Source organism: Peromyscus eremicus, chromosome 1 (genome assembly GCF_949786415.1).
Source record: "Peromyscus eremicus chromosome 1, PerEre_H2_v1, whole genome shotgun sequence".
In the NCBI taxonomy this organism is placed as follows: Eukaryota; Metazoa; Chordata; class Mammalia; order Rodentia; family Cricetidae; genus Peromyscus; species Peromyscus eremicus.
The window spans coordinates 38,455,388-38,599,566 of NC_081416.1; the positions used below are offsets into that span (position 1 = coordinate 38,455,388).

At 41.4% G+C, this 144,179-nt stretch overlaps 2 protein-coding genes across 5 annotated transcripts; one reads left to right on the forward strand and one right to left on the reverse strand.

Moving 5' to 3' along the window:
• The first annotated feature begins 1,080 nt into the window (after nucleotides 1-1,080).
• Nucleotides 1,081-98,523, forward strand: Cfap95 (cilia and flagella associated protein 95). Of its 4 annotated transcripts, none has more exons than XM_059259624.1 (6): nucleotides 1,081-1,316; nucleotides 34,709-34,814; nucleotides 56,951-57,069; nucleotides 57,930-57,998; nucleotides 79,507-79,564; nucleotides 86,782-87,088. In XM_059259624.1, exons 1-6 carry the CDS (start codon nucleotides 1,165-1,167, stop codon nucleotides 86,917-86,919), a joined length of 642 nt encoding a protein of 213 aa, XP_059115607.1. In that variant the 5' UTR covers nucleotides 1,081-1,164; the 3' UTR covers nucleotides 86,920-87,088. The 4 variants fall into 4 exon arrangements, with proteins under 4 accessions (XP_059115607.1, XP_059115612.1, XP_059115598.1 ...); XM_059259629.1 differs by lacking the exon at nucleotides 86,782-87,088 and adding an exon at nucleotides 86,472-86,761; XM_059259615.1 differs by lacking the exon at nucleotides 86,782-87,088 and adding an exon at nucleotides 98,226-98,523 and having other exon boundaries at nucleotides 1,082-1,316.
• A 21,007-nt stretch (nucleotides 98,524-119,530) lies between these two features.
• Nucleotides 119,531-120,712, reverse strand: LOC131896765 (non-histone chromosomal protein HMG-17). The gene has a single exon (XM_059247551.1). The coding sequence runs from the start codon at nucleotides 120,609-120,611 to the stop codon at nucleotides 120,339-120,341; it is 273 nt and encodes a 90-aa protein (XP_059103534.1). The 5' UTR covers nucleotides 120,612-120,712; the 3' UTR covers nucleotides 119,531-120,338.
• Between the last annotated feature and the right edge of the window lie 23,467 nt (nucleotides 120,713-144,179).

Genomic DNA, 144,179 nt, shown 5'->3' on the forward strand with positions numbered 1-144,179 from the left:
GTAACGTGAATTATTTCTTTATAGCTTCTTCATTATTAATTTTTGCATGTGTGTTTTTTTTTTTTTATGAAAATGGGCTCATTTCAATTTTTTTTCCAGATTGTATATTTGAATCAGGAACCAAATAAGTTCTACTCTTCTTGATTGGTTCATATGAATTTTAAGCCCGTTTAAAAATATTTGTTTAGTTAGTTATTAGATGGAGCCTCACTATGTATCCCAGGTTAGTCTCAAACTTAGGCTCCCCACCTCAGCCTCCTGAACGCTAGAGAAGTCTATTATGCCTCAGCAGACAGGCGAACTTTCAGTACCTTCTGGGATCTGTGGAATTCTGAGTAAAGGGTAGCCAATATCATACACATTTGTCCATTTGACACTAAGAAGACACAACACAATAATGACAAGAATTAGTGTTGTCACAAAATGTCAGAAGTTATAAAGATCTTGGTAGATCTCTGGGAGTTGAATTCCAGGTCCTAAACTGCCTAGCAGTAGTTTGGTCTCCATATTCCAAAGGCACTAAGTCCCTTCTCTGCTCCTCCCCTCCCCCACACTGCACAGTTCCATCCTGGCGCTGTTTGTCATAGGAAGAAGGCAGTGCTTGGCATCTGGGCCTGGAACCGAGCCTTTGGCTGCTCAAACTGTTCATCTCATTTGCTGAATGGCTCTACTGTTTGGCAGGCAATAGAGCTGTACAGGGAGGTCATATTCTAGGACGGGGGTTTTCTCTTGCTCTCTTTCAGTCAAACGTAATTGTGAGCAGAGGTGTGGTGGTAACAAATGGCCAGTCAAAACAACTGCTACTGCTATTTCACTTAACTGATTCCCTGCACTACCTGCCCTTATCCCCTTGTTTAGGTTAGGCTAGCCAGCCAGTGCAACTACAAATCCTTAGCATGCAGCCCGCCTTCCAAAGTCTGTGCAGACTGTTACTTTCACTGCATCCTGGGAAATGTAGTTCAATCAGTAATCAGAAGACAGATGATCAGGTTAGTAAAGGCGGAGAAACCCCACCTTCTACTGACTCCGCCTTCTCTATTGATTCCCCCCCCCCCCCCCCGTTGCTTAGGAGACCAGAGACGCAGAATCTTAGTCCTTGTTACGCAGAGCAGGACTGGTGCTGAGGGAAGTCTAACCCGGTCAGTTCTCAGCTTGAGCGCAGGCATGGGGACCTTTAGAAGCGCATGTCTGGACTGTTTTGACAGTAAAGAGCACTGCTATGAGATTGGACCCACGAACTTGCTGGAGCGCAAAGGCTCCCTAACCCTCCGCTCTCAGCACAAGAAATACTCGAAGCCAGTGTTGGTGTATTCCTGGTGAGCCAAATACTCGCTCTTCATGGGTCCTAGGGAGGGAGGAGAGAAGGATCCCGCAGGAGGTGGGGAAAGACTAACAGAGTAACAGGAAACAATAATGGAGAAGAGAGAATGGGGAAGAGGAGAAGAAAAATCAAAGAAAAGGGGAGTGAAGGTATAAGGAAAACGAACAAGAGAGAAGTGGTACGGAGAAGAGAGAGGGGAAACGGATTTTCCACATAGCAGGGGCCATATCGAAGTGAGCAGAACTCTCCAGGACTGCTCCCCAGCACACACCAGGACCTGCCCCAGCCAGAGTTCAGCTGTCTGCACAGGGGAAAGGAGTGGGAGTCACTTAACAGGCTTGAAAGTCGCCCCCTTGACACAATGCTTACTTGTAAATGGAAGTCCTATTAGAAAGCCAGGCAGAGGAGCAGCGCTGCCAATGCTTGGGGAGGGGGACACATTTGAGAGAAGTCCCTCAGCTTCCCGCAGGCCATCACTCATGAAGACCCTTCCAGCCAGAGGTAGCAAAGTTTAGTCTCACCTTGGGTAAGGCCAGTGCAATTTGGCGTATACTCTGCTTAATTTCTTTTTTTAATTACTTGGTTACACTTAAAATCCACATAAAGATCCAGGGTTGTGTGTTCTCCTGGAAAATTGAACAGCCCAAAGGATTTCCTTCTATATCCATCTTCTGAAGATGGTACTCTCAAGACTTCAGGAAGCATTTTAAGCATTTGGTCTTCTGTGATTTGGAGATTGTGCTTAGAATTCACTTAGGCTCTCTCTCTCTCTCTCTCTCTCTCTCTCTCTCTCTCTCTCTCTCTCTCTCCTCTCATTAACGTGGCCAATAGCCGCAATGCCAGCACTAGAAAAAAGTGGATAGTTTTTGGGGGCGTGGGCATTTGAATGTAATTGACTGTCATAGGAAAGTGGCACATTAGGTGTGGTTTTGTTGGAGTAGGTATGGCCGTGTTAGAGGAAGTGTGTCACTGTAGAGGAGGGCTTTAAGGTCTCTTTTCCTTAAGCTTCGCTCAGTGTGACACTCAGTCAACTTCCTGTTGCCTGCAAGACGTAGAACTCCCAGCTACCTCTTCAGCACCATGTCTCCCTGCACACCGCCATGTCCCACCATGATGATAAAGGACTGAACTTTTGAACTGTTAGTGAGCCACCCCAGTTAGAGGTTTTCCTCTCTATCAGAGTTGCCATGGTCATGGTGTCCCTTCATAGCAGTGAAAACCTAACTAAGACAGTCAAGTTTCTTAGAATAATTACTCTGGGGATATTTGTAATATTGGAGGGAAGTGAGAAGACCGAAATGGAAAGAGGTCACAACTCTTGTCTACCCTACACTGTTGCCTTTGAAGAGAGATGAACGATGTCGACTTTAGGCCTGGTTGGACACAACCTTTCCTGCACTGTTGGTGATGCTGCCATTTCTGTTCTTCAGACTTATGAAAGCCTGTCTACTCACTACATTTCCAAAGCCCACTCCTTCCTCCTTTATTTCTCCTTCCAAAGTGTTCTCTCTGCCTACGCTAAACTCAGTGTGAGAGGTTAGATAGGCACAAATTCCAAAGCTACCCAGGGAAACAGACCCTTTCAATAATACAATTCATTATGGGAACAGACTTCTTCACATTGATGGTATCCTTGCTTATGGCAGGGGTGGAGTCCTGAGTACCATCTTTCGGCTTCATACATATCTTATTTCATGACCGTTAAGCAGAACACTTAGCTCTTCCGTGGACCTGTTATACCACAAGGATCTGGATCATAATAGACATCGTCTCTATAAGTTATTGATGAGGAAAGGTTTTTAATGGGATGGCACTTCGGCTGCCTTCTGCATTACTGCTGCTTTGAAGAACTTGTAAACAGCATGGATATTAACAGCAGAGCAGCAATGTGCAAGGTGTGGGGCCTGGCAAGAAAGAAGGGTAGGAAAGGACTAGAAGTCACTTCAGCCATTCCCGAACATGCATAGAGCTCTCCTTTGGTTCAAATGGAGAAGAATTAAATTCAGCTCAGCAAGTATTTATGTGCCATATACTTTACTACATATTAGGATGCAGAAAGAGAAGCAAAGATCATTGAGACAATTTTTTGTAAAGCACTTTGTCCTCCATATGCTATCTATTGCTATGAGGAAAAATCATGACCAAAGAAACTTGGGGAGGAAAGGGTTTATTTGGCTTACACTTCCACATTCCACAGCTTCATCACTGGAAGAAGTTAGGACCAGAACTCAAACAGGGCAGGAACATGGAGGCAGGGACTGGTGCCGAGGCATGGAGGGGTGCTTTTACTGAATTGCTCCTCATGGCTGCTCAGGCTGCTTTCTTATAGAACTGGGACCACCAACCTAGGGACAGCACCACCCACAATGGGCTGGGCCCTCCCACATCAATCACTAATTAAGAAAATGCCCTACAAGCTTGTGTACAGTCTGATCTTACGGAGGCCTTTTGAGGCTCCTTCCTCTCTGATGACTGTACCTTGTGTCAAGTTGACATAAAACTAGACAGTGCACATTTACATCTAGAGCAGAAAAAGTGAACAATAATACATGATAATCAACCCTATGCAGTATAGCACAAGAAAAAAAATGTGTTAGATAAATTTAAGCTCTGGATTTTAACGACAGCCCTGTGGCTATGTGATATGACAAGTGATGTGACGGCTCCAGGACCACTTCTGCCATTGCAGAACAGTAGTTTTAGGATTATTATATGAGCATAACTCACCCTTTAACATTAAGTATGGTATATAGTTAGCACAAAATTATATATATTAAGACATTGTCAGTGTTCTCAAGGGATTTAACAGGCTAGTTTAACAGGACTTCCTTGATTTCTTGCGTAAATTCACCTACTTGGTGATGATTATTTGTGAATTAGAATCAGTACTTGAGAGACCCCCTGCCCCCGTCTTTTTCACATGTGTAGAGAGGCAAAAAGGTTCAATTTTTTCCCCCTCAATGTGCATGTTCACAAGTGAGGTCAAATAAGGCAAAACTCTGCCTTCTTTCTTCTCTCACAGATGTTGTTCTTGTAGTCTGTTTTATGCTACCTTCTCTCTTTCACATTTCTGTGCTTTTTGGTGATGTTATTGCTAGCATGCTCACAGACACCAGGATGAAGAGCTTCCTGGTGCCTCCAAGCATGAGAAGGTTGTGTGTGATGTGTCTTTTGAAGAAAACGTGTTAGACAAGTTTTGTTTGTGTGTGAAGTCTAGTTGTTGGTGGCACGTTTAATATTGATAAAGCACCCACATATGTCAAATAAGATGTCTTTATACAGGTGGACAAAGGGGCTGGGAATGTAACTTAGTAGCAGAGTGCTTGACTTGTAAGTGGGAGGCCCTCGCTTCCATCCCTAAAGTCACAAGAAAACGAACAGGAGCCCCTATAAAGCAAGGCTATCCACTGTGGCCAGGAGGTCACAGGAACCTGAACCTGTTTCCTCTGTGAGAGATGCTCATGAGTGTTTTGAGACCTCTATAGAACATGCACTAAGGAGAATCTACTGTAAAGATTCAGACATAGTAGCATCTTCTGAAGCTGGCCACACCCTGCTGTCTTTTCACAAAACCAACCTGTCACTTACTATCTATGCTAGCAAGGCAGCATAACATTGAGAGCACACTTAGGAATGAACAATGTCAGCAAACACGATTGTTAGCTTCTGATTGCCTTATTTTATGAGACATTTAAACTCTTCTTAAATTATATTTAGTAGTGGTTTTTAAATTCAGTTGTTACACACCTAAGGTCTATGCTTACCATTTTGGTGACCTCTCAATGGAGAGTTTCATCAGGGACCTTTCATACTTGCAGGTACAAATGAAGTGTGCAACTAGGAGACTTTCTGATTTACTCTTCATCGTTGTTTAAACATGTGGGTTTTTCCTGCATCTCTCTATCCTACATGTAATAGAAGTCTGTTTGACCTCCCTAAATATATTCAAAATAGCTGTGTATGGCAGACATGATCAAGGATTGGAGTTGAGGGATACCTCTAGTCCATGATTGGCCTATGACATTGCCTAAGACTCGCCTCCTCCTCACAGCTAGAGTGGGAATATATAGAGCCCATCACCCTTGTCTCAGCCTGCTGCTTCTGAGTTAGAAATACCTTCTCTCGAAGTCATCTTTGCTCACTCCTTTCTGTAGCATTTATGGAACCATATTATAAGATGTTTCCATTAGAAGTTACAAGCTGAGAAAAAATTATCTCCTGGAATATCTTCCCACTCATTGGAAAAGTAAGAAACAGAACAAATTATACTTGCCTTTAATAATATCTCTCATGTAAGATAAGTTCATTCACTCATTCACTCACTCACTCACTCACTCACTCACTCACTCACTCACTCACTCATTCATTTTCTTCTGTTCCTTGGCCAAATTGACAACTGGTAACAAATGATAATAATTTAAAGGAAAAAAAATCATCCAGATCTCCATGGAGACAGATCCTGCTCCGGTCTCCATGGCAATATCTAGTTTTAAGGAAGCAGATTAATTTTATGCATTTGTAATTTTAATTGTTTTTCTTTCTTGCCTAAGCTGCAGACTAAAGACCTTGAGGGTTATACTTTCCCCGTGCCATCCCCTACCTCATAAGATGAAAATGAAAATGAAAATGAAAGGGCCCGGGGGAAGTCAGATATAATCTTTGTGGGGACAGGGAAGCACCTCATTATAAAGGTTTTTACAAAAGCTAATTTGGGCATCGATAATAAATTAGAGGTCAAAGGGAAATTACTATCTCTCTGAAACTCTTAGACTTTTGCAATGCTCTGTTGGTGGAGCAGGGAGTGCATGTGTACATAAAGCCCTCCCCTGAAGGGGGAGAGCCATTCCAAAGCACCAGGCCATGCTTGTGTACTTAGATAGAAAGCAGAGTGCCTGGATTCTTTAATTTAATGTGTCACTCTTTTTGTGTGTAATCTATGATTTTCATGGGTGCTGACCTGGAAGGATTTAGAGTCCTCACATCACTGAGGGCCAAACTAGAGTTACATAAAGCTCTGTTGCTAACAGTCTTTGCCCTGTGCATCTTCATATCTCCATTACACAGGAGGACAAAAAGGCAAAGAGAAAGAGCCCTTCCCAACCATGTGCTCCAGCTTGTGTGTCACTGAAATTCATAAGGGCCTCTTCTTCCAGCATGTCTCCAACTTTAACATAGACCCAGCACCCACCTCAAGAGAAAGCATATTAACCCTTTCCTGCACATTTGAAAAAGATCCAGTTATATGATTTCCACACACGAAGTACATAATTTGAATTCAAGTAAGGAGGCATTAAAGGGGGTGGGGTGGACAGACCCTGACTTTGAGCCACACCATTCCATAGCCTGGGTACAGGACTGAATGAAAAGGAAATGGGCAAAATGCTGGTAGTCCTTCCTCTGACTTCTGATTATCGCACTATGCCTCGTTGTCCCAGCTCTTGTGGCCATGCCTTCCCCATCCTGCTGAATCATATCTTTTCATGGTAGATGGCCAAAGAAATGCTTCCTGCTTTAAGTGGCTTTTTGTCTGGTCTTTGGTCACATAGAAGAGTAAGTAATGCAGCGGAAGAGAATTAAAAAACAGGGCTGAACTTGTGCCAATGTCTGTTGCAGAACTTGACGTAATCAGGGACTGGTAGATCCTAAGGAGATTTTGAGCTAAGGTAGGGACAAGTACTTGTATTGTAAAGAGCTATTTTTATTTCTTATAAATGTTCAAATTATAATATTGCATGTGCATATATTATAATATAAAGTAGACTGAGGACATGGAAATATATTCACTATCTAGTGGGTAGCAAAATCCAAACTTTGCATACTGGTGGGTATGATGGCACACGCCTGAAATCCTTGCACCTGGCATTCTGAGGCAGGAGGATTTCTTTTTTTTTCTTTTTCTTTTTTTGGTTTTTCGAGACAGGGTTTCTCTGTGTAGCTTTTGCGCCTTTCCTGGAACTCGCTTTGGAGACCAGGCTGGCCTCGCAGCTGGCCTGGAACTCGCAGAGATCCTCCTGCCTCTGCCTCCCGAGTGCTGGGATTAAAGGCGTGCGCCACCACCGCCCAGCGGCAGGAGGATTTCTATGAGTTCCTGGTCTTTCTGGGCTACATCTAGAGACAACTGTTTCAAAAAAGAAAGCAAAGATTTGCATATGATCCAGATGCATATGATAAAATTTATTTTCTACAATTAATCCTCAAAACTTTTCAGCTGTTGGCTACTACAGAAGAGTCTGAACATGCCAGTTAAAGCGCGTCTCTACCTTTCTAACTTTAAATGGCTTGTTTTAGGTTAAAATAGTCAATTTCAGAACAGTGCCTGCTTTTTCCAGGTCCTTCCTCCCCTACATTCTTCTTCCTCCTGTTCCGTTTGTGTGTATCAAATCCTCCCGTTCCGTTTGTGTGTATCAATCAAGTCTTCCCGTTCCGTTTGTGTGGATCGAGTCCTCCCGTTCATTTGTGTGGATCAGGTGCTCCCGGTCCGTCTGTGTGTATCAAGGGAGGAGTGTTAAGTGACGGTTGGGAGGTGGGTTTGTCTTTCAGAACTGTGTAGACATCCTTTTCCTTGTTTTCTTCATTCTTGTCCCAGCCCTATGCTTGCTGCTGGTGGATTTATTCTTTTTTGAAGACTTGGTACGTCTGCTCGCAGATACGTTCGTTCTTACCTTGGCTCTTGCTGGTTCTGAAGATCCCCGTGCTGGTCTCGTTCTCTCCGGCTCCTGAAACGGACCTATCACTCCTATCACGGGTGGCCTCCTCTATCCCTCAACATGGTCACTGATAGCTCAGATTCCATATACGTGTACTGCATATTAGCTTTTCTCATCACGGTCACCAAATCTGTGACAGAAACAAATTAAGGAAGGAGGGGAGGATTCATTTTGGTCTATGGTTCAGAATGTACAGTTTGCCGTGATGGCGAAGGCATAGTGGCTGCGGACTTGAGCTTGAGACACAGCTTGCTCACATTTGAGGGAGCCCCCCCCCCAACACCTACAATGATCTACTTCTCCAGCTTTGCCTCACCTAAAGTTCCCACAACTTCCTACGACTTCTCCAGCAGCTAGGGACCACCTGGTCAAAAATACAAGTCTGTGTGAGACATTTCACGTTCACGCTATAACACCTTATTTGCCCAGGCTAGCTCCCTCCTGTTGGCCTACACATATATCAAAGCCTCTCATTCAATTTCTATAGTGTTCCTCTTTGGAAGACAAATTTTAATGTCACTCTACTCGGGAACTTCCAGCTTAAAAGAAATTAGTTTTCGTTTCTCAACAATGCTGGCTTTTAAGTGTCTCATTCAGGACTAAAATTCTTAATTTATTCTGTCAGAAGTTAATCAGCAATGATTTATTGCTTATCATATTTCTGGGGAAACAATCCTGATTCATCCCACGGCAGATGTGGATGCCTCCGATTATCAGAGTAGAAGTTATTTTAAAAAGAACTCAGCAAGGCATGAAGATTGGTCCCTGGAAATCCATGGCCCTTATGAGAAAGTTTGAAAAAGACAATGTTTGGATGGAAGTGGAGATGTCATCATGCTATGTAAACTCAATCAGACTCAAAAAATAAATTTTACATTTTCTTGCCTTTGTGGAATGTTTTTTAAATGATTAAAAAAAAAAAAAGAATTGAAAGCAGAAGGGGGCAGGAAGGAGGTCAATGGGAAGGGAAGGAATGTCCAGAGAAAGAGGTGGAGCCACAATGTGACCAAAGTACATGACATACATGGGTGAAAATGTCATGATAAAAATCCATTATTTTTTGTACAACCAATGTATACTAATTAAACAAAATGAACATGCTTCAGAGCCTTTCTCTGTTTAACATATACATGAATCTTCGTCAGAAGGCTAGTGGTTACAAACTACAACGAAGTATGTAGTACAGACTGTTTGGCCTCGTCTTTCCCTCTCTCTGCTACTTCTACGTTTCCCATAAATAGCATGTATTGTTTTCATAGTCAGAATCAAGTGACAGTCCTTTTAAACATTGACAGCATTTTCTAGAGCTTTCCCAGGAAAGCACACATTCTTGAAGTGATCAGAATGTAGGCATATTACTTTACCTTTTTCAGGATACAACTCACTCTAAATGGCTTATTATGACTCTTTAAAAATATCTCTTTAATTGCTGGTTTTTGCTGGGTAAGAATCATGATGCACATTCCTTTGGTTTAGCCACTCTCCATTCTTGTCTGTGTGCGGCCACGGTAGCTCCTACGCCACTGTTATTTTAAGTCTCGTCTACGTTTTCTTTCCTCAATAGACTCCTGCTGCCTCCAGTTGCCTTTTGAATGAAGCAGTTTGTGTGTGTGTGTGGGGGGGGGGGGAGTGCAAAGCACTTTCTTTTCTTTTCTTTCTTTCTTTTTTCCTTTTCAAATAAAATTCAAGAGGTTCTGCCTTCTTCACCCTGGCTCCTGGCTCCCCACCCTTTTATACAATTCCAATCAAATGCTTTTTCAAAAACTAGTGGTTATGGAGTTGTGATGGTGCCACCTGTGCGAAAGTATGTTTCATTAGCTGGCATTTTATGAAAACGCAACAGTTTTGCAGGAAAAAATGCTGTCTATGGTTTGAATATGAGACTGTCTGCCCCAACCTTTGGGATCCTGGTTTAAACTCTTCTCTGCAACATGTGGTGCTGTTTTGGGAGGTTTCTGGCATCCCAGGAACTAGGACGCTGATGACTGGCCTTTGAAGGCTATCTTGTCCATGCCCCCTTACTGTCTCCCTCTTTGTTACCTGGCTGCAGTGAGGTCAAGAAGCCCCTTCACACATGGCTCTTCCTGCCACAGCATCTTGCCCCAGTGTTTGGGTCAAGTAACCACAGACTAGAGGTTCTGGAACTGAGCAGAACACATATTCCACCCTCCTTGAGATGTTCACGTCAGAGATTCTGCTATAGGGGTGAAAAACAACAACAGAAACTAAAACAATGACAAACCCTTGAAAGGCAGAGTGTAGGTGTTTTGTCATGTGGATGCACTTGAAATTAGAACCATCATTGATTGCTATGTAGAGAGACCTGTGCCTCCAGTCAGTTCCCTATCCTCATGATATCCTAGTTGAGCTGACTGTGGGATCCACCGGGGCCCCTCCTCATCATTGCGCTGATGTAATCTTTCAGTCTCAAGTCTGATTTCACCAAGCTCTGCTGCCTTTTACACTGATGATCTTCTAGATGAAGGTGTTGAGGCAGAGGAAGGGGTTGAGGAGAATGTGGCTATGGACACACACACACACACACACACACACACACACACACACACGCACGCACGCACACACACACACACACACACACACACACACACACACACACACAAAAGTCCAGGCTCAGGCTTTTGAGACACAGTCTCACTATGGAGCTCAGTCTGCCCTAAAATGCATTCTGCAGACGGTGCTGGACTTAAACATAGGATCTACCTGCCTCTGCCTCCTGAGTGCTGGGATTGAAGGCCTGTACCACTACTCCAGGCTCAGACCCTTTTTCTTTTTCTTTTAAATGGCACTAGAGCTATTAAGCAGATATCTCTAAAAGTCCCCCATCCTTGGTACCGTTTCACGTGTTCACCAGCCAGATCTCTTTTGGTTATAAATGGCAAATAGCTTGCACTAGCTTAAACAAGGAGAATGGATTTAACCCATGACATCCACCACAGTTGGCTTAGGATCTTAGGAACACAGGGGCAAGGGGCACTAGTTCCTACTCATTTCTCTACTCTTGATGCCTGTCATTTGTCTTCTCATAGAAGACTAGGAGAAACATGACTGCTGCCGTAACAGCTGATAATTTACATCTCTATCTCCAAAAGAGAGTCGGGCTTTAAGGTATTTTCAGCTCCAAATTTTAAAGATCCGAAGTCAGTTGTACGTCCCTGGATCAAGTGTCAGTTTGGGGTCATCTTTCTAAGTAAGACCAAACTGAAACTTGGTGCCTCTCCAGTCGCCATGGAGACGTGTACACAGGAGAAAGAAGAAGATATGATGGACTTGAGATCCCAGAGACAGTTCCTGTTCCAGAGAAGGATTTCATATTCCATGTATTCAATTTATAGCAAATGTTTAGAACAAAGCACATTAATATTTTAGATATAATGAGCAGAAAAATAAATCTTGTACATAGATTAGGTAAGAACATTTTTCTGGTGCTTTGAAAAGGTTATGAATAAATTTGAATATCGTGATATTGCTTTTGATAGACATTAATCTTCCTTTGTTCTGTTTCTTTTAATTCATTTTGAAATACAATTATGCTTCAATTGTTATTAGTCACGCTATATTTTCTTTTTTTTATTTAAGCTTTGGTGCATTAACAAGGATAATTGATTGGCAGGAATACAACATGCTTCTTTGGTAACATATTAGATCTCTAATCAGATTGTTAAACCTTCAATAAAATGGAAGAATTAATATAATGTTATTTATCTCTAAATAAATTTTAGTGCAAATAATTTAGGCTCCTTACGTAGAAACTATTGAGAAGATTATTTTGAAATTAAAATGTAAGAGTAAATAACTTGTCACAACTTTTTCAAAACAAATTAGGGATCCTAGCATAATGAGTCAGGAAGACTGAAAGGTCAGGGCCAGGCTGGGCTACAAAGCAAGACCTTATCTGAAGCAAGCAAGCAAGCGAACATACAAAACCCACCCCGAAATAGAACAACCTCTTACCTTTCCCAACACAACCAAAGCAAAAGGCCACAGCCAAAGGCAAGTCAGAGTAACTTTTAAACATCTAGGAAAACAACTTAAATGAACTAAAAAAAAAATCAAACTTTTCCCCAGCTATGTTCTCCTTAGATAAAGAGCTATTTTGTGAGTATCATTTATTTAAAATATATTTACTGGGGTTGGGGCCATAACTTGGTGGTAGAGCATTTTCCTAACATGTACAAAACCCAATGTTGGATTTGTGGCACTGAAAAAAAAAAGTCAAAATGTATTTATTGCCATGTGTATCAAAGGCACACTGCGGGTTCCGGACCTCACATTGACCATTCTCCCTGTCCTTAGGATGCCAGGGACTATTACGATGAGACAGTGTGGGGAGGGTTAAGTTAGCAATTGTAATGCCTGCGGCATGTGCTACAGTTAAGGCTAAAATAAGTGGGGTGTCCTGGTTATTAGGCGCGGATCAGAGTCCAGACCCCACCTACTGAGGTTTCTAGGTGCTGTGACTCCAAACAATGAATCAGAACAGAGACACACAGATAGTGACAGCAGCAGACAGTTTATTAAGGAAGGGAAATGGTTTTCTTGAGGGTGGAAGCCAGCCAATGAGCTGGGAAGACAGACAGATGCGCAAGAGGCAGGGCCAAATGAGTTCTTGTGCTTTATAGGTTATTTTCATAGTGCCTGCCTTGTGCTTGTATCCTGGGGCTTTTCTACCTCATCTCTGTTGTTATATAATCCAGGTAGAGAAGGGTTTGTATCTGTGCCAGTTGGCTTCTTTTGTATGTAAGTCTCTCTACCTCTCTCTCCATATGCCTACTCTCCTCTCATATTGGGAGCAACTAGGAGAAGCATGTGTCTTGGGCCTTGTGGATGAAATAAAGCTTCTCAGTGGAGATCATCTTGCCCCTACCATCTGTAGAAGAACTAATGTATGATATAGTAGTTCTCAACTTAGGCTGGTATTGCTTCTTCCCCAAATATTTGGAAATAGGTGCAGGTATTTTTGTTGTGTTATAACTGCTATCTTGTGTTATACATGATCGTAGGACTGAGGACTCTTGGTCCTAGGGATGGCTATGGCATCTTAATATTTATCCATCTATTTGATATCTCATATCCTTGGACCTACAGCCTGATGAGTGGAAACAGTACAGCTAGTGTGCATCTAGGGTTATCACATTAAGGTTACCTAGTTTTTATATGGCCATTCACAGAGTGAGAATAGTAGCATTGTTAATCAATCCAGTAATTCATTCACTCATGGCCAGGCAGTTCCCCTCTCCTTATTGTGTAAGAATCTTTCACTTTTAGAACTCCATGCCCCCTGGCATCCTTGTAGGGATGCATGTCATAAAACAGCCAATGGGCCTCTACAGGCCTTCCCATAAAGGGTAAGTTATTATGGCCTTACATCAAGACCTTGAGAAAGATGAATGAATTATTTTAAAATTTGGGGGAGTTAATGGGGTGGCTAAGCAGACAGAGGTGATTTTTTTTTTGCCATGCTTGACATCCTGAGCTCAATCCCAGGAGCCTGTGTGCTGCTGGAGTGTGGCAATTGATTCTTCAAGGTTGTCCTCTGGCCATAGACATGTGCACTGTGGCCCATATGTATGCATACAATAAGTAAGATAAATGTATAATTATTAATTAGGGGCTGAAGAGATGGCTCAGTGGTATGAGTACTTGCTGCATAATTGTGAGAAGCAGAATTTGGATCCCAGTACTCACATAAAAATCTGAGCATCCTGTGCAGGCCTGAAACTTGATCTTTGAGTGGGGTAGAGATGGGAAGATCTCTTCCAGCCTAGCTGAGAAAACAAGAGTTCTGGTTTTAGGTAGAGCTCCTGCCTCAAAGAAAAAGATAGAAAATGATAGAGGAAGGCACAAAATGCTCTTTTCTGGCCTCTGTGCACACACATAGATACACAACTGAATACCTGAATGTCTCTCTCTCTCTCTCTCTCTCTCTCTCTCTCTCTCTCTCTCTCTCTCTCTCTCACACACACACACACACACACACACACACACACACACAGACACACACACAAATAAATAAATAAATATAAAAAAATTATCTGGAGGATGTAGAGTGCTTGCCTAGCATACCCAAAGCCTGGCTTTGGGTTTGATACTCAGCAAGGAATAAAATTGGGTATAGTGTCACATGCCAGAACTCTGGAGGTAGGGGAAAAAAAGTTTCTCTGCTGCATAGCGAGTTCGAGCTGCCCCGGCCTTGCCTTCCTGAACCCAAAAAACATCAGTCTACATAGATGGCTTCACTTTTGAAATTGGAGCTTTTCTTTGTATGTTAAACAACCCCTTAAAAAATAGAAGTGGTCTGGGGAGCTACCTTTGGTTGACATGTACTTATGTCAAAGTCAGGGTGAATTAAGCTTGATTTACTGGCCCATTGTGCTGGCTAGTTTTATGTCAACTTGACACAGCTAGAGTTTTCTGAGAGAAGGGAACATCACTTGAGAAAATGCCTCCATAAGATCCAGCTGTAGAGCATTTCCTTAGTTAGTGATTGACATAGGAAGGACTATCCCACTGTGGGTGGTGTCATCTATGAACTGGTGGTCCTGGGTTCTATAAGAAAGCAGACTGAAGTTGGGCGATGGTGGTGCATGCCTTTAATCCCAGCACTTGGGAGGCAGAGACAGAACTCTGTGAGTTCGAGGCCAGCCTTGGCTACAGAGTGAGTTCCAGGACAGGCTCCAAAGCTACACAGAGAAACCCTGTCTCGAAAAACCAAAGGAAAAAAAAAAAGAAAAGAAAGAAAAAAAAGACAAAAAGAAAAAGAAAGCAAGCTGAGAAAACCACTAGGAACAAGCCAGTAAGCAGCACCCCTCCATGGCCTCTGCATTAGCTCCTGCCTCCAGGTTCCCGGCCTGCTTGAGTTCCTGTCGTGTCCATCAGTGATGGCCTACAATGTGGAAGTAAGTGTAAGTCACATAAACTCTTCTCCAGCTTACCTTTGGTCATGGTTTCATCAGAGCAATAGAATCTAGGACACCTATCCTCACTGCTCCAGTTCCTGACAATGCCACTCCATAAACAGGCTGGAGAAGACATGGCAAATGTCTTGTCATGTGTAGGGCACAAATTTCAAGTGTTTTACCCCTAGAGAACCTGCTGGGACTGATAATGTCCTGAAGGACAAGTATTTGCTACTTAAAAACTTGCTCTGTATCTTCTTTAGTAATCATCCATTTTGGCTTTTTGCTTCACAGGGGGAAATGTTGGTAATTTTTTTCTTTGCAATTTCTGTATATCATCTAGTTTTCTAATCTATGCACAGAATTATGGAAATGTAGGCTTTAAGACTTCTATTTTAAGAAATATGTATTCCATATACATGCATATATGTGTGTGTGTATATACATATGTACATGTATATGTATCCGGCTGACCTTGAACTCCTTACATAGCTAAGGATGATCTTGCACTCCTGATCCTCTTGCCTCCATCTCCTGAGGTCTGGGATTATAGATGGACATCCCCACACACAGTTTAATGAAGTGCTGTGGATTGAACTCCGAGCCTTGTGCCTATCAGACAAGCACTTTATCATTTGAGCTATATCCCATCCCTTTAAATGATATATTCAGTCCTAAGTCCCATAGACACAGATTACTCCTTTAAAATACAAACTTCACTGAGTTTTAATATCTTCACAGAGTTACACATCTACCACCACGACCAGTTTCCTGACTCTGTGATATGAATGTACTGTGATCTTTCTGGAACCATGAAGCCACAATTAACCCTTCTTTCTGTAAGTTGGCTTGGTCATGGTGTCTAATCGCAGCCACAGAAAAGTAATTAATACTCTCCCCACCTAAGCTCTTTTCCTCTTAGCCTTTTCTTTCAGACATTCCCCAGCACTTAACCCCAAGCCCCAGCGAGCACTAAGCTATTTCCTATTTTTACAGTTGCCTTTCACTTCATAGAAACGGAACTGCAGAATTGATGGATTTTTGTGACTTAGTATAATGTTTCCAAGGTTCGTTTTTTTTTTTTTTTCTGCTTGATCGTACTCTATAGTGTGGATATTGTACAATTCAGGTTCCAATCTCCCTGCTTTCCCTTGACTCATTAAGTAGTGACCTCTGCATTTTATTTCCTACATTTTCTTGGCTCTGCTGTTCTTCCATGTTTTTTAATTTGATGTTATATTTTGAAATTTCCCCCTGTTCATATTTAGTGATATTAGTACTTACATACTTAAAGCTTTGATATTTTCTCTAGGTACTGCCTTAGGTAAATCATATGTTTTTGTTTTTTTTTGTTTGTTTGCTTTTTGTTTTTTGTTTTTTTGGTTTTTTTTGGTTTTTCGAGACAGGGTTTCTCTGTGTAGCTTTTGCGCCTTTCCTGGAACTCACTCTGTAGACCAGGCTGACCTCGAACTCACAGAGATCCGCCTGCCTCTGCCTCTGAGTGCTGGGATTAAAGGCGTGCACCAACACCGCCCGGCTGATCATACACATTCTTGTGAGTGTTTTTGTTTGTTTGTTTGTCTGTTTGTTGTTTAATTTTTTAGGTAAGGTCTCCTGCAGCTCAGTCTTTGAACTCACTACGTAGACAAGGAAGACCTTGAATTTCTGACCCTCCTGTCTGTACCTCCCAACTGCTTGGACTATAGTGTGCACCACTACACTTGGCTAACGCGTGATGGCTTTTACTGTCTGCATTTCCAAAGCGTTTGGCAATTTAAGCTTGTATTAATCTTTGACTCAAATTGTTTGATGAACTGTTTATATTCAGATCTTTCAAAATATTAGTTAATTTTGCTTTATCATCTGTTATTTGATACCTAGAGAATATAATACAGTTTTGAAAAGAATGAAATAGAGCTTCTTAATGGTTAGGAATGTGTACTTGGAATTAAAGCTCTCTAGGAAGGTTATCAGAGACTGGTTTCAGTTTTCTGCTCATGTGCAACGCAAGTTTACCCACTAGACCAAGGAAGGGACCCAAGTTCTAATCGTGGATCACATGTCTCCAATTGAATTGTTATACACTAGATTCTCTCCTAATTCTAGCGGCGGTTAGTTCTAAACCCAGAGAGCAAATACCCGGTGGCTTTCGACTGTTGTCACTTGTCATTTCTCTTTCCTTCCTCTGTGCCAGGGAGCCCAGTGACTTTCTAAAATTCATCTCGTTCTCTTTTGAAATGGCTGACTATAAACTCATAAACAGAACCAACCCCTTTCTGCCTCTCTTTCTGGTCTCATGGACGCATGGTTTGTTTTCTTCTACCTGAGGCGATCCAACAGCTGACCGTCCTTCCTTGTCTCGTCCTCCTTGTCAACGCTGTATGCTGTAGATTTTTGTAACACTGTGTCTCTCCACTTCTGCTTCAGATTCCCGCGCTAGTTTAAGTTGGGATTAATATTTGATGACAACCCCCCCCCATCTCAGTGGCTTATCATATAAACATTTATTTCATGCTCCCACAACAGCCTCTCTTTAAGTTTTTGCTGGGGTGGGGGTAAACCACTGCTCCCTCTGAGGCCAGTTCCTTACTAGGGTTTAAAAGGCTCCTCCAAAATTCATGTTGAAATTTAAGTGCTACTAAGATGGTAATGGAAAGTTCACTGTTTTCAGGTCAGGAGACCCCTGATTGAATGGATTGGTATTATCTTGACAGTGGCTCTGTTATAGAGTAGGCATTCATTCTCCTCCTCCCTCTCCTTTTCAGACTCCTCTCTCTCTCTCTCTCTCTCTCTCTCTCTCTCTCTCTCTCTCTCTCTCTCTCTCTCTCTCTCTCTCTCTGTCTCTCTCTCTCTGTCACACTCTTTTTCTCTCCCTCCCTTCCTCCCCCTCCCAGTTCTGCCCTATGAAACCCTCCACATGTTATGACAACAAGAAATCCTTCATCTTCAGCTTCCCAACTTCTCCATGAGGAATTTCTTTTCTTTATAAATTATCCAGTCGGAGATAAACTGTTACAGCACCAGCAAGCAGGCTAGGTGGCGTTGGTACAGCTCCAAAGCAGGGCCTGCTGGTGATCTTGGCTGACTGCAGCTCTCTGGAGTCCAGATGGAGGGAGCTGGAGCCGGCACTCAGGAAGCGGGGAGTGCCTCTTTTGCTGGCTAAGAACCTTGTAGGCGGTCCCTGGTTATATGGAACTTTGTAGGCAGGTTTAGGTACCCGCTAGCCAGGGAGGAGGCTGAGGGTGGGAGCCACCCAGGCCTTTGGAATTTGCCCCACGTGAGCGCTAGATATTGGTGTAAATATTAAGGCCACTCCATGTAGTTAAAAGGAGATTTATTTAATGGCGTAACTTACAAATTAAGGGATAGGTAGGTCGCGGGGTCTGGGGAAGGTGTATCACAGTCCAGCGGTGTTCTCTGGAGCTCTACTTGGCCCACCTCCACCGTCCAGGGTCCCAGAACAGAGAGAGCGCTGGCCCATCCCGATCTCGGGTCCCCAGGCGCCTCCCTTGGCCCCGCCTTGTAGGCGTGACAGTTGCCAAAGTCTCAATGGGGGTTGGAACTTCCAGATCAAAGCTGGAATGTCTACCCACTACACATCCAGAAAGGCATCTTTCTGTGTGACAGGAGGATCGCTGGATTTAGAGCACTGGCTGCTCTTCCTGAGGTCCTGAGTTCAATTCCCAGCAACCACATGATGGCTCACAACCATCCGTAATGAGATCTGGTGCCCTCTTCTGGCCTGCAGGTGTATATGCAGACAGAACACTGTATATATAATAAATAAATAAAAATAAATAAATAAATAAACTAGAGCTTCCTTCCACTGTCTTAGGCCCCAAACTGTGTAATTTCTGCTCATAGTTTTTCTATTGGCCAGATCAAGTCAAATACTACCACTAAGTGTAGGGGCTCGGGCATCTTTTTAGTTCATTTATTTTTACTATATGTGTTGATTATGCATAATAATGGGTTTCATCATGGCATTTTCATAGGTACATGTAACGTATTTCTGTCATATCCACCCCCACTCCTGTTGATCTGCTTTGTCCTCCCCCCTCGTCCCCACTCCTCTTCCATGTCTTCATTACTTATTTTGATGACCCAGTGAGTTTCATTAGGGTTGCTTGCTGGGTCCTGGTTGAAAGATTACTTATAGAAGCATTAAGTGACCACTGATACTCAGGGATGGGTGAGGCCTCTTGAAGAATCCTCTCCCCCATTACCACGATCTTGGGTATAGGTTCTGGGAATGGGGAGCTCAAGGGCCTTTCTCTCTGCCGTGAGGGATGTTGACAGGTCCAGCCTTACACAGGTCTTGTGCAGTGCCCTGCCTCACGCCACTCCTTCCTCTGCCTCTTACATTCTTTCCACTCCACCTTCTGGGATATTCGTCCCTCGGAGTGGGTGATACAGAAATCCCATTCATGGCTGAGCTCCAGCAGTCCCAGATTCTCACACTTGAACCAGTTAGGGGTCTTTCCAGTTCCCACTGAAGGCCTTGGGGTTCTGGTCTTCTGTATTCCCAGGACAGAAGGAGAAATTGAAGTGCTGAGCACAATGCCTGTCACGTTCAGAAGACTGTCTTGTAAAACTCCCCTGGGGGGACTCTGGGATAGGCTTGTATCCCTTTAACGTTGGTGTCCTTGAGCTACTCGCCTATCACCTATGCTGAAAAGCAGTGTTGGAAAACACTCTGAGGGCGGGGGCTTGACCCAAAGGTTCTTCTTATCTCTCTGACCACAGGCTTTCATTAAAAAATCAACCTGGATTTTTCAGCTCTTGAGAATTACTAGTGTGTGAGACAAAATTTAAATGTCTTCTGCCGAGCATTTTCCAATGTTTACAGTGAAAGAGTCCGTGGGCACAAATGTCTGAGGTGTGATCTGGTCCAGTCAGAACTTTGCAGGTTCCCACCTATGCGCCACTTGATGACTGAGACCTTGTCTCAGTCGGGTTACTATGCTATGATGAAACATCACGACAGAAGGACGGTTAGGAGAAGGGTTTATTTGGCTTACACTTCCACATTGTAGTCCATTATTGAAGAAAGTCAAGACAGGAACTCAAACAGAGCAGGAACCTGGAGGCACAAGCCAATGCTGTTAGCTATAGAGGGTGCTGCTTGCTGGCTTGCTCCCCATGGTTTGCTCAGCTTGCTTTCTTACAGGACCCAGGACCACCAGCTCAACGATGGCCCCACTCACAATGGGCTGGCTGGGCCCTTCCACATCTATCACTGATTAAGAAAATGTCCTATAGGCTTGCCAGCAGCCTGATCTTATGGAAGCAGTTTCTCCGTTAAGGCTCCCTCCTCTCAGATGACTGTGGCTTACGTTAAGTTAAGGTAATAGTAGCCAGCACAGAGACCTCTTTCCTACCACCTCTTCTCATCCCATCTCCTACTTGGTTTTCACTGGGTCCTGGCTCCTTTTAAGTAGCCCACTCACATTAAGTAGTCCATGCACATGGCGCAATCTGGGGCTAAAAGTTCTTGCTTCTGCAAAGATTTTAGTTTTGCTTTAAAGTCCCCCTCTGTTTTTTTTTTCCGTTTTTGAATGATTTCCCATAAGAAAATGGGAAAGTGGACATTCTTTAGCTTTGTTTAAGATGAAACTGTTTTAACTCTAGATCCTATTTACACAGAAAATCTCATTTGGTTTGGTTTTGAGTTTCTAATGTGTTGAGAAATCTGCGTCTCCAGGGTAATTTTCTTTTCAAGTCTTAGACAGCAGAGGATTGGAAATAAAATGAATTGAAACCAAATAACCTTATATTATCTAGTCACTGTGCATAGCCCACGGAATCGCAGAAATACACACTAAAGTGGACACCAGACTCTCTTAATATGGCCGTCTGGTATTTTCTCGAATGATATTGAGATAGAGGGAGGGGAGCTTGCATAAGGAATCAGATGCCTTTTGCTTGTTTGCAGCTAGAGGGGCAACTAATTTCCATGCCCGTTAACACTCCCCAGAGCAGAGGTTCTCAACCTTGCCGATGCTTCGACCCTTCAGTATGGCTCCTCACATGTGGTGACCCCCAACCGTAAAATTATCTTTGTTGCTACTTCATAACTGTGATTTGCTACTGTTAGGAATTGTAATGTCAATATCTGATATGCAGGATATGTGACCTCTGTGAAAGGGTCATTTGACCCCTCTGGAGGGGTCATGACCCACAGGTTGAGAACCACTGATCTAGATGTTCTGTGCACTACAGTGAACCACAGTGAGTGTGTAATCCATCTTTCAAATCTTCAAGTCTTTCTCTTGAGTCCCTGTCTTCCACCACTCAGAATCCCTTTTCGTTTCGTTTTGTTTGTTGAGTCGTGGTGTCTCACTATGTAGCCCCAGAGCTGGCCTCGCATTCACGAACCTCTGGTTTCCCCCTTTCAGATGCTGAGATTACAGGCCTGAACTACCACACCAGGCTCGGGGTGTCTTTGGCCAACTAATACGAGCTATTTTTTGGAGGGAAAGGTCACAGAAACCCCGAGAAGTGTACTAGAATGTGGAGATAACAGGGCTAGTTGTCTTGGTTTGAGTAGGATGGTTGTCATGTCTTCTGCTGGACGTCATATCATGAAATGTGTCCCAGGTGGTGGAATCAGTTGTACTGTCCCCTTGCCTGAGACGTGTTTCTTCAGCTCTCTGTAAGTCATGTGTTTGGCAGTCAATCAGACTGACATTTCCTTAACTGTTTACGCCTCCGACTGCTGAATTCATTCCTTTCCTCACAATATCCTCTGTGGAATTTCTTGGTTTTGAAGATTTTCTATGTAGGAAATTTATAGTAGTGATGATTCTTGATTTGCATGCCAATATATGTTGAATGAAGGAATTATAGCATATGCATCTTCATCAGATAGTTTTCTCTAGAGAATGGTTTAGGTTGCAAATTTTGGGACTGTGGTGCAGATGTGCAAATCACATACAACATAGGACACACCGAAAAGGTCCCTGTTCACTACTCTAAGATGTCGCGATTCCTCTCAAGAACATAACACTTCCTTACAATGTTGCAAATATATCTAAATGTCCTTGTTGGTTTAATGTATAAACCACTGAACAACACTAGCTTGGCCTATACATCTTTTTGCCTATGAAATCTTAAAAGGATCGTCAAATCTCTTTACAGCAATTTCTTCTATTGGTTTTAAGTTTCTAATGTGTCAGGGAATATGGCTGACTCTCCAGGGTAATTTTCTTTTAAAGTCTTAGGTAGCTGAGGATTATGAAACTTAATAGCAGAGATATCTCTCTTCTTATTTGCACTACATTTACATCAGAAAATACAATAGCTGACAGCATGGTTGCGAACTACATTAATAATTCTAAAGCTTAAAGTTAATGTATTCTGCCATCTGGAGTCTTAACTAAACATTTCTAACGTCTTTGAAATCTGCAAAGAAAACGTGTCTCTTGTCAAGCAACCAGAAGCTGAAATTTCATTGTTCTCATGTCAGATACTTCTCATATTCAAAACCTTGGCAATTGGTGTTATGCATATGTCTAGTGAGAGTGCTCCCATTGAGCAGGTAGATTTATAATTCCTCCGGAGACAAGCTGGTGTTGCAGAGAGCTAACTTGTCTGTATGCATGATCACTCCCTCCTGATGGGTGCTTTTGAAGACTGAGCCAGGATACTCTTTATCTTTGTGGACACGTTTGAAAGCCTTTTTCTTTCCGCATTTATATTAGGGTGACAGTAACAAAATGTAGGAAGATTCAACTCGTCCATCAATCATGAAGGAGCTAATCATTTATAACGTGTCAGACTGTGCGAGTCACCAGATCAAAAAGATGAATCAAAAATAATCTCTATGTCTAAGAAGCCCTCAGTCTCAGGAGAGCTGGATTCTATAATGATCATTATAGAACATTGCAAAATGTGGTACTGTAAAAAAAAAAGTTTCTTTGCAAACTTCCACTTCCTCCCCACTCCTTATAGATACAAGACCACAGAAACCCTAGAGTGCAACCTGTTCCCTTTGCTATGAGAGGAACCCTAGGCCCTAACTCCACCTTTTTTTTACTAGAAGGAATCGGGGTTCCCCTGTGGTGGGGTGGCCTGAACAGAACTGTGGCTTCCTGTTAAAGCTCTGGGATAATTTGTTGAGCCTCAAAACTCATGTGGAGTATTATGCACGCTTGCATAAGAAGGGTTTACAGATCCACAGGAGATAGAAGATCCACAGGAGATAGAATCACAGACTGGTCATGAGGGAGTCCTCAAATTCCCATAGAGTCCTGGGTAGCAACTTGGCCTGGTCCTTTTGATGAGATAGTGAATTGCAACTGAGTCAGGCTCAAGATGCAGAATGGGAGGGCTGGAGGGTGCAGATGATTGTCAGTGACGAGAAGGATCTTCAGGGCATCGTCCAGCATGGGATCTACTTACACTGGTCTTTGCCTGAGTCCTCGATCACTGACAACAAGGTCCGAATTCCTGTTGTCAGGCTGCTTTTTTTATATAGTTTGTAATTTGGACTCTGTCTCAGCAGCCCTCTTTCCATTCCTAAGTCTATTTATAATGTTAAAATACAAAATTACAGCAAAATCGGTGTAAGAATCAAGTTGGCTTTACTTATAATTCTACAACTAGGCAGTATCTCATTTTAGGAAACAGTGTTCAGTTGATCCTAGTCTAGAAAACTGGCTCTGTGGGGAAGAAAGAGTTGATAAAACAGAAACAGAATAAAAGATGAGAATAAAAGGTCATTTCAAAAACTTCTTTAGAGCATTAAGATGGAGGGCATTTGTGACTTCATACTGACTCAGGTGGCCTGGGCTCTCCCGTGATTTGGAAAACTGACTTGTTTGAAAGCTCGGTTGGATTATATAGCTTGTGGCACAGTGACTCCATTCTTGTTTGGTCTGCTGGAGGGTGGTGCAGAAGGCTAGTCCAAAACAGTGGCCTCCTGCAAACTCTGACGGTTATCAGACAGCTTGTGGTGCAGCTTCTCTCATCTACTGCTGACTAAGGATAGCTCAGATAATTCCTTTATTTATTTATTTGTTTGTTTATTTATTTGTCCATTTATTTATTTACTTGGTGTGTGTGTGTACGTGTGCGTGCGTGCGTGCGTGCGTGTGTGTGTATGTATGTGTGTGTGTGTGTGTTGCACGTGTGTGGGTGCACATGTGCTGTGCTGTGAATGGAAGTCAGAGGCAGTCTGAGGGAGTCATTTCTCACCTTTCACCATGTGGGCTACAGGGGCGGAACTCAGATCATCAGGTTTGGCAGCAGGTGCCTTTCCTGGCCCTCACATAGGATTGCTGTGGTGAGACACCTCAGAGTCATCAAAAAAAAATTGGGTGGAAAAGGGTTTATTTGGCTTACACTTCCACAGCACTATTCATCATTGGAGGACGTCAGGGCAGGAACCTGGGGGCAGGAGCTGATGCAGAGGCCATGGAGAGGCTCTGCTTACTGGCTTGCTCAGCCTACTTTCTTATAGGGCCCTCCCATATCAATTACTAATTAAGAAAATGCCCTACAGGCTTATCTATAGCCCATCTTATGGAGGCATTTTCTCAACTGAGGTTCCCTCCTCTCAAATGACTTTAGTTTGTGTCAAGTTGATGTAAAACTATGCTTTACAATTAATTTCTTATAAAGAAATAGCCATAATGTGTATATTGTGGTTTCCATTTTTAATGGGATATCTGTGTGTGCGAATATGTGTCTCTGTGACTATGTGTGTTTCTTGTGATTTTTTTTTTGGCTCCTTTTCTTCTGTTTGTTTCTTTGTTTTTGTTTTGTTTCTATTCTGGCTTGCTTGTTTTGTTTCATTATATTATTACTTTTGGATGCCTGTTTTCCAATGAGAGAGAGAGAGAGAGAGAAAAGAAGAAGAAGAAGAAGAAGAAGAAGAAGAAGAAGAAGAAGAAGAAGAAGAAGAAGAAGAAGAAGAAGAAGAAAAGAAGAAGAAGGAAGAAGAAGAAGAAGGGTGTGGATTTGGATGGGAAGGGAGGTGGGAGGGCTTGGGGGAGGGGAAACTGTAATCAGAATATATTGTATGAAAAAAAGATCTATTTTCAATAAAAGAAAAATAGGAAAAAGTAGCCATAGCTACCAGATTTGCTCGGTAGAACATGGTCTTTTAGAAGAAACAAGCCCATTCTTTTTTATTTTTAAGCGTAGTTTTTTTTAACAGATCTTTTAGGAATTTTACATTACGACCCAACATCCCATTTTCCAGTCCTCCATGTCTGTCCTCCACCCTTGTCACCTTCCCTCTGAAAAGATAATAAAAATAAATAAACAAAACAACAGAAAACACTTCGCCCCTCCCTCTTTCCCACTTCTCCATCACACATCATTTGTCATAGCAGCCTTGGGAGCTGTGGTGTGTCACCAAGTACACCCTCCTCCTGCCCAAACAATTCTACTTGCAAATGTTCATTGAAATGAGTTGTTGGTCAGGTTCAAAGCCTCTGGCTTCCGGTACACCATCAATACTAGGCCCTCACTGAAACTTTTCTCAGATATCCTGCTGTTTGTTGAGTCATGGAGATCCTGTGGCTGTGGTTCCACAGGACCAGACCGGTCCCTTTATGAGCTCCAGCAGATCATAGGTGGGGTAGATGTTAGGGTGGGCCAACTCAAAGCCCTGGATGTGGTCCTGGGTAGTAGCTGAATTGGTTAGTCGAGGCCTCCGCCATGACCACCCGCTTCAGGAGAGGGTCACAGCCGGCTCTTCTGTGCACACATTATTAGGGTCAGTTCTTCCTCCATGCTTATGGTGAAGGTTGGGGCCAGCTCTCCCATTGTGGCAGATGGTAAGGGATGAGGGCAGTTCTCCCACGCCCAGGCTACTAGGGCTAGCTCTCCACTGATGTGCAGGGCCATTTCTCCCAGGACTGGACAGGGTCTGGGTCATCTCTACACATCCCTCAGACATCAACATGGCTTCGAGGGGCAGTCTAGACCATATGACATCTACATGGCCCCCAGCTGGTAACATGGGATCTCGTCACAGATCCTGGCTATAGTAGGACCATGGACCCAGACATGGCCCTTGGCTGCAGTGTGGGCCTGGACATCACCATCACCTTGAGTGGCAGCACATGCCACTCAGATTAGTATGGCCCCAGCAGCAGCATGACCCTTGGACATCTCTGTGATGTGTTCACTTAAGAGTCCATTGAGCAGATACCCAGGAGTGATATAACTGGACCATGTGGCAGTTCTATTCCTAAGTTGTTGATAATGTCCACTCTGTCTTCCATAGTGACTGGATAATGAATAACCAGGGTCCGAGGGATTTCACTACATCTGGCGTGGGATATCTGAGGGAAAAACAAATCTATGTACACTATGCTTTTATGTCTGTTAACTTTATTCCTCTAAGACAAAATTCTATCAATACAGCTATAGCTCCATCAGGCATTCAGGGCAGGAATAACTCTAGATACACCAAGCTCTTTATCCATCTACTTTATTTCTCTGGTCTGAAATCCTGTTTACTTAGCTTTAGTTCCATCTGGTTCCTTCTCATAGTCCTGTTAACGACTAAGCTCTTAAGATTCCAGCCTCATCTTTGTCCTCTGTTTCCTTGTTCTCCATCTCTACTACTTCTCTATTCCTGGTACTAATGGACACTACAAGAGTTCTGCCTTACTGTCTACAAAACTTCTGTCTTCCTCTCTCTGGCCATGCCATTCTGTCTGCTCTACAGAAAATGCCTGTCCTTTCTTTCTCTGGCCCTTGGTTCTCTGCCTCCTCAGAAATGTTGCTCTACCTTCCACCTTTATATGTAAAAACTTCTTTTGTTCTCAGTCAGTTGCTCTGGAGAGCTGGTAGGTCTCCAGGCAGGGGGATGGTCTGAGCTTCATTTGCACAAGAAGAAAAGCTATGTGTCTCCTGCCAGCTTGTCTCCTAGCCTCAGCAGGGTGAGTTAGTTACCTAGAAGTTCAGCAGGTCTGGGGAGCTGAACTGTTAGCCAAATGGTCTGTGCATGTAAGAATTTCATAGCAGAAGACACCTGAAATATTAAGAGCTGGATAACACCAAATATTCATAATAAATGGCTTGCCTTTTGACAGACCCTTGGCCAGTCAAAGTGTAGCTTTAATACATAACTGAATCTCTATAATAAGTTCTTGTGGCTTGCAACAACTGGACTAATTTACACCCTCTCCAGCAGTGCATAAGGGCTCCCCGTTTTCCACATCTCTGCTAGCATTTGTGGTTATAACTGTCATTCTACTCAGATCAGACATAATACCAGTGTAGTTTTGATTTGCATTTCTATGGTGGCTGGCCAAGTTAAATGCCTGTTTTTTCTTTTTTCTTTTTGATTTTTTTTTGAGACAGAGTTTCTCTGTGTAGCTTTAGAGTCTTTCCTGAAACTCACTCTGTAGTCCAGGCTGGCCTCAAACTCACAGATATCCACCTGCCTCTGCCTCCTGAGTGCTGGGATTAAAGACATGCACCACCATACCTGGCTGAATGCCTGTTTTTTTTTCATGTGTTTATTGATCACTTGTTTTTCATCTTTTGATAGCTGCCTATTTCATTATGTTTTGTTGTTTGAGTTTCTGTTTAGATTTTTGAGTTCTTTGTATATGCAGTTATAATGAATACAAGCTTCTGTGTGTTTACTTGGGTCTGAGAGGCTGCAGACTGGATGGGACACAGGAAAAATTTTAGCTACAAGATAACGCTACTCCTTTGTCAGATGAATAGATGCTAAAGACATTCTCCCATTCTTCACTTGATGAACTATTTTGAATTGACAAGTGGGAATGGGACCCCATGAAATTAAAAAGCTTCAGTCTTATTTCTTGAGTGACTGGAGTCTTATTGACAAAGCCCTTCCTGTCCCAATATCATGAAGGGTTTTCTCTAATAGTTTCAGACTTTCATGTGTTATATTGAGACCTTCTATATATTTGATTTTTGTTCTGGTGAGGAATAGGAATCAAATTTCTTTCTTTCTTTCTTTCTTTCTTTCTTTCTTTCTTTCTTTCTTTCTTTCTTTTTTTCTTTTTAATAGTAAATACCCAGTTCTCCCAGCATCATTTGTTGAAATGATTGTCTTTCTTGCCCTAATATGTGTTTTTGCCTTCTTTGTTACAAATCGGGTATATATCTGTGTTGTCCTACATACCTGCTTGTGCCAGCACCATGCTACTTTTTGCTGCCATGACTCTACATTAAAGCCTGAAATCACATATGGTAATGCCTGTAGCATTACTCCCTCTGCTGAGAACTACTTTGACTACACAGAGTCTTTTGTGTTTACATGACTTTTTAGTGACATATGTTGCATTATGTTTCGGATTTTAAAATAGTCCAGTGTTGAAAAAAATTACTCTGTTGCTTTTCTACTCTGTGTTTTTATATTTTTAATATAAAATCCTTATAACATGTAGTGAACTAAAGCCAAAAAATTATTTATTAAATTTGAGCTTAAAAACAACATGTCCAAGAACTTTTAAAAGCTCCTGCTTTTAGAACCAGAACACCTCCCAGGGTTGGGACACTTTCCACTATTTCAAGGTGGTCTAGTCCACGAACTGTGTTGCCCTTAATTCACAACAGTATCAGTGTACGTTTTCCTTAACTATAAGATGAATCAAGATTTTGTGGTGCTTATACATTTGAAGCAAAGTGGATAAGGTTTTGATAATGCTCTGATAGTTTCTGAAATACTCTTAAGAATTCAATATTTGCATTGTGAATCAGTTTTATCTAATCTCTTGTTAATTGAATTTGTTCTTTGACATTTTCATACGTGTATAAAATGCATTCTAATTACTCCCCCACCCCACTCCTGTGAACTTCTTCCCTTTTCCCCAACAAATCCCTTCCCCACATTCATAACTTTTGTTTTGTTTTGTGATCTGTTGAGTTTAACTAAAGCTGCCATTACAATCATGGGTTTAGAATTATCCACTGGAGCCTGGTGGATTCACCAGTGAGCATGCAACTGAAGGAAATGATTCTCTCTGTCACATAATCTTCAGTAGGGAGAGGCAAGTCTCCATGACTGTGCTGGCTAGTTTTCTGTCAACTGGACACAACCTAGAGTCATCAGAAAGGAGGGGTCCCCAGTTGAGAAAATGCCTCCATAAGAATGGGCTGTAAGCAAGCCTGTAAGGTTTTTTCTTCTTTTTTTTCTTTCTTTTTGTTTTGTTTTGTTTTGTTTTTTGAGACAGGGTTTCTCTGTGTAGCTTTGTGCCTTTCCTGGATCTTGCTCTGCAGACCAGGCTGGCCTCGAACTCACAAAGATCTGCCTGCCTCTGCCTCCCAAGTGCTGGGATTAAAGGCATGCACCACCACTGCCTGGCAGTTTTTTCTTACTTAGTGTTTGATGGGGAAGGGTCCAGCCCATTGTGGTTGGTGCCACACCTGGGCTGGTGGTCCTGGGTTCTATAAGAAAGGAGGCTGAACAAGCCATGAAGATCAAGCCAGTAAGCAGCATTCCTCCTTGATCTTTGCATCAGCTCCTGCCTCCAGGTTTCTGCCCTGTTTGAGTTCCTGTCCTGACTTCCTTCAGTGATGAGCAGTGATGTGGAAGAGTAAGGCACATAAACCCTTTTCTCCTCAAGTGGTTTTTGGTTGTGGTGTTTATCACAGCAATAGTAACCCTAACTAAAACAATGAGTTTGCTATCTCTTTACAGTAATTATTGACAGGGCCAGTCTTGCTCAGGCTCCGGTATGAAGAATCATGGCAGCTATAATTCGAGATTGCAATGGCTATGCCATGCCTAGACATCCATCTCTCACACTCTTTCTGTCCTTCCCTCTGTGACGTTCCCTGAGTGTTAGAATGGGTGGTATAAAAAATATCTTTTAGAGCTGAGCTCTTGTCTGCTCATGCAAAAAGAATGGCATTGGAATTTTGATGATGACCTCACTGAATCTTTTGATTGGTAAGATGGCCATACAATATTAACTCTCAGTTGTGAGCATGGGAGCTCTTCCCATTTCCAAGTGTTTCAAAGTTTTCACAGTAGAGGTCTTCTTTCACTTTAGATTTGCTCCAAGGTAATTTTTTCTTGAGGTAATTGTGAATGAGATTCCTTTTCCCAATTTCTTTTTCAATATGTTCTCATTGGTATATAAGGATACTGATTTTTGTGATTTGATTTTATATCCTCCCATTTTGTTGAGGGTTTTTTATTTATCAGATCTGAGAGTTTTCTGGTAGAGTCTTTGTTGTCTCTTCTGTGCAAAGTCATATCATCTGCTCATAATGAAACACATTTCTTCCTTTCCTATTTATAATCAGTTTTTCCTTGTCACATTGCTCTAAGACCTTAAGCACTATGCTGAATGAAAAGGGAGGAGTAAAGCGATTTCTGGAGGAGCATCCTGGCACTGTTGGCAAGAGGCTATGTGTCCTCTTTCCAGTATGAACTTCAGTCTGTCTTCCCACCTGGCCTGGAAGAGAAAGCCCTTCTTTGTTCATTGGTATAGAATGCCTATATTCAGATGCCTTTGGCCTTGAGCTAATTGCAGACCAGCTCTTGTCATATTCCTGTCTGGATGGGGAATCTACAAAAGACCCTGGGCCTGACCAGTGCTGGCCAGTGACACTCTTCTTGGTAATTCAAGTTGCTGTGCAGGCTACAGTGACAGTGTAGAGTGCGTTTCTGATATGGTTGACTTTACTCAATTTGAAAGAATGTGATTGTTTTATTTTATGCTGATTTTTTTATGTTAAAGGTCTTATTCTTAGAGTTGATAGATGACTGTTTTATTTTGAATGTTCTTTTCAAGTCAAGTACTTGGCAGCTTTGTATGGGTTCCACCCATTTCAGGGGAAGCTTGATTGCTCTGGGAAGCAGAGATTTGGGTACTAATGACCTGAGAGTCAGGGATGCATTGATTCTCCACAGCTGTCTCAACCTCAGTGCTAATGACATGTGTTACTAGATGTTTCTTTGTGGTGGCCACCTACCTGGGCTTCATAGGAGTTCAGCAGTGTTGTGGGCAGCTCCTTGCTAGATCCTGGCAACATCCCAATCTACCTAGATTCTAAGACTAGAAATCTGTTTTGTTTTGCTTTGGAGGCAGAGCCGAATTTAGGATGTCTTCACACTCATCCGTCCTGAGATTACAGATGAGTGCCACTATTTTGAGCTTTAGATACTATGAATGAATGAATGAATGAATGAATAAATAAATAAATAAATAAATGTCTCTAAGCACCCACAAATGTTTGCATTATGTTCAGGGAGTTGGGGTGCAGTTTAAACTCGGCCCCAAAGTCTACAAAAAATTGCTAGTCTAGAACAGTGATTTTGAGATCACAGTCTCAGTGTGTTAATGTGTTGTGAACTCAGTTTAGAGCATTAATATCACCAGCTCTTTAAAAGTGAAATGTGAGAAAGGTTAGTGCTTTCAGTTAAGGTGCTGGGGAAATGGGGTACGCACATCCAGAATACAAAACTAGACCTCGATGTTACCAATTACAAAAACAAACAAAAACCAACTGCAACTGGATTAGAAATCCCCGTGTGGTAGCCTGTGCCCACAGTCCCAGCATACAAGGGGTTCAGCCAAGAGGACCAGGAGTTTGAGACCAGCCTTGTCTCTAAAAACAAACAAACAAACAACAACAACAACAACAATAACAAAACCGTTAAAAAATTAAATTTGACTATAACACCTGAAATTTTAAACTACAAGAAGGAAAAAAATCAGAAAAATGCTTCAAAACACTGAAATGGGCTGGGAACAGTTTGAAACAGACACTCCCCCACCCCTGCAAAATCACAAAACCCCAAACAGACAAACTAGATTACATCATTTGAAAAGCTGCATCGCAGCAGTAGAAACAGCAGATCAGGGGGAAAAATATTAACCAACTATTCATCTGGCAGGAGGTCCACATCAAAAATACACAGGGAACTAAAATTCTCAATCAGAAAAAACAAAACAATGCAATTTAAATAGCAGTGGACCTTAACAGACATTTCTCAGTCATACAGATGGCCAACAGATACACGAATACCCAGCATGCATCATGGCTGGATCCATATTGGCAGATCATAGGGATCTGGGGAAGCTTCTGCTGCTGAAGTGACAGCAAAGAGGGATTCTGGGTGCCATAATGCCGTAAAACCCCTCATAGCTGGAAGAAATTGGCCAAATTAAGGTTTTCCCTCATAATTACTTAGTTAGGTCAATTTCTACAGAGGCAGGGAGTAGCTGAAGGTAGACTCCATTAGGTTTATTCCCCTGCAATTTTGTGCCTGTTGCAAATGTAGCCCAACACAATGTAGCAGACACAGTACTTACTGGTGGTTGGGTACACTAGTTATTTTCTTGGCTGCTGTGGTGGGTTGAATAGGTATGGCCCCCATAGACTCATAGGTTTGACTGCTTGGCCCATGGGGAGTGGCACTATTAGGAGGTGTGGCCTTGTTAGAGTAGGTGTGGCCTTGTTGGAGGAAGTGTGTCACTGAGGAGGCGGGCTTTGAGGTCTTAGAAGCTCAAGTCTGGCCATTGTAACACAGTTTTTCTTTCTGTTGCCTGTGGATCAAGATGTAATACTCTCAGCTCCTCCTCTAGCACCATGTCTGCCTGCACACTGCCATGTTCCGCCACGGTCTTAATGAACTAAACCTCTGAAACTGTAAGCCAGTCCCATTGAAATGTTTTGCTTTGTGAGAGTTGTCATGGTCACGGTGTCTCTTCACAGCAATAGAAACCCTACGTTTCTGTGACCAAAGACCTGACAAGAGGCAACTTAAGGAAGAAAGTTTGTCATGTCTCACAGTTCAAGGAGATACTGTATATTATACAAGAGGAGGCATGGGGCAGGAATGGGGGAGTTGGTTAGAACATGAGCTGACTGGTCATGTTATATCCTCAGCCAGGAAGCAGAGAGCAGACAGGAAACAGGGCCTAGATGTCAAACCTCAAGGCCAACCTGCAATGACTCCCTTCCTCTAGCAAAGACCCACCTCCTAAAATGTTCTATAACTTTCCAAACAGCTGGGGACCAAGTGTTCAAACACATGAGCCTATGGGGGAATTTCATACAAAGACCACAATTCTGGGTAATTTATAAAAGAAAGCTCATAGCACTTAAGGTTGGAAGTTCAAGATCAGATGATTGCCCCTGCCAAGGACACTAGGCTTCATTGTAGCGTAGTCAAACAGGAGGAACAGGAGGAGCATGTGAGTACAGAAGAGGCAAGTACAAGGGGTAGTTTTACATAACAGTCTGCTCTCCAGGTAACTAATCCAGTCTCTCAGGAGCAAGAATTCACCTAGTATTATGAAAACCATCTTCATTACGGTTTCTATTGCTGTGAAGAGACCATGACTATGGAAACGCCTATAAAGGAAAACATTTAATTGGGGTGGCTTACAGTTCAGAAGTTTAATCCATTGTCATCATGGTTGGGACATGGCAGCATACAGGCAGACACGGTGCTGGAAAAGAAGCTGAGAGTTTTACATCTGCAGGCAACAGGAAGTGAACTGAGCATGGCTTGAGCACAGGAGACTTCAAAGCCCACCCCCCACAGTGACACACTTCCTCCAACAAGGCCGTACCTACTCCAACAAGGCCACACCTCCTAATAGTGCCGTTCCCTATGAGCTTATGGGGGCCAAGTACATTCAAACTGCCACACTAACCCAGTAAGGAAAGGCTCCATTGCATCTTAATGATCTAATTACCTCTTTTTGGGCCCATCTCCCAGCACTGCCACTGAGGAAATCTAATTTATACCAGAGTTTCAGAGGGGATACACTGTGTTCAAATCTCACCAAGCAGGGCCTTACACGTTGTCCAACAGATGGTTGGATGTATTTTTAGGTATCCCATGCACAGCCCCTGCCTTGCGTCCCTTAGGGACCCTTCTGCAGATGCTTGGTCTCAACTTCCTTTATTTAATCTAAAAAAGCTCTAGGAAAACTTACTTCTGCGGCCAACCACAGCATTTCCTTTTCATTTCTTATCACACCAAATCGCTCTTTCTCTTCCCCCACTCCTTTTAAAATTAGCCCTAACATCTTTTAGCCAAGATGAATGGAATGCTTTTTCTTTTTCCACACATATCCTAAGAAGTGGGGCTTTGGGGCTAGAGAGGTGGCTCAGCAGTTAAGAGCACTGGCTGCTCTTCCAAAGGTCCCAAGTTCAATTTCCAGGAACCACATGGTGGCTCACAACCATCTATGGTGGGATCTGATGCCCTCTGCTGGCATAAGGTCATACATGCAGACAGAGTACTAGAACACTAATGCACATAAAATAAATAGATAAATCTTTTTTTTTTTTTTTTTAAATGGAAGCTTGTTGTTTGGTTTTTAGCTGGTGGTTATCAGTTTCTTTGCATGCTCTTTGGAAACAGGGACTATGCAGGTTATCAGTCAATACATCCTGCCTTGTTTGAAAAACAACGTAATTAAAATTCATGGAAGAGAGAATTTGTAAAATGACAAGCTGCCTTTTAAAGCTGTTCCCATATCTTATTTTTGAATTTACTGTCAGTAATTAATCTACATTATTAAATAAGATCCAGTTCACTGGAGCCACTGAATAATTACTGTGTTAGTTAAGTAGTGTTTCTGTGACAGTGTAAGTTTTATTAAATATGCCAAGTTGTTTTTAGGGAGCAGTCTCCGAATTCCTTGAGAAGGGGTGAGAAACACATCATTCATCATGAATCTGACAATTTATGATTAAGATAATAGCATGGAATATAGCAAATTAAAAATTTTAAATGCAATACATGGCCAATAAGGATTATTCCTAAGGAACTTTGATTTTTTTTCCCCCTGAAGGCACCGTGACAGAGAAGCTTTTCCCAAAGATTATGACATAGAAGGTCCTGAGACAGTGAAAAAACTGTGTAATTCAACGTATTGGCGACTTGGGACTGACTGTCCAGTAAGTAGTTGCTGTTAATTTCTTTGTCCCAAATCTCCGTCATCCTGAAACAGCAAAAGGTGAGGTGAGGAGTATCTTTTCCAACATTGTTACTCATTTGTGACATTAATTAGGTGACTTAGTTGCAGTGTACTTAGCAAACCTGTACAATGCACCTACTTCTTAAGGTTACAGGGTGAATTAGATGCAACAAAGTTCTTAGCATGCTACTTGACTGTATTAGTCAGTTTTCTGTCACTATAACAAGATACCTTACACAGGCTACATATGAAGTACAGCCATTTATTTTGACTCTCAGTTCTGGAGGTTTAAGTCCAAAATCAGGTCACCCCGCTGGTCTGATAAGGGTGACTGGCATGTCATTGGGGAATGCATGTCAGGGTCAGTAGCCCCATTTTAAGGCAGGAGTAAAAGGGAAACCGAAACTGGGCCACCCAATTTCTTTTGAGAGTATACCCTCAAAAGAGTCTCTTACCTCTTAAAGATCCCCCGTGCTTCCCAGTTCTACCACTGTGGGAGGATGTGTTGCTATGCGACAGCAGCAGCATCTTGCTGGAACAGCAGCATCTTGCTGGATAACTTCCGTCTTCCAGAACGACCCTGTGAAGCAGGTGTTTATCTCCACTTTGTAGAGGCAGGGAGACTTCCGAGAGTCGAGCAGTTCATTCAGAGTCATGTAGCCAGGGAATGGGAAAGTGAAGTTTGAACCCAGGTGTTACACGAATCTTAAAGGGTCTTATTAATAAAAACAAACCTGGAGCTGGGTAATGGGTTGAATGCTGGGAGATCAGAGAAGCAGAACAAGCCACAGCTTCCTCACATCGCCAATTCCTCAGCTGATCCTGTTTCCTCTGTATCCTCATCCAAATGGATCTCAGCTGAACTGCTGCTAAAAAGCCTAAAAGCTTAACAAAGGCTCTAGTTCCTGGTTTTCACGCCTTGTATACCTTTCTGCTTCCTGCCATCACTTTCTGGGATTAAAGGTGTGAGTCACCATGCCTGGCTGTTTCTAGTGTGGCTTTGAACTCACAGAGATCCGGATGGATCTCTGCCTCCAGAAGGCTAGGATTAAAGGTGTGAGTGCCTTTATGTCTGGCCTCTATGTCTGTCTAGTGGCTGTTCTGTTCTCTGACCCCAGATAAATTTATTAGGATACACAATATATTGGGGGACACAATATATCACCACACCCAGGTCTCTGATTTTTTTCTTTTTTAAAATACTTTTCTCAAGATAGCTGTTATAAGAAATTAAACCTGCTATTAATATGATCACAAAATTTTGGGATCCAGGTACAGAAGCTTAGCAGTCTAAAAACTTCTCACTTGTACTGTACAATGGCAGTAGCTTTAGGACTAGATAAAAGCCTGTTTTGGGGGATGGAAGAGATGATGAGTGATTGAGAGCCCTTGTTGCATAATCATGAAGACCAGAGTTAAGATCTCAGTACACACACAACAAGCAGGACATCTGTCACTCACCTGTAACTCCAGCTCCAAGGAGGACAGACACAGGATGATCAGCCTGGCCAGAAAAAAACAAGTGAACTCCAATGTCAGGGAAAGACTTTGTCCCCACCCCCACCCCCAAATAATGGGAGAATGGTAGAGAGAAACATGTGCCCTCTTCTGGCCTCTGTATTGGTAATAGATCTAAGGCCTGGGCACCTGAGCATATGCGTACACACACACCATGCACTCACACACAAAATCGTATGCACACAACTAAATTCTGAAGACCCCATCCAACCAATTTAAACCTTGGGCTGTCTTGTTGGCACTCAGCTAGCATGTGGGTGGAGCTCATGTGTCTGATGTTGAGCACAGTCAATGACGCCTCTGCTCCACTCCCTCTAACCCAGGCTTCCTTGAGCATCTCTTGAGAGATATCCTCAGCTTCTGAAGAGCAGCTTTCTTGACACCGCGGAAGGTGAACACACTGAGAACACTGGGTAGATCTCATGCTTTGCCCCCAAAGGCTGATACTCTCAGATGGCTCTGTGAAATTGGCAGGCCTAAGAAAAGGCATGATTATACAATGGAAATTGTTCTAGAATATTCTCTGTGCTCTATGGTAGATGGAATAAATTGACTTAGCATGGCAGTTTAGCTTCCTTAATTTCTTTTAGTTATAATGAGTACAGGTTAGGACGACAACCTGGGAAATATGAGATTCAGTATAAAATTACAGCTGGCTTGATGTGGAATGAGACAACTTTCAGGACCCAAAATAATGATAAAGAAAACATTTCCCTGTGCACTGTTCTCATTCACACACATGGGGTTTTCTTGACATAATCTATTTCTCTGTTCTCAAATATATATATTTTACTGTTCCAGCCCAAATCACATGGGCAGTATGAGATTTCTGTTTTTGCCAAAGCTTCTTGCTCTTTGCCCCTAAATGTCTCATTGACAGTCAGCCAGCACGTGGGTGGAGCTTATGTGTCTGATATTGAGCTCAGTTATCAGCACCTCTGCTACATTTCCCCCAAACCTGGGCTTTCTTGAGCAGGTGCGTGATTAGACCAAGGAAAAACTGAGCAAGATGCACATTGGCTCTGGGTTGTGGGAGACGAACTGAAATTGAGACTACACCATACATGGTCTTAGACACTTCTTTCCTTGGCTTCTATATATTCTAGTGGTCAAGGCTTAGACTTAACGGGGATGTTTGCCCTTCCTATACATTTGGGGATGATCATGAAAACCCTGCCCTTCCTCTACCAGCTTCTGAAGAAAGAAAGAAAGGAAGAAAGAAAGAAAAAGAAAGAAAGAAAAAGGAAAGAAAGGACATGACTGTGCCTAGGTATGATGGAGGAGGAAGTTTATTATAGATATGTGGGAGAGCATAGCCAGAGGCAGAGACGACTGTGAGAATACTGAGTAGACATGACACTGAGCTGGATGAGGAGAGGGGGAGGGGAAGAGGAAGAGAGAAGAGAGAGTGGAGAGGAGGGAGCCAGGTGATTCAGCCAGGAGGCCCAAAAGAGAGTACATAATAAGAACCCATAACCAAACTGGATGGATTATATGGGAAAGGCAGCCCAGCCTCCTGGGCTGGAGAGTTCAGAGTAGGGGTGGGGTATGCAAGCCAGGAGAACAGTGTAACAAGTAGGGACTGAGGCATGCTGGGAGAACCCGGTGGCCAGATCTGCTTTGATATATTAAATAAGCACCTCAGCTGTTTGTCCCTTTGAAACCTAACAGTTTCTAGTCTGTTTTTCTGATAGTTTTGTGTATAAAGTACTGATCCATCCATTTTTGTTTTTGTTTTTTTACAGCAAAGCTACAAAGTTGTATTAAAAGCTACAAAGTATTATTATTCTCATTCTAAACCTAACCTAATCAATCTTAACATTACTTTCTCAGTGTCCCAAGTGTCCAGGGAGAGGTAGACACCAGTTCAGGGCTTCCCGGCCATCATATGATGAATTCATGAGCTCCTTTTCCTGTTTTTACCGAAGTTTTGACAGAAGCCTAAAGTCTGGAACACTTTTTAAATTTTTTTTTTTTGAGCTAGTATTTTGTGTAGCCCAGGTTGGCCTCAAACTTCCTATGTAGGTAGGGGTGACCTTGAACTTCTGAACTTTCTTCCCCCACCTCCCAAGTGTTGCTATGATACCCAGCTATGAACACCCTTGATAGATGTTGAGAAGCACATTGCCTAAGAAGCTGACTTGCCTAGGCAGCACCATCTAAGACCTTCATACCAGAGTAAAAGTACTTGCTGTTACGTTTTTGGAGAGTGCTGCCCAAAGATTTGAAAGAGGATTTGTTTACCTGGGGATTGCTAGTTCCTTTTTCTCTGGTTGAGAGGGATTTCAAAGAAACTATTTAGAGAGACATGTGTCCTGGCATTTTAAAAATGTAGGGACCCCACCCAGTCTGTGACACCAGCTTGAGAACCTTAGTGTGAGGTGCTGTGCCTGATGTGGCAGAAGAAGAGGAGAGAGGGAGCAAGCTGCCCTCAGCGTGGCCAGGTTGTCTTTGAATGTGCTCGCCTGGTTAAGTCACAAGATAAAATCTGCTGGAGTCACTTGACTGTAGGACCGGAGCAGAGAGCCAGCAGCCCAGCACAGGAGACCTGCTAAATCCCAAAGTTCAGGAGAGGAATTGCTGTTCCTGCAATGGTAGGTCAGAGGACTGACTCTGTGTGGCGGTGGTGGTGGTCTGGGACCTTCCTAATAGACCACACTGCCTCCAGAGTCCAGTCAGAGACATATGGTGATGGCAGGAAGCAGTGTGGTGTTGCTGCACTCGGAAGGAATAGTGAGAGAGTCATCCTAAACCCTCACCAGGTACCAATGGGAACTTCGGGATTATATAGAATAAAAGGATGGGTCAGGAAGTATGCACAGTCAGTCTTGGTCAAACTGTGGTCTTGTGGATCATGATCTCAGGTCTAGTTCCATGAGGTCCTGCTGGCACAAGGGAAATCATTATTGCATGAATGGTGGCAGTTCACTTCCAGTCATGAAGTGACTGCTTCTGCCTGGAGGTGGGGACCAGCCTGGCTTGTCATAGCATGTAGGCAGTGGGGCTATTACTGCAGGGATTTGAGATAAACTGGAAAGGATTCATATTATAAGCTATGGCAGTAAAATATAATCAGTCAAGACATGACTGAGTCTCCCATCAGGGAAATAAATGATGAATGAGCCAGTCTCCACCGTGGGCTTGAAGGCCATCTTATAGTAAAGACAAAATAGGTGCATTGCTTTTTTGTGATTAACCCTCTGTTTCTCAAGGATTGGAATATGTTCTACCTATCACCTTAACTACAAAGGATTCTCTGCTGCCTGTTCTGGAATGGCAATGGTGTCTTTGTTTCAAAAAGTTGTTATGACCATCTTGCAACCCTGCCTTTGTTTCCAAAGGTTATTAACTGCCTGTTGTTATGACTACTTTGTTATGTTCTGTGTCTGTAAACCTTCCTATCGGTAAACTTGCCAACCCCTTCCCCCATGTGGAAACTCCCTACTCCTGAGCTATGAAACCCTTACCTTTACCACACCAAATGCTGACCTTTTAAACCCCTCCCTGCCTTATGGGGAGGCAGCCCGTGTACATGAATAAAAAGCTTGCTTTACTTCATTTCTTGCTTTAGTTTGGCGGTGGTGATTTGGGTCAGTGGTCCTTCTCCTTGCATCTTTGGGATTGGGAGCTCCTGCTGCCTTGTTTGATCCTGGGAAGAAGTGGATAGGGAGTGTGTGGGGTGGGGTGGAGCTCTGCCTGTCCCCAGCAAGCAGCAATTGGAGATCCTTAGTGAAAGAATGCCCAAAAGCAATCTCAAAAATGTCCTAGCAGAGGAGTTGGTTTTGAATGTCAGCCAAACCCATGTTCATTGGCTCATGTCAGGGGAGTGAGGGCCACTTAGCATTACATCTTTGCACCCGATCTCTGCCCCTCAGCCAGGCCTGGCAGGCATCCATGAGTAGAGAAGGGAGAGAAGTACTGATTTCACTGAACTGGGGACTTTCATAAATGGAATTAAACTCTTCTTGAGACTTAAAGGGCCCAGAAAAGCTACAATACCATCCCAAGATGTCTATCGAACTAAAGGTGAGAATGCACCGGGAGTGGGGAACTGAAGGGGCAGTTTGGCTAAGATAGTTCTGTGCCTTGTCCTATGAATGTGCAGTGTCACAGCTCAGTTCACTACGAAAAGCACCTGGTTTTGCCCTCTGCATGACTTAGGCAGGTACCATCCGGGACCTGTAGTATACAGAGAAGGAAACTGAGACCGTGTGAAATCAATCACTTGTTCAAGGTCAAATGACTTGACAGTACATTCAAGTTGGCACTGAAGTCTAAAGCCTGAAATATTGCTGCTGTCCAACATGTCAGGACCTCACCTAGGGTGCTGATGAATGGTAAGCCTTCAGCAGGTCAGAGAAATCGAAGAGGAGCTGCAGAGCAGGCGAACTACTGGACAGACAAACAGACACAGGAAGGCTTTTCTGAGGCCCAGAGCTTAGTTCTTCATTTTATTCTTCTTTCTGTTGCTTATTCTACTCTGTTCTTTTTCTGCCCTGTTCTTCTACCCTGATGTTTCCCTTCTGTCTCTCTTGATGTCCTTTTTTCTAGCTACTTCCTGATACCTTCCTTCTACAGGTTTCCTGGTGTTTTCCTTCTCCCGTGTCTTTATTTTTTCCCTTACAGCTTATATACCCCAGCAGAATCTTTCAAGCAGTATAAAAAAATTGCAATGTGGTTACATTCTATATTTTAAGTGAATGATTGAAATGAATACAAATAAAACACAGTATGTTTTCCATCTGCCTTACACGATTAAACATTTTACATATTAGAGGTGAAAAACAAGTTGTCCCAAGAACCCACATACATTTATACCCAAGTAACTTGCTTTAGATTAACAGAGTGTAAGCAAGCAGGGTATTTTTATCAGCCAGTTCTTTTGCTGGCAGGCTGCATTTTGCAGTTACAAATAAAGGACCAATTTTTTATTATTTGTCTCAAAAGGTAATCTTATAAAAATTCTTAAAGGAATCATAAATCTAAACTTTTATATATGAAAAAGAACCAGTCAGCTCTATTTTAAATCCTCAGGGTGCATACCCACTCACCAATAGTTTTTTATATCAGGAAGTTGAGGGCAGAAATGGGTACAGAGGATTAATCATCACCTTTGATCACCAATCCATCCTAGCAAGAAAAGTACGTCAGCCAGCTATAGCCAGGCTGTCATTGTCCTTGTTTCTTGACCCCAAGGATTCCCTCACTCAACTATGTGCCTTTCTAAACTTTAAATTGTTCCCCAAGATTTTCTACCTCAAAGCCATCAACAGAAACACCCTAACCTAACCTTACTAACAATTCTACATATCTAAATTCTTTCTGAAGGTGGTGGTTGAATCATTAATTTGTTTCAGCAGCAATGCTTGGAAGAAGTCAATCACTATTATCCTAAGTACCAGTAACACTGCCCAGTGAAGGGCCAGAAACCCCTGAGAGTTTTCACACAACCCATAGACTATGAGGGATATGATAACCATGAAGGCAGCAATCAGAGCTGTGCTCAATAACATCGTGATGTCCTCAGGACATGTAGTCCTTGGGGCTTTGCCTCTCCAAGGCTCACTCAGGCGTGGCTTTGCCAATCACCCAGCCATGTTCCATGAGTTCCAATGCTGCCTGTTAGTCTTCTTGCATGGCTCCCAACACTAAGATATTCTTCCAGTGTAGCTGAAATTTTCCTGTGTCCCAGCCTGCCGGCAGTCAGGACAAATCTCTTGCACTCGCGTTCCCCAAGTAAACACACAGAGACTTATATTACTTATAAACTGTACCGCCATGGCAGGTTTTTTGCTATCTGTTCTTATATCTTAAATTAACCCATTTCTATAAATCTATACCTTGCCACATGGCTCGTGGCTTACTGGTATCTTACATCAAGCTTCTCCTCGTGGTGGCGGGCAGCATCTCCCTCACTCCGCCTTCTTCCTCCCAGAATTCTCCTCTCTCTTGTCCTGTCTACACTATACTCCCTGCCTGGCTACTGGCCAATCAACATTTTATTTATCCATCAATCAGAACAACACATTCACAGCATCCCCAGCACTTCCAGGCTGCCACTTGCATTTGCCACACTGCTCCACAACGAGTCCATTAGCTTGTTGATTCCCATACAATGCATCTTGCATTCTGTAGTCTTGCTTGAAATAATGCACATTTCACTGTATATGTCTAGATCTATCTATCTCTATCTCTCTTTCTTTCTTTCTTTCTTTCTTTCTTTCTTTCTTCCTATCTATTATCTATCTATCTATCTATCTATCTATCTATCTATCTATCTATCTATCATCTATCTATCAATCATATATAATGTATCATTATATATTAGGACTTTGATGTCCTGCATCTGAGCTTCAGCTTTGTCCCCGTCCCTCAAGTTATGTGTACGAACATGCTGGCTAGCTCTTTCCCATCTGTTCCCCCTCCCCCAGAATGCTTTCTTAGCATTTTCCCTTTTTTGCAAGATTTCTGCTGAGTGGTTGCTTCTTATGTCCAACAATATTTCTGTTTAGCTAGTTAAAAGTCTGTATGCTTGAATTCCCTGGCTGCAGGGATTACTGTGGGCATCATTTATTTGTAGGAGTATCCAACAGGACTCTGTCTATATTTTGGCTAAGGCTCTAAGAACAAAACAAGTTTCAGAAACTGAAGCGAAGCGTGAACTTACATGTACAAGGCTCTCATATAAGTTGGTACCATTAGGCCCCCATTCACATGAATGGTACAAGAAGATTGGGATCCAAGATGCCCAAAGAGGAGTTTGAGAGTTTGGATAAGTTTGTGCTCTAGGTTACAACTGTAAAACTCCTTGGATGGTGTGGAATTACAGACACAAGGCTCTGATGATCTCCCCAAAGAAGCAGAAGAGGAGAGAGCTGGCTACATGACTGCAAGGGGTGGAGCAAGGATGTCCTTGGGGGCAGGAAGTGGCTTTTGTGAATCAAGTATGTGCCACAGGAAGGGAAAAATGACATGTGATCATTTCAGAACCTGTCCTCAGGTGGGATGGGAGGAAGAACACCTGAATTTCCAGGGATTGAAGTAGGATATTACTTCATTTACATTTTTTACATTATTTTTGCACAGGAGTACTGCATTGGCATGATTTCCATCCCCTCTAACTCCTGTTTCCTCCCCACCTCAAATTCATGACCTTTGGAGCAGCCTTTTAAAATCCAGCCAGAGTCATCCTGCATCATGAGATATACCTTTTATTCTTCCCAGAGAGGATCTCAAATCTTTGAATATTCATAAATGTCAGGAATGGATGGTGAAACATAGACATTCTGGATTGCATCCTGCCCTTCTTCTGTCTGCCTCTCTTCTGCCCCACATCCTGATACCCTTCCATCAGCACCTCTCACCCCCACTCAGACAAGAGGGGTCCAGAGAGTAGGGACCAGTTCCAAGAGTGCAGTAAGACAATTGTGCCTCCTGTTTCCACTGAAGTAGATCAGGCCAAAGCGAGCCCAAGACAAAGGTTCTTCAACTTTAAACAAAATGTGACCTTTTATAAGGGACTGAGCATTCAGCCTACCCAGCAAGATGCTTCTTGGGAAAGAAACAGCTAGAGCAGGTAACCAGAAAAGTCCTGGGGCTAGTTTTATACTTCATCAAGCACAAGAAAGGACTAGCCCCTCCAAATGACTGAGCAGGGGCAGCGGCTGGAGGAGGAAGGACGTTTGATTTCTAGTTGTTCCCAGGAAGAAGTCCTGTTTACTCTCAATGACAGTTACAGATTTTCCTGTAAAAGGGCGGTTCAGGCTCTGAACCCCTCTATTCTCTGTCCTCACTTTGGGTTTCTTTGCAGATCACTAGTCACATTTCAGACTTAGCTTTTGTCTGTCTCTACTAGAGTACAAGCTCTATACATGTAGGGTCATTGGTCTGTTTGGGCTCCTGTTAGAGCCCCAATTCCTAGAGCAGTGCCCAACACATAGTCTGTATTCAATACATATTTGTGAAAGGAAGGAAGGAATGAAGGAAGGAAGGAAGGGAGGAAGGGAGGAAGGAAGGGCTACATTAAATAACTATGTATTATTGTTATTGTTGTTGTTATTGTTATTATTATTATTATTAGTGTGTGCATGCACACACATAAGCATGTGCACACATACTTTTACTTGGTGAGCCATCTTTGACATTGAGGTAGGAGCCACTGGATAAAGGCCACTTCACAAGAAGTGGTTTGTGACTCCCCTTGAACTAAAGATCTTATTTGTATGTAGAATTGAATAAAGTCGAAGGAGAGAATAAGGCACTCATTATCAGAGGTTTGGAGAGGAAAGGTGGGAGTGGGAGAGGGTGGGGAGAGTGAGTAACTAGTACCAAGTGCCAGTTAGGTCGGGTGAATGAGTGCTGGTGTCGTATTGCACAGCACCAAGGCTATATAGTTCATAACAATGGGATTTTGAAATAGAGAAAAAGAGAAGGTTTTGCCAGTCTTTAAAGATATGGTAAACATTTGAAGTAATGACTATAATAATTATGTAGATTTAGTCATTGTACAATGCAATGTGTTAAAACATCACAGTCTATAAATTCATGCAATTGGTATTTGTCTGAAAAAATATTAAAGATTTTAAAAAGAATAACTAATATGCCTAAATATGAACTATGTTGGTGGAAAAGATGGCATTGAAAGTTAATGACCCTAAAGGGAAAATAAGAGGGAATAATTATATCAGAGCTCAGACATACTGGTATAACTCACTTGGTTAGTTCAGATATCTGCCTTTGACTTAGTAGATGGTAATTGACAGTGTGACTTTAAAGATAGTATAGTTAGAATTTCTTTGGACCGCCAGCTCCCAAATAATGACACAGAAACTTCTTATTAAGGATGAAATACTTATTCCCAACTAGCTCTTTTTTTTTTTGATTTATTTTTATTTTGTGTGCATTGATGTTTTGCCTGTATGCATGTCTGTGTGAGGGTGTTGGATCCCCTGGAACTGGAGTTACAGACACACAACTAGCTCTTAAAACTTAAATTAACCCACTTATATTAATCTACGTTCTGCAGCATGACTCATTACCTCTCCTCAGTACTGTACATCCAACTTCCTCCATGTCTCACTGGCGAATTCTCCATGCCCCAGATTCTTCCCAGAGTTCCTCTCTCTCTCCAGAAGTCCCATCTATCTCTCCTGCTCAGCTGTTGGCCATTCAGCTCTTAATTAAACCAATCAGAAGGTGCCTTTCCCCCTACATTGGGTACCAAGTGTTGTTTTTAACTAAGTTCCTATTGTTCTATTTACCAATAAAGACTCAGGAGTCAGATGTTGGGGTGAATACCTGTAGTTCAGAGAAGCCAAACAGCAACCAGCTTACCTTCCTTTTTTGACTGGAGATCCACCAGGAGAGCGTCTCTCCAGCCATTCCAAACCAAAAATAAAAAAAGACCATGAAACTCCAAGTCCCTTCCTACTCCTTCCTGTGTATCTCCCTATCCATATTCCTGGCTCCTCTGTACTCTCTATGGCTAATTCTTGTCAACTAGTTGCTGGTTCTGCTGCCTGATCCATGATTGATTTTATTAACACAGCCTTGGGTATTGGTGAAATTATTAAGGCCACTCCACGTAGTTAAAAGGAGATTTATTTAATGGCGTAACTTACAAATTAAGGGATAGGTAGGTCGCGGGGTCTGGGGAAGGTGTATCGCAGTCCAGCGATGTTCTCTGGAGTTCTGCTTGGTCCACCTCCACCGTCCAGGGTCCCGGAACAGAGAGAGCGCCCGCTGATCCAGATCTCGGGTCTCCAGGCGCCTCCCTTGGCTCCACCTTGTAGGTGGACAGTTGCCGAAGTCTCAATGGGGCTTGGAGCTTCCAGATCAAAGCTGGAATGGCTACCCACTACACTTGGGGTTTCACAGTGTGATCAAATACCCTACAATAAGATGCCTCTTGTCCTTCCTGCCTAAATATCTAAAGGAAGCACACAAACCAGAATCTTACAGATAAGTGACTTGAAGTGCTGTTATAAAAGGAAGGCATTGGGCAGTAGGTTGCTGAGCTGGGCCAGCTCTTGTTTCCTGCCTCTGCATCCTCCTAAATGTTGATGGCAGCCTTCTGTGCATCCTCCCCTGGAACTCCTTTGGCCCATCTTTCCTAGCATCAGCACAACTGCATCTGCCTTTCCTCTTTGAGGAGTTCTATATACATTCTGGCCCACTGAGTGGTCCTTGCCTGATTTCTGCTGCATCTGTGGGTTTATTTCTTCTGCCAAATATCTTCTCTGCAATTTCTAAGGATTTGGGACAGGAATGAAAACAGGGCACACACCATGTAGATCACATCACTCTCCTTTGATGCTCCATTTCTGCATCAGTCACCATGCCTTAATTTAGCACGGGCATGAACTAGTTTCTTCTTTAATGTATATCAGTTTGTTTAAGCAGGTATAGGGTTGCATTTTATTAGTGGTCACAGACATACATACATGATGGAACACGCACACATCTGTAGTCTTTTGCCTCTACCACCTGTTTATATGGCTTTGTGGAAGTACTTTTTCATTATGCTTATAAAATCATGAGTTTGAGAAGTGGGGGTGACGTGAGAGGAGCCACAGAGGGGAGAGGGGAGGCTGGGAAGGATACAAATATAGTACTCATATATGGAATTCTTGAAAATTTAAATTAAAACATTCAAGTCACAGTTGCTCCATCCTCAGCTTACTTCCTGTTATTGAGTCTGTGTCTACCCAAATACCCAAAAGAGGTCATAATCAATCCCTAATACTTATTTTCATTATTTAAATATTTTATTTGTTTAAAATTAGCTTATAAAGGAACAGCTGGAGAGACAGCTCAGTGGTTAAAAGCCCTTCCTGGACCCAGGTTCAATTCCCAGTGCCCACATGACAGTTCACAACTTCCTGCCCTCAAGTTCCAAGGGATTCTTTGTCCGCTTCTGACTTCCACAGGCACCAGGTGTACACATGGTACACAGACAAACATGTAAGCAAAACACTTACACACATAAAAATGTTCAAACAAATAAAAAACTGAAAGTAACAGATTTGGGCACGGCATTTTTGCACATACTTGATTTTGGTCAATTCTGTCCCTGTCCACCATGTCTCCTCATTCCTCTGCCTCCTCTCTCCACTGCTCCCCTTTACCTCATTGTCTCTCTTTCCCACTTAGTTCTATTGTCTTCCCATGCCACCCCTTTCCTTAAAGCTTCTTCCTTTTTCCTTTATCATTTCATGGGCTCCTTTCTAGTTTCCTGGCCTTTACATATTTACTCCCACCTAGATATAAATATTTAACAGCTGTAGGCTAGAATCTGTATATGAGAGAGAGCACATGGCATTTGTCTTTCTGAGCCTGGGTAACATTGCTTGATATAATATTTTCCAGCTTCATCCAGTTTCTTGCTAGTTTAATTTTTCTTTATGGCTGAATAAAATTCCACAGTATATATGTAAAATAATTTCTGGTGCAAGTCCCATCAATTTTATGGTCAGATCATAAAAAGCCTATTGGTTGTGTTCCAATAATTAGAGTATCACATCAAAGTGATGAATTTCACGTAAGGCCAAAGCTTTTCTCTATCAAGATAAAGAGATCACTCTGGGTCTAGAAAAGGCTGCAGAAGGGGATGGGAAGGTGAAGTACAGGATACGACCGACTGACTTTTTATTTTCCTACCTGCTCCACTTCCCTCCACTCCAGACAACTCAACAACTAGAAGGTACCTTTGTGATGGTCTACTATTAACCACTTAACCAAGGCTAGTTCATGACAGGAAATGGTTTTGGTATATGTCAGAATGATCAGAGAACAAAATAGAGATTACCCAGGATTTATTTCTTTTAGGGAATCAAGAAAACAACAAAATAGAACAAAACAAACAAACAAAAAACCCACAAAAGCTTCCTTGAACAGATAGCAGGGAAAATGAAATTTTTTTTTCTGATTGTATTCTGAGAGTCCTATCTGTTCAAAATAATGTTGGTTTTATTTGTGGGGATATCTCTGAGGTCCTTCGGATTCTGAGTTAATCTAGAGATAGAAGCAGAGCCAGGGTCTCCAAGGACAGCACAATGGTTGAGAAACAAAGATGACCTTTCTGGTGACCTATTTATTTATTTATTTATTTATTTATTTATTTATTTATTTATTTATTTATTTATTTATTCATTCATTCATTCATTCATTTATTTATTTATTTATCTATCTATCTATTTGTCTATTTATTTATTTATTTGATTTCTTGGTTTTTTTGAGAGAAGATTTCTTTGTGTAGCCTTGGCTGTCCTGAATTGGCTTTGTACATCAGGCTGGCCTTGAATTCACAGAGATCTGCCTGCCTCTGCCTCCCGAGAGTTAGAATTAAAGGCTTTTTTTTTCTTTTAAATAGATGAAGCAGATTGTATTGTTCCATTTTCAACTTCTTTTTAATTAAAAATATTTCATTCAATATATTTTGATCATGTTTTTCCACCCCATTCCCCTCCCCATCCAACTTTGTGTACTCTCTCTCTCAAAAACAAACAAGCGAATAAACAAAAGCCACAAGAAACACAAGTGAAAATAACAAGAAAAACAAAATTAAGCAGATAAACCCTACGAAACATAAAAACTAAAATCAATACAAATAGGCAAAAGACCAATAAGACAAAAGAATGCCAAAATACAGAAAAGTGAAAAAAGTTCACAAAAATAGCATTTTTACACTGGCCAACTGCTCCTGGGTGTGAGACCTGCCCTGAACTGTGGTTAATATACCTAGTAAAACTCTGTTGGCGAAAATCAGTTTTCCCTTTCCAGCAGGTGTTGGTTGCAGCTTCTTAGTTAGGGTGGGACCCTGTGTCCATTTCCTTCTCTTAGTACTGGGACCTTGTCTGGCTTGAACTTCTTCGGGTATTAGGTATGCTGCTACAGCCTCTGTGAATTCATATATAGATCAGTCCTATTGTGCCTAGAAGACATGCTTTCCTTGAAGTCATCCATGACTCACCTCTAGCTTTTACAGTCTTTCTGCTTTCTATAGCTCCCTCAGACTTGAGGGGAGGGCTTTGCTGAAGAAATCCTATTTGTGACTGAGTGTTCCAAAGTCACTGTCTCCACACTGTCCAGTTGTGGCTCTCTGTGTTAACTCTAATTTACTGCGAAAGCTTCTCTGATGTAGGTTGAGCAAGGTATTGCTCTGTGGATATAGCGGTATGTTATTAGGGATCATTTTAGTGCTATGTTCCGTTAGGAGAATAATAGTAAGAGAATTTCCTTTAGGCCCATGACCTATCTAATCTCAGGTTCTTGGCCCCTTTAGCAGTATGGGTTTTTATCTCACGGACTGGGCCTTAAATCCAATGAAAAGGTTCTTGGTTACTACCATAACACTTGCACCCCTGTTTCATGAGTGTATTTTGCAGGCAGGTCAGTTGTAGGTCTTAGGGTTTGTAGCTGGGTTGATGACCATCTTTTTCCTCCAGTCGTGTGCAGAGTGACTTCCAGTACCATGAATGCTAGTCAGTAGGGGTGAAGCTTCTAGTTAGGCACCAGCTTGGTTTCTCTGTGTCCAATGACATCCATGTCGTCTTCAGCACTAGGGCCTTACCATGAGTTGCTGAGCAACCAGTAGACTTGGCAATAGTCTGTGATGTTTGGGGTCCCATGGGAACTCTTGTAACCCATTCCTGGAACAGGAGGTTTTACTTGGTGGCATGAGATTTCTAGTTGGTGCATTTTCTTCCCTATTATTTGGTAACTCCATTAAGATTCCTTCCATACATGCATATGTTTTAAGAAGCTTCCACAATAGTAGTTGTTCATATTTTTTTTCAAATGGCCTTTAGTGGTAGTTGTTCCTCCCTATATTTCCTTCTTTACCCTTCTCTCTCACCTCCCTATTTAATCCTGCTTTTCTAATTTCACCTTTTTGACTCCCTAGCATCATATTTTAATTCTGCTTCCTATGGAGATCCTCTCCTCCCACCTAGTCCCTTACTAGGTACCTGGACTCTGTGTTTATTCAGGTTGTAGCACACATATCGAAAGCTTATATAAGTTAACATCTACATATAAGAGAAAAACACAATAATTGTCTTTTGGGGTCAGGGTCACCCCATTCAAGATAACTCTTTTTAGCTCCATCCATTTGCCTGTAAATTTTATTTCTTTAATGGCCAAATAATATTCCATTTGCATACACATATCACATTTTCATCATCTATTCGTCAGTTGATGGGTATGTAGGCTGTTCCCAACTTCTAGCTATTATGAATAGATATGTCCTTATGATTCTCTGGATTTCCTCGGTCTCTTTGCAATAACCCCTTTTCATTTCTGATTTTATTAATTTGGATCTTCTCTCTTTGCCTTTTGGTTAATTTGGCTAATTATTTGTCAATCTTGTTAATTTTTACAAAGAAATTCTTTTTTTTTTTTTTTTTGGCTTGTTTGTTTCTAGTTCATTGATTTCAGCCCTGAGTCTGACTATTTCTTTCCATCTACTCTTTTTGGGTATGATTTCCTCTTGTTCTAGAACCTTCAGGTGAGTCATTAAGTGGCTAGTATGAAACTCTCCAGTTCTTTCATGTGGGCTTTTAGTGCTGTGAACTGGCCTCTTAGAACTGCCTTCCTTGTGTTCCATAGGTTTGGGTATCCCGTCATTTGATTTTCATTTAGTTCTAAATGTTTGTAATTTTCTTCTTGATTTCTGTCTAGACCCAGTTTTCCTTCAGTAGTGAGTTGTTTAGTTTCCATGAATTTGTATCCTTTGTTTGTTGTTATCCAGCTTTAATTTATGGTGGTCAGAAAGGATGCAGAGTGTTAATTCAATTTTTCTCATATGTTGGTCCTTTCTTTGTGTGTAAACATGTGGTCAATTTTGGAGAAAGTTTCATGAGTGACTGGAAAGAAAGTATATCCTCTGGTGTCTGGGGGGGATGTTCCATGTCTCTGTTAGGTCCAGTTGATTTATGCCATCATTTAACTCTGGTATTTCTCAGTTTAGGTTTTGTCTGGATGACCTGTCCACTGGTGAGAGTGGAGTATCAAAGTCCCCCACCATCACTATGTGAAGACCAGTATGTGGTTTTAGCTGTAGTAGTGTTTCTTTTATGGGCTTGGCTGTCCTTACGTTATGAACATAAATGTTTTGAATTGTAATATCCTTTGGTAATTTTTTTAATGACTATGCAGTGTCTGTCCTTATCTCTTCTGAGTAGTTTTGGGTTGAACTCTATTTTGCCAGATATAAAATGGTGACACCTGTTTGCTTCATGGATCCATTTACTTGGAATACCTTTTTCCCTTTTTTTTACTTTGAGGTGATGTACATCCTTGATGGTTGAGTATCTTTCTTTGATCATCAGAAAGATGGATCCTGTTTTCTAATACGGTCTGTTAGTACGTGTCTTTTTATTGGGGAAATTGAGACCATTAATGTTGAGTTATTAATGAGTTGTATTTATTGATTCCTGTTATTTTGTTGTTATGGTATGGATTTCCCCCTCCTTTTTTTGATTTGCTGTTCTGGGATTATTTATTCCTTGTGTCCTCTTGAGTGTAGTTAACCTCTTCAGACTAAAATTTTCCTTCTAGTGACTTCTGTAGAGATGGATTTGTAGATAAATCCTGCTTAAATTTGTTTTTTTTTAAATCATAGGATGTTATTCTTTCTTCAGCTATTATGATTGACAGTTTTGCTGGATAGAGTAGTCTGAGCTGGCATCTGTGGTCTCTCGAGTTTGTAGAGCATGTGTGCAGGCCCTTCTGGCATTCAAAGTTCCCATCAAAAAGTCAGGTGTTAGACCAAATTCACTTTCACAATATCCTTTCTTTGTTTTGAATATTTAGTGCTTTAGTTATTATGTATTGTAGGGAATAATTTTTCTCATCCCGTCTGCTTGGTATTCATTTGTACCTTGAAGGGCATTTCTTTCTGTAGATTGGAGAAACTATTTTTCAAAACTATATTCTGTGCCTTCAACCTGTGTTTCTTCTCTTTCTTCTATCCCTATTATTCATAGGTTTGGTCTTTTTTTTTTTTTTTATAGTGTCCCAGATTTCCTACATGTTTAGTGCCTGGAATTTTTTTAGACTTAACATTTTCTTGGACTGAGATATCTATTTCTTCTACCTTGTTTCCAGCACCTGAAATTCTCTCTTCCATGCCTTGTAATGTGCTGATGAGCTTATCTCTGAGGTTTTTATTTGGCATCTAAGGTTTTCATTTCCATTTTTATTTCAGTTTGGGTTTTCTTTAGTGATTCTATTTCTTTGTTAAATGTACTTTCACGTCTCGAAATGTTTCATTATTTCATTCAACAGTTTGTGTTTTCATAATCTTCATTAAGGCATTTATTCATATCCTCTCTGAAGTCCTTGAACATACTTGTAATTATTATTTTAAAGGACTTGTCTTGTGTTTCAGCTAAATTGCCTTTCTCTTAGCTTATGGCAGTAGAGTTGCTGTCTTCTTCAAGAGCCATATTGTCTTGGCTGTTCGTGTTTGTATTCTTTTGTGCTGGGATGTAAGCATCTGGAGTTAGGATGTTTGTGGTATTTCTTGATGTAGTTATCAGGTCTTGTCTTGGTCGGGTGGATGTTCTGTTCTTTGGTTGCCATTGCTCACCCTGTATCCTAGGCAAATGCAATGATTGGCTGTGGGTAGAGAGTGTTTCTTCAGGTCTTTAAGTGACACAAAGGATTGGAGATGGGCTAGAAGTCAAGGCTGAGAGGGGCAGCAAGAAAGAACTCATGGGATCCTGGGTCCACACCAAGAGGCAGAGTCCGCAGGGAATGGAAGTGAAGTGGGTGGTAGGGCTCCTGGAGGCTACAGCAGGATTAAAAGGAAGTCTGGGAATACTGAAATGAAATAGATGGTGATTTTTAAATAGAGGACTTCTTACAATGTCTTGGTATTATCTGATGATGACAGTGATGATGAACTTTGGCAATGATGCAAAAAACTTTATCCTTGTTCATAACTGCTATTTAACAGGCTTAAATAAAACATTCTTTGTTAGTGACTAAAGAGCTAAGATCTCATCTTTATTCCAGAGATGACATGTTACTCTTATAGACCATGCAAAGTATTTGGTCAATAACTAGATCTCAATGTTTTGGTCTCTTATTCACCCAGAGTATTTGAAAATAAATAAGGAATTGAAAAGAACTGGCTAGAAGTATTTGGGGGTTGGAGGATTTATCTGGAAAGAGAGTGAAGGTAGTGAGCACATCTGAGAAGAGAGCCTGGAGGATAAAACCGAGGCAACCTAAGTGTTCCCTCCAGGTTGGGATTTCACTTATACTTGCCAAAAGACTACAGGATAGAAAGTTCCAGAAGCAGCATGTGGTATCAGGGGGGAATAACTTGACTTGGCAAGTATTTGTACTTCCTTCAGAGGAGTCAGCTTTTCCAGGCCCTATAGAAATCAAGAAAAAGTGCCAGTGGAGGAGCTTCTGAAATGAGCTGAGCCACAGGGTGTGAGCCACACTGAGCAGGGTGCTGGCTCCCCTAGAGTGTCATGTGTGGGGAAGTTCTAAGTGGACCTTCCCATTCCCTCTAACCTATTAGGCAGACTTTGAATCTACTGGGTTTTCTTAAATGCAGAACACATGGGTGAGTTTGTTCTGGAAATTTAGAAATTGGGCTCTTTAAAAGAATTGACTCTCAAGAAAATAGGAAGTATTTATGATGTTTTGAAATGAGCTTCTTGTAAACGTTTGATTTTTAAAAAGTATTATCACTTGACTCAAGCTAGACTTTATCATGCAAATCAAATAGAAATTTTAGGGACTGTTTGTGAGTTTGTGCTGTGTTAATTTAGCTATCTCATGTATCAAACTGCCAGTCTCCAGTGTGAGCATATATATGTAGCTGGAGTTTTCTCCAGTCCTGCCTGGCCCACAGTCAGGACAAATCTCTCTCACCCACCAGTCCTGCAGCCACTTAGACCAAACCAAGTAAACACACAGAGACTTATATTGCTTACAAACTGTATGGCTGTGGCAGGTTTCTTGTTATCTAGTTCTTCTATCTTAAATTAACCCATTTCTATAAATCTATACTTTGTCACATAGCTCGTGGCTTACCAGTATCTTACATGTTGTTACTCAAGGTGGCAGCTGGCAGCGTCTCCTGCCTCAGCCTTCCACTTCCCAGAATTCTCCTCTCTCCTTGTCCTGCCTGTACTTCCTGACTGGCTACTGGCCAATCAGTTTTTTATTTATTAACCAATCAGAGCAACACATTTAACATACAGAACATCCCACAGCATATATGTATATATATGCATATATATGTATATATATAATTTTAAACATATGGAAGTGCTTTTATGAATCATGCTTATATCAGGTTATAAAGCAATTTTCACATTAAGATGGTTTAGGATTAGATTTGGCTATGAGCTTCCAAATCCAGAAATCAACAGAGGCTGTTCACATAAGGTTTTCTTCTCTCATGTAAAAGTCTGGGGGATAGCAAACCAGAACTAGTATGGAAGTTTCACAGATGGTCACAAGAGATCTTTCCTCATAGCTTTCTGTTCTGCCATTCCTTGGGTAAGATCCAGAATGGCTGCTGGATACCAATTACAATGCTTACCTTCTGTGTAGCAGGAACAGGAATACAAAAGATTGTCTTAGGAAGCTGTATAAATGATTTCCACTAATGCTCCATAGTGCAGTGTACACCTTATCTAAGTGTGAAGGGAGCCTGGAAAACATCGTCTATATAACTTGGTAAGTCCAGCTGAAATGTGAGATTCTAATATTGAAGAGGAAGAAGCAAGGCCGAAATTTGCCTCTCTTACACAGGGGCTTTGAGTAGGCTCCGTGGCCAGACAGCTTCTTTATCTCTATGTTCTAATTCTGGTGTGGAGTCTTGAAACTTTTTATTCCTGGAAATCCCTGTGCTTCATATAGCCTTCAGAAAGTTGGAAAGTTAATTTTTAAAATCTTATACCTTTAAACAAAGGGGAGGGCCTCTAACTCATTCTCCCCCAAGAGACATTTAAATATTTCTTCTTTTTGTTACAATGTACAAGGCTCAATTTACTTTTCCTTGCTCCTGATTTGTGAGCAGGAAAACGCAAGATAAAAAAGAAGAACCAAGGTAATGACATATGGACCAGCACAGGGAACGTGATGTTAGGAGGCCATGTGATTCAGGAGGTTGTGGTCTTCTGAGATCAGTGGTCAGAGAAGCCAAGAATCTAGAGAGCCATGTCCTCAATCAGGGAACCATGACTAGAGACATTAAAATTTCCTTGAGTAGCTACAGCAGAGCCTGTGCTAACCTAACTGTACCGAAACCTTTGTCTATAGCTATGATACTCCTGCAGTGAAAGACTTTAAGTTTCCTAAGATTGGTTCCCCCCACTGTTTTCTTAAAAAATTATTTTTATAAACAAATTCTTTGGGGTCTAATGTATCCTGGAGTTTGACTGGCTGTCTTGGGAAATCTAGTCTTCTGGGTAAGGAAAATAATGTATTTTCTTGGTGATACATTCTGCTCCTCTGTTCTGGGCTTCCAGAATCCTGATCATCTAAGTTTGTGTGGTAAAAATACTGAATCCTTAGCTCACCACAGTCTTCCAGCTTGTAGTAACAAGAACTTCCATTCCTAAGGTCCAATAGATGCTACCCTGTAAGATGAATTGCTAAAAAAACCGGTACCAGATATTGTGGTGAAAACTGAAAGATCAGAGAAACAGAACAAGCCACAGCCAACCTCACCTTGCCAGTTCATCGGCTGATCTCGTTTCTAGGAATCCTCAGACTGAAAGCCTATGAGTCCTCATCTCTGAGGGTCTCAGTTGAACTGCCTAAAAGCCTCTAGTTCCTGGTCCTCACGCATTATATACCTGTCTGCTTTCCTGCAATCACTTCCTGGGATTAAAGGTGTGTGTCCTTCCCAAGCAAAGACATGAGATCTCAAATGCTGGGATTAAAGGTGTGTGCCAGCATTGCCTGGCTCTGTTTCCAGTGTGGCCTTGAACTCACAGAGATCGAGACGGATCTCTGCCTCGAAAGTGATAGGATTAAGGGTATGTGCCACCACTGTCTGTCCTCTATGTCTAATCTAGTGGCTGGCTCTGTCCTCTGATCCCGAGATAAGTTTTATTTGTTTGAGCACAAATAAAATATCACCACACTACCCACAATGCTTCTGTACATGGTCTAAATATATCTTTTAATTTTCAGATGATCCTTCATAGTAATAATTGATTGATAATCCACTGAATTATCCTTTGGTAATAACGCTGAAAATGATGACAGTGATGTTTGAAGAACTTGAAATCCTTTAGGGTTTTCTTAGGGAAGTTAAAAAATATACTAATCCTGAAAAGGTTAAAGAAGGGGGAATTGGGAAGAATTAGTACCTAGTTGAATGAATGCTTCCCATTTTATGTGAGAAAGGAATTGATTATTATTTCCCAACAACACACAGATATTGCTATTTTCAGATACTTATGATGAAATAGGCAGTGGCTATGAGCTATTTTTTATGTTTGAAATGTCAGCTGGAGTCAGTAATTAAAATCAGAAAATGCCTTAGTAGGGAAATATTTTAGTGCCTGACATTGATGGTGATTAATTAATTTTTCTTTCATGTGGCTTCTATTTCCCCAGACCTGTGTATCAGAAACACATGAACAGATGTCCCAAGTTTTTTTAAACAAAGACTTGGTGCAAAATAAGAAAAAGGCCTTGATAAACGCGGAAACAATATGTCCTGGGATTTTGGAAAGGTATTCATTGTCTCTTCTTTTATTTGTAGAATTCACACATTTCAGGAATGGTTTATATGCACAGGAAAGAGGCAAGTATGTTCCAGCTATGTGCCAAATATGTTCCAGCTAGGACTGGGTCATAACTGTCTCTGCTTCCTGCTTATTCTCTACCCTATTTACAAAAGGATTCTTCACCCTTAATCATTTGCCAATTCAAGGTTCAACTAAAACTCACATTTTATTGATATAATTTTCTGGCTCAGGGTTCTTACTGTTTGGGTTTGAACCTCACTTCTACAATTTATTTGTCGAAGTTCTTTGGCATCTATGATCCTGACTGTACATGTGTAAAATGGGAATTATTTAAATACTTACGTCAGAGGGTTGTTCTGAAGTTTGGAAGGAATAAAGTACGAAGCATGCCTAGAACTACCGTTTGCCAGTCAGAATTCGGAAAGTTGTCACTGATTAAGATTAGTGTCTCTGCTGTTCTTGAAGTCTGATTCAGGTATTTTTAAGTCTGATTAATGGGGGATTGCAGGTATCTCTTTGTGTGTATTTCTCCAGAAAGAGACAGAGTTCTTGAGGGTAGCAGCTATGTGTAGCCACACTTGCTGTCCTACACCAGGCAGAATACCCCTCCAGAGAAGTACATAGAATAGTCTTTGTTTTATATTGTAATTATTGGGAAATGCTCAAAGTAATGATGAAAATATTAAGATCTCTTGTTGGTTTACTTTAGTTTTCGAAGTATATAAATATTGCAAACTTCAAAAAATTTTCTGAAAGTCATTGGCTCCATATTAGTTCTGAATGGCTTTGAAATATCAAATGTGGAAGTCTGACGTAGTTCTTAAAAGACACTGTCTTGCTTACAGGGATCCTGAATTGCCTCCCACAGGCTTTCGGCATGTTTTTATGGGATCCCCACCAGATCAGAGAAAACCGTAAGTTGTCCCTAAACTGCTGCTGATTGTATAAAATGTTGATTCAACAGCTTTGTTTGCTGGGGTGAGGAGTGTCCCAAGGTCAACAAAATGCCCTTTACCTGACGTTTTGGACTTTCCTATAACAGCAGATGTTTTGTCCATAAAGAGGCACAGCATCAATTGACAATAATGACGGTAGTAACAATAATGACCACAACAAGCGCTTACTTGTGAATTCGCCTACCCTCTGACACTCCTTTGCACTCTTCAAATGATGGCAGCATGGCCCATGCTTACATTGCCAGCCCTTGGGATGCTGTGGTGAGGGTGTCGTGAGTTCTAGGCCAGCTTGGGTTACATAGTGAGACATTTTCTGAAAAAGACAAAATAAATATGCACTGTTAAAAAAAATAAAATAAAATAAAAAATAAAAAAAATCATCTGTGGCACGAGCAGATAATCATGTCACCTATCACACTTGTAGCTGAGGTAATAAAAGTTGATCTCTGTGCTGTTGCAGCTCTCATGCTATGAACATGTGTCCTTTTCACAGATTGCTAAGTATTAGGCTTTGCTAACTTTCATGCTCTTTGTCAGTTTCATTAAAAATGCTGCCTAAATGTAGAGCTGGAGAGGTGTCTTGTGGCATGCCTTTTGGCGGGAAGAAAATCCAGGCACTAAGGAAGCTTCATTCACACAAGAGTTACAGAATAATTGGTGGTTAAATTCAAGGTACCTGAACCACACATATATTCTAAATAAGCCTTTTTTAAACAGAGACACTGAAAATAAGGTTGTGTGTTGATCAGCTGGTCAAATGTAACCAGAGGCTTACAGGCACTTCATTCACACCTGTAATCTTGGTAGTTGTGAGGCAGAGGCAGGAGGATTGCATGTTTGAGGCCATCTAGGTTAGACAGTAAGGCTCTTTCTCTACCAAAATGAGAAGAAACCTGTGGTAATATTTAATTTGTGCTCTTACAAATAACGCTTGCCTGATCAGAGGACAAAGCCAGTCACTGTATTAAACATAGAGGTCAGGCAGTGGTAGTATACGCCTTTAATCCTAGTATTCGGGAGGCAGAGATTCATCTGAATCTCTGTGAGTTCAAGACCACACTGGGAACAGAGCCAGACGTGGCAGCACACACCTTTAATCCCAGCACTAGTTAACCACAGAGGTCTGGAGGTCTGTACAGACAGACAGGAATTGATAGAGCTGGGCAGAAAAAGGAAGTGATGTAGGTGGGCAGAGAGAGGAAGTAAGATGGCAGGACACACAAAGTTATATAAGGTGTGAGTATACAGGAAGCAGCTCTCTTAGGCTGAGGATTTCCTGGTGGTAAGAATTTGTGGCTGGCTTGTTCTATTCCTCTGGTCTTTCAGCTTTCACCCCAGTATCTGGCTCTGGGTTTTTTATTAATAAGACCATTTAGCAATTTGTGTTACAGAAACCAAAACCAAAACATGCCTAAGCCCTGGAGGCTTGAAGGAATCTGGCCTCACCTTTTTTCTCCTGACGGTTCAGTACTTGTTAATTCGGTGTTTGTGGCTGTGTCCTAGAGCATGGCAGTGAACAAGGAGAATCCACTATACAGCAAGCAAGACGTAAATATTTTTATGGGTAAAGAAATGTACTTATTTGAGGTTAGCAAGAATTGTCATGGCGCCGGGCGGTGGTGGCGCACGCCTTTAATTCCAGCACTCGGGAGGCAGAGCCAGGCGGATCTCTGTGAGTTCGAGGCCAGCCTGGGCTACCAAGTGAGTTCCAGGAAAGGCGCAAAGCTATACAGAGAAACCCTGTCTCGAAAAACCAATCAACCAACCAACCAACCAAACAAACAAACAAACAAACAAAAAAAAAAAGAATTGTCATGGCAAAAACAGTTCTGACCCACTCATCTTTCTAAAGACAACACAATGTTTGTAATGTATAAATACGTGGAAATAGACTCATGAGCATGATGAGATTCTAAGCGTCTGGTTCCATATTACAGGACTCACTATGGTAACAGATGTGGGCCTCGTGTCCACTCTGCTAGATGCTTTGCTCTATAGCCTTGCCCGATGTCAGGAGCATTTCGTGATTTATCTCTCCTTTTCTGCACTCTAGTTTGCAAATCCTTTATTTGGAGATGGAGTTGCTTGTCTGGGTCCTCTGATTTTCTTAGTTTTTTTTTTTTTAACTCTCTCTTACTATGTTTTGTTTTGTAACATCTTTCCTTTCTTTTGAATTCACCTTTTGTTACCCGAGTTCACGCCCACTGGATCTTTTTCTTTTAGATCTAGAATATTAATAACTATTTTTCTTGATTTTTTTCTTTGTGCAGGTGTTCTGTTTTCTCCAAGATGCTTTTTTTTTTCTTTCCATTTTTTCACTTGTGAGTTGTCTGTCTATCCTGGAGACATGTTTCTAGGCTGGTAATCAGTCTTTGGCATTTATAGACATGATCACTGGTAGGATTCAAAACCCGTGAGACATTCTGACATACAGCTTCACTGGAGGGGACTATGCAGGTCATTGTTTCCAAGCAACATCACGGTCAGATTCCTAGTGGAGGCTCCCAGTCTTTCAGCTGAAGAGTGAAAGGCCTTTGTCCTTGACGGCAAGGGTAATCATGCTAGGACATCATTACTAAGTCTACCCGATAGAGTCACAGGATTAGGTTGTTGACCAAGGACTTTCTCTTTTACCCTTTCCAGTGAGTGAGTCTCCTGATGGGAAGGGATGAGGCAGTTGCTCTGCAGTCACTTGGGAGGGAGGCAGGAATTAGAATTTTACCACTAAGCAAATATTTCCTCCCAACTCTTTTTGCTGATTTTAGATTAACTTTTCCAAGCTAGGTTCCTCTTCTTTTGAGCTCTTAAAGGTTGTTTCTCCTGTTTCTTCTGCTCTCTGTTCTTGTGGGCTCTAATTTCTAAAATATTCTAAAAAATAAAGTTTTTAAAGTATTTTTTTATTTTTTGAGATTATAATATAATTACATCATTTTCCCCTTCCCTTTCCTCCCTCCAAACTCTCCCATATACCCCTCCTTACTCTTTTTCAAACTCATGGCCTCTTTTTTCATTAATTGCTATAATATGTGTATGTATGTATATATAATTGATATATATGCGTTTATTTATGTATTTAGGAATATGCATATTCCTAAAGTTTTAATAGAGTCTTTGAAGAAGCAGGATTGATATGCATGTTTAAGCCCAATTCTGAAGTCATGCAGTCTCTCCTGAAAGATCATCTTTTCCTGAAGACCTTTTTACACTGTGTCCCCATCCCCATGACCTGGTTAGGTCCCTCCTTTTGGATATTCATAGCACTGTGAACCTCTTTTGTCTAAACATCATTCATCTTTTTGTGTAATGATTTGGATCCCTGTCTTCCTTGCTGAGTTCCATACTCTGAAGGGCAAGGCTGCCATGGCTCCATCCCCTATAGGTTCTGGGATGTGGAGAGGCTGATATGCTGTAGCAGTAACATGGTTACAAATTATTTATTTCTAATGTTCAACAGCAAATTATAAGGGAAGAGGAATGCCAAATTCCTATCTTACTTGATTTAAGGATTCAAGGCCTGTAGATCGAAATGTTTTGTTTTAGTAAATGCTTTTGAAGACAAATCTTTTAGAAACCAACACTTACTCGTTTGAGTTGCAAGAATTACTTGTTTGTGTAATTTGACTTGTGAGTATGAGCAAGAAAATAAACATATATACAACTCCAACCCTCTTCAACTAATTCCATATGTAATTCTTCCTCTCGGTGAATGTATATTAATTACAGGATGGCACACAGTAGAATCCTGTGGTAGTTTGAAATCCACTCTCTTGAATATTAAAATTTCTTGTGCTGTTTGCTAGCTGTACAGCTGTGGAAGTTAAATGTCAACTTTAAAAGGCAATGAATAAAAATGAGTTTGCTCAATGGACCAAAATAATGTGCTTCAGCTTATAAAAGTAAAGCTGTATTCATAATGTAAATTTAAACTTCATGTTACCTCTTAAGGAAAAAAAATTAGAAAGTGGGTATAGCCTTGCTATTTAGGACCTATTGTTACCTTAATTTCTAGACAACACCATTTATGTTAATGGTGCTAGACTGTGTACTTCATTTTCTCATAACTCAACCCATGGCTGCTATATCACTTTGCACCAATATGAAGAAAACACTATTTATTCATAAATTGGTAACGATACTTCAGTGAAACACTGGGTGTAAGAACAACTACAGTATTTCATGGCACTGTCTTGACACTACTGACTTTAACTAGGCAAAGAGGCTCCATTAATAATGTCTTCTTCACATGCCATGGACTAAGGAAAAGGCACAAATTGTACTAGAGAAATGAGGTAGCTAGTCTTGATCTGTCAATTTGGTGGCATCTGGAATCAACTAAAACAAACTGCTGGGCACTCCTGTGAGAGAGTTTCTTTATTAGATTATTGAAAGCAGGAAGACTCATACTAACATGTGAATAGTGCCTGCGAGTGACTGCCTTTCACTGATGTGAGAACCGATTCCTTGTAGATCAAATCAAACCAATCCAATGTAGATCAAAACCCAGCATCTCTCTAGGAATTCTCCAGGTCCTTAACTCCATATTGGGACCACTGGGACATCCAGCCTCATGTACTGAGCAACTACCCGATTCTCACCCTCTCCAGTGTGAGACGACCATTGTTGAACTACCCAGATCACATACTGTAAAACAATCTATGAACTCTCCTTTTAACATACATATATGTTCTGTCAGTTCTGTTCCCTTAGAGGACCCTGAGTAATACAAGAAAGCAGTTAGATGGAGATGAAAATTTATATCAAAGACATCAACCTGAAATGACATTTGTAGACTTGAAGGCTGAATTATCTAATGTTTCCCTTGAGATCCAGCCATACTTTCTTACAAATGAGTTTCCCAAGGCATTAGCCATGGTTGGTGATAGGAGTGTTGAAAATCAAGGATGCTCAAAGATCTCTTAGAAATCAACAATGCTCTTTTGCTTTCAGTGGTTGAGATATATCTTGAATATATATTATTTTTACTCCATGTACAGACAGTCAAAGTTAAGACAGTTGTGGGAGGCACAGCTGCTTAAGGCACATAAGGAAGAGAATGGAAGCACGATCTACCAAATATGCTAATTTTGAAGGCTCCAGGAATATAGTAATATAAAATTGTAAACCTAAAATAAAATAAAATAAAAGTTGACAGTCATCAGCTCGAAAGATAAACTTCTAACAATGGCTCTCTGCTTTACAGCCAGCTCCTCTGTCAACAGCCAGGGGTTAACTTTTAACGATAACCTCCTTGCCCCTTATAGCCAATAACTGCCTGGACCAAAGTTAACTTTTAATAGTTGTTTCTACGAGACTCCCAGCATGTATCCAATGCCTGATGCTAACTTTTGCTATAAAAAAAGGGCTTGAAACACACCCCCTTTGCCACAGCTCCAAAATCTCTGACTCTGTGGTCCCAGTTAACTGGTAAGTTTTTGTGCCCCATGGTGATTTTTTTTTTGAATAAAGTTTGCTTTTGGTTTAACAGACTTTGGTGGTCTGTCCCCCATAATTGAGAGACCCTGGACCCAACAATTTTAAGTTTTTCTTTGCCTTTCCACCTTATTCTCAAGCCTCTAAAGTAAGTTTAATTTAGAAGTATTATTTATGAGGCGTGGGAAACTAACTTACTTGTAAGTGGGTCCTTAACTATCTGATTATTTAATACAAACTCATTTTATGTGAGGATCTTAGCTATCAGAAGCTTTGTGTGTGTGTGTGTGTGTGTGTGTGTGTGTGTGTGTGTGTGTGTGTATACACACACATATCTACATACACACAACTATATGTGGTCTTGTGATAAGAAGCCATAAGAGAAATCTGGGCTGCCTGCCTGCCTGCCCAGGCCTTCCTTCCTTCGTTCCTTCCTTCGTCCCTCCCTCCCTCCCTTCCTTCCTTCCTTCTTTCCTTCCTTCCTTGATAGAGAAAATTCAGTTCTGGCACAGGATATTTGTGGAGTGAGAAGCATGTCCACAGGGGGCTGGTGCTAGTTTGAGAGAAACCCAGTACTGAGCACTTGTTGCTGGGTAGACAAATACCCAAGAAAGACTTTGTGCTGTGGGATGGTCTGTATGTCAAATTGCTTTGATTGGTCAATAAATAAAATACTGATTGGCCAGTGGCCAGGCGGGAAGTATAGGCGGGACTAACAGAGAAGAGAATTGAGAGAATTCTGGGAAGTGGAAGGCTGAGGAGGGAGATTCTGCCAACCCCTGCCATGACAAGCAGTATGTGAAGATGCCTGTAAGCCACGAGCCATGTGGCAAGGTATAGATTTATAGAAATGGATTAATTTAAGATGTAAGAACTAGATAGCTAGAAGCCTGAGCCATTAGCCAAACAGTTTAAGCAATATAAGTCTCTGTGTTTACTTGGTTGGGTCTGAGCGGCTGTGGGACTGGCGGGTGACAGAGATTCGTCCTGACTGTGGGCCAGACAGAAAAACTCTAGCTACAACTTTGCACAAGGTCTTGTCATTGTTATCAAATTTCATTGTCTCCTGTGGTAGTGATTGGTGCCTATTTGTTGAAATTTTGTAATAAATGTGTCTTGTTTCCAGAATTCAGATGAAAAAAAATTAACAGTGTATTGGTCACTGGGTAGCTTTTGACACTAAATGACTTCTCTGAGAGAGTACAATTTGGGAAAATAGGGAATGTGGGACCTTCTGGGACTGCCCAGAACAGACTAGGTGACCTTGCTCTTGGCTAATAATCCTCTCTCCCTTCCATCTGGAACATGAGGGGTTGAACCAAATGATCTGTAACATCCTTTTCCTGTGCTAATGAATGGCTGTTAGGGGAAAGGTATCCAAATAGGCAAATTAAATGAGACCTAAAGGTAGCTGAGGCAGTTAAGTGTCCATTGTTGGCAGAGAGCTCCTCTCTCCGTGTGTGAAGTGGTCTCTTCTCAGAAGCGGCAGCAAGCTCAGGCCGTAGTTTAACTGCTTGCAGTCCATTCCTCTCACGGGGCAGCTAGCATTTCTAAAACCTGCCTCACTCTGCAGAGGAAAAAAAAAAACTGCATATAAATCACAAGAGTGTTTTTGCTCACTTTGTCTTTTCCCCTCTAAAAGTATGAGGCAAGGCATTTATTTTCCTTTCTACTTATGGTGACGACTTGTCTCTTGGTGAAATACCATCTAGTTGCCGAACATATTTCAAGAAGGGAAACACTGTGAAAAGTGTCCCTGTGAGAATGTAGAGTAAATAATAAGTTGTGACACGGAGAGTGGGGGTGGGAAAGACCACGGAATGGAAGGGAAATAGATCTGAACTTGGTTCTCATCTCCATCTTCCGTAGAAGAGACACTCACTTCCGTGTATCTAGGCTTGTTCTATGGGGCAGCATCCTTGCCTCCATTCATTGTAATTCAGTTAGGCCATGTGACAGCCAGGCTGATTCTGTCCATTTCACCCTCCCCACAAGCCCAGGTGTTGGTCACATGATCCAGAGTTGGATATTTGGAGAACATGCTATGATAGGAAATGGAGTTTGTGGGGAGCGGGGCAAGGCCTGTTTCAGTTTCAAATCAGCCACTTTATCATCTCTGATCATTTGGTAGGGTGAATGGGCTCACTGGGGTTTCTGCTCCATGTGATATCAGAACCACTAGGCTATCCTAGATGGCTCACTTCCACTCTTGTGGGGATTCTTCTGATTGTGTAAGAACTCAGCTGGAGATGCCAATACAGTGTGTTGTCACCTCCGTGTGACTGCCCTATGCATCTTTAGTTTCACAGTATGTCAGCTGGAGTCCAAGAATCAGAAAGCAGAAACTGTGAGTTTTTAAGGTCTGCACTAGAAAGTTTGGAATCTCGTTTCTGCAGCACTGGTTATCACAGCCATCACAAAGCCAGCCCAGCAGCAGAAAGGAAGCAAATATCTTCCGCCTCTTCCTGATACATGCAGAGAGGTGGGATGACTGTAGCCACCGGACAGGCTGGCAACCTCAAGAGGTAATCAAGGATGCCTAACTTTATCATTCTTGATTGCCTCATTGAACAAATCTGGAAACGTAGGAAACCCAACTTTGTTGATGGAACTTGAAAAGCTACTGTAATGGACTCAGATGTAGAAGATACATTAACATTGGGGAACAAAGGGCAGTATGAATTAGCCATTGTTTAACTGTTACGTCAAACCTCGAGAGCCAAGAGACACTCCATCACATGCTTTGACCTAAGTTTTGTTATCAAATTATTTGAATTACAGTCAATGATAGTAAATGGAACAAGATATTACTAGGCGCTAAAACACCTTGCCAAGGCACACAACCCAAATTCCAGTACCACTGCCCCAAATGTTGCTATAAGGAAAAGCATCCCACTGATTTGGCAGCAGCATATATCATCTGAGCAAGGATACACTACATACAGGAATAATGTGAAGAGACATAGTACTTAGTTGGCTCTGAAGTCATTTCAGCAAATTCAGTCAAACTAGAAAGGCACCATCACTCAGTACTCCAAGCATCGCACTCCAGGCCCAGAAGGATGTTAACATGATCCCTGCCTCACGGGGGAAAATGTCAGGCTAGAGTATGCATGTTTGAATAATCAGTATCCCCACTTGTTTAAAAAGGAAAATTTTCACTTGAAGTTTAGAAGCTTGGTCCTCACAAAGGTTAATTTTATATATTAATTTGACTGGGCCAATGGGTACCCAGAGATTCGGTAAAACACTGTTTCTGTGTGTGTAGGTGGGGGTGTGTAGTGGTATTGTGTTTCCCAAAATATTGTGCACGCTACTAAACTAATCTGGGGTCACAGAACAGAACAGCCACAATGTTAAACATAGAGGATAGGCAGTGTTAGCACACGCCTTTAATCCTAGCATTCCAGAGGCAGAAATCCCTCTGGATCTCTGTGAGTTCAAGGCCACATTAGAAACAGCCAAGCATGGTGACTCACGCCTTTAATCCTAGAAAGTGAGCCTTTAATTCCAGGGAGTGATGGCAGAAAGCAGAAAGATATATAAGATGTGAGGACCAGAAACTAGAAGCATTTGGCTGGTTAAGCTTTCAGGCTTTGAGCAGCAGTTCAGCTGAGATTCATTCTGGATGAGGACTCAGAGGCATCCAGTCTGAGGAAACAGGACCAGCTGAAGAACTGGCGAGGTGAAGTGGCTGTGTCTTGTTCTGCTTCTCTGATCTTCCAGCATTCACCCCAATACTTAGCTTCAGGTTTGTTCTTATTAATAAGAACTTTTAAGATTCATGCTATAGGGGTGTCTATGAATGAGTTTAGCATTTGAATTAGACTAAGTAAGGATGCTCCCCACCCATGTGAGTATGCATCCTCCAGCCCATGGACAGTCCCAACAGAACAAAAACAGAAGGACTAGATCTGTTCTCCTTGTACTAGCATGTCATGGTCTTCTGTCCTCAGACACCAGAGCTCCTTGTTCTCAGGACTTTGAATTCTGAACTTATATTCCATCCCACCCCAAGTTCACATGCCTGATGATGGGTTATACCATCAGCTTCCTTGTATAAAAATTGCACCAGTGGCTTTTCTGGTTCTGTGGCTTGCAGAGAGCAGGTTATAGACATCTTAGCCTCCATGTCAGCTAATTCCTGAACTAAAATATCCTCATACACAACAGTGTCCCCGGGCTCAGGGTTTGGCTTATCTAAATGTAGCAATTATTACCTCCATGCTTACAAAAGAAAGGGATGTACAGAGAACTATATATCAAAATTCTAGTTGTTCTTTCATTCTAATTAATAATAAAACATCTCAGATCATAAGTTTTGGTGTTAATAAATTTTTATTGCATTTATTATTTTGTGTGTGTGGTGGGTGTGCTCACATGGCATGTTTGTGGACATCCAGGGGTGACTTTTGGGAATCAATTCTCTCTTTCCATTAAGTGTATCCTAGGGATTGAACTCAAGTTGTCAGACTTGGTGGCAAGTGCCTTTACTTGCTGAGTTCTCTCACCAACATCTAAATGTCTTAGCTCAAATCCTGGCTTGTTATAAGTACCAACTGTGGGAGTTTGGACATATTACTTTAGTTTCTGTGCATATGTTTTACCCTGTACAGAATGTAAATGATGAAATCAATTTAGAGAGCTCTTAGGAGTAATTAATTAACATATACAAACCATTGGAATAGTGTTGATACATAATTAGCTATTTGGAAGTATTTGATCTTATTAGTTTTGCTCTCATAATTACAAGTTATTGGAGCCCAACTCGAACTTGAATAATAAAGGGAAATACTAGCAGGATATCTTCAAAACTCTTGCTTTGACTGACAGTTAGCTCTTCCTCTGATATAGAATGTTGCAGAAGTGAGATTCCAAACTTTCCAGTGCAGACCTTAAGAAAACTGGCAGTTTTGACTTTCCGATTCTTGGACTCCAGATGACATACTGTGAAACTAAAGATGCATAGGGCAGTCACACGGAGGTGACAACACACTGTATTGGCATCTCCAGCTGAGTTCTTATACAATCAGAAGAATCCCCACAAGAGTGGAAGTGAGCCATCTTGGACAGCATAGTGGTTCTGATATCACATGGAGCAGAGACCCCAGTGAGCCCATTCACCCCACCAAATGATCAGAGATACTAAAAAAGTATCCTGTTAAGTAAACTATATACACAAAAATGTACTGCATTATCTCATTTATATGTGGAATCTAAAAGGTTGAATTTACAGAAGCGGTTGTACAATGATGCTTACTAGGCACTGGAACAATGTTCATCAAGGGGTACAAAGTTTCCATCCTGAAGAATGAATAAAGTCCAGAGAGTCATTGATCAGTTAAGGGTTGTAGTCAATACTTTAGGATTGCACATGTAAAGTTTGCTAAGAGAGTAGATCATGAGTATTCACACCACAAAAATAAAAGGCACCAGTGGGAAGATATTTTTGTGAGTTTGACTGTATTAATTCACTGTGTCCAAGGACAGCAAAACATCACGTCACGCACCAGAAATATAAGCAATCTTTATTTAAAAAGCAACCACTAAAAAGGCCAAGATGAGTGAAGATCTTCAAATTGTCACAATGGGGGAGTTCACACATGTCTATCATTTCCTTATGCCCCATGCCAGAGTTCCAGGTAGAAATGACACCTGAGCTGCCAGATCAATGGGATAAAAAGATCATCTAAGCAGAGCATATAGGCCCCCCTTTCCTTGCCTATGTTGGGGTGAGCCTACAGTCATAGTGTAAGCTATATAGTTGTCATTTACAAAGTATTTATAATCACTTGAAGTCTTCAGCTTCTCTCAGTGGATAGTACGTCTTTAAGGTAGAGATAGAGTTTAAAGACAATAAGGACTTTCTAGAATTACAGAAACCTTTGCTGCTGTCTGTATTTGAGCCTGTGCTTTCATTTCCATAAAGTAATACTTAAACCTGGCTGCTTTATTCTTTCAAATGGCTTCCAAAATTTATTAGGCTTGAGGCAATTCTTCCAACATACCCATTTGATGACTGTCTACTTTGTAGCAGGAAAAAATTGACATTGGTAGTATAGATCCAAAAGATATCATTTGTCTGATATCTGAGGCAAGAGAAGTAATCAGTCCTGGTGCACTGGTAAGCAATCAGCTAAAAGTAATAGAAAACTTAGCTAGTAGTTCCTGAGTAATTAAGGGATACATTTGGCTACCTGGTATGAACTCTAAGGGCAAGGAGTCCAAGGCTGCGATGATGCTAAGCAACGTCTTAAGGGACCTGAGATGAGCTACTTTTCATCTTCATAGCCTCAGGGTGGTTCCTATGCTGCAAACACGAAGCTGTTCTAGAAGGGACAAAGTGACGAGCTGAATGGAAGTCCTCACTAGAATCTTCATCCTATACCTCATGGCAGACTCTGGCAGGGTCACCTTGACTGCAATATTGTTTTAGGCTTCTAGGTAGAGAAAAACGAGAGGGCAGGCTGGAATAGTGTTGAATGGATCAACTTGCAAGGTGTTGCATGCTGCGAGTAAACAGGATATAAGGGAGCAATGTAACTCAGTTTGGGAAGGCTAGGAGAGGCTTCCAGATAGAAGAGACCCCTGAACTGCTAGACCAATGTGAGAAAAGGACATTCTTCAGCAGAAGATATAGGACATGTGGAGACAGGGCCCATCATGGGTGAGTCTACATTCATGACAGCGGAGTGAGCAGGGCCTGAAAGCTGTGTGAAGAATTTGGGTTTGATCATGTCAGTGATGGGAAAGGTTTTCAAGCACAGGGAAGACATCAGATATTGATGTTGCAGAAAGCACAAAACTGGTAGAGCACTGAGGCTGCCGTCGGGAGACTCTTGTATGTCTCAAGGGAAGACGAAACAAGATCCCACTCTTTGGCAAGATGGTGTGGCAGGAGAGAAGGGAGCAGCTTTTTGATGCATTGAGAAAGAACTGACATTCACCAGACCACTGGCTGATTACGGGAGGTGAGGTGGCTTCAGGTTGGTTCCTAGCCTTCTTGCTTAGGCATCCAGAGGGGGATGAGGCCATGAGCTGAGGCAGCATCAGAAGCTTGGAGACTGAGACTGGAGAACAGACAGATCCAGCCCCAGTTGCTAATATCAGTATCAAAGTTGGTTCCCCTTCCCTCCCCCATCCCAGCCTTGTCCCTTTGATCCATTCTCCAGCTTACAGATGAATACTCGCTTTTAGTAATGTCGTTGCAGGATACTTTAGATGCTGCAACAATTCTCACCAAACAGGGCTCAGTAGGATGTGGTAACTTTCCCAAAAACAGGAAGGGACCTAGAAAGCAGTAGAATTTGACTTTTATTTTGTCATTTCAGTTGACGGCAGAGTGTTTCACCAATCAATACACTGTTTCAGCTTAATTATGTATACCATACCTTGTCCTTCAGAACTTCCACATGTTTTGTCTGCAGTCTGTCCTTCCTAACAGTCATCCAAGGTCATTTGAGTGAGGTTGTTCTTAACTGTGTAGAAGAAGAAATTAAAGCATGTGTCTGATTCCCCATTAATTAATCCACTTATCTATTCCATAAATATTTATGAAATAAATATGAATGGGAGGTATTTTGATTCAGAGTGTTTAAGTGACTGTCTGAATGTTCCAGAATGGCTTAAGGGAAAAGCAGAAAGGAGAAAACTTGGGTCATATCACTGTGTTTCTGATAGGAGGGGAAGAATGCTTATAAAGATGCTAGGGATTTTTAAGCCAGTACTGGCCTTGGATCAGGAGTAACAGTAGATTCCAATTGTCCTGCAGTTCATCATTGATCTCCATCATGTACTCATGAACTTTTTAGGAGGTAGTTTCTAAAAATCTGCCTGTATTCTGAAGCTGTTGAACAGCTACTGAATTCCATCTGGCTTAATCAGAAGGGAGAAGAAGGAAGAAATGACCAGGGCGTCCATATCAGCTCAATATACAATTGGCAGAGGAAGTCAGTGTCTTGTGTCTCAGACTAGTCTCCAACTTGTCATGCTGCCAAGGATGGCCTTATCCCCCTCCACCTCCCAAGTCTGGTATTATGGACTCATACCATTGCATCTAGATCGACATGCAATGTAAAAGAAAATGATGCTTATGAATGGGATTTAATTTCCCAGAGTACAAAATCTTCCCCTTCTCACCCATAATATGGAGACCCATGGCTGCCAGTAGCTAGACTTGTCTTAATAAGTCTTTTAAAAAAATCAATTATTTGTTTCTTTGAGTCACTCATATTTAAAAGACACCATATGATATGGTAAGTCCGTTGTATGCTTGTTCTACCTCTTGGGAAAGGAGGTAAGAAAATTGCTCCCCTTGCCTTAGACAAAATAGAGAACAAGCAATTAAACTTTGAGGGTTTTGCAAGCTAGGAGAACTCTGTGGGTTGGGGTGCATCATCTTATCACCCATTCCCATTTTCACCTCCTGTTAATGCACATGTAGGTATTTTAACTAATGTCATGGATCTAATGATAAATATCAGCCTTGCTCATCTCAGAAAACATCTTTAGTTGTTCTCTGCACCTGTTAAAGGTCAATGAGGGTATGTGTGGCAAATTGTGGGTGATACTGGATGAAAGCCAGCTGTCCAACTTCCAGACATCCTGACAGTGTAGCATTGCCCTCATGAATCTACCAGCATCTGGTCTTCAGTTTTATACTTCCAGAAAGGCCATTTTTAATCTGTGCTTCAGCATTTATCTGACTCATGGAGACTGATTTGTGCTTATAAACTCTCTCTCTTTCTCTCTCTCTCTCTCTCTCTCTCTCTCTCTCTCTCTCTCTCACACACACACACACACACACACACACACAGAGAGAGAGAGAGAGAGAGAGGAGAGAGGAGAGAGAGGAGAGAGAGAGAGAATAGAGAGAATTCTAATTAGTTAATTTATAATGAGAAATAAAAATTTCAAGCACACCAGACAGCCTAATGAAAGCATTCTCCCTCTGTGGAAACCATATGGGAAGCCAGCTTTTGATCAGAATGTTTGGACTCAGAGCAAGGGGAATTGGTTATATGATTACAATGATTAATGGCCACGGACTCTACTCTTGCAGTTGTAGGTGACAGAGACACAAGGTCATTTTAGGCAAAGAGTAAGTTTGTTAAAAGACTCCATGACACAACTGTAAAGTCTGTAGGGGAGCCTGCATTCAGGACTCCAATCCTCAGCATCATCTTCCTGTTAGCTTCTTCCATGAGGTGGAGACACTACATTCTATGGCTCCTGTCACAGAAGAATGACTGACCTTCTACTAAGTTGCTATCAGTTTCTACTAAGGGAAATCCCAAAGGAAATCCTTGATACTGTGGGTGTGGATCTGACTTTGGGCCTATCAGCTTTAGATAGGGGAGGGACCTGAAGTCACTGTAGGCTGCCATTGAGTCTGATTAGGGTACTGACACCGAGGTCCTCCAGCTCGACTCTAGACCTGACAGATCTGCCTATAACCCCAGGTTCACAGGATTCTTGACACTGGTAAGTTCCAGGAGTATAGGGATACTTATTCTTTCATACCTCCAAAACATTATAAAGGTTTTAAAGTAATAATGTAATAGAGATAAAATGGTACTGCACTGTTTCATTTTGCATTTCACCAATTACTGGATTTATTATCTAACAGCAATGAGCCTTCCTGACTTTTTGCGAATTGCCTGTGTGTTACCTTGGTCAATTTTCCTTTGGTATTTTTTTTTTTTTTTACCATTGATTTACAAGAACTTAAAATATTTTATTTGGATATTAATTCTGTCTTGGTAAAATTTATGCAAATATCTTCTGTAACTTTCCTTGTAACTTTATGTATGGTATTGTTTAGCCAGTACAAGTAAAGACATATTATATGAAACACCAAACTTCCATGTTGCCACTCTTTGCTAGTACAAGAGTAAACTGCTTTGTATGTGATCTTGTATCTGACAACCTTGTTGGGACTTGCTTGGTACATTTTATGGATTCTCTTGGATTTTTTTAAACTTTTTAACTTTGGGAAGTAAAATTTCTCATTCCCATTCAATTGTTGTAGAACACTCATTTTTTAAAAAATTTCATTTCCTAGGCTGTAGCTAGAGTTTTCCTACCTGGCCCACAGTCAGGACAAATCTCTGTCATTCGCCAGTCCCATAGCCTCTCAGACCCAACCAAGTAAACATAGAGACTTATATTGTTTATAAACTGTATGGCTGTGGCAGGCTTCTTGCTAACTGTTCTTACAAGCTTAAATTAATCCATTTCCATTAATCTATACCTTGCCACATGTCTCGTGGCTTACCGGCATCTTCACATATTGTTTCTCATCATGGCGGCTGGCAGTGTCTCTCATTCAGCCTTCCACTTCCCAGCTTTATTCTCCTCCTTGTCCCGTCTATACTTCCTGCCTAGCCAATGGCCAATCAATGATTTATTTACTGACCAATCAGCAACACATTTGACATACAGACCATCCCACAGCACTAGGCTCTGCAGTACATCTTAGAAGCTGCAATCTCTTTTCTGACATCCATGCACTACTTGTAACGTAAGACTAGCTATTGTTACAGCATCATGCTGTTCATTGCTTTGTCATTACACCCTTTCTATCATAGCTGCACAGCCATGCACAGCAGCTTACTTTCTGAGCTCTGGAGTCTATCCTGCTGGCTTATTTGTATACTTCTGAAGCAACAGCACTGTCTTAATTGTTGTGACTTCATACTGCTCCTTTGTACTTTGGTGGAGTTTAATCGTCCATTCTTCTTCTCCAAATTGTCATCATTACATTGGCATTTTATTGTAGGTGTAACCAACCTTCTTATTAAATAAGAAACACAGAACCAATGCAAAGATGAAATCCAAGAGGTCAGAGCTAAGAGCTAAAACCTTACCCTTCCTCCTGCAGTGGTCCTACCTCTCTGAACCAGAACCACCCCTGTGTTAAAGTCTTTATATAGAGTTCCTGTTCTGCCTTCTCATTGGTTGTAAACCCAACCACATGACCGCCTCATCACGGCCTTTCTGTATAGGCCTCCAGGTTTTTTATGATTGGTATTGAAATTAAAGGCATGTGTATCCAATACTGGCTGTATCCCTGAACACACAGAGACTTACCTAGCTCTGCCTACCAAGTGCTGGGATTACAAGCGTATGCCACCACTGCCCTGCTTTCCTATGGCTTGCTAATAGCTCTGACCCCCAGGCAACTTTATTTATTAACATACAAATAACATTTTAATATAAATAAAATATCACCATATTTTATAGAATTCTATGTCTATTAGAATTTTTTGCCAAGTTCCATGAAATACTTTGTGTTTTGATTCATGACACTTCATCAGTTAGATGGAATAATGATCACCATCAATGATTCTTCTCATTCATAAGTAAGAAATTATTCTATAACCAACAAATTTTTGTAAATTTCCCTTTGTATATGTGTTATATAGCTTTGGTTATATGTATTCTTCTAGGAAATTTAGAGAATGTGTTACAATTGTGAGAGCTTTCCACGTATATGTTGCCACTCTTTGTTTGCTAGTACAAGGGTAAACAACTTCGTATAATGATCTTGTATCTGACAACCTTGTTGGGACTTGCTTGGTACATTTTGTGGATTCTCTTGGATTTTTTAATCTTTTCAACTTTGGGAAGTAAAATTCTGCATTCCCACTCAATTATTGTAGGCCACTCATTTTTTGTTTCATTTTCTAAGTTCTGTAGTACATCTTTAAATAGAAAGGCTCAGTCAGTGGTTGGGAGCATTTCTGGAAGAAAGGATATTTATGAGCTTAATTTTGATTCTCACTGTTTTTCTTATAGTAATGTTACCTATTTCTGCTTCTTTTAATTGTTGGGTTTTCCTGGACTAGCGACAATCACAGGTAATCCCACCCAGGTAATCCTACTGAGGGAAATGAGAAGTGTTGGACATTTGCTCATTATCTTAGTTCAAGAGTGCCATCTTCTGTTAGACCACTGAAGCAACGTTTGATTGACACTTGGGCGGGGTGAGAAGTAGGGAGCCTGCTCATGCTGTGATGCTGTCTCACAGTTCCAGCATCCTTAATTTCTGGTGTTTAGTTTTTCAATTCTCTTGACTGTCTTGGTTGTCTCTCTCTATTCTAGAAAGAGTGCCTTCACAGAACTGTCGTTCTGGTCCTTCCTGCTGGAAAACTGTGGTTCAGTTTCTCTGATCTCAGTATCTCCCCTGTCAGGGTAGGACGATATTTCTGGAGGTGATGTCTGTGGTGTTCTGTCTAACCACAGGCACTTGTCACGATCTGTCTTCCTCTAATCCCTCCCAACACTTTGGTCCAGTGTGGGATTTGGTCTAGCTCTATGGACAGGATTGTTAAAACTTAGTCACACACAAATTGAAACTTAGAGTAAAAAATCAATACTATTACAAATGTCAAAGTTCCATCTGGCTTTTATTTATAATTCTAGAATCAGAAAATACCTCATCCTATAAAATAAGAGTGTTCTGATGAGCTGAGTGGACAAGGCCGTTTTGATAGATAGTGCTGAAGAAAGCAGAAACAAAGGAGCTGAATTGGCTGCTTTAGGTTTTTTTTTCCTTGTAAAGGTAAAATAGGATGGATCCCCCATCTCCTTGAAATATCATATGAGCAACTTATGGGGCTGGCTGGCACAGAGTTTAGCATGAACAGTTCCACTTTGATTTGGTCTGTTGGGTCTGGTCCAGGAGTGCCTATGAATTTATTTCAAGTACTATTTTTCATGCTCCATTATGTTCTCCTTAGGGATGAGTGTGTAACTTAATTCTTTTTGTTGTTGACCTGTCTTTGTTTGTGGTTTTGGAGGGTATGGGTAGACTTAGGATTAAGAAACCAATGGTGGAAGGATGTTTTACAGTCTTCCTCTCACTGTAGATTTATCGCTTATCTTTGGGGATCCTGCCTTTCTCTGCTTTTTATAGCTTATACATTTAGAGTCCTAGGCATATTATTGGTAAGTTGCTCTTTTAATCATGAGTAATGGTTCCTATAAACTAGTGATTTTTAAAATTTTGTCTTTTACATATGCTATTACCAGAAGAAAATATCTCTTGGCTAATACTTGTACGTGTGTTTGCGTATTTTTCCTTTAAAGATTGCTTTGAAAATAATTTTTTGTTAAGTATTAAAGCATACAGATGGACCTTTAAGAAGTTGTGTGATATTCAATTTAAGGCCAAAAAGTCTTAAATCCCTCACTTTTTATTGAGATTGCTAAGTTTTTCCTACTCCTTTAGTTTGTTTGTCCTTCCTTCCTTCCTTCCTTCCTTCCTTCCTTCCTTCCTTCCTTCCTTCCTTCCTTTTTTTCTTTCTTTCTTTCTTTCTTTCTTTCTTTCTTTCTTTCTTTCTTTCTTTCTTTCTTTCTTTCTTCCTTTCTATCTAAATTGGTCTTTAAAATTTCATTTACTGGTTTGAAAGTTAAGAAGTTGAACATCTGATTCATTATAATTTTTAATTATCCTTTGACAATTTCATGTGTGTATACAATTTATCTTAATCACATCCAACCTCATCACTAGCCCTGGATCCCCTGCCATATATCTCCCTTCCACCTTCATTATGTTTTCTGATTCTGTTCCCTCTCCCTCCTCATCCCTCTCCTATTTTTATAGCGACCCCACTGGCCACTGAGCCCACTCAGTGCTGCCTCAATTCTCATTAGTGTGAGACCACCCACCAGAGCATGGCCACAGCCACAAAGAGGAACGCTGGCCTCCCTCTCCCAGCAGCCCCAGAGCCAGCAGCTCTTCTCCCATTTATGCTACAGTGTTGACTGACTTGTTCTTGTGCAGGGCTTATGCTAGGAACCACAGCTGCTGTGATTCATCAATGCGGTGACTATGTTATGTCCAGAAGGTAGCGTTGAACAGGACTCCTCCCCATCTTCAAGATCTTAGATCCTTTCTATCCTTCTTCTCTGATGTCCTCTGAGCCTTGGGGGAGGGAGCTGATATGTAGCCAGTATAATCACTCATCCTCAGCACTTTTGACCAGTTAGGAGACTCTGCATTGTCTGCTACCCACTGCAAAAAATAGCGTCTCTGACCGAGGTTGAGAGCTGCACCACTTTATGGGCATAAGTATAAATATTTACAAGGCAGTTTGACAATATGCTTACTTAGCAAAACAATAGTAGGTTCCCTCCTGGGGCCTTTGACCTTCACACCCATGGGTTTTTATCAGGTTTCCAGAACCAGGCACGGAGTCCCTCCTGTGGAGCAGACCTCATTCCAACGTGCAAGTTATTGGTTATTCCTATAACGGTCATGCTCTATTGCTCCAGTAGGGGGGTTGGTATTTTAGGATACAGAATACACTATCAGTAAGTCCATTGATGGCTTTTCTCCCCAAGTGACTTATGTAGCATCTTCCAGGACTATGAGAGCTATCCAACATGAAGAATATCCAGGTTGGTTCTTGTTTGGTTTCCTCTATGTTCTTCAGCCAAAGTGTATTGTGTCTTCAGCGGTGTGATCTTACCATCTAGCTATAGTTGACAATAAAGAGCTGTAGCAGTAGTTTGAGCTGTTTTGGGGCCTCTGGGGCCTCCCTGACCAATAACTTTAAAGGGCAGTATCCCACACAATGCAATTTTCATTTAATATCCCCTGTCTTCTGGACGAAGCACTGGTCCCCCTTGCAGGCTCCCTATGTTCAAACTTCTTTAGTTGTATATTTAAATTAGTTTACAAAGCAGTAGGTTTTCATAAGGCTTCTTCATAAAGTCTTAGTTTTAGTTGATCCTCCCCTCCACCATCTTCCTCTTCATCCCTTTGTCCCCATTAAGACCTAACTACTATCATGCATTTCACATTTGTAGATTCAACCAATCATGGACTGAAAATAATTGAAAGAAAAACAACTCTTTGCTGAACATGTACAGACTTAAAAAAATTATTATTCCTGAAACCATGTAGTGTCCAAGCTATTTACTTAGCATTTACATTATGCTAAGTAGTATAAGCAATCTAGAGATGACTTACAATGTGTATGAGGATGTACATGTGCTATACACAAATACACATTTACAGAAGGTACTTGAGCATCCATAGATTTTGGTATCTACTGGGGTCTTCCTCCAAAATGCAGGGAAGACTGTATTCTCATAACTCTCAGGCTCCCAGGTGCTGCTGCTGCTGCTGCTCAGGAAGCAGCATGAAGTTACTACGAGGCTAAATCTACCACCTGTACCCATTTGCCTGCCTGAGTTGGATTTTGTTATTTTGAGATTTTTGTTGAATGTTCTTGCTTTCCAAAGAAACTAGATATTTTCTTTGACCATCCATTCCTATAATATTGCAGGGAACACAAGTGCAGCTTCATTTCTGTAGAAGAACATCTTCTCCCTTATCCAAAGCTCTAAACAGAGAAACCCTTGTAAGTTTCTCTGGGCTCCTAACTGGGGTTTTTCTAGTCTCTCTATTATGGAAGTACAGTAAATCCAGGATCACTTCTCTTGTTCATTACCAGTAGTTAAAACTCTTCTCTGTAGGCTTAGAGTGTCAGCTTTTGTGATTCCCATAGCATGTGTCTTTTCATCAGCACCCCAAGGGCTTCCTTTTGAGCTTGGCTAGGCTTATATATTTGGCGGAGGGCATATGATTCATCTAACATTTCTGTGTGTTTAGGAGGTGGGGGAGGGGCCTGGGGATAGTCTGTGATTTCAGCCACCTAGGTGTCTTCCAGATCTCTTTAGTTATCATCTGGCAGAGAATGTAGGACATGGAGTCAAAAAGATCTTGAAGTAGGAAATGGGTGATGTAGGGAATCTGGGAAATATAGAGCACCTAAGATGTGGACATGGTACTTGGTAGCTATAGGTGTTGATAGTATAGGCACACAGAAGGTTGTAAGGATTTGGAAGTAATTGAAGGAATGCTTGCTAGGGATAGGTAATACTGTGAAGATGGCCTGGGAAGACTGGACTTAAACACTATCAGTGCCAATCTTTATTGAAATGTTTGTTTCATGTCAGTGGGTTTTTTTTTTTTTTGCGGGGGCGCTATTCTTTTTCTGACATCTTGGCTTCTCCTTCTTAGGTGTGCTTTAACAACATACTCTGAAGACTATACTCCACAGTATAATTATCCACCACCTGTGAGTACAAGAATCCTATTCTAACTCTACTCCTGTAGGTGACTCGTCACATGTAGTACATAAGTGGAGAGAAGGGATTACTGAGACTTATAATGTCTTGTATTTATTAAGAAATACTTGCTGATTGTAAGAATCAATGATGTTTTATATCTATGATTTATTTTTGGAAATTAATGGATTTTTTAAGGGAGAAAATATCTAAGGTTAGAAGTATTTAAGACATATTAATCATTTTCCCCCTTGCTTATTTATTGTCTCCACCCTGAATTGAACTTGCAGGAAATGAAAATCACCTTTCTATTTACTTTTATCTTATGAGCACATAGAAGTATGGAACTTAATTCAGCTCTGGGAAATGGAATGTTGATTTTTTTGAAGTCTAGTTTATAGCTGGAATATACTTATATTTTAACAATTAAACAACAGGACAAGAGGGCAAGGCCTCACATTTAAGTTACTTGATTAGCCAGTGAAAAGTCTTAGGCTGATCTCACATATGAAGAGTTGGGGTGAGAAAGGGGATATAGAGATGGGGATGGGGGTGGGGGCAGGAGAGAGAAAATATACAAGAGAAACTAAATAAAAGTGGCTTCCTACTGGCTTTACCTTGGGCATCTTAACCAGTAAAATATCTATGAGATAAAATTAAAATATTTAACTACTGACAAAGAAGATTTAAAAATGCCCTTATTGTCTCAAATAGTGTGATTATCTACTATTAGAAGAACCAAGATATATTAAACTGGGAAGTAACAGGATGAACAAAATAAAAATTTTCCATCTGGGGGGTGGTGGCACATGCCTTTAATCTCAGCACAGAGGAGGCAGAGGCAGGCAGATCTCTGTGAGTTCAAGGCCAGCCTGGTCTCCAAACCAAGTTCCAAGAATGCCAGAGCTGTTACACATGGAAACCCTGTCTCGAAAAAACAAAACAAAGCAATTTTTTTCTTCATGCTACACTAATCAGTAAATTGTAAAAGATAAAAACATACAAATATAGCAACACAACATAAAATAATTTCTTGGAGAGAATTTTTCCAAGCCCAATGCAAGAAATGTGGTGACTTAGTACCCCATCCCCCCAAAAAAAACCCCAAACTTTTTTCCTTGTAGAGGCTCCTCCATCACCAAGAGATTGTTTCTCTGTCTCCAGAATCAGAGCTGTCAGGTGACTGAATTGGTCATCAGAACATGACAAAAAGGACTCTGTACTAGCTACCTCATCTTTTTTTTTTTTTTTTTTTTGGTTTTTCGAGACAGGGTTTCTCTGTGTAGCTTTGCGCCTCTCCTAGAACTCACTTGGTGGCCCAGGCTGGCCTCGAACTCACAGAGATCCGCCTGGCTCTGCCTCCTGAGTGCTGGGATTAAAGGCGTGCGCCACCACCGCCCAGCCTAGCTACCTCATCTTTTACAGGCTGAGTGACCGGGCTACTGTTAAAGGAGGGTGGGGAAGGGACACTGAAGGGTTTGGCTTGAGGTAGAGGAAACAGTCTCGGGTATCCATCCTGGTTAAGTCGGGAGTCGATTTGCGGCTTCTGTTGGCTCCAGCTACTGTTGACTCAAGGGAGGAAGGAGTTGCTGAGTTTATTCACTTGCTTGCTAACAGCAAAAACAAAGATCCCAAGAGCTGATACAGGAATCGTGACTGAAAGAGACAAGACTGAAAAACTGATTATAAATGAGATGTGTAAGTTTAATATAACTAAAACCTCATTGGAGTTTTGCTTTTTATCAGAATTGAACATTATAAGAATTATGTGAAAGAACAAATAAACTAAGCAAATAGAAAACTGTTTTGAAAAAGCTGCAAAACCAATTTAGCTTTTACTAGTTTAGAGAAAAAAGAATTTATGATACCATCTTTATCGTATGTTACTTTCTTGCTATCCTATTTCCTTTTGAAAATAACTCTTAATCCATAACAACAGAAAATATGATAGCTTATGGATGGATATATTTAACACATACAGAAACAATTATTGCAAGAGAATTGTTAAAGGCCTTACAGAAATGAACAAAGAGCATGTATAGACAATTCATATGGTCGGAAATACAATTAACCAAATAAATATAGGTAAAAGATAGAATTTAAAAGTAAGAAATATGAGTTAAATTAAGAATTTTTTGCTAATAAAATTCTCAATATTTTTTAAAAAGATGAGCCTGGAATAAAAATGGGAGGAGATGGATAGTTTTGTTTGGTGTTAGGCAGGGATACATTATTTCATCTTCCTGGGAAGAAGTTTGCCAGTTTATATTAGGTTACTATTTAACCCTATAAGTCTCATTTAAGAAAATTTCATCAAAGAAAAATAATTCAAAATTAGGATAAAGCCACATATGCTGGTCAGTATATTATTTATAATAGTAAAACTTAGAGAATGCATGAATATATGTTATTAGGGATAATGTTAATATATTACGATCACAGATGGCATTGTACAGCCTTTACATTGTTCATGAATAGTGCTTAATAAAACATTGAAGGTTAAAAAATTAACATTAATATGTATAGTTCATCAAAACTACATGAAAATGTACATAAAATTAAAAACTTGGAGAAGCTCTCAAAGTGTTGGCAAAATTGGCCATTGAATATAAAATTTTGGTGATTTTTTTTATCTTTATATATTTTTTAGAATTTTCCAATACAACAGGACTTATAATTTATGATAAAAATTTATAGTCCACATACACACGCCAAAGCTTGTTTTCAAAGGCTAATGAGATGGCTGAGTAGGCAAAGGCTTTAACCATCAGGCCTGACAACCTGAGTTCCCACATGGTGGAAAGGTAGAAGGAGAGGATTTCCACCCAAAAGTTGTCCTCTGACCTCCATACACATCATGATACATAATTTTCTTCTCCACAAGAAATAAACACAAGAAAAAAGCATAAGGAAATACATAATTCCAAAATGAATTTCAGGCCTGTTTCTTTATTTTTCACAAGACCTGGCTCTATCTTTAAACAAAATGAAGCTGTGAGTTCTAATTCCGTGTCTGGTGCTGTGATAAAATACTAATGGGAGCCCTGGCTATAGCCCATCATTGTGAGGGAAGCTACAGCAGCGGGAACTTTGAAGGAACCAGTTATATCACATCGTCTTAGTTACTTTTCTCTTGCTGTAATAAGACACCACACAAATAAGAGTTTATTTGGTGTTTAGTGACAGAGGCTTAGAGTACATGGCTGGGAGTGTGGCAGCAGGCAGACAGCTCAGTCCTGGAGAAGTAGCTGAGAGCTTACATCATCTTGATCCACAAGTGTGAGACAGAAACAGACAGACCGACACACACACACACACACACACACACACACACACACACACACACACAGAGAGAGAGAGAGAGAGAGAGAGAGAGAGAGAGAGAGAGAGAGAGAGAGAGAGAGGAGAGAGAGATGGGGGGATAGACAGAGACAGACAGACAGATGGACAGATACACAGAGAATGGCAAGCATCTTTTGAAACCTTAAAACTGCTCCCAGTGACACATCTCCAACAAGGCCACACCTCCTAATCCTTCTCAAACAGTTCCATTAACTGGGAACCAAGTATTCAAACCTATGAGCCTACAGGGGCCATTCTCATTCACACCAGCACACACATTTACAATTGAAGGCAGATGGGAAAAAAATGCTGCCATGCTACCTGCCTGCTGCTTTTGCTCAGCTAGCTTCCCTCACTCTTCCACAGTTCAGGGTCCAGTCTATAAAATGGTGCTGCACACGTTTAAGGTGGATTTCCCATCTCAATTAACAATCAAGACAAACCCCACAATCATGCCCACATACCAACTCGACCTAGATGATGCTTCAGTAACACTCTATTCCCAGATATTTGAGTAACACAAATTGGTCTTTAAGGGTTTTTAAAACAAAGAAAAACAACATCAGTTTGAGTGTGTAAGGAAGTGAAGGTGGATCTGGGAGGAGCTGGGAGCGTGAATGTGATCCAAATATATTGTATAAAATTCTCAATTTGGAAAAAAAACTCTCCAAGGTGATTCTATTTTGTGTCAAACTGATAGTGAAAACACCTATTAAAAACAGACACCTAATTAAAAACCCACAAAATACGAAGGACAAAATATAAAGAATGTAGCTGTGTTCTTGGAGCATGTAAGTGTTTGGCCATTCATGCTTTTCACATTGTCAGCATTCTTGCTAATATTTCTCACTTTGCTCGAAAGCTTCCATGGTGGCTGCACAGCACGCCAGGGCAGTTGTCTGGCTTTAACTGCAGACTTCTGTTCATTCACTTCTCCTTTGATGCCAAAGTAATTGACTTTGAGGCCTGGTTCTAGCACTGCTTTTCATAACACATTGGTAAGTGTTTACAGTAATATATTGTGATAAGATGTTTTAAATTGTAACAGGCAATGGTTAAAACACAATGGAATAGCACTGAACTCTTACAATGAAATTAACATGCACACAACAAGTGTATGATTCACAAAATACTGACAAGGAAAGAAGAATATCTGTTACCCTGTTAGAGACTTCACCATGCGATCTTTGTATGCGTTGCTTTCTCTACTCATTCAGTCTATAACCTTCACATATGCAATTATTGAACAATTTTGAAAGCATTTACACTCACGTTATTTCAAATGTTTGTGAATTGAGACTTTATTTTTATACTGGTCTCTTACATCAGCTCAACTCATATTTGTAGGGCAGAATGTAGAAAATAAAGGGAATGTAGTTGGTGAATAACAGAATCAACATTCTTGGGGCGTGTAAGGAGATTCTCTCTTCCATCTCCTATGTTCTGTTGGTAAGGCTTGCCTCTGAGGTTTCTGTTTGAGTTCCTAAATTTTCATTCCCAAATTTCCCTCAGTTTTGGTTTTCTTTATTTTATTTCCACTTTCAGGTCATGTACTGTTTTACTCATTTCCTTCCACTGTTTCTTTATTCATTTCTTCTTTAAGGACCTCTCTCATATTCATAAAGGCTATTTTAAATTCTTTGTCTTGTGTTTAAGCTATGTTGCAGTACTCAGGGCCTGCTGTGTAAGGTTTCTGGGTTCTAGATGAGACATATTATCCTGCTGTTATTGATTTTTGTTTTTACACCAGAATCTAGGCATCTGGGTTTGGATGATTGTCATTCTAGGTGCTGATATGTGGTCTTGTCTTTGTTAGGCGGGTGTTGTGTTCCTTGGTTTCTGTTGCCCCTTTTGGTTCTTAGGAGAGTGTGGTGGCTGTGTGTTGCCTGGCAGGGAAATCCTCTGGATCCTGCCAGGTATAGCCACTAGGAGTCTGGACAAAATGTGTTTTTAGATATTGGGAGCTGACACTTAGAAATGGGGGTGGGCTGGAAGATGTGATGGAGATTGGATTTGGAGGAAGGGAGGGAGAAGTGAAGATCTGTAGTTAGCCTATGTGTTTCCCTCCGAGTTCTCTAACGCTTAAATTCAATGATTTGATATGATATGACTCTGTCTCATTGATTCTGTCCCATTATGAATCTCATGACCAGGTGACCTTCTAAAGTAAAGACTTTGGCAGACATTTCATTCTGTCAGTTTGAAAACTGGATAATCTTTTAATTCCCCCATGCACCTGCTAAGTCACTAATATTCTAGGACTGTATTATAGGAAAGTCAGGTTCTGAAGTGCCATAGTTTTCCCATAGAAAGATGTTACCATTGTTCTAATTGCCATGTTACTCCTAACAGTAGTTAGGTACCATACACCTTTGCCTCTAGCTCAGTTCTGTTTCAGAGAATTTAGGATTAGGAGAGATTTTACTTTCTTCTTTTCAGTTGTTGGATTTCTGCAGAAAACACATGTGTTTTTTTATAAAAGAGAAAAATATTTTAAAAATTGAGATCCCTAGGCTTCAAATTTACATGTGATACATTATGTCATATGGTTATAAATACAAATCATTGTCAAAGAAAGATGTCCTCCTATAATCCGGACTAAAGAATAAGAAAAATGATTCATGTGTTTTGTATGATGGAATGGTAGGACTAATATCAGTAGCCAGTGTTCCATAGGCTGCTGTGAGTGTTACTGCCTGGACCTAAGGTGTGATGTTACTTAAAAAGGTCAATTTATTTGTCAAAGTGAATATTCATATAGATCTTTCTATTTTTCCTTATAACAAAACCTTATTAAATTGGGTACATTTGTTTGTTGTGTAGCAATTTATATTTGTACTCACAGCCTCCTTTATACCTCTTGTGAAATTTCCTTGTGGTTGAATGTCTAAAATTACACAAATGCTGTAACTGGAGTTTTCTCCAGTCCCGCTCAGGCCTGCAGCCTCTCAGGCCCAAGTAAACACACAGAGACTTATATTACTTATAAAGTGTATGGCCGTGGCAGGCTGCTTGCTACCTAGTTCTTATATCTTAAATTAACCCATATCTATTCATCTGTAAGTTGACACATAGCTTGTGGCTTACCAGTACTTTACATCTTGCTTCTCATGGCAACGGCAGCTGGCAGCGTCTCCTGACTCAGCCTTCCACTTTCCAGAATTTTCCTCTCTGCTTATCCCGCCTATATTATACTTCCTGCCTGGCTACTGGCCAATCAGTGTTTTATTTATCAATCAATCAGAGCAACACCTTTGCTGCATACAGAAAGACATCCCCAGCATCCAAGCATGTTGTTAAAAGGAAAATGCAAAAATCTCTGTATCATGCCAGAAGAAAGAGCCATCTTCTGATATGGTACAGAAGAAAATGAAAAAGTTAAGGTACTATTCTATTGCTACTAATTTCAATTCTTTGATTCTATTTTGAATCTTTAAACTTTTCTTAAAGTATGATTAAATCTTATATAAAATTTATAAGATTAATATATATTTTAAACTTTTATTATGATATTAATGGCTTCAATCAGCTGCCTATACATGTTTTTGTGTTCGAGTCTCTATCAGTTTTCTGCAGGGAATCATGACCAGGCCTAACATCGAATTTGAAGTCTCCAGAAAGATGATGGGGCCCCACAACAACAATTCCACGTGGACAATAATAATGCCACTAAGTTGACAAATATCATCCACAGACCAGCTTTGGACTACAAACTGCTCAGAACAATTTTGAGATGGCTAGCTGAAATGATCCAGTTTCACAGACTTCTTGAATGAGGACTTGATTTGATAAGCCCTGAACTTTGGCATTATGCAGAGACTGGACAACAAATGATATAGCTACCTTTCCTAGAACTTGACAATTAACCCAAAATTTTTCTTTGCAGAATAAAGATGTCTTTGACTACAACCAGCAGGAAGCAATTTTAAGAACACAAAACCCACATTCCCAAAGAGGTGGTGTGGGGCAGGTAGTTTTTGGTCTTTCAGTGGGTTTCGGGTCTGGGATAATTTTCATCGTTTAGGAGGGTTGGTTACAAGTTGTTGTTGTTAATGGTTAGGAAAAGGGCTAAGCAAAGGAATAGAGAGTAGATTATTGAATCTGCTTTTAAAAGACAATTGCTAGTTTTAAATACTTTACATTGGATTGGATTTTTTTTAATTTTTATTTTTATTTTGCAATACAATTCAGTTCTACATATCAGCCACGGATTCTCTTGTTCTCCCCCCTCCTGCCCCCCTCACCTTCCCCCCAGCCCACCCCCCATTCCCACCTCCTCCAGGGCAAAGCCTCCCCCACAGACTGAGATCAACCTGGTAGACTCAGTCCAGGTAGGTCCAGTCCCCTCCTCCCTGGCCGAGCCAAGCAATCCTGCATAGGCCCCAGGTTTCAAACAGCCAACTCATGCAATGAGCACAGGACCTGGTCCCACTGCCTGGATGCCTCCCAAACAGATCAAGCCAATCAACTGTCTCACCGATTCAGAGGGCCTGATCCAGTTGGTGACCCCTCAGCCATTTGTTCATAGTTCATGTGTTTCCATTCATTTGGCTATTTGTCCCTGTGCTTTATCCAACCTTGGTCTCAACAATTCTCACTCATATAAACCCTCCTCATTCTCGCTAACTGGACTCCCAGAGATCCACCTGGGGCCTAGCCATGGATCTCTGCATGTCTCGGGCTGTCTCTCGACCATTGCCAGCAGTCTGTTGTGGGGGTATCTTTGTGGATTTCTGTGGGCCTCTCTAGCACTTTGCTTCTTCCTATTCTCATGTGGTCTTCATTTACCATGGTCTCCTATTCCTTGTTCTCCCTCTCTGTTGTTGATCCAGCTGGGATCCCCCCCCCCCAAGCTCTCTTTCCCTCGACCCTTGCCCTTCATTGCCCCCACCCAAGATCCAGCTATACCACTCTTGGGCATATACCCAAGGAATGTTCAACCACACCACAAGAGCACTTGTTCAGCTATGTTCATATCAGCATTGTTTGTAATAGCCAGAACATGGAAACAACCTAGATGCCCTTCAACTGAAGAGTGGATAAACAAAATGTGGTACATATACACAATGGAATACTACTCAGCAGAGAAAAACAATGACATCATGAGGTTTGCAGACAAATGGATGGATGTAGAAAAAATCATCCTGAGTGAGGTAATCCAGACTCAGAAAGACAAACATGGTATGTACTCACTCATAGGAGGATACTAGATGTAGAACAAGGATGACTGGACTGCTACTCACATCACCAGGGAGGCTACCTGGAAAACAGGACCCCAAGAAGGACACGGGGATCGCCCAATGATCCAATCTCTTTTTTCTTCTTTGGAAATGGAAGAGATCTACATGAACAGCCTGGATTGGATTTTTATATATTGTGTTCAAATTATATATATTGAGATTGATATTGTTGGAAAATGCTGTATGTATATTTCTAATCTTGCTCAGGATATTGTACTTAGACAGTTCATTTAACAATGTAATACAATTTGCTAATCCTTGAATGTTATTATTATCAACTATTAGGATATAAAGAAGTGAAAGTTAGTAGTTAGACATTACAATCAAACTTGTAGTCATATTAGGTATGTTTTTAAGGTCGAGCAGAGATATTTTAGATAGACAAGTCATCTTCAAACCCTTCAGAGATCTACCGAATATTGCATTTAAAATGTTTTAATAACTTAGAATTTTTTCTTTTCTTTTCTTTTTTTTTTTGAGTATGAGACATGTTGGCTCCTGGCAATACCAATCTACTTCAAAGAAGATATGGGCATTAAAGAAACTGCATATGGAGTTAACTTTCATTGTGGCAAAAATTAGCCACTGGACAACAAAGTGTCCTCGAATCGCCTGCTGACAATCAGGACAAAATGGACAGACAGGACACGAAACAAAGGACTACTGATTCTTGCCAAGACAAGCGTGGTTGTGGCTTTAGCAACAGGCATCCTCTGAGGCCAGGTCAATATGGCACCATTGTTAAAGTGGCCTTTGCAATCCAGAAAAGGTACAGTGTCCCGTTCTTTGAAGGCAGCTGAACAGGCAGTGGACCAATGGCTTCTGACGTGCAGAGGAACAGCAGCTGAAACAGTTATTCTTGAAAGAGTAAGTAGGCTGACAGAATCTAACCTCTCTGTGGTAGACTGGCATTTAATAAAAGAGATGAAGCCACCCACAAGCCAAGAAGAATGGACAGCTGAATTCCAAAAATACCAACCATTTCCAGAATTTAAAATCCTGAATCATAACAGGACACTAGTGGAATTCAGGTTTATCTGGTACATGGACTACTCTCACTGAATGTGAGGTTGAACTGTAGGCCTTGTGTACATCCTACTTCACAAATGAATCTGTTAGATAAGCTAAGCCTATAGGCTGAAGATGATGCCCCAACATTGCAGAGAAACCTCAGGTGACTGTCCAGGCAGCTGGCTGTTTCTGTCAACTCACATTTTTTTGGAAGCTGCTTGCTTGCACTTCCTGTTTTACTAGGTAATATTATTTTCTTCTTGGGTCTCTGAGGGAGTTGAAGATTAGATAGATATAGTTAAAGATTAGGTAGTTATAGTTATAGTTTTCCTTGTTAAGAATTTCAGAAAAGAAACTCAATAAAGAGGTGTAAGTGTATAAATTTGAAAGACATCATAAGATAGTTCTCTGTTAGTAATATAAGTTAGGATAGAAAGTGAGTCAAGTACATTTTGAACTTACCAAAATAGCATAGATAATGGAATATTTTCTCTGAGTCTGTCAAATGCAAATGGACTAGACATTGTTGAGGTATTTATTGCTTGTATATATTGTATATAGTCATTGTACTTACTGTATATAGTCTTTCTTTTATTAGTTACAACTTTTTTCTTTTTTCTTTTTATTAGACTAAAAGGGGAAAATGTGGTGATATTTTAATTGTGCTGAAATGTAATTTTATTTGTATGTTAATAAATAAAGTTTGCCTGGAGATCAGAGGTCACATAGTGAGATCACATAGCCATAAACAGGAGTCAGGCAGTGGTAGCACACGCCCTTAATCTGATCACATGGCAGGCAGAGTCTCTGTATGGTCAAGGACACAGCTAAGCATGGTGACACCAGCCTTTAATCCTAGTACCAACCATAGAAACCTGGAGGTCTATGACGAGGCAGTGACGAGGAAGTCATGTGACTGGGCTTAGAACTAACGAGAAGGCAGAACAGGAAGGCAATAAAAACACGTTAGATGGGAAGAAACTCTCTCTGTGGAAGCGATGGTGGTGAGGTGGTAAGATAAGGTAGTTGTGGCTCTTTGCTAGTTCTCTGATCTCCTTGGCTATTACCTCTGTATTTGGCTCTGTGTTTCTTATTTAATAAGACTGTTTAGAACTTCATCTACTTTTAAATGCTTTTTCCTTTATTAAATGTATTCAGTAAAAAGAAATAGGAAATTCTTCTTAAATGTATAACAAAATGCATCCTACTAGTTACACATTTATTATTGCTGTGCCAGCTGATTACTGTTATTTTTCTAATACAACCATTGAGAGGAAACAGCATCCAGTGGGAATCAACTCACTGAAGATTAGTGAAGAACTGAGTAAGGTCTGTCACCCAGTGTCATCCAGGGTAGGTAAGGCAGATTCTTGCCCATTTCCTCCTATGCTGCTCTGCATGTGTGTTTCCCCAGGGGGAAGGTACGGTCTTCATTTGGGTACATAGGAGTCATGGAGTTTTTATACATGATGTATATTAAAAATAAAAAAAGAAAACCTTACAGGCAAGCTATGAAAATATGTACTTTGGTTTTGTCCAATGTGACATTCACATCAGAATGCTTGCTGCTTTGAATGCCTTTTAAGAGTAAATGAAGTACCCCAAATGAGTGTCATTATGGGCATACAAGGGAAGGCTAGCCTTTGCTGTACTAATGCCGGGTGGGCAATGGCTGTCATTACAGTACACACAGGGTAGTTCACAGTGGCTGACTTGGCCAGGAAACAACCCATTATACATGTTTATGGATGAGCTGGGTGGATGGACAGAGACTGTTTTCAAATTACAGTACACAATTAGGCAGCTAACAATGTTTCAGAAGACTGGTCTCCAACTGAAAACTGACCTTGAAAAACAAAACTATCAAATAAGAAAGGAACCAAGGAAACAGAATGAAATCAGTGAGAATAGATCCTCAGAATGGCCTGATGGAAGGTTTGGAAAACTTGGCTGAGGATTAGGTACACACGTTGACTAAGAAACAGCGATGTCATTTTTATCGGGGAAAAATGATGCAGGAGATAATGGCACACAGGTTACCCATATAACTTCCGGAGAGTCAGTAGTGGTTTATTCTCAGAATATAGGTGACTGAACCATGCTCCTTTATTTTAAAAAATAAGAATATAGCACCCAGGAAGCATAGGGTGTGGGGGTGGGATGGACTATGAATAGTGTGTATCAGTCTACATGATAAAACCTGTCACTTGTCTTTCGAGTGAGTGAGGGTCAGTTGGGAAACTCCTCACTAAGAAGCCTAGTGTAACATCCTAGGCTGCCTGACATGATCTATAAAAGAGAAAGAAGGATGCAGAACAAAAGGATGGGAAGAAGAAACCTCCTCAGCCAGTTTTGCCCAGGCTAGCCTTCTGTGTGCCCTTGCTGCAGCTTCAGTGGTTTCCAGCACGTAATCGGGCTCTTTAGCCCTCGACATTCCTTTCCTCCTTGCCTTTTATCGGCATGCTTCATTGAACTCCCTTAACCCTCTTTCTGAGCAGCACATGCTAAGGTGACTAAAAATTGACTCATCCCACTGTGTTTGGTTAGATCTGGCTCTGTCGCTTCTTTCTGCGTTAGTGTGATTGGTGTCCACTGAATTCTTCAACCTACAATACTCTCCTTGCTGCTTCTTACCTATCTTCCACGACTTCTCTTTTGACCCAGCCATGGGCACCACTGACATTTGGGTTCCAGAACACTGCTCCTCCTCCTATTTTACCCAGTCTCAGAGAATTTATCTGTCCCATTAGCTCTGCATCCAACATTCTGGGTGTACAGTTTTTGATTATGTAATGTAAACCTTACAAGAACATTTCAAGAAATCCACAAGGATAGCCACATAACTTCTGTTAGAGTCAGCCATTGCTTACCCTCTGAAGAGGGGCAACTAAACCACGCCCCTTTATCCTACATAAATCAACATGTAAACCAGAGCAAGGACACATAGCTATGGTACAGTTTTCAACCTCAGGGAAATTCACGGAGTACAATTATGTAATCCACAGTCCATAACAGATACGATCCATGGTCCCTGAGATGTTCTCTACAGCTATTTTCTCCCTGCCGATGATCACTGCTGCGTGTAGGGCACTGACTTCTCTCCAGGCCATCTGTCCCATCACACCGTCTTCCAAGCAAACATTTTGTACCGAAGCCATCTCAAATTAGAAATGTCTAAAATGTGACTCATAATTTCCCCATAAAAAGTCCTCCCCCATCCCTGCATCTTATTCTTTTTAGTGGTGTTACAACTCTCCCCACTCTGCAGATTTGATGCTATGAATCATCTTTGATTCTTCGTATGCAGTTAGCCATGAAAATGCTCTAAGCTCTTTCTGTGAAATGTCCCTTCTCTATATTCTGCAGGAACCTCTGTGCAGTAATGCTTATTATGTACACATGAAGCACTAGTTCCCAGTTATCCTTATCTATAAAGGGCTCAGAAAGATCTTTCAAATCCTAATCCTGCCTCAGAGAAACAGGCAGAAATCATGGTCTGGGTAGCACTGAATACTGGGCCTGCCAACAATCTGTAGTAATTCGAATGTCTGTTTCTACATATACTTCTAAACACTCTTCCCACACCCACTAAGGAAACATTAGACAAGGATTTTAGGTATTCTATTGGGATGCTGAGCATATGATAACTGTCTGCAGCTTGTGTTGGAAGAGGAAGTGAGTCTAACTGGTAGCCAGCCTTCTTCCCAACTCTATCACAGTGGAAAACAATTCCTCTCTCCAGATAAAAACCTCCTTTGGATGCCACAACTTAGTTCTTATAAGGAGATTGAATACTCCCCATTTCTCCTCTTCTCTCTTTGCCTTCTCCCCCTTCTCTATCCACTTAAATTTTTGTAGACAGGATCTCACATGGTAGCCCAGGTTGACCTCAAGTCAAGGCAGTCCTTGTCCTTAGCCTACTAAGTATGGAGTGAGCCACTGTGCCCAGATGAATCTCTCTCAAAAATACTCACTTTCTCAAAGATCATTTCCCATGCCCTGCACAGTGAAAAACTAACAAATAAGAGCCTAGACTACTGTCCTTTCAAAGTCCTGTTCTAAGGTTGTCCTGGCTTGCATCTGGAGACTTGGCTTTCAGGATCACAATTCCCTTATCAGAATGGCTCCCTGTGCCAAATCTAATCATGCAACCCACCTGGTTTATGCCAAACACCTGTTTTTCTTCTGGAAGTATAAAATTTTGGTGCATGGAGACCAGGTTGGATGTGATCAGCACCCAATAAAAACCCTGGCCATGCATTTCTAATGAATTTCCTCTGTAGAGAGGTTTTAACCCTTGTCTGGGATAGCAGTCCGGGGGTCTGCACCTGGTATCCTCTGGGCTTTGGCCCAGGCACCTGTTTTCGATGCTCATTTTGCTTTATATTCTTTTGCGATAATAAATCACAGCTGTGTGCAGAATCTAGATACACAACCGTGTGTCTTCATAGAAAATCATCAGGCTCAAGGGGGTTCCTGACCCAACTTAATCTTCTCCCTAAAAAGAGGAGAGAAAGAAGTGTACTAAAAATGACTATAATCCATGCTCCACCCCATGTGGATGGATGCCTTTTGCTGAAAGCCAAGTCTGCTCCCTTATGTGGAATGTACATGAGCTGTGTCTCTGCTGGAAATGGCGCTGTTGGACTTTTGAGGCTAGATAATGAAAAGTGATGCATATTCCTCCTGATTCACTTTATGTCCTTAGTGGCTAACATAGATAAACACTGAAATTCTCAGCCCCTTCCCTTTCTAATCTTGGTTGGAGATGGCTTGGTCCCCTTCCACTCTCATTGGTACTGTAGATGCCACAGAAGCCTCTGTGACTCATATTCTGTCTCTACTCCAATGCTTATCTCTGCTGTCTTTATTAATACCCCCCTTTTCAGAACTGCAGCCCCTTCCAGATCTTGGCCTTACCATGATACACAAAGTGGCTCAGGATAGATGAGTCTTAGAGGTCCTTTCTGTCTGACCATCGAAAGCAAGTGAAAGGCAGTATGAAAGGTCACCAATTTTAAGAGTTCCCAAATGGATTGGGGCCAGGAGACCTCTATGTTTTTCTGTTTTTATTATATTTTCCCTACTATACTTCTTTCTGTCCAGAACAAAGGGACCCTTCATGGTTATAAAGAGCAGGGATGGGGACAACATTGGCCCTTTCTGTTGTCCTGATTTCCTTCTCCTTCCGTTTTTCTTCCTAAGGTTCCTCAGATGCTATCCTCTCTCCCCAACTCTTCTGTAAGCCATCAGAGTAAAGGGCACTTTCTGTACACATTTAAGGGAACTCCACCATCTGCTGTTTGGTGTGACCGCTGTTCGGACGCCTCAAGCCTGGTCATTTACAACAAGGCTAATATCTTGCTGGGAAAAAAAAATCTTGTTTTGCATGCTGCAAGCCAACATTACTTTGTTCTTTGACTGGTGTTGTTCTGAAACACATTTTATACTCCCCTTGAGCGAATAGGTGGTTACATACACTGAGGGGAAACACATTAATGTTTTGTAAATCATCTCCCCCTGTGTATCGATCTGCCTGGTACTCCTGATTGCTTGCTTGTTCAGGACTCCCACTAGCCCAGCTTTGCCTTTGGGTCTGAGCTGCAGTCACTGTGGGGTACCTGCTTTTTCCATGTTCTATCTCAAGGTGTTTGAATTATACTTTGAAAAGGTGTCTCACCGTACTTCCCAGTGAGGAATTTAATCTCCCCAGTTCCTGATAAATTGTTTTTGTTTCTGAAGGCCTATGTTGTTCACCTGTTCTGTGTTTGGATCTTTCTGCTTTCCAGCCATCTCCCTTGCCACAAGCTCACCCACCGCTTGCCTTCACTACCACTTTTTAGAGTATGCTCTGCTGCCATGGTTCTGACTCATTTCCTTGGTCCAAGAGCCTAAGCGTTCTGAGAAATTACGTCAAGATGCTTTTAGCAAGATGCACAAAATCCGGCTTAAACTGAGTCAGGCAGTAAAGGCAATTAATTGGCTCACATTTTTGAAACATTAAACTTTGGGAAAGGATCAATACAACAATGTGTCTGTCCTGTTTCTTAAAGACTCTCCAATCTCCTCTTTACAGTATTGGCTTCGGGGGCTGGAGAGACCCTGAGTTTCATCCCTGGCACTGAAAATAAGTAAGAAGAAAAAAAAAAACTTAATCTCATGATCTTCCTGCAGGGAAGCTTCTAGAGCTTCCTCGTTTAGGTTGGCAAGGTCCCTAATGATTTGCTCTAATCTTTGACGACCTGCTGACTTGAGAATGGGGTGAAAATATACCAATTTTCTTAGGTAAATTAGATTCTGCCCCTACTTCTGCACCGAGGTCATCCTGCTTCACACTGGCAACTTCAAACTGGGAAAGGGAACTCGGGGAGAGCTGGGGGGAGCTCTCAGCATTCTGTGGGAAAGATGAAGCTCCAATCCTTATTTCCGACCTTGCTCTGGTCCCTTGAAATGGGCAACAGCAGGGGTATTTATGCCATGGAAACTGGCTACTGTTACACAGTGGCTCATTTGTTTAACCGGCAGGCACGCTGCAGTGCATGTTAACAGGCAACAATCTTTTTAACTAGTTTCTCTAACTTTGGAATCACTCCCATCAATGCACATGTTGATTTTAAACAACGCTTTTACTGAGATATCATTTACATGCCACAGAATTCATTTTTTTAGATGTTTGGCTTGTTTCACTTTGAGTAATGTTTTCACCCACACCACAGTAACTATCTGTATTTTATTTCTCTTGGTACCGAGAAATATCTGTTTGTCCATCCATTAGAAGATGCTGTGTGAGTTGCTGAGACCCAATTCCAACTGCAGTTCTTAAATGCAGTCTTTTCTTCACCAAGTGCAGCAGTCTGGAGAGCAAGTCCTGTACCTTGCCTGGGCAAAACCATAGAGCTGGCCCTGGTGGTGTGAACGCCATTGAGCAGGACCGAGAGTGTGAGAGCAGGAGAACTGGCCCCTTGCTGTCTGCTACATTGGGTGAGCTAGCTGGGGCAGTGTCAGAAAGCTCTACCTGGTGGTGACAATGAGGGAAAGCTGGCAGGCTGACCAACCCAGCTACCACCCAGTCCCAGAACCAGGACTACGAGGCAGCCCACCCCAACACCCACCTCATCTATGAACTGTTGGATTATATGAAGGGGCTGGACCTGCAGATCCAAAGCTGCAGGATCTCCATGACACAGGGCAACAATAGGATGTCCAAGAGGAGTCCCAGTGAAGGCCCAGTATCGATACTGTAGCAGAAGCCAAAGGCCTCAAGCCAAACCAATGACTCATTTCAATGAACACTTGCAAATAAAGATGTATGGACAAAAGGGTAAACTATGTGACTCATTGGGCCACACTACAGCTTCCATGCTGAGATTTTGTTTTGTTTTATTTATTTTTTTGGTTTTACTTTTAAATTTTGTTTTGGGGGGAGGTTGCAAGGGCAGAGGGTGAAGCAAAGGCAGAGGGACAGAAAGATGAGAGGGATTGGGATGCATAATATGAAACCCACAAAGAATCAATAAAAAGTAAAAAAAAAAATTGTCCTTTCTGTCTCTAGTCTTTTAATGCTTATGCTGTCAGAATCATTTCCCTAAGACATGACACTTTGACTTGTCATTCACCTCATAAAAATACATTGCCTTCTCTGCCTGTGAGATGCTGAAGGAACACACTGACCTTGCATTTGAAACTCTTCAGTTTGACTCTAGTAAGGAAAGGAATGAGAAGGTCCTGCTTCCTATGAATGGGTAGTTTGGACCAATAATACAAAATCTCATTAAAAGTACTTATATCTGACTGATGGACCATGTATTCCTCCATCCTTCCATCTAGTCTTCCGTCCATCCACCCATCCATCCACCCATCCATCCATCCATCCATCCATCCATTCATCCATCCCATCCTTCCCACCCATCCACCCACCCACCCAACCAACCAACAAACCAAACAAAAACAGAAAAATCCTTCCACCCTGAAAATAGCACCCAATGTCAAAAGCCAAAGTCCAAACCATGTGGAGCAGCATCATGGATTTATTGTATGGCTGTATGATATCTTTGTTTATGCTTCTGAAATGACACTGGGTCTTAAGTCAGACAGGTCTGGTTTATAACCAGCCTCAGCCACTTAGCACTGGCTTCCTTTACCCTCTCCTGGGGCCTTAGGAAAGTCTTTATGTGCAAAACAGGAGTAAGAATCAAACCCCAGTATTCAATTATTGGATCAGAAAACATCAGCTCTAAAGTATTGTGCTCAGCCTCAGCCCCTAACGGGCACTCACAGATAAGTGGACATTGTGGTTGAACACATGGTTAAAATGTCAATAAAAAAGAAAATCTGAGAGTGTCTTTGGTGTTCTTTAAGGGTTTCATAGCTTTCATGGCTTCATTTCCATCTGGTGCTTTAAAATTAGAACTGGTTTAAAACAGAAGTCTGATGATCAGTTTTTTATCAGGCCTTCTGTTGTGGATCTGCCGTCACTCCCGGTATAGTTCCAAAGAACCAGTGCTTTCTTGGGAAATGGTCAACAATAGCATCATACTTTATTACTATGAAGCTTTTTAACAAAGTGGCCTAAAGATAAGCATCTTAAACTCTATCGGGCTGTTTTGAGTCAAATTTCTCATAGGAATGAACCTTGGTGATTGGCCTTTACCATTGTGGGAAGCATGATTTAGTAATTATTAAAGATTTAGCACAAGATATTGTTCTTCAAAATAATCCTGACTTGTCAATCAAAGATATTGAAAGTAGTTAATCCTAATTACTTTGGTTTTATTTAGATTATCATAATGCTTAAATTGGCCTCCGTACTTCCTTAGTTTAGAAAATTTATACATGCATAATAATGTACATGTTTAAAGTCTTATCAAACCACTATGAGCTAGATATTCTTTCAGGGTTGGAACTACTTGTAAATGCCAGCCAGTGTTTGATTGTTCTTCACTGAGACATTTGGTAAAACCAAATTAATCCATTGTTATTGTTGAAAATTCACCTTTACTCATAAGAACCAACCTTTGGAGCTTGCTCCTTTGAACATATACTTCAATCACTGAATATTATTTCTTTTTTCTCGTTGTAGGCTTGCCCACGTCAAGATGAGTACTCCATAGTCTACAGGAAGTGCCGTTCACAGTTCACAGACCTAGATGGCTCCAAGAGATTTGGCATCAACACGTGGCATGATGAGAGTGGGATTTATGCTAATTCAGAGGCCAAGCAAAAACTCTACTCATTGGCGAGCAATCCTATTATTCCACGTTGAAAGCAATATGTATGCAATCAGACTCTCAGGTTAATGAAAAATAACAAATGTAGCAGTAATAATTTCCTTTAATAAATACAAAGTCTCCTGATCCAATGAAATGTTTATGTTCATATTCTCATGAGCTACTCTATATTTCCCCAAATTTAGCATATACGCCACTAAGGTGAGGCACACAATTCTAGAATGTATTTATGGCTGCTTTCTTTGTTGTATGGAATATGCATTTCTTTCATTGTTACAAAAATGTATAAAACTAGCACTATCCAACTTGTAATTGTTTAGCATGTAGCTAATATATATTTATTTGGTTAGTTAGTTTGTTTTTACACCCTACTGCAGTTTCTCCTCCCTTCCTCTCTGCCCAGTCCTTCTCCCTTCCTCTCCCCCATCTCTTTCTCCTCCTGTTTCTCTTCAGAAAAGGGCTGGCCTCCCATGAATATCAGCCAGCTATGGTATATACGTTGCAGTGAGACTAGACACCTCCTCTTCTATTAAGGTGGAACGAGGCAATCTGGTAGGAGGAAAGACTCTCAAAAGTGGGCAACAGAGTCACAGATAGCCCCTGCTCCCACTGTTAGGAGTCCCGCAAGAAGACCAAGTCACACATTGTAACATATATGCAGGGGGCCTAGGTCAGTCCCATGCAGGCTCCTTGGTTGTCATTTCAGTCTCTGTGAGCCCCTGTGAGCCCAGGTTAGCTGATTCTGTGCGTTTGAGGGCGATCTGGCTGGGACATCTATCACTGCATTGATCGACAGGATTGATTCTACTGATCTGGTTGATTAGGCATGTGTCTGTCCCCTTCTTCCCTCACCACCCCATGTGTGTTCCTCCCCAAAGCTGCACGCTTTGTCAAAGAGGATGAAGAGGATGACCTTTCTAGAACAGAGGAGGACCTGTCTTCATCCAAGGGTATAGGAGTAGCTGTGCTCCCCTGCTAGAGCTTCCAAACAAGCTAAGTTTTTCAAAAGTGAGTCAATTTTATTTCATTTTGGTGGTTCTGGAGATTACATGGAGGGCCTTGCACACACTAGGCAAACACTGTACTACTGAGTGACATTCCTAACCAATTTCTTCCCACTTAAAAAATTTTAGTGGAAACACAGTAGTTGCTGATGTTTCTGCCATATAATATGTTTCAATACAAGTATACCATGTACAACCTGGTGTGGTAATACATGCCTGTGATCCTAGCACCTGGGATTGAAGCAGAGAGATGCAGTGTTGAAAACCAGGCTACATAGCAAGTCCTTGTCTCAAAAAGCCTAAACCAAAATAAACCAATAAAAAAGACAAAAAAATCAAATAATGTATAATATTCAAGTTGAGTATTTTTTTAAAGATTTATCATTTCTTTATTTTACAGACATTCAAAATTCTGTACTCTATTTTGAAGTATACAACTAATTATTGGAACTAAATTTACCTCAATATGCTATAGAACACTGGGCTGGCTCTTCTAACTGGTCCTGTTTTCTGCTCTCTCTCTGTCCCACCTCTCAGCCCCTCCTAGTCTGGTGACCACTGTTCTACGTGTGTAAAACTATAGGTTAAAGACCAAGAGTTAAGGTTTGGGCAGCACTGATCCTATAGTGATGTTGTGTGTGTGTGTGTGTGTGTGTGTGTGTGTGTGTGTGTGTGTGTGTAACCCACAGGCTTTCATTTTTTTCCGTGGTAGCTAGTTGCAACCCGTTTATTCAAGGTAAAAGCTTTTTGAGTCTGTAAGATAGGAAGGATCAGACAACGAGACCTTTGGAGGTTGTTGGGAAATCCAATCATCTAGGATTAGATTGAAAGAAATCTTAAGACTGTCTTGACTTACCCTCCCATAAATTAGTACCAGCCACCTGGGGCTGCAGGACAAAGTGGCTTACACAATAGAAGTCTTTTTTTTTTTTTTTTTTTTTATTTGTAGGCTGAAAAAGCCCCAAATGAAGTTTCTGACAGGCTTTGTTTATGGCAAGGACTCATTTCTAGTGCTTTGCTGTGTCTGCTTATGTGGGAGAAGGATGGAGTTGCTCTCTTTCTATAAGACCACGTATAGTTGGGATAGAGCCTACCCTTATGACCTCACTTAACCCTGATTACCTTCTAAAGACCCTATCTCTCCGATAGTCATGCTTGAAGCTTAGAGTTCTGCATACGAATTTGGGCAGAGAATAAAATAGCACACAACTGTCAGCCAGGGTTCTATTAATATCATATTCTGTATTCTGGCTGATTTTTTAGGTGAATTTGAACTTTGATTTCCTCTGAGGATGGGTTCATTTTGTTAACCTGGCTTTAATTTCCCATCACTATTTTCTATATTCATTTTATTTTTAGTCGTGTGTGTGTGTGTGTGTGTGTGTGTGTGTGTGTGTGTATTGTATGTTTTGCAGGATTTATGTGCACATATATGCAGGTTCTTGTGGAGGCCAGGACCAGGAGCTGAAGTTATAGGCAGTTGAGGAGGGTGTTTGGAATTGAACTGGGGTCTTCTGCAAGAGGGCAGTTTTGGTGAGCATTGATCTTCTCTCCAGGTAAAACTTACCAGAATCCAAGAATGACTCTATTGTACTCAAAGAACACACATTGGTGTTGCCTATATTGTGTTAACTCTTTTATCTGTTAGTTACTCTAGATCAGTGTTTCTCAGTCTTTGGGTCATGCCCCTTTTGGGGTCACATATCAGGTATCCTGCATATCAGATATTTATGATTCATTGTTATGGAATAGTCTCCTTGTACATTGCGAAGATGTGTTGCTCTCATTGGTTTAATAAAGAGCTAATTACCAATATCTAGGCAGGAAGACTTAGGTGGGACTTGCAGACAGGGAAAAAGAGAGCTGGGGATGAAGAAGGGTGGAGTCATCAGGAGATGCAGAGAGAAGCAAGATGAACTTGTGCTTCTGAAAAAAGGTACTGAGTCATGTGGTAGTACATAGATAAAAAATGTGGATTAATTTAAGTAGTAAGAGCTAGTTAGTAACAAGCCTAAGCTATCAGCCAATCATTTATAATTAATAATAAGTCTCCATGTTGGTTATTGGGGAGCTGGCAGTCCCAACAAAAAACCCCATTTACAATTCACAACAGTAGCAAACTTACAGTTATGAAGTATCAATGAAATAATTTAATGGTTGGGGGTCACCACAACATAAGGAACTGTATTAAAGGGTTCCAGCATTAGGAAGATTGAGACCCACTGCTTTAGTTGATACCTGCTTAGGATGGCTTTTCCTTCTACTTATTACAAATTCAATTTAATCATTACTAATATCCATTAGTATGCCCAACCTGAAATAAAGATGACCTTCTCCTTCCAATTTCTGCCATAAATACTATAAAAGCTCTGGTGGAAATGGTTGTTTGGAAAATGGGTATCTGAACACCATACTGTGCCATCATTTCTTTCCATGAACAGAAAGTTTTAATGTCCACATCCTTACCTTAGAACTCTGTCACCTGTGCATACCATTGCACTGGCAAACATCATACTTTGAGTAAAAGACTAAGGTCTGCTATGAAGGATAAGCTTAATAACCAATTTTGCTGTGGATTGGCATAAGAATGAAATGAGAGATTTCATTTAAAATGATTGAGGAAAACATTGATTTCAAATGATGGTTACTTCTTCAACTAATCTATTTATTTTCTCAGTGAATGAATGGGCATAATGAGCTTATACTGTTGTGGATCTCTTTAGATAATTGATCTGGACTCAAGAAATACTTGAGCTCAGAATTGATGGTTATTGGAGAATGTCTTTTTAGGAAGGGACTATCCTGCCTCCTGATTGGTCCATGTCAGCATTAGAATTCTGAGACTTCCCAACATTTGTTATTTTTAACTGTCTTGATTGTAGCGTCCTAGTGGATATGAATTGATTTTATTTGTGATTCCTTAATCACATGATATTGTGTAGCACAAATCTTAACAGGTCGTATTAATAAAATCAAACCTGGAGCCAGGTATTGGGGTGAATGCTGGAAGATCAGAGAAGCAGAACAAGCCACAGCTTCCTCACCTCGCAAGTTCCTCATCTGATCCTGTTTCCTCAGACTGGAAACCTCTGAGTCCTCATCCAAATGGATCCCAGCTGAACTGCTGCTCAAAAGACTGAAAGCTTAACCCAGCTCTAGTTCCTCCTCCTCACACCTTAAATACCTTTCTGCTTCCTGCCATCACTTACTGGGATTAAAGGCTCTTGTTATGACACCTAGCTGTTTCCAGTGTGGTTTTGAACTCACAGAGATCTGGATGGATCTCTGCCTTAGGAATGCTAGGATTAAAGGCATGTGTGCCACCATTTTCTGGCCTCTATATCTAGTGGCTGTTCTGTTCTCTGACCCCAGATAAGTTTATTAGGGTGCACAATATTTTGGGGAACACAATATCACCACAATAATGGACATCTTTAGTTGTATTCTTTGGCTTTTTAAAATCTCTTCTTTAGAGAATTGTCTTAGGGTTTCTATTGCAACAAAACACCATGACCAAAGCAACTCAGGGAAGAAAGGATTTATTTGGCTTACAATTACATATCATTGTTAATCATCAAAGGAAGTCAGGATATGAACTCAAACAGGGCAGGAAACTGCAGGCAGGAGTTGATGCAGAGGTCATGAAGGAATACTGCTTACTGGCTTGTTCACCATGCTTTCTCAGCCTTCTTTGTTATAGAACCCAAGATCACCAACCCTGGGGCAGCCCCACTCATAATAGGCTGGGCCCTCCCACATCAACCACTAATTAAGAAAATGACCTACAGTCTTGTCTATATCTGGATATCATGGAGGCATTTTCTCAACTGAGGCTTCTTCCTCTCTGATGACTAGCTTGTGTCAAGTTGACATAAAACTAGCCAGCACAAAAGTCTTTATTTAGATGCTTTGCCCATATTTTGGTTAGGTTATTTATCTTTCAATTCCTTTTTATATTAAATTATGTGTAAGTGTCTATGGGAGTTTGTGTACATCAGTGAAGCTGCTTGTGGCGGCCAAGAGGGAAGCAGAATCCCTGGAGCTAGACTTAGGAAGGGTAGTTTTGCCCAATGTGGGTGCTGGAAACTGAACTCAGGTCCTTTATAAGAGCAGTCTGTGCTCATAACCTCTGAGCCATCTCTCCAGCCCTGTTATTTATTTTTTAAGATTATATACTTTGAAATATAATTTTTAAAAATGGAACATAATCTGAAAATTTTTTTATTTTACTTGAGAAGCAGCCTACATGACTTTATTTAGAAATAATCATTTGAATTTCTGTTAAAAAAACAACAGGAAATTTGAAAGTAGAAGTCTGGAAGATCTTAAAGGTAAAGATGCAAAAATGTATAGTACATGTGAATATGTCAATATTTCTGATAATGGTGATGTGGGCAGTCAGGAAAGGATTTTAAGGATATTAAGATTACTCACAAAATTCTGTGGGAACATATTCTTTACTTTTTCATCATATTCCTGTTTCCTTTGTCAAGTAACTTTAGACCTGATAAAGTTATCAGTATTTCTGTTGTGACAGAGCACTAGGAAATCCACATTACTGTGTAAGGAAAGCTTGCCTTTCATTTTAGAAGTGTGAACACAGAAGAAGTAGATATAAATTTGTTCGTATCTAGAAGATAATATGCATGTATTATGTGTAAGTCTCTCTGTACACATGTATAAATATGCACTCATATACATACTGTATAATGTGTTATGTATTGTGCAGAAAAAGAGGATTTGTGATTTCTCTGCTAGCTTTCTCTAGCCACCTGGAAACATACTGACTTAGAAAAACAAATGAAATTTCTTATTTTGGGAATCCACTAGGTGGGTTTCCTAGTCTTTTCTCACTGGGTTGGGATCTAGAACGTTCTCATCCTGATAGCAGCTGCTGACTCAAGGTTGACAACGCCAAGGGTGTCCTGGCCACGTGTAACCATGCAGCAGAAAAGGCAGGTTTTGAAGACATAGCGTGATGACAGGGCTCCCATGAGCAGTGAGTAGGGAATTCTCGGTGTCTAAGGCCTTTTCAAACATCTGTTTGTCACAGGCTTACTGAGTCATGGCCAGAAAAAGTCCTGAGACCAGCCAAGCCAGTGGGGTCTGACTTTGCAAGCATCCTGTCTAGAAGGAAGGGCAATTGGCATTTTTTTTTTTCAGTTAATCACAGCACTGCTGCATGTGTCTCATGACAAATCCTTCTTTGTACAAAAACTATGCTTCCTTCTATATAATATTTCAATCAGAGAATAGAGACAGACTTCCCCCATTGTCTTAAATTAGTGACATGCTTTGGTCCTTTTGGGTGACTCCAGGCTCACCGATCTTGCTCTGGCTGTTAGTGAAACTTTGTTCAGGGTTAAGACAAGGAGTGAAAAATGTTTGCCATGATCATACGCTGCTATGAGTGAATCCTCAGGTAATTAATGAAAGCACAATCTATATGATTTGTTTAAAATACTTGGTTCATTAACATGCTTAACCATCAAGGATTTAATGATCTTGCAAAAGGAAAGTAGCTGTAGGAGTACCTTAAGACAATCTTACTTCCTGTACAGCAAGCCCGAGTTTTCCAAAGCATTCAGTCTGCTGAGATCGTATGTAAACTAAAGCATGGATGGCATGTTTGTGTGGTACAGTTTGCCTCCAGAATGTCTCACTGACATTCCTGCAGCAGATACACATACTTGTAAGTTTTCAGAAGGCTGTGGGTGATGGTTGATCTCCTCTGTACTTGTGGTGCCATTTATTCGATTTATAAGCTTGAAACTTATTTGTGGACAAAAGACAGAATTTTGTCATCACATATGTATAGTCTTCTGAACTTAAGCTCTTTACATTTTTCTTACAAGTTACTTTCCTATCACAAATAAGCAGTGTACATGAGCTGAACCCATGAAGCAGAACAACCTAAATAAGATGTGGACCTAGACGCAAATTTGATTTACCCATGATATTTATAGATATAACTCCATAGATGACCCAAGGTTAACTATAAAAATGGATGCCCACATAGCTGCAGTGAAATAAAAGTGCCTTCAGTTTCCCTTGGCACCTTCCTGCCATCTCCAGCACCCTTTTGCAACTTTGGCTTCACCCTCAAAGCTTCATGGATTGCCCTGCCATGGGCTCTCCATGGGACATCTGATCAGACAGGCTTTTATATGGAACCTTAATGCCTCTCTTTTGCACTCTGCCTGCCCATAAAACCAGTACCACGTGTACAACAGCAAACTCTGATGTCAGTTGGAATGATAGCCAGGCCCCCTGGAACCATGGCTGCCATGGCCTCTGACTGACTGTGAACCTTGGAAAACAATTCCTGGGGTGGCCCCTTTCCAGTAGGGCCCCCTTTCAGCTGTCTGCATGAACTATGTTTTCAGGCACTCTCCTTTTGAATGAAAGTCTTTAAACTGTGTCTGCCTTTTTGTATCCTGGAGTCTCTTTTGAATGAGATCTTGCCATCGACACACTTTTCCTACCGTCCCAAAGAGTAAAACTTCTCTAATGACACTAATCTCTAATAACTACAGTCGCCTTGTCTGCAACCTTAATGCACTTAATCTCTTTTTCTCATTAAATTGCACATTTTTTTTACTTCCTTCTGCTCCAGTTTTTTTCTCCCTACTCTGAAAAGCTGACTAAAAGCAATGAATAGCAAACATGTCATAGCCTGAATGTTATACTGTCTTAAAATTTATTTGCCGAATAAATAACGCCATTGTTTTGGAATTAAGGCTCACTAACATTTTCAGGCCACTAGTGAAACAAAGCCAGATTCTTGGCCAAAAAATAAGACAAACAGCCTTTACTTACTCCAAAAGAGTCCTTCTTTCTGCAGGAGTCCTTATGAGGAAGGTCTTTGCGGGACACATTCTGACAGCATTCTGGTCTTCTGGATCTCACCATAACAGATTGGTCCATGAGTTCTGCCTACAGCTCTAAACCTTTCCAAATCCCTCCTACAGACCAGTCTAAAGACTTAAGATCACATGTTCAACTGTATGTTTAGCACAGCAATGACTCCAGCCCTGGTGACAATTTTCTCATGAGTTACTTTTTGTCTTGACAAAATACTTGACAAAGCAAGCTAAGAAAAAGAAAGATTCGTTTTTGGCTCATGGATCCCGAGGATCACAGTCCATCATGGAGGGAGGCAAAATGGAGTGCCTTGGTCCTTGCTGGTGGGAGTGTGGAGCATCAACTTGCTCACGTGGCTATGAACCATATGGTGATTTGAATGAGACATGTTTCCTGTCGGCTCATGTATTTGAACACTCGGTTCCCTGTCGCCAGTGCTGTCTAGGAAGGTCTGAAACTTTTAGGAGGTGGAGCTGCTGGAGGAAACCTATCACCAGGGGCGGCCTTTCATGTTTTATAAGCTGGGTCTACTTCCTGTTCTCTCCCTGCTTCTGGTGTGTGGATACAAAGTCAGCTTCCTGTTCCCGCCACTATGCTTTCCCTGTTTGTCACCACACTTCACCCATCACGATAGACTGTATCCCTTCTGGAGCTATAAGCTAAAGTAAACCATTTCCTCCTTTAAGTTGCCCTTTGTCAGGTATTTTATCAAGCAAACAAAAAGAAACTAATAAATGCCGGGAGGCAGAGAATAAAGAAACAAACTAAAGCTTAGGTATAACTTCAAAGACCTTCCCTGAGATAACTGCAAGCCAGGCCACAACTCCTATAGGCTCCATAGCCTTCACAGAGTACCACAGTTGGAGAAGAAACCTGAGCCTACAGTGGGATCATTTCAGATTAAATCCATGGCACCCTGAATCTCAGAGTGTCTGGAACAATATTGTAGCTATGGGATATTTTGGACAATGACAGGCTGGTTATGAGATGGGTATGTATGAGGCTATCTAGTGAGACCTTACTCAGAGTCAGAGAATCTGAGCTTGCTTTACCCAGCAGGGCTGCATAATGGGATGATTTGGCTATGGGAGTGGGAACCAGGTGTTTTAAAGGGTCTACACTTGACTGTACATTGTACTTTGACCTTGCAAGAGGGAGGTCTTTTGCCTCTCCCCTGGGTAGTGGATAAAAAGCCCTTTGGATTTTGTTTGTTAAGGGTTTTTTTTGTTGTTGTTTTTTTGTTTTTTGAGACAGGCTTTCTCTGTGTAGCTTTGGTGCCTGTCCTGGATCTTGCTCTGTGGACCAGGCTGGCCTCGATCTGCCTCCCAAGTTCTGGGACTAAAGGCATGTGCCACCACCGCACGGCAAAAACCCCTTTGGAATAAATCTCAAGGTGACTGGGTATTGACCCAAGGCCCTCCCAAAGCTATCCTGTGTCTCTGTCTTTCTTATCATCTCTTTCTATCATTTCTTCATTCCTCTCTCCTCTCCACAAAACACTTCTTGGAGCTGGACTCCAGCAGACTCCCACAGGCATGGACCCTTTGAGGACCAGGGACAGAACAGTTTAAAGAGATATGTTTGGATATCAAGTTGACAAGGGGTGGGCTTGATTCTTAATCTTCATTGTCAGTTTGGCTGAGAAATGTAGCTAGAGGTTTCCTGCCTGGCCCACAGTCAGGACAAATCTCTGTCACCTGCCAGTCCCACAGCCGCTCAGACCCAATCAAGTAAACACACAGAGACCTCAGGGTCTTTGTGAGGATTATATAAGGAACTAGGGAGCTTTTAAATGTGAGCTGTGCCATCTGATAGGATGAGAAAAAAACAAAAAGCTACTTGTGCAGACATTCTCACTCTGCTTGCTTGCCACCACGATGTGAGTTGTTTCCCATGCCACCCCTGTGACAAGGGGTGGACACCTCTGAAACTCTGAGGTCAAATAATGCCTCTTTTGATTTGTACATATGTTATTCTATCACAGTGATAGGTCTAACACAGACACTAACCCATTCTTGAGGGCAGACTACTCTGATGGCAATTTCATTATCTTAAGGATGCCAACTCTTAATATTATGATGCTATTGTCATTAAATCCCAACATAAATTTGGGAGGGGACATTAAAAGAGAGAAGGCAAATCATCTGAAGTCTTAGTGTGCAGCACGTGAAAAGATCTATTTATCTGGGAAAATAACAACTTTGACGATTCTAGAAGATAAGAGAGTTACTTTACTCTCCTGAGTTTGTTAATACTAATGAACACTGTAGTTAAAAGTTAATTATGACATCTTAAAAATATCATATATCTACATATTTTACTTTTTAAGATCTTTATTGTCCTAGAATCCTTTGTAGAGTTTCCGGGGCACTAACTAGAACAAAAATAAAAAAAAAGTAGGTCACTTTGGTTGGAAGAGAAACACGCAATTTTCACGAGTCAAGAGGGGAAGTATTCTGGCTGCTCCAAATATGCTTGTGTGCGGTGGAATGTTCTGTATGGCAAATGTGTTGCTAATTAGTCAATAAATAAAACACTGATTGGCCATTGGCTAGGCAGGAAGTATAGGCAGGGCAAGGAGGAGAATAAAGCTGGGAAGTGGAAGGCTGAGTCAGAGAGACACTGCCAGCCACCATGATGACAAACAGCATATGAAGATGCTGGTAAGCCACGAGCTATGTGGCAAGGTATAGATTAATAGAAATGGGTTAATTTGTGATAGAAGAAGTAGATAACAAGAAGCCTGCCACGGCCATACAGTTTGTAAGCAATATAAGTCTCTGTGTTTACTTGGTCGGGTTTGAGCGGCTGTGGGACTGGCAGGTGAAAGAGATTTGTCCTGACTGTGGGCCAGGCAGGAAAACTCCATCTACACTTGTGAGTGGTCCCTTCTGGGCCCTGATGGTGCTTAGAGGCTCTTGTGTAGGTTTAGAAGTCTTCTGGATTCTACTGCCAAGACTCAGCCAGTAAGAATGAGGGATGCGTGGTTTAATTTGAATTGCAGATAAATGTAGCTTTTAAGGCAGGTATGTCTGGTATATATATATATAGTATAAATACATACACTTATCTGAATCCCTGTTCAACTGGATGTCTTGTATTTTATCTGGCAGTCTCACTCTGGCTGGCTTCCCTTGGCATGATGAGAGAATCAGCGGGTGACATAGGAAGTGGACTGAGAACAGTTTTTCCAGCATGTTCCCTTCTGGCTGATTGCATTCCTTGGCAGATTATATCTGTCCATCAATCCTCTGCCTTCATGTTATGGGAACATCTTTTTCTACATGTTTCTTGTGATCCATGGAAAATACATCTAACATGCATACTCTGGGTCCTATCTTGTTTCAGGGCAGAATTAACTATTATTTCTCTACTTTGTTACATTTCCTGTACTACTTCTATGCCCTATTAAATATTTCTTAAATAGCTTGAGTAGGCATACTATTTCCTACCTGCATACAGAACAGATGATCTTGTAGAAACCGAGTCTCTGGCGTGTCTTTCTGGTGTTGGCAACTTCAATTTCTCACAGCATTGGAAATATTGAGTCTCAGGCTTGCATGAACTACCATGCACTGCCCCTTCCTCTCCAGAATCTAGACCACTGGTTTCTTTATCGTACCTCCAATTTTCCAGCAGTTTTCTAGGGCTAGACGTTTTTTGCTCCCTTTATACAATGTCTTGGTTTCAGTATTGCCAAGTTTATGCAAAATTGTGATTTTGTTCTTTTAGTTAGCATGACATTAATGAGAGAAAATGTTTATATATAATGACACAAAAGCTTTTGACATTCCAGAGTGTGATAAGGTCTCAAGAAATTGGTTATGAAACTATACAGAGGTTATGATGGCAATCTTATGTGTTGAATTTGCTAAGTCGTAATACCTATATAGTCAAACATCATTCTAGATGCTCCCACAAGGGTGTTTAAGATAAGACATATTTAAACCTGTGGAGTTTGTGTGAAGCAGATTGATCTCCTACATTTGGATAAGGCTCAGTGTACTGGTTAGCATCTGTCAACTTGACTCAAACTGGAGTCACCTGGAAAGAGCAAAACACAGTCTTTTACCAGATTGGCCTGTGGACACATCTGTGGTGGCATTTTCTTGACTAACAGAGGGCCCAAACCCCTGTGGCTGTTGTCATCTTTGGGCAGGTGGTCCTGCGTTGTATAGGAAAGCAAGCTGAGCAAGTCATGGGGAGCCTTCATAGTCTCTGCTTTGGTTCCTGCCTCTAGATTCCTTCCTTCAGTTCCTTGCCTTGGCTTCCCGTGATACAGACCATAAGCTAAGTGAACCCTTTCCTCCACAAGTTTGCCTTGATCAGTATTTCATCACACAACAGAAAAACTAGGACAACTAGCCAACTGACGGCGTGAATAGGACAAATGACAGAGCTGCAAGCAGAGAAATTCTTCCTTAAATGATCCTTGAACTTGAACTCCAGTGTTGGCCTTTCCCAGTCTCCCTGCTAGTCCATCTGCTGGCTGCAGACTTCCAGGCTCAATTACTACTACAGGATACACTAGTTTGCACACTCTTTTTCTGAAAGAGGTAGAATTCTTCTACTGGGTTAAACAGTGTGCACACTTATGATCTCATGCCACAAGGAATCTAGGAGTAAGGTATATGTCTACCTAGTGCACTGTCCAGGTTCTGGAGTTTTCTTGCCTCTTCCCTCGGATTGGCTATATAACAGTTAAAGATGTTTCAGGCCTCACATTCAGACCCAGAGTGTTCAGAGGAAAAAGTGTGATTGAGTTTGTTTCTTACATCTGGGAATCTTTTCCCAGGAGATTCCTCAGCATGCTCTCTGCCTCACAGTCTCTGTGTTGATTGGCCTAACAAGACTGGAATCTACTTATCTATGGCTAAGGATGACCAGCTTTCTCTAGATTCTGTTGGGTGGTCACTTGAGGAGAAGCAAGGTACTCTTGACAGGAAAGAAAGGAGTAAGCAGATTTTGGCAAGGCAGCCAGCAGAAGCCTCCTGAGGGCTCACCTAGATGTTGAACTTTGCTTGGTCAATGTCTAGAGTTGAGAGGAAGAGAGGCACTCAGAAGAGGGGAAGGTCTGGGTATGAGTTTCTGGAAGAGTTTTAGAAAGGAAGATATTCCCAAGTATGGACATGGGCACCTCAAAATTATCCAAATACTGTTTTAATGTAGGTGAAATCAAGTACTTATAGGTTATAATTATTTTTATTCTATATACTTGCAGTAGTGTAAGGATTTAATAAGACATATTTACATTAATATTTAATGGCCTGAATTCATATAGGTACCTAGTAAGTGTACCTTTATTGGAAATGTGAAAAATATGGATAAGTTCCCAACTGAATCTCAGGCACTATCATAAAAAATGCATCTTTAATGGTGCACCTTGGGCCACCAAGTATAATTCATGTTGTAATTGGCAAACAGAGAGAGGTACAGAATGAATGTCAGTAAAAAATGTTTTCTCAGCATTGTATTCTTTAGGTGGACTTGATTCACATCTTTATTAAAATTTTTCATAAACTCACAAAAAGTCCAATTCAAATAATGTTTCACATGGCAGCTGATAAGATATCAATAATTAAGGGATGTTTATATGAGCTAAGAGTTGCCCACATAAAAGCCTTTAGTCACTGCTGAAGGAAACAAACTGCATATTTATATCATAGCTTTTGCAAAATTGAAGTCCATCATATAAAGGAATGTTTCTAAAGCAGCACAAGAAAATACAGAAATCTGAAAGTGGTTTTCTGTTTAAGTCAGATGAAAGAAAAGAATGTTGGGAAACCATAAAGAGTGTTTCTTGCAGATACATCTTTCTTGTAAGTAGTTTAAAGTCCAACAGAGTGTGCGAAAAGCTGTTTTATAATACAGGGGATGATGCACTTTGAAAAGTTTTGTAGTTTGGGAGAATGACAGGAAGAGGTAGCAGCTAAGGAGGTAGGGGTAGGAAGGGGTGAGATTACAAAAGGCCATGCAGGTAATGCAGAAGAGAAAGTGGTGATAATCTTGAACTGTTTGGTAACGTGGGAAGAAATGTAAGTAGAGAGATGACTCAGAGGTAAGGGAGGACAGTGGTTGAAAAGAAAATGGATGGGGAAAGAACAGCAGTGAAGAAGCTACTGGAAGTGTTCAGGGAGAGACAACAGTGTGGAAAGAAAGCAGCATACAGAGCTACGTAAGACGTAGAGTTCAACGGTTTTAATGATGAGTTAGATGGGAAGGGGACCGCGTAGGAATCCATGATGAAATCGATGGAAGCATTAGTGGTGAGAAAGAACATCAAGGGAAAAGTGAGGATATGCATAAAAAAGCATCCTGCTCCAAGTATGTGCAACATATACTGGGACATCCTGACAGCAGGAATCCACAGCCAGTCCAGGTGCCTCTTCTATGTTCTTTGCCACACCTTAAAATCAAGCTTTTCTCCAAGGAGTTATAGTGCCACAAACACTTTTAATGTCTCTGTCATGTCAAGTTGAAAAGCGGATTCCACTTTCAATGTTAAAAGTCTAGAAAGGTTTAAAAGTTTCATCATTGCTATTTGCCTATGAATAATCTCCTTTCTACCCTTTCAGCAACGACACTTTAGAGAAAAAACAATTCTGTACAGTCTACCCAGAAAAAGTCCTCCCCGTCCCCAGGCCTTCAACTGAGGTTAACCCACTGTTAGAGACATCCAAGATTCTTCACGATGTCAATGGCTTGGGGTCATTTTCTCTGTCAGTTTTCTCTGGAGTGAGAGGCATCAGGATTATTACCTCCATGTCCACTTCATCTGCTTTTTTTATTGTCTCATTCTGCCTTCCAACTACCCATCTCCTTGAGTTCTTTCACAGCTACTGTCTTGATACTTCGTAAAACCCAGAAATTCCAACCACTTCTTTTTATATGTTTCTGTGTTATGAAAGAGTTTTTTACACACTCCGTTAAACTTTTTTGTTTGTTTGATTTTTTGGAAACAGGGTTTCTTTGTATAGCTCTGGCTATCCTGAAACTAGCTCTGTAAGACCAGGCTGGCTTCAAATTCACAGAGATCTGCCTGCCTGTGCCTCTCAAGTGCTGGGACTAAAGCCCACTTACCATTGGACTTTAAACTATTTATTGAGGAATCTGCAAGATATACTTGCTATGTTCTTTTCTTCACCTGGTTTAAACAGAAAAATCTTTTCAGATGTCTTTATTATATATAATGGGAATGGGACCTGGAACAATGATCTGGATCGAGAGGAATTTGCCATGGTAGATACAGTTTTCAATTCAAAGAAATGAGGTCTGAGTTTACAAAAAACCCATGAGAGAGTCATTAAGGGATGATGCTGTGTAGACAACAGAGTTGAAGGGATGGACCTTCTGGAGTTGCTCACATGTTTGACCAAGGAATGAGTCTACCTTCTTTCAAAGTAAAGTGTGGTTGACTATGATTCCCAGGAAAATGAAGGTCCTATAAGGTGGCCTTCTGCGACTCAGACAGTCAAAGGAATGGGAACATGTGACAAATGAGCTTAAGGGTCTGTTAGTGGAACTTGATTTCATACTGTGTCAGTTCTGAGCAATTAGGAGAAGTTCAACAGAGGTGGGAGCATTTCACTTCTGTATTCCCCAAAATACTCAGGAAGGTATGCTTCTTAATCATTTAGTAAATGCTTAAGTGATGTATTGCTGAGGTCAACTAGGAAGTTAATGAGATGGATGAGATAAAGGAAGTCTCAATATTTAACAAATACCGAAGACACAATTTTGATGTGTTTTAGGAGTTCATGTCTTACAGCTTCCTGCATGGAAAGTAAATTGATAATTACATTCAGAAAGTGTCTATTTACTGAATAATGGACATACTTGGGCACCTTTTACTATTCTCTGCTTTAGAGAGAGGGGATTTCTATGATACAAAATGTCTATGGGATACGAGAGTCAAAAGCATTCTATTTTGAGGACTTCACCAGACTCCATTTAAAGCTGTTTGCTGTGAAACACGTACCATCACCTGTGATGTGCTCTAGCTAAATATTTAACTTGAACACATAAGCTGTTGCTTCTATTTTAGTCTATTGGAGATACAAAAGATAGAAATGCAAACATAAATGATACCACATGGAAATACCCAGATAAATATAGAAGACGGGACATTCTGTAAAACAGTTGGCCCAGCTTATTTAACAAGTTGTTGAGATTTAAAAGAAAAAAAGGGGGAATTTGGACTGGATGACTGGTTGGACTAAACAATTTCCAAGAGCATTTTGTAATGTTCAAAGGCACTGAGCTATAGACTGGGTATGAGAAAAATTAAAATTTATTTTTGTGGAAGCTGTGTATCATTTAGCAAATAAATCAGTATTTAAAGATTTTTTTTGTAAAAATGTCGAATATGCTTATAATCCTATAAAAATATCTGGAGGATAAACTCTTCACAAAGGTTAGGCCTAGTTTGTGTGAGTGGTTTTAGTTTCTTAGTTTTGTCTAGTCATGCTTCCTAGTATTTAAACTGCATTTATATTTCTTTGGAATATTAAAAACCTTTTTTTTTTGTCTGAATAATTAAAATGAAAAGCAACTGAAGGTGTCACTTAAGAAGACACATCTGTCCTTTATGCCACCAAACAATAGAATAATAGCCCGTGTTAGTTTTCTGGGGCTGCCGTTAGATACTATACAGTGAGATGTGTGGACAGCAATGGGGCTTTGTTGTCCCACTCTTCTGGGGGCTGAGAGGCTGAGATGTTGGGGGTGTGTAAACGGGGAGTCTGTGTGTCTGGTTCCTGCTGGGTGCTGAAAGGCTGAGATGTGGGAGAGGTGTTAAATGGGGAGTCTGTGTGTCTAGTTCCTTCTGGGGGCTATGAGGGAATCTACACTATGCCTCTCTCTGGCTTCCAGTTGCTTCCTGGCCTAACCCTGCGCTCTGTACCCATCTTTCCACAAGTTTTACACACATCTGTGTCTGAATCCTGCTGTTTGTAAGGACCTCAGCAATGCTGAATTAGAGGTTCTCCTACTTCAGCATGACCCATCCCTCCTAATTAAACATACAACCCGATGTACAAGTAAGCGCACTGCATTTTCACTGCCTGTAAGGGTTATTTGAATGCACACTCAGACACCCATAGGCTAACCCATACCTGTCCTCTCCCTCAGCATCCTCCACTTCTGATGACCTCTAACAAAGGATCTATCTGCTTCTTTGCTTTGTTTTCAGCACATCTGTCACTAGGGGGAAAACTTAACCTTTGGGGGATTAGTTTTGACCCTATAAACAGTTTTTGCTTGTTATATAGGACCCAGACAAGAGGATTCAGTATCAAAATATTTTTTTTTTTTTCTTTTTAGCCCCAGCAAACAATTCCTTCAAATGTTAACATTTAACTCTGTGGCCTGGTTAACATTTCAGTCTGGCTCCCTCTACTGGGTGATAAGTTAGCTTCCTGCCCTACTCTTTTTTTTTTTTTTTTCCGGTCTTTCGAGACAGGGTTTCTCTGTGTAGCTTTGCGCCTTTCCTGGGACTCACTTGGTAGCCCAGGCTGGCCTCGAACTCACAGAGATCCGCCTGGCTCTGCCTCCAGAGTGCTGGGATTAAACGCGTGCGCCACCACCGCCCGGCTTCCTGCCCTACTCTTAACTGGAGTCCAAAGAGCAATCAGCGAACGCAGATGGAGGTTTGTTTTCCACTCTTCCTTCCTTCATCTGCCGAGTCCACTTCATTGACCAGCTGTGGCTCCTAAGTGTGGGCAGCTTCCTTCATACACTGCCCATCTCTGACCCACCATTATCTACCTGAAGCAGTGCTAACATTTCACTCAGTCCTTAAGGTAAATACACGCGAGCAAGACCTTGATATCTACTCTTCCCTTTGGTGCGACAGACACTGCTGGTCTGAACAGACTTTCTGAACAAGGAAAAAAGCCCTAGAGATTTCCCCAGCCTAACTCTCCATTTTGCTAGCAAGGAAGCACAGATGCAGAGAGAAGTGATTTCCTCCAATTGTCCAACTTTAAGATTTTCAGCATGTGCATATCACGGATGTAGGATGCACTTCTCAAACACTTCACAGAGACTAATTAGTGAATCCATTCAAGTTATCATCATGTTTTGACTGCCTCTTATATGTCAGATGCTCAGAGACATGCAAAGGCTTATGAGAGGCAATCTTCACACCTCAAAAAGCTTACTGTTATTTAAATTGTTTAAATGAAGATTTTAGGTTAAACAGAGCTGCCAGGTCTACAACTCCAAATGGCCAACTACATGATATTTCTTGTGTTAATAACTACTAACTCTTGACACATGATTGATAATTTATTTGCATAATCTCCTCCATTAGGTCTTAGCCCTAATACAATAGGTTTTGGATTTTGACCATTTTTTTTTTCTTGTACTAGAAATTGATGACTTTTGAGTAGGGTAGTACCGTCATACACTTGCTGAAGTGGGGTTTCAAAAATTTTATCTTAACATATAAAATGACTTTAGACTGTCCTGGTAAATGATCTAAAAGTTGCTTTTAGATGGAGCTATTAAAATCTTCCTAAAGTCACTTGTTCTCCAGAAAAAATATCTGAATATCTAGTTGCTGTTTATTGGTCTAATTGTCTCAGCCTAAATCCATCTTACAATACTAAGAATCTACTCAGAGCTGGGTGGTGGTGGCACATGCCTTTCATCCCAGCACTCAGGAGGCAGAGGCAGGAGGATCTCTGTGAGTTTGAGGCCAGCCTGGGCTACAGAATGAGTTCCAGGAAAGGCTCCAAAGCTACACAGAGAAACCCTGTCTCAAAAAAAAAATCTACTCAGGTATTTTGCAGTCTGAGTATTAATTTTATCTGCCTACCATAGTGACAGAATTCTTAGACCCTGGTACACATATATAGACCTTCACAAAGAATTAATTGGTAAGTAGAGAAACGAAGATCAGAAGCAATTCTGACTTTATTGTTTGGACCACTCTACTGATCACTCGTTCTGCTGTGCAAAGAAACAATATGAGTTGTTATTCATATGGCAGTAGTGCGTTGTAGGGATTCTCAAGCCTCAGACTCCAGCTCTTCTGCTTGGCAGCCCCGTTACCTTGGACACTAACTTGATCCCTTTGTGTCTCATAGTCACTGGGATTCTTGTGATGAGTAATGAGTGAGCATGAGATCCTGGTCCAGAGTTGGCATGTATATGTGTTCATTAGCATTAGATTTGCTTAATTTTTATGTGCAAAGAACACAAGTATATACACGAATTCTAAGGAAGGATTTAAAAGTTGATTTACCCCATGAGAGGTGGCTAGGTAAATGCCATTGCCTGCTGGCTTCAGATCTGTAGGAGGTGGAAGGTATTCACCAGGGAGAATGTACTTTGGTAACCATAGGCACCAGGGTGAGAAATCTTAGTTCTAAACTAATGAGCTAAATGTCAAGCTCCTGCTGTTCCCATATCTTCTGCTTGGGAGATACAAAAAGCATTTATGGAAGGAAGTCCAAGTCCATCATGAGAGAAAAAAACAAAAACACTCAAGTGTCGAAAGTCAAAGAAGATGCAGTCGAGCAACCCAAATCAATTCCTCCTGTGACATCTTTAGAAATCACAGGTGTCTCTATTTCCAACTCATTTATAATTCTTGGATGTTAGCATCAAAGGCAGAAGCAATCGCAACAAAAGGACTCTGTTCTTCCTAGTCACCATGTAAACACAGGTGCTTTCATCCGCTCAGCACCGAGCTAAAGACTGCATGATGTGAAATTCTGGAGTCGCAAATCATTCTGAGGTTCAGCGGTACTTCATTCTCATCAAGGTAGATGAAAATGGGATTATTGCAAAGGGCAAGAGCTTTTATAAGCATTATGCTTTTAAAACTCAGATGAGACTTAATCAACAGTTTCTCATTTGACTTCACTGATGCCTCTTTCTCCACATAGCCCGGAAGTCAAGCTGAGCTCAAATTAAAATCCACTTTCTAGGCTGCTTCTGAAAGATAAAAATGCTAATTGGTTTGCAGCTTCTTGGAAGCCCATCCAACAGGTTGGGTTTTAGATGTTTAATCAGGTGTGGTCTGGAATAGTGTCGATCCAATTACCGGCAAACCTGGGCCTTTGATGAGTTGTTTTCTGTTCGTGCCTGTGATCTCGCCAGAGCGGATCACTGGTTCTGCATAAGCACCTTGTCACTATTAATTGGAGATCTTACCCCATGTCACCATTGCTGCCACCGTATTTAGCACTAACGAAGCGGATGACGTAGGTGCCACAGCCCTTTTGCTGTGCTCCAGCAATGAATAAGCCCATCAGATGAAGAGGCACTGGCTTCCTGGACTGCTGTGACTCCTTCTGAGCCTCCATGGAGAAATGTTAAAAATAACTACATGTGATGGTCCTGAGGGCAAAGAGCAAGTGAAATGAATAGTCAAGAATATCTATAAAAATTCAACAACAAAAAAAAGTGAGAATCTATGGTATCTAAGTGAAGACCACGCTCTCCTTCCTGCAGCCGGCTAAGTGAAGCAGAAACGTCTACACATGGGAATACAAAGGAGTTTTCTCAACCTGAAAAGGGGCACTGTGCAAAGCCTAGCTGGCTAACCTCATTACTAGTGAAGGAGCAGTCGGGTATGTGTCAATAATTCTGACCCTCACCCCTCCGACCTAACACTGTACTAGAGATTCTATTTAGGGACACTAGGCAAGAAAAAGAATTGGAGAGGAAGAAGTCAAGTGTCTATATTCACAAATAGCATGCTCTTCTATACAGAAAAACTTAGAGAATCCATCAAAAGCTATTAGGACTAAAATAAAGTCAATTTTCAGAACATAAACTGTGTTTAAAAATTGTGTGTGTGTGTGTGTGTGTGTGTGTGTGTGTGTGTGTGTGTTAGCCAGGCGGATCTCTGTGAGTTCGAGGCCAGCCTGGACTACCAAGTGAGTTCCAGGAAAGGCGCAAAGCTACACAGAGAAACCCTGTCTCGAAAAACCAAAAAAAAAAAAAGAAAAAGAAAAAAAAATGAAAAAAGTGTGTGTGTGTGTGTGTGTGTGTGTGTGTGTGTGTGTTGTATTGATTGTGTATCTGAGGGTAAACACACATGTGCCACTGAAGGCTTGTAGAGACAGAGAACAACTTTCAGAAGTGGGTCTCTGTTTCCACTCTACAGGATTTTTCTTTTGGGCCACTAACTAGCTCGCAAATCATGACACCAAGACTTATTATTAGTTTTGAATGCTCAACCTAGCTTAGGCACATTTCTGGCTAGCTCTTTTAAATTAATCTGTTTATTTACCTTTTGCCTCAGGGTTTCTTTTTTTTTTTTTTTTTTTCCAAGCCAAACTGTATCCAGCTTTATTAAAGATACTTTCCATAAACAATCATGGTTTTTCAGGCAGGACATGGGCAGACAGTCATTAACAGTATACAAGAACTTCCAAACTCCCTTCTTGTATAGACTACCAAAATCAGAAAGCCACTATAAAACCCGATGAGTCTTCATTCGATGCTTTGAAAAGGGGGAGAGCTTAGAGTGAGGGCTGACAGTTCACATTGAGGATGTTGTTTAACAACTTTTCACAAGCCGACCCTGACTTTCAGGAAACCAAACGAACACGGCAGAATTATCAATCTGAAGATCCACAATCTTTTATAAAAGGAACTGCTGCTCTTTTGAGGACACAATGATACAACTGCAAAGTCCAGATTGCCTGATAGACCGGCAAAACCAATTTTGGGGGTCAGGTTCCAAAAGGTCTCTGGTTTGAAGGGAGTTAAGTCTATGTTGATGGTACAGGGGAGGAGGACACAGAAATGAATTTAGAGTTTCCCACACAAGGTATTTTGTGCCATGGTGGCCCATATGTCAACACCAGGACGTCTCTCCTGAGAGCCAAGAGGAGTCTTTCAAAATTAGCAGGGAAAGATGTTTTCCAACATCAACCATCACCAATCCACCTTGGAGACATTTTGTTAGTGACACATGTTCCTTCCCCCCTCAAAACAATGAAGTGTTCTGTGTGCTAACAACATAGCTTAAAAAAAAAAAGTAAAACAAAATTCTGCATTTTTATAAAACTTGATAAAAAATAGTATTTCAAACTGTACAGTCACCAGAAGTACACAGTTATCAAAAATGCACACATTTCACTTGGCATCTCCAGCACCTTCAGCTTTTTGTGCCTGGTCTGTTTTGGCGTCTCCGTTTTCTGCAGGATTATTCGCATCCTTCCCGGCATCGGCCTTCCCCTTCTTCCCCTTGGGGACCTTCTCTCCCTTCTTTGCTGGGGCCTTTTTAGGCTTGGGCTCTGGCTTTGGAGGAGCAGGTTTAGCAGACAACCTTGCAGATCTTCTCTGTGGCTCGTCCTTCACCTTGGCTTTGTCTCCTTTAGTATCCCCTTCAGCCTTTCTTTTGGGCATGGCGGCGGCGGGGGACGTCGGCGCTGGACGCGGGGATGCAGCGGTGCGCGGGTTTGGTCCGTCCGGGGGTCGTTCTCGCTGCTTCTTCACACTGCTCCGCCTCAGGGTTTCTTATCTTTTCTTTCTTTCTTGCTGTTTGGCTGGCGGCTGCCTGGCTTCTGGCCCTGGGAGTCTCCTTTTTCCTTCTTCTCTCGAGCCTAGATTTCTCCTATTTTTTCTCTCTGCCTGCTAGTGCTGCCTATCCTTTTCTCCTGTCTAGCTATTGACCATTCTGCTCTTTATTAGACCAATCAAGTGCCTTACGCAGGCAAGGTGAAACAAATGTAATATATCTTTTTATAATTAAACAAATGCAGCACAAACAAAAATAACACATCTTTACACAGTTAAAGTAATATCCCACAGCATAAACAAATGTAACGTATCTTTGCACAGTTAAAGTAATATACCACAGCACTCCACTACAGGAGTCCGGGGTCAAACCCAGAGTAAGCACCTTTATCCCTCGAGTCATCTCATTGGCCCTCAGCTTTATTTTCATACAAGTGCAATGAACAACCTGGAAAATAAGTTAGAAAACAACTCCATTCATGACTATATCAGAAGAATGAAATACTTAGGGACAAAATGAACAAAAGAATCGCAGAATTTCTACTCTAAAAACCATAGCACATATTTGAATGGAATTCTTGAAGGTCTGAGTAGGTAGAAAACCATCCCATGCTCTAAAAAACAGATGGCCCACACCATTGTGAAAAGGCAGTGCTCTCCAAACTGAGCTACAGATTCAACACCATTACCTTGATAGTCACAGAAAACATCTTTGTATAAAACCAGGTAGAGTTTCAAGGGGTCAAAAACAGCCCAAGAAATTCTGGCAAAGAATAAAATAGGAAGATGCATACTTTTTGTTTTAAAATTTACTGCAGAAGATGGATACAAAATCTATATGATACACACACACACACACACACACGCACACACACACACACACACACACACACACACACACACACCAGGCAACATACACTCATACAACGCGCCCCCTCCCCAAACTCAGTATAAAATTCAGAGTCCAAAAAAATGTATACGTCTCTGGTCAACTGATTTGTGACAGGTGTGCCGTAACCATAGTGGATAGAATGGTCTTCTTGGCAAATGGTGCTGGCTTCTAACAGTGTAGCCACATGTTAAATGTAAATTTGGACTCTTATTTCAATTTATGTATAAAACCCAGCTCAAAACAAAAGTAACAGAGACTATTGGGGTCCAGCCTGTCTATAGTCTTCTCCCAGAGTTCCAGAAGAGACACTACCAGTGTTGAAATAATCTAAGGGATACTTGAATAAATCTACATACACGAAACTCTTTAGTCCATTCACTTTATTCTTCTGAGTCAATTCTCTCTCTACACAGCTTCTTTTCTGCTCTCATCCATAGCTCATTTTCTGCCTGATACTTCTATCTTAATTCTCCCATCTAGTTCTTCCCCATCTCCCATTTTTTTTTTTGTTCTAGTTCTCCAATCTAGTCCTCCTCAAGTCTCTGAGGTTTACAGTTACATATCCATGCAATAGCAATGCTCTGGCTAAGGCATGGTCATCAGGCTTGAATGCCCTCAGGGTCAAAAGGAGGTGTGATAAGATCCACACAAAGTACAGTAATTGTCAGCTATCATAGCAACCCAAAAGGGAAGTGGCTAATGGGGAAAGAAATCAACTAAATGCTAAATTCGGTTAATAGATCTGAAAAGGAGGATACATGTTCTCAAACTATATTCTTAGAAGTGGTTAGGTAAAATGTTAGGATTCTATAAGTGTCTGAGTGAAAATAAAACTGCCTTTCATTCCTATGGCCTGAAATCTATCTTGGCTGTGCTGTTCTCTGGCAGGGTGGGGAAGTGCTTGGTAGCTAGGCAACCTGAGTCACAGCTTGACATACCTGGTATGTAAAAGCCCTTTAGTTCTGAGTTAATTGTTAAAAGTAGATCTAAAACTAGAGCTAGCACTTGGAAATGGAAGGCTAAGCTAATTAGCATATCTGCCAGGCCTTCACTAACAGATAGTCTGGATGCTTATCTGTCTGCAGTCAGTTCTTAGAAAGTCTGGGAAGTATCTGAGATAAGATACATTCATCCGGAGAAGGTCCTGGCTGGATATTGCTAATGACAATAATTACACAAAGGCCTGTAACTAGGGGTCTGGCTGTGTGACTGCTTTTAGAACAGTTTGGAGGTGTATATCTAAATATTTTAATTGTATAGGGAAAATTGTGCCCAATGAATGATCAAACACACTGTTCTAGGAATGGAAAAGCTACAATAGCACACCAGAAATTTATTTCAGGAAATAGCTAATATTCAAAATCCAATATCACCAAGACTCCTTAAGCCTTGGCTTTATCCTCTGGAAAGGCCCTTGGCTTCTTCCAGGGATAGCTTTGTCATAGTCAGCTGAATTCCTACTTCGTATGTCTGTGGCCTGCATCACAAAAGATATAGGTGCAAGGTCTTAAAGTATGGAGGAAACCTTTAGAAGAAAACACAGGAATAAATTTTATGATATTAATATTCATGACATCAAAACCATGAAAGACAAAAATCAGAAGAGATGAATTGGGCTTTGTCTTGTTCTCTTCAAATTTACAGTCACTTTTTCTTTAATTGCTGTTACATAAATGTGTGTGTTTTTACATAAATATAACCTGCTTAGTCTGTATAATGTTACTTGTACATATGTATTTTCAGACTGACCATTGGTTATTGGAAACCAATGTGCTCTTCCCTGGAGAGACAATTTCTCCCACTCTCAGCAACCTCTTTGTCTGGGGTTGAGGCCTCATGAGCTTTCCTCCATCCACAGACTTTCTTCTTAATGGGATGTATTTGCCGTAAGATTTACTTTGGAGAGAGTTGCACACAGTTGTGCATATACTGAAGACTTAGATGTAGCATGAATTTACATGAGAGAATTGTACTGGCTCATTTACAGAACTTGATATCTGTGTTTGGTACGGGACTCATACCTCCCTGAGAACAAGGAGCATGTGGTGGATCAAAGACACTCACTTCGTGGCAGTAAAGAGGCACAGAGTGAGGGGATGGTTACAGGATACACCCTCCAAAGCCACACCCTAGTGACCTACTTCCTCAAACTGGATCCCACTTCTGGGAGTTTCTGCCACCTTCCAGTAATCCTATCAGCAGGCAATCAAGCCTTTAGCTCAGGACCTTGGTGGGTGGGTTTATGATACTCCAATAATGCAATTTTCAAACAGAAAAAAGCCCACTGCAAAGGAATCAAGAAACACAGAAATGAAGTGTATTCAGCAAAGCAGCACCCAGGAAGACTCTGGCCTCTGCATTCTGAATAGCAGTGAGTTAAGGATGCATGGCCATCGGGTTACTCATGACAGGTATTGATGTGCTCATTTCACACGGAAAATGATAAATATACCTCTATATTTTTCTCCTTGATATTTTGAAATAGAAGAAATGCAAAGCCAGAGGCTATAAAGCATTTTGGTTTTATTGAAATTTTTTTCATACAATATATTCTGATCATGCTTTTCTGCTCTCCCAACTTCTCCCAGATCCTCCTCACCTCCCCACTCACCCAATTTCATACCCTTTCTTTTTCTCCACAAAGCATTCTTTTTTTGTTTTTTGTTTTTTTTTTTTTTTTTTTTTTTTTGAGACAGGGTTTCTCTGTGTAGCTTTGCACCTTTCCTGGAACTCGCTTTGGAGACCAGGCTGGCCTCGAACTCACAGAGATCTGCCTGCCTCTGCCTCCCGAGTGCTGGGATTAAAGGCATGTGCCACCACTGCCCGGCCCCACAAAGCATTCTTAAGAGGGCACATTCTACTTAACATTCTTTGTGTTCTTCTAAACCTAGTAGCATAGAGTAATGATCACTTTGCATTTAGAGAAAAGAAACACAGGAAACGTGTGATTGTACCTTACCTATGTTCCTAATTGTATTTTAAAATCTTAGTTTGTCTCCCAGTAGAGAGCAAGCTCCACAATCCGTTTATGCAACAAATGTCTATTGGGTCTTCCCAGTATTCCAAGCACTACGCTGGGAGCAAACTGCAAAATTTCACGTCTTTATAGAATTTATATTCTGTTAAGAGGAAATAGATCAGCACACTTAAGTAAATCATGGGGTGTGTTTGGAGGGGGAGTTACACGAAGAAAACAAACTATGAGACAATGATTCAATATGTTCCCACCTACTTCCAGCCTTGGTGTCTGGAAGAGCTTCTGGCTCAGGGAAGCAATAATGAATGAGTAGGTGCATGAGCATGGCTCAATCCGCATGCCTTCTAAGGCTTTGTGGTTTGCACTCTGGGCTGATTTGCTTTCCTTTTCTTCTCAGGAACAGAAAGTTTAATCTCTGTCTCCTCACTGCCTGAGTTTGCTCTCTAAGAAGAGGGATAATGGATTGCTTAAGCACAAATGTCTCTACAGTGTCTGCATATTCTGTCTTCACAGGTCAGCTTTGCTTATTAGTTCTGAAAACTTTAATGATATTTGTCTTTCTTTAGAATAATTTTAATTACATTGTCTTCTTTCACTGTGGCTTGAGGCCTTTTGCTCTGAGGAGTTCCCTACTATAGCTAATTCTGATGCTGTCTGTTAACTCCATCCTGGTGGTTCCTAGTACTTTTTTTTATTCAGTCAAGATCTATTACATGTTAGTTGTTTTCAAGGCACTGTGCCAATCCTAAGGGTATTAAATAATGATGGGCCCATCACAGGTGATGTTAGTGATCTTTCTCTGCTGTCAATGGGAAATGTGATATCTAGGTCCTCTGCAAGATTCAGATCTCTGGCAGCTAAGACTGTTTCATTCACATTCAGCATCCTCAGAACCTTTCCAGTGGTTGGCACATGAATATGTACAGCATGTTTGTTGAATAAATAAAAAAGTTGTTATCTAGTAACATCAATCAATTGTATATGCAAATAGCATGCCATTGTAACTGATTGAAGGTACAGTTTAGAACATCTCTGGATTGCTAGAGATTGGCTCACGTTTTATGGATTCTTTCAGAACAACAGTATCGTTATGGAGGTTGATCAGATGACCCACAGCTTGACAACAGCTCAGGAGCATGTTTCTCTACTCAGGCATCAGCCAACAAGATGAGTTAAGGCTGGGGAGCAATTCCTTTCTTCCTCAGAAATATTATTGCAACCACTCTCTCAGCCACACCCCCCCCCCCAGCTCTGCTAGCTGGTTCTTTATCTTTTAAGCATTGCTAGATAATCCCATTTCTTCCTTTTGTCGTCCTCTTTTAAAAGTAAACCAACAGTAGGGTTTGTTAAGGCATCTCACACAGACAGTAATATAGTAGGTATGATATCAGGGTACCAGTAAGTTCTTTGGCTGTTTATTTCCCTCATTGTGGATGGAAAGAAAATGTGGTGATGTCTCCTGTTGCTATGGTTACCAGGCATTTCAGCTAGTAAAATCCAGTTTAGTGAGACGACTTTTCTCTTGAATGTTCTATCTACCCAGCAAACTTTTTAATAGAATAAATTATAAGCCACATTAGAAGCCGTTATTTACAAACATTCTCCCAACTTTTTCCTACAGCTTTACATTGCCTAAATCTCCTCCATCCATCCTATATCAAAAAAATAAAATAAAAAGATGAAGTGAAGAAATAAACCACAGCTCTACTTTTCTTCCCATCAAAGCAGGAAACCAACACAGTTAATTCTACACAGTTTTATGTAAGGGTCACAACAGGTTTGGCCCAATTGTGATAATTGGCTTTTTTTAAAAAAAAAATCTTCAAAACCCTACTTAATTATAAAAAGCCATGCAACCACCTTTTCCTCATTCCATTGGCTCGTTAAGAGTATTTTTAAGGCGTGTGAAACGGAACAAAGCGCTAAGCAAATTGGTTGTTGTAAGGGAAAAGAATCAAAAAGGCTTCAAAAGAAAACTCAAAAGATATTCAAGGGTAAAAGAAATATCCGTCCCTGAGTGTGAAAGCAGCTAGGCTCTTTCTAAGAATACACACTTCCAAAATGTAAAATGCTGGCTAATCTTCATCCATATGTTGTAGATGAATGATTTTAGAGATTTGTAACAGCAAAACCGGACACTGGGTCAGTGGGATGGCTCAACAGGTAAGGGGGCGTGCCTCCACATCTAAGAACCCGAGTTCAGGTAAGGGGGCGTGCCTCCACATCTAAGAACCCGAGTTCAGTTCCTCGAACCTGCACAGTAAACAGAGAGAACTGATTCTGGCAAAGTGTCTCTTAACCTCCACATGTACACAATGGCACGGACTTACACACACACACACACACACACACACACACACACACACACACACGTACGTTTGAAACTCTTTCTTTGGTCCCTCATAATCTTTTGAAGGGGTTAAGGTTCATTGTATAAATGGAAAGTTCTGCACAATAAACATTTTCTGGACTATTTTTCTGAAGGCTGCCACGTTGGAGATGAAAGGGCCAGTTCATGTGTCACCGCAACTGGATTTTAGCCACAGCTGTGCTTCCAGCTGTGTGGCTTGCGATGAATCATTTAACCTCTGTGGTCTTCATTTCATCATCTGAAATTAGAGGTCAGACTATATTATTTTCGAAAGCCCCCTGACATCTTCAAATATCTACACTTCTTTGAAATGTATACACATCTCCATTTTTATTGATACCTAGCCCCAAGGTTAGAAACTGTTCTTAAATAGACTTACTAAGTTCAAAACCAAATTTAAAAAAAAAATAAGTTTCAAAAGTGCAAGCCTGCCAGCAACTTGATTTCCATCTTGCACAGCATTTAAAACACTTTTACATTTACAGTGGAAAATAGGAATTAGCCCGCACTGAGGAGGATGGCTTCTAAACATTCAGCATTCGTGATGCTTTCCCCAGCCGGGAAGTATGTCATCCTAATCCTGGGTAACAATAACCATCATCATTTCTTAGGACATGCTGGATATTTGTTTAGTGCTTTATGTAGTCCAGGGCACCAGCCCTCACAGTGAACTATGAAGCAGGTTTTATCGCGTCTGTTTTACAGGTGAAAATGGACACGGTAAGAACAAGGGGGGGGGGGGGCTCTGTCCTAAGGTGTCCGGCTAGTGCATGGCAGAGCCAGGATTTGATTCCCTCCTGGTGCTCTTCTCCAAAGCATAGAAACACCGCTCTTCATGGTCTCCAGTCTTCTCTGTGTGTGACTTTTCCGTGCTTTCTGCATTTAAATGGCAACTCCTGTCTCCCGTGTACTCCTCACCCCAGCAGTCCTCTGCGTGTCTGACCTCAGCGAAGGACATCATCTGTCACTCATGACAAAACTGGGAACTATGCCTGGTAGTTAGCTCATTTTCCCCTCACCCACCTTACCGGCCCCTCTCACTAAGTTCCATATGTAGTGCATTTAATAACTAAAAATGGGTGCGTGGTCAGAGTCCCAGAGCAAACTTGGCTTATTATTAGGTACTTAGATGAAGGTGTGAGAAAATCAGGCTAGGCTACACAATAACCACTGGAACATGGAGGGACTAACAGCAGTAAAGGCTGATAACATCTGTAATGGGTTAAGGTGTGTCACACATGCACACACACACACACACACACACACACACACACACACACACAGATATATCATGGTATCTGAACACTCAATGTCTTGCCATTTGACCTCATTTGGAGTCAGCCTCTTTCCAGAGCTAACTAAGCTAAAATGAAATCATGAAGGTAGACCCAAGTCCAGGCTGACTGGCGTCTTTAGAAAAAGGGGCAAGTTTGACACAGATACAGCCATACACACAAGAGAAAGCTGTGTGAACTCAAAGGCAGAGAGCTGAATGGGTCCTATAAGACAAGGAACTCTAGATGTCCATGACGTGTAGAAACTGGGCCACGTGAAGCAGATTTTCTCTGAAAGCCCTGAGAATCAGCCTGGTCCGTTCATCTCAGCCTCTAGCACTTTGAGACACTATAGTTCTGGTGTTTGGTCCACTCGGAATGCTCCTATAAGAGCCTCAGGAAACATGCAGTCTCCTTTGGTCTGAAAGTGCAGGAGAGAATACAGGATTCTAGGAGGCAAGCAGCAACTGTGGCTACGGCAGAAAGGCCGCTTTCCGTGAAACCTGGACCAGGGAATACATTTCCCAGCTTTTCCATAGACTGTTTGCTTATGTTGAATAAGAGAATTTATATGGAAAAGCTACAATACCTGCTTGATTGATTTTCTTTGCTGATTATTTTCCAGAATAATAGGTTGTTTTACTAATAACCCCTATGTATGACTTGCTTTTTGATACATGATAAACAGTGTTTTGATGTTTTAACATACTTTGTGTATTACATCTCCTGCAAGCTATTTCAGTCTGTTTTTTTTTAACACTAATAACTACTTGAGATAAGATCGGCTTAAAAGAGGAAATGTTTATTTGTGGTGAATTTGGATGGTTTCAGTCCGTGTCAGTCGGCCAGCTGTTTTGGAAGCTATGCAGAGACTGTGCACCATGGCAGTAACATGTGTTGGAGGATTCTCCTCATCTCATAGTGGCCAGGAAGCAAAGATGATGGAGGTGCTGGGATCCTAACATCCCCTTTAAGGACACACACTCAGCGACCTAGTGCCCTCCTACTAGGCCCTGCCTCTTAAAGGTTCCACACTTCCCAATAGTTCTATAGGCTGGGACCAACCCTTTAACACATGAGTCTTTATGGGACACTTATCCAAACAATACCATTGCCGTGTTCTTACTTAAATTATCTCTGGTTTGGGCCCAAAATGTCTCTTCTGGTTAGGTCTTTTGTGATCTTTACATGCCCTAGAGCAGCAATTCTCTCAACCTGTGGGTCATAACTTGAGGGTCAAATATCAGATATTTACATTACAATTCGTAAGAGTAACAGAATTACAGTTATGAAGTAGCAATGGAATAACTTTATGGTTGGGGATCACTGCAACATGAGGAACTGTATTAAAGGGTTGCAGCATTAGGAAGGTTGAGAACCACTGCCTTAGAGGTTTCTGACATTCTCTCCAGAAGGACAAAGTGCCTAATCTCATCTTGGACATTTCTCATGCTGGACCTGAGACGAATCAGTTTTCCAAGGAGTTCAGGCTTAGTTTTGTGTTTTGTTTTCTTTTTCAGGAAATGACAGTGAATACAGAGTGGACATTGTCTTCATCCCTTGGAAGAGTCCATTCCCTTTCTGGAGGACCCCTGGTGGGAGGGTGGTGGAGATGACTTTTCTCTGCGTTTGCAGGATACCCAGCCTTCCTTCTGCTATCAGGCACATGGCTTGTTGTCATGGCCTTGCTTTTCCTTAACAGGACCACTGGGCTATGTCAGAAAAACAAAAGTCTCTGCGACCACTTAAGGTATGAATCTTTTAATAAGAAGAGGTTACAGGTGGAATTCTATAACCCTCATTCAGATATTGAAGCTCTCAATTTCCAGTGTGGAAGCATTTGAGAGTTAAGGCATTTTGTAAAGTGGTTCTTTTTACATGAAGTCATAATAGTGGGGTGTCTCATGGTAGAATTAGCACCTGAAGAAGAGACAAGAGCTTTGGATGTCCTCCCTTGTCGCCTCACCAGTACACATTGAGAAAAAGCCACTTGAGAATATTTTGAAGACAACTGTCTGCAAGACGAGAACATATCCTTGCCATAACGGAATTACCTGGTGTTTTAATATTGAGCGTGGCTTAGTTGGAGATATGTCTTAGAGGTGCAAAAGGTAAGGGAGGGGGCAGCAGGAGATTTACGTGTTCAAGGGCATGTGTTCTTTCACAGTGACATCAAGGGATGTAAGCTTTGTACATGTGAACGAAGCAAGTGTTCTGCAGCGAAAATGGAAAGGAAACAGCATGGGGTTGAGACTCAGTAATCTGCGGAATGGGGTGAGGGCAGGTCTGTGGAGAAGAAACCCCCCTCCCTTCTCTTCCACCCAAATGTAACTCCAGAGATTCAGGGGTGGGATATGAGCTAGAATGACCATTTATTTAGAGTTTTTTTCATAAAATGACCCTTTCCATCTCAGATGCTTTCTGTAATAACAGCTGTAACCACAAACCAAAAATCTTTATATGTGGTTGTCAAAAATCTATGTATTAATGTACTGAGTAAGACATGGATCTTACCCTGTAAAACTTCAGGCTTGGATTCTACTCTGCCAGTGGATCTCTACTACTGTCTCCAAGCAATGAGAAGGGCCTTGAGGTAGGAGTCAGCCGGGTGAGTTCAAATGGTAACAGGAAGACTGCAGCATTATGGAGATGAAAGACAATGAGAGACAGCATCTGAGGCTTAGGAGGATGACACAATGTGGAAGCCATTTTAGGCCATGGTAAAAAGTGTGAGTTTATTCTAAGTGTGAATGCCCAGATTGGGTGGACACAGGAGAGCCCTGGAATCTAATTTCCCCTAGGAACACACTTCTTTGGCTGTCATTCAGAGAATAGGAAAAGAAGACCTCCGTTCAGGAGGTCGTCACAGCTTGTCCAAGGAACACTGGGGTTCCTGAGGCTGAGGGCTCAGTGGGGTAGATGAAGAGAAACAGTCGGATAAGGAATGCCTTTTTGAAGTAGTGTCAAGCTTTCTCAATGGGTCAGAAACAGGGGTGAGGAAAGAGGGACTCAAATGAAGACGGCTTCCTAGCTCTGGAGGAAATTGGGAGGTGCTGATGCCTTTCAATAAGATGAATGGGGTGAAGGGAGTAACATCCGGTAAGAAAAGAATGAAGGGTTTTCTTGACTTGTGTGATATCCAAGTGGAAATATTTGTTATGGCTCTGCCTGGAATCTCTTGTTCCAGTTCTGAATCAAATGGCCCTCCCCCACGCTATTCTACAAGCCATGATCCTATTAATCTTTCTAAAGCTTGGCTGGGGTCATACAACCCATCTAACTAAAAATACTGAGCATATCCCTATTGTCCCCAGACTCACACACAAATCTCAACTTGGTTTTCAATACTTACCAACTATGGTCCAGGTATGCCGTTTCTGCACTGTGTCACGTAACTGCCATGTGTCTACTATATGGCCTAGTCAACTGGGTGACTTTCTCATCACTAAATATACCTTGGACCTTTGCTCAGGTTTCTCTCAATTGGGAATCTCTTTCCCATCAATTTGGATTGTTGCTTATTTTTTCCAAATACAATTTGATGGATGGCCACTGTCACCAGACTTCAGTAACTCCAGTAGTCAAGTGAGATCACTTTTTCTATCCTTTTACAAGGCATTGTTAAGATTATATGCATGTACTAGGACTCCACTGGGCTCTAAAGTTACTGACATATTCATTGTTGACCCAATTTAATAGAAAACTCCATGATAAAATCAAATGTGCTTTCTTTTCACCTCTGTATTCTTTGCGCGTCTTTGAGCCTAATAAAATAAAATTCAAAAATAATATTTAGTGGTCAGTGTGCAGTACACACACTTGTAATTGTAGCACTTGGTAAGCTGAGGCAGAAAGATTGCTTGAGTGAAGAGTTTGAGACCAGCCTGAACAACATAGCAAGTGCCTCCTCAATGATAATAACATTTAACAAATTGAAAAATCAGTCAAATTATCCTCTGAGTCAATAATAGATTTGCATAGCAAACAAATCAATGACTCTACCCAGGTGATCTACCAGTCACACATTTTTAGGCTTATAAGATCCAAAAGACATTTACAGACCAATGATAAGAATATATTTTAACCCCTCCCCAAGATTAGTGTCATTAAAATGAGTCATATGAATGAAGACTTAGGATGGAAGAGTCCAGCTTTCACCCACTCCTCAATACCTGTCCTAACTATTCCCAACAATTTTAACGTGGACTGTTCACTCCATTGTGAATTCTGTTAGGCCTAACCGTAAACAATTCTGTTTGCTAGGAATTGCTTTTCCCTTAGAAGCATAAACCTGTCCCCTGACTACTTTTGACTGTAGGGTCTGTTTCTCCTACTACTTAGCAATCAATCCCAATATTCAACCATGAAAGGGACTGTCTTAGGGTCTCTCACATACTGTGGAGTGACTGGGCTAGCTTCCTCAGCCCCATGGTGTTAGCTGGTCATCTGGAGGTTCGTCTGGACTCAGACACCCATAATCTTGGTGGTCAACTCTGACTTAATGGGAGCTCTGGAGGGAGGGCAGTGTCTCCCTAGGTCCTTTGCCACAGTAGCCACTCCAGCTCCACTTGGTTCTAGAGGTTAAGGGTGGCTATTTCAGTCTATCTCCACTACCTCCTGAGCAGTTTGAATAGTATTTCGTGCTATCATCAATGGTCAAAGATTCCTGAAGCCTTGATGTATTAACCAAGGGAACATATGTCTGACTTTATAAGGAACGAATGCCTTCTGATCCTAAAATAAAAAACAAATAGGAAAGGTCCAACTGTCCCCTTCCCCATTGTTCTTTTTGTTTCTAGAACAGCGGTTATAAGGTGGTCCCAGGGCCAGAGAGACATTGGTTAAAGATACATATATGACTAACCTAGAGCGGATCACTTGGGTTCAAAAGACCGTGCTCTTACTGGAAACATCAGACTGTAATGGTTGTTGGTCGGAGAAGATTCAGTGAGATAATAAATGTGATTGCATAACACAGAATGCCTGTTGCATAACAGAATGCCTACTGCATAACAGAATGCCTGAGACAATTTTAAAATTTTAATTTCATAGTCCTATTACTATTGTTGCCCTTAGTAGTGTAAAGAATTTTACTCTTTTATTTAAAAGCTAATTTCGCAACATTTTTTATTTGGGGTGTCTAGAATTAATTTTGTTAGTTACTTTACATCATATTATGTGCCTGTGAATGGGGCAAACACAATATACCTCATATATTATTTGAAAACTAGTAATAATAAAAGCTGGATGTGGTGGCTTATGCCTAATAATCTCAGCCCTTGGGAGGCTGAGACAGGAGAATTCTATGAGTTTGAGGAGCCAGCCTGAGCTACAAAGTAAGTTCCAAGCCAGTCTGGGTGCTACTGTCTCAAAAGAAAGTTAGTCTTAATGCATGTGAAGTGGCTGGCAGACACCAGCATTCAAGAGACCACAGTGTTGCTGTAGCAGGGTAGTGAGCAAGATTTCAAACCTAGGGCTTATGATCTTTGTTCCATTGTTTTTTTCCCCATGACTTCACTCAACAGAAAAAATTCCTTCACAGTTTTGCCCCCATTTCCCCCATTTGCTCTCGTTGCCCTTCTCAAGGAATGTGCAAATTGGAAAATAAATTCTCAAATCTCTGAAACAGTCAGGTTGTTTTGTTTTGTTTTGTTTGTTTGTTTGTTTTGCTTTTTGAGACAGGGTTTCTCTGCGTAGCTTCGTAACCTGTCCTGGAACTCATTCTGTAGACCAGGCTGGACTCGAACTCACAGAGATCCGCCTGCCTCTGCCTCTTGAGTGCTGGGATTAAAAGTGTGTGCCACCACTGCCTGGCCAGGTTTTTTTGTTTGTTTGTGTGTGTGTTTGTTTTTTAAAGGATCATGATGATAAGACATTGTAAGGTGGCATTTTTCAGAGTATGTTAAGGTTCTGGTTTAGAGCTAAAAGAGGGATTTTAAGAGAATAAACAAAGATCAAATGCAACATTTGTAATCAACTAGGTCTTGGTGCAGTCAGAAATTCTGAGGGATTGACACTGGGTCCTTAGGGATGCTGGGGTAACAGGGACACCAACTGAGCTTTAGTGACTCTCCCCAAGTGCCCACAGTCTTTCTGGAATTTAAGATGCATTTATAGTTTCAAATACTCATTAATAAATATGTCATGCCAATCCTGTGGCCAATATAGTCAAGAAAAGTTATGAAGGTTCATAAATGCATAGAACAAGGAGTCTGTCTCAGTAACCTTTAAGAGTCACAAAACCCACTATTTAAATTTTTGTTTAGTTTTAAAATCACATTATTTATTTATTCATTTATTTACTGTATTTGTATGCATGTATATGTGTGTGCATGCCTTGGCACACCTTGGTGGTCAGAGGATAACTTTTAAGACTCAGTTCTTTCTTTCCAGCAGGTGGTTCCTGGGGATGGAACTCAGGCAGTCAGGCTTGGTGGCAGGTACCTTTACCAACTGAGCTACCTTACCACCCTGACACTCAGCTATTTTAAAGAATGTTTTGTATAGTTGAATCTAGGGAATTCAAGGAGAGAGAGAATGGGCTTTTAAAAATAACATCATTGAATATATTCTGCTGGAGAAAAGAACATGTCAGGTATAACTCTAAGTTGTACAAGAATAAAATTTTAGTGTGTGTGTGTGTATGTGTGTGTGTGTGTATGTGTGTGTGTGTGTGTGTGTGTGTGTGTGTGTGTGTGTGTGTATGTGTGTGTGTGCGTGTTTTTCTGGAAGGCATAACATTTCCCCATTTGACTAACTCCTCTTCCCACTGGTACTATTTTAGAGGATCTACAGGTTCACCTTCCCCACTTTAACATGTTATCTGAATAGATGGATGTGAATCTGGACACAAAGGCTCCCTGCAGAGCTCTTGGTAGAGGAGAACTAGTGTCCAGCCTTGAAGCAGACCAATTCCCCTGATGGGCATACTTTTAACCATAATCCCTGCACTGGAGAGCCAGGGCTTTCTCCCATCTCTAAGACGATCTGTGTTTTGTGTGCTTGGCAACTCAAGTTGTCTTTTTCTTCTTTCGTATATTCCACTTTTCCAGCTGGGGAAAGGCTCAGAACTCTTTTAGTTCTGGGCTTGGGAGTCTGTCTGGCCGTCCCAACCCCAGAGCCACCGCTTCCTCACAAAGCTGTCTTTGTGACAGAGCTCCTTGACAGCAGAGAAACCACTGGAGCCAGAAATTTCTTTCATCAGCTCTTGGGAGCTGTGACAAGACTTCTGGGAACTCACACCAGGCATTCCGATTGTCCAGTCAGGTTTCTATGGCTACATGGTCCACATTTTCCAATACTGACTTTGGAACACTTGGGGAAAGCTCCAATAAATAATAACCGTTCTCCTGAAAGAAATGTCATTTCAGAAATGATTATAAATCACTTATATCTGAGAACTTAGTGAAATGTCTTGTGCCATGGGGAGAGCTCCTGGCCTAGAGTGGAGGTGCCACATGCTCATGGTCAAGGTTCACACTCACTGATGAAATGATCTACGGATAGGTGATGCCCACCACATCAGAGTTTCCAATCAAAGTCATCCCAACAGAGTCAGAGGGCCAAAGGCAGGGGTCAAGCCTACGTGAAATGTAAGACCTAGTCCTTAAAACAGTTTAAAAGGGGCTGCAGAGATGACTCAGTGGTTAACAGAACTTACTGCACTTCCAGAGGACCCTTGCTTGGTTTTAGGCACCCACAGTTAGCAGCCGGAATCTCCTGTATCTTCAGCTCCAGGAGGATCCAATGCCCTCTTATGGCATCTGTGGGCATCTACACACACACACACACACACACACACACACACACACACACACACACACGAGAGAGAGAGAGAGAGAGAGAGAGAGAGAGAGAGAGAGAGAGAGAGAGAGAACCATACACACAAGTTAAAGTACAGAAACTCAAGAGCAATATGCTGAGTATTGACACCTTAAGCTCAGGGTAATAGGCTTCTGCCTTGAGCTCACAGGGAAGTAAGCCTCTGGTTTTAAAAGCTTGGGGCTATTCCTGAAGACTGGGAAATATAAACCTGTGGGCTTAGAAGCCCAGCTTGTCTGAGTCTCAGGGCTATCAACACAAAGGAAGCTGCTCTGTGCCCACCAGGAACTTCTCCCCGGATAGATTGGAAGAGTCCTCAGCCAGCATTTTGTTGCACACCTAGGGTCGCATTCCTCTGCTCTGTAGTTTCCACCCCAGACTCGAGGCTGGGAGTCTGTTCCCCATCCCTGGGAATAGCTTCAGAACAACCACTAGCATCCTTTCTCCTACATTTATATTTCACTCACTCTGGAAGTTAGACTAGGATAACTCAAACTCATGGGCTGTGGAGGACCCTGCCTCCAGCATTTAGTGACTTGATTTTCTAGAAGAGGTCAGGCCTTAGGAAGACTTAGGAAGAAAGATAAAGTGTCCTGTCACACACTGATCGACTTTCCAGTTAAGTGACCAGAGAAACACTTGCTGCACTGTCTGGGCCATGGACTGAGTCTCTGTGGCACCTCAGCCATCCGTGACAGAGGGCAATCCCTCCCACTGGAGTCATGTTCTCAGAGGGCCTCCTCTGATTCTCCCTCAGACAACCCGTGTCCTCCAGAAGAAAGTGATCCCAAACATTAACATTTCTAGCCAGATACGATATTGACTCTGCTTGTACCTCCTAGCAGATTGGTGTCAATGTTCCTATTTCCTAACATCTCTTTTTTTTCCATATTATTTGAATTGATTTTAATGTCTCGCTGGTTTATACATTAATAAGTTACTGTTCCACACATGTTAATCCTTTATTGTTTGAAAGCATGTAATGTTTTAAACTTTTTGAATGGTTATGTTTGAGGTTAAGACTCCAGGTTTGGGGATCTTGCCTGTGATGTTCCTGCTAAAGGGTTGCCGAGCTCACCAGGACTTAATCAAAATGCTAGGGCTACACAGGCCACTTTCAGATGTTCCTGCTTTGATTGGGGTGGTTTGATCCCCTTCAAAACACACGGGAATGTTGCATACTGCTGCTTTAGAGGTGAAATGAAACAGCAAATAGCTTTGAATGTAGGGAAAGGACTTGGGGGTTATACCCGAAACCTCTGATAATACAGAGCAAACTCAATGAAGTCTGTGTCCTCCATGGCGAGACTTGGAGGAAGACTTCTTTACAGAGACCAAGGGGTTGGACCTCATTACCCTGACCCTTGTCTTCCTGGTCATCTCTCCTTCAAGAACATTCTATTATTATCTACCATGACCACCATTCTGCTTGGGTCCCTTCAAGCTGCTCAGATTTTTTTAAAAATATTTTTATTTTATAATTAACTTAATTTTACATATCAGCCACGGATTCCCCCATCCTCCCTCCTCCCACCCCCTAGCCCTTGCCCCCAATCCACCCCCCATTCCCACTTCATTCAAGGCAAGGTCTCCCCTGGGGAGTCAGCCCAGCCTGGTAGACTCAGTTGAGGCAGGTCCAGTCCCTCCTCCCTACACCAAGGCTGAGCAAAGTGTCCCAGCATAGGCCCCAGGCTCCAAAAAGCCAACCCATGCACCAAGGATAGGTCCCGGTTCCACTGCCTGGGGGCCTCTCAAACAGTTCAAGCTAATCAACTGTCTCACTTATCCAGAGGGCCAAGTCCAGTTCCATGGGGGCTCCTCAGCCATTGGTTCACAGTTCATGAGTTTCTGCTAGTTTGGCTGTTTGTCCCTGTGCCTTTTCCAATCGTGGTCTCAATATCTCTCGCTCATACAGTCCCTCCTCTCTCTCGCCCATTGGACTCCCGGAGCTCCACCTGGGGCTCGGCCATGGATCTCTGCATCCCCTTCCATCAGACACTGGATGAGAATTATATCATGACAGCCAGGGTGTTCGGCCATCCAATCACCAGAGCAGGTCAGCTCAGGCACTCTCTCGACCATTGCCAGTAGTCCAAGCTGCTCAGATATTAATAGTTCTTGAGAACACATGGTTTCCTGGACATTTTCACAGCTATGGCTAGGAGTTAAAGCTGATGAGATGGTACTAGATGTCAAGAGAATAATGGAGCTTACAAAATATGGCCTCCCTCATGAGCCCTTGAGAGACCAGGCTTCCCATTAATCTTTGCTTTGTATTTCTGTCCTTGGGTTCACACTGCTGGAGATCATGATTGGTCATGTGCAAGAAAGCTCTGTGAGCTTGCTGCAAATACTGGCATTAGGCAATATGGAGACAGTTTGTCACCAGAAAATGGCAGTATATAGGATCCTACCTCTCCCACATGGTTTCTGCCATCAAGTGTGCTATTTCTTCCATTTCTGCTCAACAGCTCACCTGTGTCATCAGCTGCTGTAATAAACACAGAGACTCTGGCTTGAAACAACACAAGTTTATTATTTCACTGCTCTGGAGGTCAGAATCCGGCACAGGTCTCTCTGGCATCAACTCACAGTTTGGACAGGGCTGCATTCCTGAGGCTCTGAGAGAAAATACATCTCTCCCTTTTCTAGATCTTCAAGGCTGCCCACATTTCTTGGTTCTCTCGTGCATCCTTAAAGTCAGTGATGCCCTTCATTGTCCTCTTAACTGTAGTCACACCTCCCTCTGACCATAGCTGGAAAGGTTCTTAGATTTTGCTAATGTCAGTGAGTAGGGTCCATTTGGGCAACTTTGGTGAACACCTCATCTTGGAATCTTGAATCACATCTGAAATATCCCTTTTGTCATACAAGGTAATGTTTATAGGTTCTGGAGATTGGGATATAGATGTCCTTGGAAGGCTATTCTACTTATCATGGTCTGTTAATCTTGAGATTCGACAGAGAAAAACTAATTCCACCACTTTGAGCCAAATTTGAAGCAAGCTTTAAATATTAAATACTGACCAAGATGGACTTTGGTCAGAACCACTCCCTGGAATTCCCAGCTGAGTGGCCTGAGTGTTGTAGGGGCTTATAAAGATCACTGTACTTTCCCATGAGGCTTTGTTATTTTTCAAGAACTACAACTCCCAGCATCACAGGAAGTTACCTGGTCCTTGGGGAGGTGGAAGTTACAGGTTAATTTCTGGTCTTACAGATCATGCAGACTGTATTTCAAGGGAAGAAAAATTCTACCTAAAATATAAAATGACTTCTGCCTTCCAGGGATGTGTTACTCTTTTCCAGAGTAAGGCTTCTTGTTTTATTTTAATTTTCTAAGGATAATACTCAGCCATTTGCTCTTACTATGAGCTTAAATATGATTAGAAAATTTCAGAAGAGGAGAAAGGTGTTCTAGATAGTTGTACCTAAGAACATGCATGAAGTGCCCCTCACAGTCCTTGACAACTCATTTACACATTGAAGTTTGCTTTTCTTTCTTTGTTGACAGGGTCTCGCTATGTACCCTTGGCTGTACTGGAACTCACGGTGTAGAACAGACTGGCCTCAAATTCACAGGGATTTGCCTGCCTCTGCCTCAAAAACCGGGATAAAAGTCTTGAGCCACCATATCTGGCTTTACACACTGAAATTTTAAACCCTCTAATTTAGGCTTTCCAATGTGACTGAAATTTCACAGTCATTTTTTCTTTGTGGCCGTTTACTGTGGGCGTGTTGTAGTAGTGGTTGTGTGTGTGTGTGTGTGTGTGTGTGTGTGTGTGTGTCTATTGTGTCCCCTGATTTCTTTCTCAGTATGTTTGTCATTGGTATATACAAGGTTTCAACTTTTGTGTGTGTCTTAGTTAGGGTTTTCTATTACTGTGAGGAGACGCCATGATCACAGGAACTCTTATAAAGAAAACATTTAATTGAGGTGGCTCACTTACAGTTTCAGAGGTTCAGTCAATTATCATCATGGAAGGGATCATGGCAGCATGCAGGTAGATGTGGTGCTGGAGCTGAGAGTCCTTACATTTTGTCTCAGAGGCAACAGGAAGTTGACTGATACCACTGGGTGGTATCCTGAGCATAAGAAACCTCAGAGCCTACCTCCACAGTGACACACTTCCTCTAACAAGGTAGATACCCACTCCAACAAAGCCATACCTCCTAATAGTGCTACTCCCTATGAATTATGGGGGCCAAATACAATCAAACTACCATATTCCACTCCCTGGCTCCCATAAGGTTGTAACAACATCATAATGCAAAATGCATTTAGTCCAACTGCAAAAGTCCCCATAGTCTATCACTGTAGAGAGCCGTGCATGGCCGTGCCTCAAAGATGGCGCAGCGTCTGGCTTCTGCCTTCCCAATGGCAGGTGCTCCTTATTTGGCTAAGGCTAGGATATGGCTTGCTTCTGCACACCTGGACCTAATCTGGCTTGCTTGCATGTGTCTGACCCTAGCAGCATTGTCCACGTGGCACCACGGGGTTGATTTGCCCAGTGGCTATAAAGGGCGTGGGCTGACTTTCCCAGTAGAGTGATTGTGAGAGTGACTGGGAGAGAGAGAGAGAGAGAGAGAGAGAGAGAGAGAGAGAGAGAGTGAGAGAGAGAGAGAAGAAGAAAAAGACTATCCCCGGGGTCAGAAGATTGTTCAAGGTTCCTGAATAAACTGCTTAGAGAAGAGTCTGGCGTCGCGTCATCCTTGCTGGTCGAGGCGGACGCGACATATCACAATCTCAACTATGTTTAAAAGTTCAAAGTTCAAAGACTCTTCTGAGATTCATGCAATCTCTTCACTGTAATCACCTATAAAAAAATCAAATCAAAAAGTGGATCATATACTTTCAACATATAATGGCACAGGATATACATTACCATTCCAAAATACAGGGAAGGGAGCATAATGAGGAAATGCTGGACCAAAGCAAGACCAAAACCAGCTGGGCAAACTCCAAACTCTGTCTCTCCATGTTTGATGTCAAAACCAACCTCCACATCTCCAATTCCAATCAGCTTTGTTGACTGCAGCCCCCACAGTGACAAACTTCCTCTAACAAGGCAGATACCCACTCCAACAAAGCCATACCTCCTAAGAGTGCCACTCCCTATGAGATTATGGGGGCCAAATACAATCAAACTATCATAGTGTGTTAACGTGGTAGCCTGCCACATTGCTGAAAACATTTATCAGCTCTAAGCCTTTTATGGCGATGTCATTAGTGTTTCCTACACATAGAATCAAGTCATCTGCAATAGGGATACTTTAACTGCCTTTCCTGTTTTTATCCTTCTGTTTTCTTTCCCCTTCTTACAACTCTTTTCCTGGACTTCTTTTGATTAACTGATCTGCTGTTGCTTATCAATCTCTCATGTCCTCTTTGGTATGTTTATTTTCTTCTTCAGTCCTATTTCTTCACTTATCTTCTTTATAGTAGCTTAGGTATAATAAATTTCTCTAGTCTGTTTTTATCATGTTAATTTTAAATTTTCATTGAATTATAATAGATAGTTGTGCTGTGTATAATAGTCTATGAACTTGGAATAATCATTCTAAGTCCTTCTGGCTTTAAATGCTGTTAAATATCTCCTGGTGGGCCTGTCTTTATAAGTGACTTGACACTTCTCTCATGCAGTTTTTGGTACCTTTCATTATTCTGTGGTTTTGCTGTTTTAACTATAAAACGCTACAAGGAGTGTCTTATGTTGTCTTGTATATTTAGTGTTCTATAGGCTGTTCAGTCTCTGGATGGGCATCTCCTTCAGGTTTGGTAACATTTTCTTCTATGATTTTACTGGAAATATTTGCTATGCCTTTGGTGTAATTCTCATCCCCTATCTTCCTATGCCCAGAGAAGATTTGGTGTTTTCATACACACATACACACACACACACACACACACACACACACACACACACAGAGAGAGAGAGAGAGAGAGAGAGAGAGAGAGAGAGAGAGAGAGAGAGAGAGAGGAAGAGAGAGAGATTTATCATTGATAAATCTCTGTTGTCTTCAAACCCCGATACTGTTTTAAACACGCCCACGTTCTATTGGTGAAGCTTTCCTCTGTTGGTGAAGCCTTCCTCTGTTGGTGAAGCTTTCCTCTGTTGGTGAAGCTTTCCTCTGTTGGTGAAGCTTTCCTCTGTTGGTGAAGCTTTCTTCTAAGGTTTATTGATTTTTTTTTTACTTCCAACACCACTTTGGTTTGGCTTCTCCTCAATAATTCTATATTGAATTTTGTTTTCATATCTTGAATTGTCATCCTCACTTCATTCATATCTTTGTTTTTGTTCTCTGGAGTACATTTATAGCTTCTTTGAATTGTCAAACATAAAAAATCATTGTTCTGAAGTCTTTGGTGTTGTGAAATATTTTAATTACACAAAGATGTGTTACACTTGCTGTGCTGCAGAATATTACTTTCACTGTGTAAAGGTATGTTACTTTTGCTTGTGCTGTGTTTGTTTAATGATGTAAGGATGTGTGTTGAATTGTGTAAAGATGTGTTACATCTCTTCCACCTTGCCTGCCTAAGCCACCTGATTGGTCTACAAAAAAAAAAAAAAAAAAAAAAAAAGCTAAACTGCCAATAGCTAGGCAGAAGAAAGGATAGGCGGGGCTGGAAGGCAGAGAGAAGATATAGGAGGAGAAATCTAGGTTTAAGGTAGAGAAGAAGGAGGAGAGAATGAGGGACATGCCCAGGGCCAGAAGCCAGCCAGCCATCAGCCAGCCAGACATAGAGGCAGCAAGAAAGTAAGAAAAGGTAAAAAGCCCTGAGGCAAAAGGTAGATAAAGAGAAACAAGTTAATTTAAGTTAAAAGAGCTGGCCAGAAACATGTCTAAACTAGGCTGAGCATTCAAAACTAAAAAGAAGTCTCTGTGTCATGATTTGGGAGCTGGTTGGTGGCCCCAAAGAAAAAGCCTGTAGAGTCTGGAAGGTCTCCCCGTCACTCTTCCTGGGAGCTATGGGATTAGTAATTCTGGGAGGCGTTGTGTTGTTTGCTGTTTTGTTTCTGTACTGGAACTTGTGTATTTTGAAGTAGCTTGTTAGTTGAGGCTTTCATTTTTTCCCCTCTTTTCCTTTCACCATGTCAGCTTTCTTCTTTCAGTGAAAGCATTTACAGTGTTTAAAAGAAGACTCAGTCATAGTAGGTGGAGAGGTCATTTTCCTCTGGAACTGGTATTCTGGTCTTCAGGCTCTATCTCTAGTTATCTCCTGAAAGTCAGCTACTGTCGGCACTAACAGTTGCTATCCAGGGGTCAAAACACCCCCGGATGGTCTCTCCTTCTGCTGCTGTTTGGTGTGGCTCTCTCTCCACACCTGAATGCTCTACTTTGGGTTAACTCTGACCCAATCCTCATTTCCACAAGCAGTATGGAATTCCGTGTACCTGGGTCATCTACCTCCTTCCTGAGTCCGCAGCTTCCATCATGAGTTGTGAAACTCACCTGGACATGTGTTACTTCCCTGGGTCTCCCTTTGTATTTATAACTCCATTCACAATTGCTCCACCCTCATGACCCAATCACTTCTCAAAGGCCCTGCCTCTTAATACCGTTGTATTGGGGACTAGGGTTCAACACATGAATCAGGGGACACCAACTTTCAGTCTATAATGAAGTGTGTTACTTATTCTCATCTCTGGCATTTTTTATGTGATTTAATTATGCTAAGCAGATGCCCCTGAAAGCTTTGAAAGACAGAAGTTCATATCATGGGGCTGTTTCTGGGCAAACATGGGAGGCAGATGTTTGGGCTCTCTGTAGTAATTGCAGCTGAGGGCTCGGTGGCTTTGTGGGTGACAAGAGGCAGGATGTGGAACACCCACTTTCACAGACAGCAGCAGAGGTAGTGGGTGGCCTTCTGGTTGTAGCAGAAGCTATGAAGTGTGGCTCTGGAAGCTGACCCTGGAAGCTCAGTCTAGTGCATAAAATCTAAGAGTAAAGGAAGGTTCATGGGTCACATGGCAAAACATGACAACAGGTGTGTGCTTCCTGCTTGGATTTGCCAGGGGTGTTTTTCTATATTGTACTAATGTGCTCTGGTGTATATGTACCCTCTCTGGAAATAGTCATAGCCCAAACTATGAGAATGTCCAGTGGTTTTGTTTCT

Bases quoted from the DNA above. Each gene is read 5' to 3' on its own strand.
- Cfap95 (XM_059259615.1), top strand. From the start codon at position 1,165: ATGGGGACCTTTAGAAGCGCATGTCTGGACTGTTTTGACAGTAAAGAG. The intron at 1,317-34,708 runs GTGAGCCAAATA...TTCCCCCTGAAG, and splicing joins CCAGTGTTGGTGTATTCCTG to GCACCGTGACAGAGAAGCTT. The intron at 34,815-56,950 runs GTAAGTAGTTGC...CTATTTCCCCAG, and splicing joins GACTTGGGACTGACTGTCCA to ACCTGTGTATCAGAAACACA.
- LOC131896765 (XM_059247551.1), bottom strand. From the start codon at position 120,611: ATGCCCAAAAGAAAGGCTGAAGGGGATACTAAAGGAGACAAAGCCAAG.